The sequence below is a fragment of the Nymphaea colorata genome, chromosome 8 (assembly GCF_008831285.2).
Source record: "Nymphaea colorata isolate Beijing-Zhang1983 chromosome 8, ASM883128v2, whole genome shotgun sequence".
In the NCBI taxonomy this organism is placed as follows: domain Eukaryota; kingdom Viridiplantae; phylum Streptophyta; class Magnoliopsida; order Nymphaeales; family Nymphaeaceae; genus Nymphaea; species Nymphaea colorata.
Window position 1 is genome coordinate 12,886,303 of NC_045145.1, and position 144,179 is coordinate 13,030,481.

General features: G+C 39.5%; 5 protein-coding genes and 1 pseudogene across 15 annotated transcripts; 5 read left to right on the forward strand and 1 right to left on the reverse strand.

Moving 5' to 3' along the window:
• The first annotated feature begins 1,106 nt into the window (after window positions 1-1,106).
• LOC116259251 (ABC transporter B family member 25) lies at window positions 1,107-46,562 on the forward strand. Of its 4 annotated transcripts, none has more exons than XM_050079104.1 (19): window positions 1,112-1,324; window positions 1,437-1,595; window positions 3,147-3,218; window positions 4,082-4,117; window positions 4,220-4,294; window positions 6,228-6,352; window positions 8,716-8,815; window positions 8,900-9,071; window positions 17,286-17,404; window positions 32,669-32,779; window positions 32,856-33,000; window positions 33,698-33,830; window positions 33,980-34,055; window positions 35,122-35,187; window positions 35,277-35,384; window positions 44,838-44,945; window positions 45,022-45,219; window positions 45,925-46,175; window positions 46,280-46,560. In XM_050079104.1, the coding sequence occupies exons 2-18, from the start codon at window positions 1,524-1,526 to the stop codon at window positions 46,138-46,140; spliced, it is 1,932 nt and encodes a 643-aa protein (XP_049935061.1). In that variant the 5' UTR covers window positions 1,112-1,324; window positions 1,437-1,523; the 3' UTR covers window positions 46,141-46,175; window positions 46,280-46,560. The 4 variants fall into 4 exon arrangements, with proteins under 4 accessions (XP_031492836.1, XP_049935061.1, XP_031492834.1 ...); XM_031636974.2 differs by having other exon boundaries at window positions 1,113-1,324; window positions 46,272-46,560; XM_031636976.2 differs by lacking the exon at window positions 45,022-45,219 and having other exon boundaries at window positions 1,107-1,324; window positions 44,838-44,969; window positions 46,272-46,562.
• A 2,091-nt stretch (window positions 46,563-48,653) lies between these two features.
• LOC116259272 (uncharacterized) lies at window positions 48,654-56,703 on the reverse strand. The gene is made up of 10 exons (XM_031637001.2): window positions 56,500-56,703; window positions 53,453-53,582; window positions 52,322-52,514; window positions 52,022-52,234; window positions 51,796-51,934; window positions 50,253-50,403; window positions 50,063-50,172; window positions 49,429-49,526; window positions 49,256-49,325; window positions 48,654-49,113 (listed from the first exon to the last, which is right to left on the reverse strand). Exons 1-10 carry the CDS (start codon window positions 56,590-56,592, stop codon window positions 49,024-49,026), a joined length of 1,287 nt encoding a protein of 428 aa, XP_031492861.1. The 5' UTR covers window positions 56,593-56,703; the 3' UTR covers window positions 48,654-49,023.
• Window positions 56,704-59,424: 2,721 nt separating this feature from the next.
• LOC116259655 (acyl-CoA-binding domain-containing protein 6-like) lies at window positions 59,425-69,545 on the forward strand. 3 transcript variants are annotated; one of them, XM_031637515.2, is made up of 12 exons: window positions 59,425-59,519; window positions 59,613-59,901; window positions 60,015-60,185; window positions 61,064-61,231; window positions 63,425-63,577; window positions 63,995-64,147; window positions 65,149-65,310; window positions 65,471-65,638; window positions 67,129-67,309; window positions 67,406-67,601; window positions 68,746-68,881; window positions 69,090-69,545. In XM_031637515.2, the coding sequence occupies exons 2-12, from the start codon at window positions 59,694-59,696 to the stop codon at window positions 69,098-69,100; spliced, it is 1,707 nt and encodes a 568-aa protein (XP_031493375.1). In that variant the 5' UTR covers window positions 59,425-59,519; window positions 59,613-59,693; the 3' UTR covers window positions 69,101-69,545. The 3 variants fall into 3 exon arrangements, with proteins under 3 accessions (XP_031493375.1, XP_031493377.1, XP_031493376.1); XM_031637517.2 differs by having other exon boundaries at window positions 60,036-60,185; XM_031637516.2 differs by having other exon boundaries at window positions 59,431-59,530.
• A 7,906-nt stretch (window positions 69,546-77,451) lies between these two features.
• LOC116259250 (probable carboxylesterase 17) lies at window positions 77,452-78,844 on the forward strand. Its single transcript, XM_031636973.2, has one exon. The coding sequence runs from the start codon at window positions 77,658-77,660 to the stop codon at window positions 78,633-78,635; it is 978 nt and encodes a 325-aa protein (XP_031492833.1). The 5' UTR covers window positions 77,452-77,657; the 3' UTR covers window positions 78,636-78,844.
• A 2,154-nt stretch (window positions 78,845-80,998) lies between these two features.
• LOC116258470 (chaperone protein dnaJ 49-like) lies at window positions 80,999-82,907 on the forward strand (annotated as a pseudogene).
• A 2,753-nt stretch (window positions 82,908-85,660) lies between these two features.
• Window positions 85,661-117,853, forward strand: LOC116259093 (KIN17-like protein). 6 transcript variants are annotated; one of them, XM_031636723.2, is made up of 8 exons: window positions 85,661-86,072; window positions 86,202-86,343; window positions 90,112-90,202; window positions 91,247-91,317; window positions 104,202-104,269; window positions 112,572-112,660; window positions 115,445-115,574; window positions 116,220-117,853. In XM_031636723.2, the coding sequence occupies exon 8, from the start codon at window positions 116,262-116,264 to the stop codon at window positions 117,429-117,431; it is 1,170 nt and encodes a 389-aa protein (XP_031492583.1). In that variant the 5' UTR covers window positions 85,661-86,072; window positions 86,202-86,343; window positions 90,112-90,202; window positions 91,247-91,317; window positions 104,202-104,269; window positions 112,572-112,660; window positions 115,445-115,574; window positions 116,220-116,261; the 3' UTR covers window positions 117,432-117,853. The 6 variants fall into 6 exon arrangements, with proteins under 6 accessions (XP_031492583.1, XP_049935329.1, XP_031492582.1 ...); XM_050079372.1 differs by lacking the exons at window positions 85,661-86,072; window positions 86,202-86,343; window positions 90,112-90,202; window positions 91,247-91,317 and adding an exon at window positions 102,862-102,879; XM_031636722.2 differs by lacking the exons at window positions 85,661-86,072; window positions 86,202-86,343; window positions 90,112-90,202; window positions 91,247-91,317 and adding an exon at window positions 102,941-103,202.
• Window positions 117,854-144,179: the final 26,326 nt, after the last annotated feature.

A 144,179-nucleotide genomic window follows, 5' to 3' on the forward strand; every position in this document is an offset into this window, starting at 1 on the left:
ACCAACATTAGTTCGAACTGTAATTGACGATGGTGCTTTTCCAATTTGGAAGAGTAGTAAAAGAAAGTAACTGCCATGCTCAAACCTTATATATTTTGAAATGAACCTGCATGTAGATTTTCTTTTTTGTTAATAAATTTAGTCAGATCGACGTCTGTATCTGTTACCAGCATCTTAATGTGAGTCGGAATGCAAATATTGTTTATGAGCTTGTAATAAGAGACCTCATAAATATCAATAAGTTGGATTGTTTTATTCAAATCTGACTTGCACGAAGTTGATCTAACCTGCCTAAGTTGATGATTTCTTTTTAAATGGAAGATCTAGTATATATATATATATATATATATATATATATATATATATATATATATATATATATATATATATATATATATATATATATATATATAGAAGAGGCTGATGCCCCCTCCTCATTTCCCCTACCTTCAAGTTTTACTGCTGCTTTAGGACTTGGTTGGAAAGTGGTATACCTATTAACTAAACTGACGTACATCTACCGTTTGTAGTTTAAATGAGTAGTGTCTTATGAGAATCAAACTGCCATCAGAACTTTCACCATGCACTAGCTATGCTACATGGACAATTGAAAATAAACCCGACTGAATCTTTACCTTGAATTTTGCAGCATGAGGTTTCATCATACTGTCTTGGTAAGATCTGATGGATGGATCTAACTTATGTTTAGCTCTCAGAAAAAGGATCCATACTGATTACTTTAATTCACAAAGGCTTCCTGGTTGTATATCAAAGCATGAATATTAGCATCTGCATGGCCAAGAAAAAGCTTCTGACGTCGAAAAGTAATGACTCCCACCTGTTTTTGCTATGACGTTTTGAACATCGCAAAGCTTCACCGCCACTTTGCTTGTCTTATCACTAATCTTTTTAGTAGAATTCATCTCGGATTTTTTTTTTCCTTTTCTTTCTTTGAAAACAAAGGTTTTACTTGTATCTTCTCATCGACCAAATATGGTAAAAAAAGTTGGCAACTTTTCCCTGGGACGGTGGCCCCTAATGGAGGTTCTTAAACCGGAAACCCGTATTTTCTCTTCGCGGTTCCGACACATGGGCATCTTGAAAATCTGAAAATCTCCCCAAGAAAGCAAGAACACCAAACCACGTGCAATCCACTGCGGGTTTTTTTATCACACACACTGAGCGAAGCTAAGACTTCTGTTGGGTTGAAACTGCGGGTTGGACCAAACTTTCGGCTGCCATGTGGGGGCCGGATTTGGTAGTTGAATAACAAAGGATTCCCACCTGGTATCCCATCGTCTGGACGAAGATACGACAAGAAGATGTAAGGCTTGGTACAGAATTTGGGTTGGGATGTCCATTAGTTTATCTCCTTTTTTTTTAAGTTTTTCTTATTTGTTCACTTTTTCTGTTGGCCCACATGTACCTCCTCCTAGAAAACTTGAACCAACTGAGCCTGGGGAGCCCGTTGTTCTGACCCAGTTGTAAGTAGGGGAGGCCTCTTCTTGCAGAGAACGAAAGTAATGGCGAGAGGTTCCGGCAACAATGATGCCAGTGAGACATCTTCTCAGAGAGTTCCATTACTGAACCAGGAGGTAGTGGTGGCCTCTATCTCTCTCTTTCATGGCTTTAGATGAGTGTTTGGTTTGATGGGTATCTTTGTGTTTTCGGTACCTTTAAGGTTAACGTTGCTGTTTCCTTCTTTCTTGGGGGGTTCTGTAACGAGATGTTGGGTTTAACTGGATGAGGAAAATGAAACGTTCTTAAGGTTCTGCTTTCGTTGGTTTCTTCTTCCAGTTTGTAATTCTCTGCCTGTGCTGACAAAGGGTATTGTTCTACTGAACTATTATTTCTTTTCCGTAAATAAGCATTGCTGAATTTGCAGAAAGAAAATATATGTTCGTAAATTTTATCATACAACTTATCTTCAAATATTTGGTCAACTTTGTAATGGAGGAAGATGGAAAGTGCAATTGCAAATTTGGTGCGTGAGAGAAGCGGGTGGTTGTGATGTGCCAGATGGTGCTTTTATGTGACTCTGTTTACTTGTTACATCTGGGGACTTGGGCCTCGATATGTGCATGTAGCGCAAAAAGATATAGAGGCATAGTTCTACGAGTTCTCAGTGTCAAGGTAGAAATGTGAACAAAAGAAAGAAAGAATAGCCGATTTAATAGACTTTGACAACCCTTTTTCTTGATCAGCAGTTTGATTTGCAGGTAAAAGTTGCAAAGAAATTGAAAGTCAATACTTTCTCTTTGTAATTAAATAATGCATCTCAACAAAGTGCTGCAGAGTCTACAGTGTTGAAAACGAACAAATCAACTTGCATGCTGTGTCTGTTGATAAGATGTGTTGCCAATCACAACAGTATTGTTACATTCTTGGCATATCGAGTGCTGTTTGAAAGTGTTTAGAAGAGTCACATGTCATCATCTATGAGAGTCTACTCAACTCGTCCTACCCCTAAGTCAGTTTTGTGGTCTTATACATTATCAGGAATCTGACACCAAGACGAGTTCTTATAGATTTAGAAATAATTTTCCATAGCTGATCTGCTAACATGGCATAATGAGCCTTAGACAATTAACGAGGACGTTCAACCATTTTGAGGAACCTTTGGAGAACCTTATCAACAACTTAAAATGGAACTGGCTAAAAAATGTCACGTGGATCTCAAATCTATATGCCAATTGATACGCTTAGTAACTGTAATTCTTAAGTGCGTGAAGAAGAAGATAAACCTGAAGCATAATTATGGAAAGAACTGGACATCGTTAAAATTATGCTTGTCAAAAATTACTGTTGGAGGATCAGGACCTAGGTGGCATCTAGAAATTGTCTTTTTGGATTAATTCTTTCCTGCTCTTTGGTGCAAAAAGATTTTAAAAAAAAAACAACAACAAAAAGGGGCTGTCTTGCCTAATATTGACCTGCTCTTTGGAGCACAAAAGCAGACACAATGTAAGAAGGGATGTCCAGGAAAGAGTACACACTTTATTGTCATACAGAGATAACGCCATAGTTGTAAAAAGCAACACATGCTGTTTATGTGCTTAATATCATAGAATAATGATGCCAACAAGCTTTATTGCGAGAAAATTTTTCAGTAGTTGCCTCTCTTTATCTTGTCCCTCATTTCTTAGGCAGGACCTAAGGGAAATGATGCACAACCAGAACATGGTCAAACAGATCTTGAACATGGGGACAACATTCAGGTAAAATCCAACAGTCCTCTTTTCTGCTTCAGATTGCATGACTTTGAAACTGACTACTCTTGTTTGGAACCTGAAAGACCATGGCCAATTCTTCGATCATGTTAAATGGCAATTGTTGTCCTGCTCAAATTCTTAAACTTCATGATATCTCAGTTCGGTTTGTGGCATTTGCAAGGTTCCTAGAACATGCATCTCGAATTTCCTAAAGAGTAATAATCAGGCCGTTTTACACTTGGAATACTCAGGAGATTAGCACACTTGTATTGGCTTCAAAATTCAAAAGATTTTCTCACAACTCAAACAACATGCTTTCTCAAATTTTATTATGTGATATATATGATCTTCATCATCATCAGGTCCATTCGCAGACAGGTTGAATTTCATGGATGATACTTTTGATTTGTTCCTCTCTGTACGTGTAAACTGCATGTCACCAGCTTCATTCATGTTCTGCTTTACTGTTCCCTACCATGTCTTTGTTGGGGTTCTTTTACATTTATAATAACCAAAGATGCCTAAAAGCATCTTGTTCAGTTAATTCCTGAAGAGCGGAAGAGATTATTTTGGTTATCAACTTATCATCATTAAGCCTGGATAGATGGAGTTGAAATGCTGCTTCTGTTCCTCTATTCGCAACTCTAAAGCTATTGTTAGTCATGAGATCTTCTATATCACCTCTCACTGCCTGGCAGTTGTGTCAATTGTCCTTATTGTTCTTGTGTTTAACCTCTGAAATGACATCTGTATGTGGTAGGCTGATGTTAAGAAATCTTGCAATTTGTCTTGTATGGCATGACTCCTTTTTTGACATGCAAAAGTATCCTGTTTTTCTTAGCTTCTAAAGTATGTATCATTGATGTCAGCCTGCGAATGTTGGTTTCTGCCGAGTGCTTCTACTGGTAAGCATCGGTTTCATCCAATTTCATAAGAACTTATATACTACAATAGAAGGTCGACATATTTCATGATGGTTCTGACTGGCATCTCTTATCCACTGTTAGGCAAAGCCTGATGCAGGGAAACTGGTCCTTGCCACCATTGCACTTCTTATTGCCTCAACAACGAACATTCTTATCGTACGTATTTTTTAATTTGCAAAAACATATCTTGTAGCATGTATCATCTGTAGAAATGTTATTTTTGTTATTGTAGAAGTCGATGAAAATTTTTTCCCCTCTCTTTCCATTTTATGCTTATATCATTCAATCCTAGGGTCACAGTCATCTATCCTTCAATACTTGATGAAAGGTACCTTAGTTATTCATGTTAACATGGCATATCTGCAGTTAGTTAGGAAGACTGTTATATCTGAAATTCATGTTAATGTAGCATCCCATGTTTGGAGAATTGATGAAGAATAGTCTGATGCCAAAAAATTTAAGAACATTGATTGCTATAGTCCTTTTTGGTTTTGAACTGAAGCTGACTACGGGTTAGGATGTGTCATACAGGACACATCAGTCAACCTCTAACTAGATCATTACTCTTAGCATCAGTCGTTTAATTCTTGGATTTGAGATTATACTGCAAGGACATATGTTCTTTAAGGGGTGTGGAATTTCAGTATTTAACAATAGTGTGAGAATGACATAAAATTTGTTTCTATTATAGGAAATCTGATAGTCAAATATATGAAGCTCTCATAACGTGTCCTAGTTCTTAGGCCTATTTGGGTGCATATGAAAGCAGGTTATGAGGCAATTTGAAATCTCTCTCTGGGTCCTTAGGTCAATCTGGAGCAGTGCGTAATAATGAGTATCAAAAACATGTTCGTCGCTTGGGCGTCAACCTAAAACAAGAGGATGCATGTTATGTTAGGAGAATAGGTTCTAAGTTTCTAACATTCTTTGAGGAATGGCTTGGGAATAGTCCTAGTCAAAGATTTGAGAAAGTCCATGGCTATATCTACCTGGATTCGGTATTACATTGTCTCCTAATAGCTAGGGATGTACACGAGCCAGGTTCAAGCTGATCTAAGTGAGCTCAAACTTGGCTTAAGTGCCAAAGGGCTCAACTCAAGTTAAGATGGCTCAAACTTGTCTCGGTTAAGCTCGAGCTGAGGACTGGCCGAGCCCAGAAGTTAGTAAGAAAATTATTCTTGAGCACAAGAGGAAACGCCAGGTTTGAATTCACGACCTAATAATTGGTAGCCATAAGGAACTCCATTGTGGTTATTTCTTTTTTGTGACAGCATTGTGCGATGCTGTTTATATAGTTTCTTTCTGCAAGTTTAGTTGAGTATAAACGAGTTGAGCCCTGCTGAGCTCAAAATCAACTCACCTATTCAAGTGAGTATATATCTTCACTCGAACTCTACTCGTTTGTTAAACAAGTCGAGCTCGAGTCAAGTTTATCAAGTGAGTTCGAGTTCAGCTCAAGTGGGCCCAACTCGTCGAACATCCCTACTAATAGCTCTTTTATGTTTCAATCAAGTTGGAGCTGGCTGTCAAGTGGGTTAGTATCCACCAGATTGGGCCAGGCTGATGCCAACATGCTTTCTCCAACCTTAGAAAGCTTGAAGATAACAAACATTGCTGCCTATATTTTCTGCACTTATAGTCTTATTGATGTGTAGTTCTTTACACGCATTCGTGTGCATGCCTGAAAGCATAAAATCTTGTTCTTTATCTAATACATGGAATACATGATATGTCTGCACATCTTCTGTCACCACTTTCACCATTCTTGTATTTTTGGAAAAGTGGGGCGTGATTTCCTCACAAGTTCACCAAATGCACTATGAAACCAGCAAACAAAACATCCAGGGTATCTCATACTTATTCTTTTTTTTCCATGTCGTCATCTCTTCCATTTTGGATAAGTAGAGATGAAATTTTGAAGCAAATGTCCAGATAAGGAGAAAATTTTCAAATTTTTGTAGTACGTTTCTTTTTAAATTTTCTTTTTCAAGTGTTTGTACAACTAACTCCTCATATTTCATTTCTGCCAACAGTTTTCCTTCTCACTCAGTTACTTGGCTTCTTACTCAGTCTCTATTATTTTTTGCAGCCAAAATTTGGTGGAAATATAATTGATATTGTGTCTAAAGATGTCAGAACACCTGAGCAACAAGCAACAGCTTTAGCTGCTGTGCAGAATACAATATTCAGTATCATGCTGATAGTTGTTATAGGGTATTGCTCCATATTAACTCTTTCTCTTTTGATTCTCTCACTCTTGATTACTTGAGGCTGGATTCTCATGGGCCATGGGCGCATGGCATGTTTCATGGAAAACATGTTGCAGCTCCTTAAGAGAATCTGTATATGATAATTCATTTGTATTGCCATCATCATTTTCAACTGCTCCTATCATCATCTGCATGAACGATCTGCCATGAAATTTACAAAAATGCTTGCTAAGGAAATTGACAGTTAACAGTGTGCTGCTACGTGATCATACTCTTAATAAGCCAAAAGGCTCATTATTTCATAGTTTTGTGTACTTTGATGTCTTCATTAGTTTGTCGTCTTAAAACTGCAGAATTTGGTAATAATTTCTTCGTTTATGACTAATAAATAATAAGGTAGTCATTGGATGCATAAATACGGAGATTGTAACACCCCAAAAGTTTAGTCTCGTGATGAAGATTGTGAGAGATCTTCAAGGTCTTATAAAAAACATTCTTAAAATGGTTCCTAGCCTTTTCCGGGCTGAAACAGAAGCTGCGAGGGGGCGGGTTGGGATCCACTAGACCGAGAGCCCAAGCCCAGGAGTGGGTCGGGTCGTTACAGTGGTATTAGAGCATAGTTCAACACTCGGACCTGGAGTCCCACACACGAGGATACGTGTGCCTTAAGGAGGGTAGATTGCAACACTCCAAAAGTTAGTCTCGTATTGAAGATTGTGAGAGATCTTCAAGGGCTTATAAAGGGGGTTGTTAAAATGATTGGTTGTCCTTGTTCCTAACCTTTTTCAGGTTGGAACCGAAACTGCTAGGGGGCAGGTTGGGATCTGTCAGACCAGGGGCTCGAGCCTGGGACTGAGTCAGGTCATTATAGTGATATTAGAGCATGGTTCAACACTCAGACATAGGGTCCCACATGTGAGGATGTGTGTGTCTTAAGGGGGGTTGTAACACCCTAAATGTTTAGTCTCATATTAAAGATTATAAGAGATCTTCAAGGGCTTATAAAGAAAGTTGTTAAAATGGTTGGTTGTCCTGGTTTCTAGTTTTTTTGAGTTTGGAACCGAAACTGCTAGGGGGCAGGTTGGACTTCGCCTAGGAATGTTCAACGAGTGGTCGAGCTCGAGTTGATCCAGCTCGAACTCGGCTCGACTCGCATATTGCTCTGCTCAAATCGCATATTGCTCGGCTTAAGCTCGAGCCGAGCTTTATGAGGCAAGCTCGAGCTCGACTCAGTTAATTGAGTGTGAGCTCGATCTCGACTCGTTTAAGGCTTTAAGCTAGTTTAAGCTCGTCATGAATAATGATCCTCATCTTCTTCAAGTTATGGAGAGAAAAAAAGCAGGAAATGAAAAATAAAAAGAAGAGAGCAAATTAGAAGACATAGCAGGAGAAATAAAAAAACAAACGAGCCGAGTCGAGTTTAAACCAGTCGAGCTCATGTAACTCGAACTTGAGTCGTTCATAACTCGAGTTTTAACTGGAGCTCGAACTTGACTCCTTTAACAAACGAGTTGAGCTCGAGCCAAGCTTATATGAGGGAGTTCGAGTCGAGCCCGAGCTGGCTCGACTCATTGTACATTCCTAGCTCCGCCAGACCAAGAGGTTGAGCCTGAGAGTAGGTCGGGTCGTTACAATGGTATCAAAACATGGTTCAACACTCAGACCTGGGGTCCACAGGCTCAGATGCGTGTGCCTTAAGGGAGGTGGACTGTAACACCCCAAAAGGTTAGTCCCGTATTGAAGATTGTGAAGGATCTTGGCGGACTTATAAAGGGGGTTGTTAAGTAGTTAGTTGTCCTAGTTTTTAGCTTATTTTGGGGTTGAAACCAAAACTGCTAAGGAGCGGGTTGGGATATGCCAGACCAAGAACCCAAGCTGGGAAGTGGGTCCGGTCGTTACAGAGGTGTTCCTGTTTTAGCATTTCTTGGATGATGTGTACATGAAATAGGCACCTTTGAGGGTTTCAAATGTAAAAGGACTCCTTTTACATTTGCAGCTTTCTTCTTTTTTTACTTCCTAAGTCGGTGCATGTAAAGTCTCTCCTACTTCTGCTTTTGTGCCTTTCCATTGTGCTTTTCAGCCAAAACCTGATGTCATAATATGTATGGCTAGTTATGGGTGTCTTACATATTAACCTTGAATAGTTCTCATGCTTTGCTAGTTGTATGCTCACCAGAAGGGTGGATGCTATGGATCAACAGAACTTGTCACTCTTTTTATTTTCTGTTTGGTACTTTGAGCACAGCCATTTTCATCGGTTAGCAGAATATTCCTTCTATGGGAGGAAGCTGTCAAGCATCTACAATTTAAGCTTTATCTTTCATATATTTGCTGGAAGGCTCTGACTAAACATTGTCACTTGGTTAGTTCTGTCTGCACAGCATTAAGGGCATGGCTGTTTTCATCTGCTAGTGAAAGGGTTGTGGCTCGCCTAAGAAAGAATCTATTCAGCCACCTTGTACATCAAGTGAGCCTGAATACAAAAATCCAGTTGTATGCATGTATGCATTTTTACCATGACATCTTCTGAAATTTTGTGCTCATATTTTAGGAAATAGCATTCTATGATGTTACACGAACAGGAGAGCTCCTCAGTAGGCTATCTGAAGACACCCAGATCATTAAAAATGCAGCTACAACCAATCTATCAGAGGCACTGAGAAATCTTGCTACTGCATTTGTTGGCCTAGCATTTATGTTTGCAACATCTTGGAGGTTAACGTGTGAGTATCCAAACATAATTGTGCTTTGAATTGTTATTGCCTAAATTTTAGGAGGTATAAGATATTTTTCTTGGCCTCTCTATTCTAGCTAATCTTTGGGATTGGTTCCACGTTGAATTCTTTCACTTCTCTTGGTTAATCTTCCGGAATCTATTTTGTACTTTTAGGCTATCATTATAGATAGCCAACTCATGACAAGACAGGATGATGCTAAGAGGTTACTGTAACACTACTGTAAGATACTATTTAGAATTTTGGAATAGGTCTTGTATGAATAGCACATTCAACTGGTGACCATAAGTTGAGATGAACTTCTCACGCTTAAAGGCAAATTCAGTAGCATGCCTGCTTCAATTACTAGCTGTTGCATAACCTTGCTTACATCAGTAATACTAGTAGTAATAGTAATAGTAGGAATTTTCAATTGAAAGGAAAGATACTGTAATATAAAAAACTGAATTTAAATCAATAAATATTTTGTTAGCAAAAAACTGTGGAGATCTTCTAGTTCTTCAAATCATCAGCATCATGAACCATTGTGGTCACAGACTCACAGCAATGTATAATATGGCAAGCACCAACAACTTTGGTTCAGATCCAAACCAAAAATTGTGATATATGGCAGCTCAAAAATTGTGATATATGGCACCAACAACGTAAAATATCATAACGTATCGTAACTGTATTGTTTTTTTTTAATAAATCAGAAAAAAATCGAAAAAAACAGCAAAAATCAGTAAAAAATAAGCCTGAGCACCGGGCCAGGCCGCCGCCAGGTACCCGGCCCAACTCGGGCCCAAACCCGGGCCCTGAAAAAATGAATTTCGGGCTTATTTATTCGGGCCCAGCCCGGCCCGGTAAATAACGGGCTTATTTATTCGGGGGCCCAAAAAGCCCGACATTTTTTTTTTTTTTTGCTGCTGTGAAGGAGTCTTCTGCTGCCGCAAAGGGTCTCCGTTAGGTCACCGTGAAGGGTCTCTACGTTTCTTAGTGTAGAAACACGAACCACAAAGAGAGAGAGTGGAGAACGAACACACAATCTACGTGGAAAACCTCAGAAAGAGGTGAAAAACCACGGGGAGGCTCTGACCTAGGGGCACGCAACCCTAGGAGAGAGAAAATTATATTTCACTTAATTCAACACTAAACACAAGTGACAATATAAAGAGGGAGAGAGGAGAAGCCGCCTAGGGTACCGAGCCTGCCTCGGTACCCGCGCCCCATAGAACCGGGTCCAGGAATGGATCCGGTTCCCACAGCAACATATTCTAACACTCCCCCTCAAGCTTGGCATACATGTCAAACATGCCAAGCTTGCTAACATTCTTTTCGAATGAAGAAGTACAAAGCCCTTTAGTTAGGACGTCTGCAACTTGATCTTCAGACTTCATATATGGCAGAATCAGCTCCTTTGAGTCAATGCGTTCCCGGATAAAATGACGGTCAATCTCCACATGTTTGGTCCTGTCATGTAGAACTGGATTATTGGCAAGATTAATCGCAGACTTGTTGTCACAGTACATCTTCATTTTATCTCCCAGTTCCACACCAATATCAGTCAAAAGAATCTTCAGCCACAGCATCTCTGTAACCCCCATTGCAACAGCCCTGTACTCAGCCTCAGCACTAGACCTCGAACATACTTCTTGCCTCTTACTTCTCCAAACAACTAGGTTACCTCCAAGAAAGATACAATACCCTGTAGTAGACCTCCTTGTGTCAGTGCAACCTGCCCAATCTGCATCTGAGTAGCCCTCAATAGTAAGTTTGTCTTGTCGAGCATACAGCAGTCCTTTTCCTGGGTCATTCTTTAGATATCCCAACACTCTTTCTGCACTCTTCCAGTGACAATCCGTGGGAGCATGCATAAATTGACTTAGCACATTTACCGCATACGTGATATCAGGGCGAGTTAGAGTAAGATAGATAAGCTTACCTACTAGCCTCTGATATCGCCCTTTTCCTTCCTCATCCAGAATAGTGCCCGTCTTGATACTTATCTTAGTTCCCGACTCTATAGGAGTAAGATAGGGCCTACAACCAAGTTTGCCTGTCTCCTTTAGTAAGTCAAGAGTGTACTTCCTTTGATTCATAACCAGCCCTGTCTCTGATCGAGCAATCTCTATCCCCAGAAAGTATCTCAGCTTACCCAGATCCTTGAGGTCGAATTCTTTAGCTAATCTCTCCTTCATCTTTCTGTTTTCTTCTTCGTCACTGCCAGTGACAATCATATCATCAACGTAGACAAGGAGAAGACTCACCAGACCACCTCTCTGCTTTATGAATAGGGTATGATCTCCATTTCCTTGCTTGTACCCAGTAGACTTCATAACGATCCTTAGTCTCTCAAACCAAGCTCTAGGCGACTGCTTCAAGCCATACAAAGCTTTCTTGAGGTGACAACATTTTCCCTCTTGAACATACCCGGGAGGCATGCTCATATAGACTTCTTCCTCCAGATGGCCGTTCAAGAACGCATTTTTAACATCAAGCTGGTCCATGCGCCACTTCCTGTGCACAGCAAGAGCAAGAATAACCCTCACGGTCTTCAACTTTGCAACAGGGGCAAAGGTCTCAAGATAGTCGATCCCATACTTCTGGCTGAACCCCTTTGCAACCAAACGAGCTTTATATCGATCTACAGTGCCATCAGGTTTGTACTTCACGTTGTAAACCCACTTAGAGCCAACTAAGTGTGTCCCTTTAGGGATATCAACAACTTCCCATGTTTTGTTCTTAGCTAACGCACCCATCTCCTCTGTCATAGCATGTAACCACTTGGGATCATCCTTAGCATCATCCACCGACCTGGGAATAACAACTTTGGATAAGGTTGTGATAAAACATTTGTAATTTGTACTGAGCTTAGCATAAGAAACAAATCTCTGAATAGGGTGAGAAGTACATGACCTGGTGCCTTTGCGCACAGCAATGGGGAGCTCTTCATTCGATGGACTTGGGTCATCCGGGGAGATCACAGGATTGGGATTGGTTCTATCCTCATCACCAACATCTTCCACTGTAGCTTTCTCCTTTCTGACATAAACCTGGCCAAACAAGTGATCCCGGGCAACAATGGGCTGAGCATCCACCGTGACCCCTTCCATATGGCTGCCCTTCTCATTACTGACCATGACCGTGTCAATCACACTGGGACTAACCTTGTAATCCAAAAACTCCATAAACTGAATTAGCTGATTAGAGGAATACTCTTCCCCTTTGTTCCCAAGACACTCCCCCTGAAGAGGATTCACCGAAAAATATGACTCATGTTCATGAAATGTGACATCCCTCGAAACATACACTTTGGAAGTAGTAGGATCCACACATTTATACCCCTTCTGAGTGGAAGAGTACCCCAAGAAAACTCCTTTAATAGACCGGGGATCAAGTTTTTTGAGAGTAGGGCTATGATTATGCACAAAACAACTGCACCCAAAGACACGAGGAGTAAGAGGCCACGGATTCTGAGTGGGCCACAGGGTAGAATAAGGAGACTGACCATCCAACACCCTAGTAGGCATACGGTTAATGAGATGTGCACTAGTGAGAAGTGCATCACCCCAATACCGCTTCGGGACATGACGTTGGAACATAATGGCCCGGGTAACATTCAATAGATGACGATTTTTACGTTCAGCTATACCATTTTGAGGAGGGGTATAACTACAAGAGGTTTCATGAACAATACCCTTGCCTTTCAAGAATTCATCAAGGGATTGGGAGACATATTCCCTTGCATTATCCGTACGGAAAGCTTGAACAGTAGTATGGAATTGAGTCTCAACAAAGGCAACAAAGTTTTTCACAACTGCTGGAACCTCACTACGTTCTCGCAACAAGTACACGAACGTACATCTAGAGTAATCATCAATAAGCATCAAAAAATAGTGACAACCACCACACGTGGGTACTCCAGAAGGACCCCAAACATCGGAATGAACTAAGGCAAACGGATGAGTGGTTTTATTCAAAGAAATAGGGTACGAAGCCCTGACATGTTTAGCCAATTGACACACTTCACAAGCGAAGGAGTCAATTGAGACAGAAGCAAACAAATGAGGAAACAACTTCTTTATTAACTGGAAGGGTAGATGTCCAAGACGCTCGTGCCATCGCAGAACAGTAGATCTATCGTTCACACCAGACAAGTGACCACTCGTGGCAGAAATCAATGCTGAAGCAACTTGTACCGGCAGCCTGTAGAGCCCATCAGTAACCGAACCAATCCCAATCTTCTTCCCCGTCACCAAGTCCTGCAGGGAACAATGATCAGCAGAGAAAATCAGATTACAGTTTAATTCTTTAGTAATACTGCTGACAGAGAGTAAGTTCACAGGAATATTTGGAACATGCAGGGCATTGTGGAGACGGTATTTGTTCAACAGGGACAAGCTCCCTTTCCCAGCCACAGAGATAGAAGACCCATCTGCCATAGACACGCGTTGCTTGCCAGAGGAAAGTTGATATTCTTGAAAGAGTTTAGAGTCCCCTGTCATGTGGTGAGTGGCTCCACTATCAACAATCCAATCACCAAGAGAAGGGTTACCTTGATCAGTCGAGGCAACGAGAGCTTGGGCTAGCTGAGCCCCTTCAGACGTGGAGGACTCCTCAGGGGTAGTAGATAGACGGCTGATGTACGCCTGTAGCTCCTTGAGTTGAGCAGGGGACAACTTGGACTTTGCACCACTAGAAGAATTGCTCTGACTGGAATCAGACACAGAAGGGCTACGCTTGCCAAAGGGAGGACGACCTCTGACCAGTCTCTTCTCGGGATGAAGATCCCAACAGAAATCCACCGAATGCCCCAACTTGTGGCAATGAGTGCAATGTCGGGCAGGACGCTGCCCAGTCCCTGAGGCACGGCTGACAAAGGCAGAAGGGCCATGACCGGTGTCAAGATGCATCACCTGGCGACGTTGTTCTTCAGACTCAACACGAGCATATACTTCCTCTATCCCCGGAATCTCATCACCATTAAGAATCTGGCTACGAATAGACTCAAATTCATCCCGCAGGCCTCCCAGAAACAGAAACGTACGGTCCATCCATTCCTTTTCCCAGTAGAGGGAATGATCTGAACCGCATGTCCACTCATCAGTCACATGATAATCTAACTCCTCCCACTTGGTCTTCAGGGCAGCATAGAAGGCAGCAACAGACAAATCACCCTGTGTCAGAGAGTAAATACTGCGTTTAATCTGATAGGTGCGCAAATGTCTCTTCTTGCGACCATACATCTTTGCAAGCACAGTCCACATATCAAAAGAGGTCGGCTTCCGCAGAATGAGGGGCTGAATATCGGATGACACGGAGCTGATAATCCACACCTTCACTTGGCTGTCCTCCAACGCCCACGTCGCCCATTGAGGATCAGATTTGATGGGCGCAGGTTTGTCGCCAGTGATGTAAGAGAGACGCCCACGGCTAGTAATCCCAATCTCGAGAGCGGCAGACCAAGATAGGTAATTGTCCTTGGTCAGACGGATGGAGGTGACCTGGATCGGCACGTTCTCAGTCTTGGAGGCGCTGCCCGTGTCAAGAACGGCATCTTTTTGAGTCCCCATCGCTTCTGCCATCACAAACAAGCACACAGCAACAAGAGGCACAGCAACGGGAATGAGGCAACGGCGACGGGAAGGAGGCAGCGGCGACGGCGGCGGGAATGAGGCAGCAGCGGCAACGGGAAGCAGGCGACGGCGCAACACAGAGGCCACCCACGGTGGCAGGAACAAAGAACGGGGCGAACGGAGGACCGCGGAGGCGTAACAGAGGACGGCGGCGGCGGAACAGAGGACGGCTGCGGCGGAACAGAGGACGGCGGCGGCAGAGCAGGGCGACGTCACAAGGGCAGCAGCGATGCCGGAACAGAGGACGGCGGCAGCGGAACAAAGGACAGCGGCGGCAGAGCAGGGCGACGTCACACGGGCAGCAGCGGCGGCGCCGGAACTTCAACGGCGTCGGGCGACGAAAAAACTTGACGATCCTCGGAAAAAACGCTTCTCCAACTCCGCTGGCTCTGATACCATGTAGAAACACGAACCACAAAGAGAGAGAGTGGAGAACGAACACACAATCTACGTGGAAAACCTCAGAAAGAGGTGAAAAACCACGGGGAGGCTCTGACCTAGGGGCACACCGCAACCCTAGGAGAGAGAAAATTATATTTCACTTAATTCAACACTAAACACAAGTGACAATATAAAGAGGGAGAGAGGAGAAGCCGCCTAGGGTACCGAGCCCGCCTCGGTACCCGCGCCCCATAGAACCGGGTCCAGGAATGGATCCGGTTCCCACAGCAACATATTCTAACACTTAGAAAGCAGAGTTGCAGTCCCGGAGGAGGAGGCACTGGGCGAGGAGCTCGTCGTCGGGGAAGGGCCCACCCCATCTCATGGTGCTTGCGATGAAGCGGTTGCAGAAGAAGGAGTTCTACCAAATTCTTGCCGCGAACGGTGCCACCTCGACCCGGAGTCGCTTTCTGCCTGGTCGTCCACTACCACTCGGAGTTTGATGAAGACGATGACTTCGAAGACGAGATTTGGAAGGTCTGCAAGCGCTTTGATGATGACGAGTGCTTCTTCATCCGAATTTATCCTCCTTCACAGCAGCAGCAAAAGGGGGTTGAGGGAAACCCTTCACGGCAGCAGCAAAAGGGGGCTGAGGGCTTCACGGCAGCATGAAAAAGTTGAGACACCCTTCACGGCAGCAGCAAAAGGGGGCTGAGGGCTTCACGGCAGCAGCAATCGGGCCGGGCCGGGCCCTGGGCATAATCTGAAGCCCGAGGCCGGCTACTTCATCGACCCGGCCCGGCCCGGCCCGGTTAGAAACGGGCCGGGTTTCGGGCTAGCCCGGTAGCTCTAACGGGCTTAGTTTTTGTTACCTTTTTCGGGCCGGGTCGGCCCGGCCCGATGCCGAGCCCTAGTAAAAATCAAGAATAATATGTTCTTCATAAAAAACATGTTTTACAGAATGATAGACTTATTATTGTTATAAAGTTACGGTTCATCATTCGTAAACATCAAAATTCATCAAGATAATGAAAATGTGAAATGTTCAATGTCAATACATATAAAATGAAAGCACTCTCGACTATCATTCATAATCTTCATCATATTCAGTCTCATCCTCATCTCCATCTTCTTTTTCATCTTCACGATTTAAAAAAACTCCTTCCTTCCAATGGGAATCAGCCACCCACTCACAAATCCATGGTTTAATCGATGATTTCACTTTGAAAATCGATGATTTAACGATGAAAATCGATGATTTAACAATGAAAATCGATGATTCCCTCCACGGCGGCACAATCTCTAGGTTAGAAATGAAGAAGGGGCGGATTTTTATAAAGAAAACTCGAAAAGGGGGGATTCAAGCCCCCCTTTTTTAAATCAACCTGTATTGTACGATACAGGGGCCTGTATCGTACGTATCATACGATACAGGCACGATACACCCCTATTTACGATAAAGGAGGTGTATCGTATCGTATTTTCTAAATGATACGATACGTATCGTACGATACGGCCTTGTATCATATGATACATACAACACTGGTTAAGCCACTGCTAGATATATATTTAATTTAGATCTCTTTTTGTTGTTGGGTAGATCTTTCAACTCCACCAAAATGAGAATGTATTTGATTGTTAAAATTTATCAGCTAAAAGCACAAATATATGAAATGCTGTGCAGTATAAAACCTGTTGATATGCTAGAAACGTGCATCTTGAGGTCCATGAACTCTTTGCCATACTGACAATGTCAACTTTATCACTGAGCAGATCAGCCACCATGTCTGTTTGTTCTTGCTCTTCTCCTCTATGATCTTTAGACTGGATCCTTTTGAGTTCAGTTCATTTTCTTTTAACCAATTTTTGTTTCAGATAGGACAGAACCAATGTTTACTGTCTTTATTAACAATGTTATCATGATCAGGCGTATCCTGTCTGCACAAGCTGAAGATAATGCTCCTTTTCTTGACAAGGATTTGGTCAAAATTCAAAAGCACATAAATTACTGGATAAATAAGTGGAGTATGATGCCAACTAACAGTCATGACTGTAAACCTAACATTCCAAATCTTGTTACTATCAGTTCTCATTATCCATGTCTGTATCAAATAAAGCAAGCAAATAAACCTTTTATGCATATCACAGATAAATAGTGTACATCCCTAACAAAATGACTTTCTATGATATGATTGGTTTTCAGTGCTGGCGCTTGCTGTTGTACCAGCTATCTCAGTGGCTGTAAAGAAGTTTGGGCGCTACCTTCGAGAACTTTCCCACAAGACTCAAGCTGCAGCTGCTTTAGCTGCCTCAATTGCAGAGGTTTCTTCTTTTATTCTTGATGAACATGCCTTTCATTTGTTGGTACCTGCATCATGAAAATAATAGTGCTATTTGCTGTAAAGCATTTGTGTGCACACATTGTGCTATTCACATGTAAAGAAACGACTGATGTGTTTTATGATTGGAATGCTTAGCGAGAAAATAGGAAAAAAAAAGTTGTAGTGGTTAAAGAGACGTTAAGTGCCTGTCAAGCTTCATAAGAAAAAAAACACAGGCTTACGGTTTCTAATAGGTGAGCATATTTTTGCTGATCCTGTATAACTCACACAAATACATTCAAAGTTTCAAACTATAGTAAAAGCAGAGAACCATTGAGGTGAAAACAATTGTGCAAGTTGAAACAGTTCAAATTTATGCTTGTAGATGTGTTGAATATTGCATACACCTAATTTCATCTGGTGCAAGTTGCATGAGTTCAAATTATGCTCATTTTCATTCATTGAGTTCATGAATTTTCCCATAAGACTCAAGCTGCAGCTGTTTTAGCTGCCTTAATTGCTGCAGCTGCTTCTTTTGTTCATAATGAACCTGCCATAGACTTATTCATACTGCATGAGGATATTGTCATATAAGCTATTGGTCCTGTAGAATGTTTGTATGCACGTGCACTTTATATGCTTTTTATTGTAAGCCATTTGTATGTGCATGCACTTGATTTGCCGCATCGAAATGAAGTATCCCTTATTAATGATTAAATGTTTAGCCAAAAGAAAAAAGAAAAGAGGAAGCTGAATGAGACTTTAAATGCCTGTACTCCTAACCGATCTACTCATAATGACAAGCTCTCTGTCTCTATCTCTCTGGTGTGTGTGCACAAACACTTGCACGTAATAAAGCTAAATGCCTAAATCAGTACACTGGTAGATAAATGTGAAATTTGAAATAAGATAAAATATAATATAGTTTGAGAATAAATAAAAAAATAAACAAATAAGATCATGAAAAAATTGATGAAATTAGATATGTGCAATATTGAACACCTCTACAAACATTCATTGAAACTTGCACAAATTAGTTCACCTCAACAATTATGTGCTTTTAAGTATGCTTGAATGCATATGTGTCTTATAGTGGACCTGGAGCACTTGCTCCCACCTATTAAAAACCTTCAGCCTAGGTTTTCTTTTGTCGAATGGGATAGATATTTGACTTGATAGGAATCATGTTCTGTGGACATAAAATTTCATTTTCCAAAGTCATTGTTGAACAGTAAAATGCACAAAGAACACAAATATAACATGGAAAACCCTCGACGCAAGGAAAAAACCATGATGTTGGAGATGATTCCGACGCTCACTAGCTGCTAGTCACTCTCTCTTTCTTAATTTTTCATTAACACACAAATTAGGGTTGTGTACACAGGTTACTTAAATAGGACCCAACATGAACTGACCCTTAGAAATGGGTCGGATCGGGTCCAGACCCAGAACCAGTCATACATAACACGACGACACTCCCCCTCAAGTTTGACATACATGTCAAACATGCTCAACTTGGATACATTTCTCTCAAATGAAGTAGATGGTAGGGCTTTGGTCAATGCATCAGTTGTCTGATCTTCGAACTTCATGTAGGGCAGAACAAGCTCTTTAGCATCAATTCTCTTTCAAAATGACAGTCAATCCCCACATGTTTATACTAGATTGTTGGCCAGGTTGATTGCAGACTTGTTATCACAATACATCTTCACTGGACCCTCAGTTTTGATTCATATGTCAGCCAATAGCACTTTCAGCCACAACAGCTCAGAGACTCCCTTGGCCACAGCCTTATATTCATCCTCAGTACTGGAGCGGGAGCAAACGTCTTGTCTCGTACTTCACCACACCACAAGATTTCCTCCCAAGTAAATACAGTAACCTGAGGTGGACCTCTTGATATCTACATATCTTGTCCAGTCAGCATTTGAATAACCTTCAATCTCAAGAAAGTCTTGCTTAACATACAAGAGACCCTTGTCAACTTCCCAACAAAACGTTGATATCTTTCTTTGGCTTCTTCACAGAGGGGCTCTCCATCTCTAAGGCTAGGTTTGTTTCCAGTGTCTATAGGAGTAGAAGCATGTCTACACCCAAGTTTTCAAGTCTCCTTTAATAAATTTAGAGTGTATTTTCTTTGATTTAACACAAGACTTGTGTCTAACCTAACAATTTTAATGCCAAGAAAATATTTCAACTTGCCAAGGTCCTTGAGATCAAATTCGATAGCTAGCAGTTTCTTTAACTTCATTATTTCATCCATCATTACTTGTGACAATCATATCATCAACATATAGCAACAAACATGAGATGCACATATCATATGCAAGGCTTCATTATTTCATCCATCAGCACCCATATCCTAAACATGTTCTGTATCGTGCCTATATCATACGTATTTGCGATACATACCCCATATCATATGGTATGGGTCTAATTCATATAAAGGGGGTCGATACCCCCTTGTTTACAAACTTTCTTTTAAAACCCGCTCCTTCCTCATTTCTACACCTATTCTAGAGTTGGAGGAGGGGGGGATTGTGCCGATTTGGAAGGATAATCATCAATTTAACTGTAAATGTGTGTGTGGGTGGCTGATGCTCATTGGGAGAAAAGGGGTTTTTCTGATTTCTTCTCTAGAAGGTACAAAATCTCTCATTCTTACCGTAGATTCATACATGTTGACTTTCGTTAAATTTACTGTAGGTTTGCAATTTTTTTTTTTGGTCAAGATATAACATCGCTTGATCCCACATGGCAGTGGTGCAAAAGGGTGCAAAGGACAAATACGGCTTACAATATGCCTTTTACAACATTGGTTTATGTAGAAATAATAGACGCACAAGAAACGAAGATCGAACACAGATGTAACGTGGAAAACCCTCAACTAGAGGAAAAAAACCACGGGTGAGGAGCTCTGGTGCCCACTAGCCGCCAGACTCTCTCTCTCTTAGAAAACTTCATTAACATCCAAGATTAGGGTTTACAATGGTATAAGTATGCCCAAACCGGACTCACTGGATCGGGTCCAGACTCGGACCCATACATCAAGGTCCGTCAACACTCCCCCTCAAGTTGGGCATACATATCAAACATGCCCAATTTGGATACATTTCTCTCAAATAGAGTTACATGTAAAGCTTTAGTCAGAATATCAACAGTTTTATCTTCAGACTTCATGTATGGTAATGTTAACTCACTGGCATCAATTCTTTCTCTGATGAAGTGATGGTCAATCTCAACATGCTTTGTTCGATCATGAAGCACTGGATTGTTAGTCAAGTTAATCGCAAACTTATTATCACAATACATCTTCATAGGCCCTTCAGTCTCTATCCCAATATCAGTCAGCAAGATCTTTATCCATAATAACTCTGATACTCCAGTAGCAACAGCCCTATATTCAGCCTCTGCACTTGAGCGGGAACAAACATCTTGTCTCTTGCTTCTCCAAACAACTAGATTTCCCCCCAAGTAGACGCAGTACCCTGAAGTAGATCTTCTGGTGTCAACACAGCCTGCCTAGTCTGCATCAGAATACCCTTCAATTTCTATAGACCTTTGTTTCACATATAGAAGTCCTTTGTCGGGGTTCTTCTTCAAGTAACACAAGATTCTATCTACAGCCTTCAAGTGTGCATCCGTAGGTGCATGCATAAACTGGCTCATCACATTTACAGCAAAGGTGATATCCGGTCTAGTCAGAGTGAGGTATATCAATCTACCAACTAGACGTTAATATCTCCCTTTAGCTTCTTCACATAAAGGTTATCCATCCTTGCTATCGAGTTTGTGCCCAGCACCCAGAGGAGTAGAAGCTGGTCTGCATCCCAATTTTCATGTCTCCTTCAGTAGATCCAAAGTATACTTCCTTTGATTAAGCACAAGAGTCGTACCTGATCTGGCAATTTCAATACCAAGGAAATACTTTAGCTTGCCAAGGTCCTTGAGATCAAATTCAGCAGATAGTAAACCCTTTAATCTTGCTATCTCTTTTTCATTATCACCTGTAACAATCATATCATCAACATAAACCAACAGTAGAGTAACTTTACCCTTCATCCTCTTTATAAACAGGGTATGATCTTCATTTCCTTATTTATAGTCATGCTTCTTCATAACAAGTCTGAGACGTTCAAGCCATGCTCGGGGAGACTGTTTGAGCCCATACAAGGCCTTCTTCAGTTTACAGCATTTTCCAGGTCTCTCAAAACCTGGGGGCATACACATATACACTTCCTTTTCGAGATCTCCGTTGAGAAAGACATTTTTAACATCGAGTTGGCACATCTCCCAACCCTTCAGCGCCGCTAAAGAAATAATAACTCTAACGGTCTTATCTTTGCGACATGAACAAACATCTCTAAGTAGTCGATCCCATATTTGACTGAACCCCTTGGCCACTAGACGTGCTTTGTACCTACCTCTCAACATTCCCATCTGGTTCGTACTTAATGGTGTAGACCCACTTTGACCCAACCAAATGAGCTGCTTCAGGAATCTCTACCACTTCCCATGTCTGATTTCTATCTAAGGCTTCCATCTCTTCTTGCATAGTATGAGTCCACTTGAGGTCACTCTGAGCCTCTATAACATTCCTGGGAATCACAGCCACAGACAAGGAGGATACAAAACATTTGTAGTTGTTAACATATCATGTGTAGGGAACCGGGTCTGGATCCAGACCCGGTCCCATGGGCACGGGTACCGAGAGTGGCTCGGTACCCTAGGCGTTTTTCCCTCTTATTTAATCTCACTTATAGTGTAATTGTTGATTAAGTGATATAAGATTTTCTCTCTCCTAGGGTTGCGGTTGTGCACCTAGGTTAGAGCTTCTCCGTGGTTTTTCACCTCTCTTTGAGGTTTTCCACGTATATTGTGTGTTCCTTCTCTTTCTCTCCATCTTGGTGTGTGTTTCTACATGGTATCAGAGCCAACGCGTGAGAGATCGTTGGTGTGATAGTCGTGTTTTCGCCGTTTTTTTGCCGCTGCTGTTTCCGCCGTTTTTTTCCTCTGCCGCTGCTGCGCCGCCGCCGTCCAGCGCTGCCAGCTGCGCCGCCACCGTCCCGCGCCGCCGTCGCCCACTTCAGCGCCGCCGTCGCCCACTTCAGCGCGCCGCCGTCCCGCGCCACCGCTGCCCACCGCCGTCGCTCTCTCCCGCACCGCCGCCGTTCAGCGCCGCTGCCTCTTGTTTGTCGTCTCTGGTGCTAGGTATTCTTTCTCCTTGGTGGTTGTGATGGCCGAGGAGATGTCCCTCAAGATCGATGATGCCCTAGACTCGGGCAGCAATACCAAGAGCGAGATCTTGCCTGTTCAAGTCACCTCCATCCGGCTGAACAAGGATAACTATCTCTCTTGGTCGGCTGCCCTAGAAATTGGGATAACCAGTCGTGGTCGCCTGCCCTACATCACTGGGGAGAAGCCTGCACCTTCAAAAACCGATCCGCGATGGGCTACTTGGACGTTGGAAGATAGTCAGGTTAAAGTATGGATTATTAGTTCTGTTTCTGCAGATATTCAGCCTTTGATCTTGCGTAAATCGACTGCCTACGACATGTGGACTGTGCTTGCACGGATGTATGGCCGTAAGAAGAGAGTATTGCGTACGTACCAAATCAAACGTAGCATATACTCTCTTAAACAGGGTGACTTGTCTGTAGCCGCTTTCTTTGCAGCCCTAAAGACTAAGTGGGAGGAACTTGACTACCATGTGAATGATGACTGGCACTGTGGGTCTGATCATGCCTTGTACTGGGACAAAGAGTGGATGGATCGGACGTTTCTTTTCCTCGGAGGCTTACGCGATGAATTTGAATCCATTAGGAGCCAAATTCTCAATTGTGACGAGGTCCCCGGAATTGAAGAGGTGTATGCCCGTGTGGAATCTGAGGAACAGCGTCGACAGGTGATGCATATTTACACCAGTCAGGGGAGTTCTCCTTCAGCCTTTGTTAGTCGTGCTTCTGGGATTGGACAGCGTCCTGTTCGGCGGTGTAGCCATTGCAACAAATCAGGACATTCTGTTGATTTTTGTTGGGATCTTCATCCTGAGAGGCGGCTTGTCCGGGGTCGTCCTCCTTCTAGCCGTCGGAGTCCTTCTGTGCCTGAGCCTAGTCAGAGTAGTCCTTCAAATGTTGCCAAATCTAAGCTTTCCTCCGATCAAATCAAAGAACTGCAAGCGTATATCAGCCGGCTGTCTACTACTCAGGAGGATACTTCCACGTCTGAGGGGGCTAAGTTAGCCCAAGCTCTCGTGGCCACTAGTGACCAAGGTAATTCCTCACATGGTGATTGGATTGTTGACAGTGGTGCTACGCATCATATGACAGGGGACCCTAAGATGTTCCAAGAATACAAATTGTCTTCGGGGCAGCAACGTGTATCTATGGCTGATGGTTCTTCTATCTCTGTGGCTGGAAAAGGGAGTTTGTCCTTGTTAAATAAATACTGTCTTCATAATGCTCTTCATGTTCCCAATATTCCTGTGAATTTGTTATCTGTCAGCAGTATTACTAAAGAGCTCAACTGTAATCTGATCTTTTCTGCTGATCGGTGTTTTCTGCAGGACTTGGTGACGGGGCAGAAGATTGGGATTGGTTCGGCTATTGATGGACTCTACAGACTGCCTGTGCAGGTTGCGTCCGCTCTTATTTCAGCCACTAGTGGACAGTTGTCAGGCATGGGAGACAGATCTACTATTATGCGATGGCACGAGCGGCTTGGTCATCTTCCGTTTCCATTGATTAAGAAGTTGTTTCCTAGTTTGTTTCATTCTGTTTCCATGGACTCCTTCACCTGTGAAGTGTGTCAGTTAGCTAAACATGTTAGGGCCTCGTACCCTATTTCATTCAATAAAACCACTCGTCCATTTGCTTTGGTTCATTCTGATGTTTGGGGTCCTTCGGGAGTACCCACTTGTCGTGGTTTTCATTACTTTATGACCCTTATTGATGATTACTCCCGTTGTACGTTCGTGTATCTGTTGAAAGAACGTAGTGAAGTTCCCGTTATTGTCAAAAATTTTGTGGCCTTTGTTGAGACTCAGTTTCAGACGTCTGTCCAAGCTTTTCGCACCGATAATGCTCGAGAGTATGTCTCTCAATCCCTAGATGATTTCTTGAAGAGCAAGGGTATTGTCCATGAAACGTCATGTAGTTACACACCTCCCCAAAATGGCGTGGCTGAACGAAAGAATCGCCATTTGCTTGATGTTACCCGGGCTCTTCTGTTCCATCGTCAGGTTCCCAAGCGCTACTGGGGTGATGCGCTTCTCACTAGTGCCCACCTTATCAACCGTATGCCTACCCGTGTGTTGCAGGGCCATTCCCCGTACTCTATGCTTTGGCCTTCTCAGAATCCCTGGCCTCTTACTCCTCGGGTGTTCGGGTGTGTCTGTTTTGTTCATGACCATAGTCCCACCCTCAAGAAACTTGATCCTCGGTCTGTCAAGGCTGTCTTCCTGGGGTATTCCTCCACTCAGAAGGGATACAAATGTGTTGATCCTACCACCTCTAAAGTCTATGTTTCCCGGGACGTCACCTTCCATGAACATGAGGCATACTTTCATGTGAATCCTCTTCAGGGGGAGTATCTAGGACACAGTAGTGAAGAGTATTCCTCAAATCAGTTGATTCAGTTTACGGATTTCTTGGATTACAAGGCCAGTGAAAGTGTGGCAGACACAGTCAGAGATGATAGAGACTGTCACATGGACGAGGGTCTTGATGATAATCAGCCTACAGCCCGTGATCATTTGTTTGGCCAGGTGTACAGAAGGAAGAAGACAGATGTGATTGAAAATGTTGATGTAACCAATCCCAATCCTGTGAGCTCCCTGGATGACCCAAGTCTAATCAATGAAGAGCTTCCTATAGCCCTGCGCAAGGGCACCAGGTCTTGCACTTCTCATCCTATTCAGAGATTTGTCTCTTATGCGAAATTGAGTAAGGATTACAAATGCTTTATAACATCCTTGTCTAAGTCTGTTATTCCCAGGTGTGTGGAAGATGCTAGAGAGGATCCTAAATGGCTACAGGCCATGACAGAGGAGATGAATGCCTTGGCAACGAATGACACTTGGGAAGTTGTGGATATTCCCAAAGGGACTCATTTAGTTGGTTCAAAGTGGGTGTTCAATGTGAAGTACAAACCAGATGGTACTGTGGAAAGGTATAAGGCTCGGCTTGTTGCAAAGGGGTTTAGCCAGAAATATGGTATTGATTATCTTGAAACCTTTGCCCCTGTTGCCAAACTGAAAACTGTGAGGGTCATATTAGCACTTGCCGTGAAAAAGGGGTGGAGCATGGATCAACTTGATGTTAAGAACGCATTCTTAAATGACAATCTAGAAGAAGAGGTCTATATGAGTATGCCTCCTGGATATGTTCAAAGCGGAAAATGCTGTCATCTTAAGAAAGCCTTGTATGGATTAAAGCAGTCTCCTAGAGCATGGTTTGAAAGACTGAGGATAGTGATGAAGACAAATGGATACAAACAGGGAAATGGTGATCACACCCTATTCATTAAGCAGAGAGATGGCCTGGTGAGTCTTCTTCTTGTGTATGTTGATGATATGATAGTCACAGGTGACGATGAAGAAGAGAAAAAGAAGATGAAGGAGAGGTTAGCTGCTGAATTTGATCTTAAAGATTTGGGTAAACTAAGATACTTTCTGGGGATAGAGATTGCTCGGTCAGAGACAGGGCTGGTTATGAGCCAAAGGAAATACACTCTGGATCTTCTAAAGGAGACAGGCAAACTTGGATGCAGACCCTTTCAAACTCCAATGGAGTCTGGTACAAAGATAAGCATCAAAACTGGCAACATCCTAGATGAAGAAGGAAAAGGGCGGTATCAGAGGCTGGTTGGTAAGCTCATCTATCTTACTCTTACTCGCCCTGATATTACTTATGCTGTGAATGTGTTGAGTCAGTTTATGCATGCTCCTACTGATTGTCACTGGAAGAGTGCAGAAAGAGTGTTGGGGTACCTAAAGAATAACCCAGGAAAAGGATTACTCTATACTCAGCAAGACCAACTTAATATTGAAGGATACTCTGACGCAGATTGGGCCGGATGTACTGATACTAGGAGGTCTACCACAGGGTATTGCATCTTTCTGGGAGGTAACCTGGTTGTATGGAGAAGTAAGAGGCAGGAAGTTTGCTCTAGATCCAGTGCTGAGGCTGAATACAGGGCTGTGGCTATGGGAGTTACAGAAATGTTATGGTTAAAGATTCTCCTAGCAGATATTGGTGTTGAAACAGAAAAGAAGATGAGGATGTACTGCGACAACAAGTCTGCAATTAATCTTGCGAATAATCCCGTTTTGCATGACAGAACTAAACATGTGGAGATTGATCGCCACTTCATACGAGAACGCATAGATTCAAAGGAGTTGATCCTACCTTATATGAAGTCTGAAGATCAAATTGCAGATGTTCTAACCAAAGCCTTATGTACATCTCAATTCGAGAAAAATGTAAGCAAGCTAGGCATGTTTGACATGTATGCCAAGCTTGAGGGGGAGTGTTAACATATCATGTGTAGGGAACCGGGTCTGGATCCAGACCCGGTCCCATGGGCACGGGTACCGAGAGTGGCTCGGTACCCTAGGCGTTTTTCCCTCTTATTTAATCTCACTTATAGTGTAATTGTTGATTAAGTGATATAAGATTTTCTCTCTCCTAGGGTTGCGGTTGTGCACCTAGGTTAGAGCTTCTCCGTGGTTTTTCACCTCTCTTTGAGGTTTTCCACGTATATTGTGTGTTCCTTCTCTTTCTCTCCATCTTGGTGTGTGTTTCTACAGTAGTCAATGTTCAATCTAGAGTAAGACACAAAGTTACCAATAGGGTATTGAGTACATGACCTGACACTCTTTCTCAGGGTAATGGAAAGATCCTCCTTTTCATTTTTTGTCTGACTTTCTCTCTCAACAGGTTGCTTCTGAGCATGACTTGGGTCATCCAAGGAAGAAGTAGGATTGGGATTGGGAGTGGACTTCTCCCCATCAATTACCTTGTCAGTACAAAATCTTCTCCTAGAATACATCTGCCCCAAACAAACGATTGCATTTTCTTTATGTCTCCATAGAACACTCTTCCTCCTTTTCCTGTTCATGTACCTCAATAGACGTCCCATCTTCTTCTTTTCCAAGCACCTCAACAGATGGATTTTCTTCTCGCCTGTAATCCAAAAAGTCTATAAACTGAATTTTCTGACTTGGAGAATACTCTTCCTTAGACATTGACTTCTCTCCCTGAGGAGAATTCTCCCCAAAATAAGACACATGTTCCAAGAATGTGACATCCTTGGTAATGTGAACTCGACCAGTGGTGGGATCTAGACATTTATACCCCTTTTGAGTAGGAGAATACTCAATAAATATTCCCTTAATTGATTTGGGGTCAAGTTTTTTCACATTTGGACTGTGGTCATGAATGAAATACACACATCCAAAGACACAAGGAGGAAGGTAAAAAGGTTGGCTACTCCCTGAAAGCATGGAGTAGGGTGTACGACCATTTAGCACTCGACTAGGTATGCGATTAATCAAATATGCACTAGTAATAACCGCATCTCCCCAATAATATTTTGGAAGATTCCTTTGGAACAATAAAGCTCTTGTGACATTAAGTAACTGACGGTTTTTCCTCTCAGCAACTCCATTTTGAGGGGGTGTATAACTACATGATGTCTCATGAACAATCCCCCTCTTTCGAAAGAATTCCTCGACAGTGAGACACATATACTCACGAGTATTATCGGACCGGAATGTCTTGACAGACCCACCATACTGGTTTTCCACTAGGAGGATGAAGGTTTCTATAATATGAGGCATTTCGCTACGGTCTTTCAACAGATAAACAAAAGTACACCTTGAATAGTCATCTATGAAAGTCATAAAATACTGAAAACCACCACAAGAATGAATGCCTAAGGGCCCCCACACATCAGAATGAATCAAGGAGAAAGCTTTATTAGCACGACTATTTGAAATTGGATATGAAGCTCTAACATGCTTCGCAAACTGACACACATCACAAGATAACATGGAAATGTTCAAACTGGAACATAATTCAAGGAACAATTGTTTCAAAATCCCAAAAGGGAGATGACCAAGGCGTTCATGCCAATACAAAAATAACTGACGACACTCTTCCTTCTTCTTCTCTGTCCTGCTAACTGCTGACATAAGAGCTGTGGCAACGCGTATAGGAAGCCGATACAAACCATCAGACACCAAACCAATCCCAATCTTCTTCCCTGTCACCAAGTCCTGCAAAACACAACGTTTTTCAGAAAATATAAGTTCACAGTTCAGTTCCTTGGTAATCTTGCTAACAGATAAAAAATTTAAGGGAAGATGGGGAACATACAAGGCTCCATGCACTAAAAAATTGTTCAACAAAGAAAGACTTCATTTTCCTGCCACAGAGGTAAAGGAACCATCGGCAAGGGATACACGTTTCTTTTTCGAGGATAGCTTGTAGTCATGAAAGAGTTTGGGGTTGCCAGTCATGTGATGAGTGGCACCGCTATCAACAATCCACTCCCCCATGCAAGAAGTACCTTTGTCACCCGAAACGGCCAGTGCCTGATTAACCTTCACCTCATCTGACGTGTCTGCCTGACCAACATCAATCTGGCTCAAATAAGCTCGCAGCTCACGAATCAATTCCACAGAAATAGAAACTTTACCGTCACTAGGGTTCATTGCATTCGAAATAGGCTTCTTCCCACTAGAAGACCTCCCCCTAGGGCCCTACTATTCTTCTTCTCTGGATGCAGGTCCCAACAAAACTCCATAGTGTGACCTAGTTTTCTGCAGTGAGTACATTTACGGGAGGAACGGACAGTTCCCGTAGAGGCACGGCTAACGAAGGCTGACCGTTCATTGTGAGACATGTGATCCCCCTTTCTCCCATTTATGACCAGCCGCCTTTGCTCTTCAGCTTCAACACGGGAATAAACATCTTCAATACTGAATGATTCTTCAGAGTTAAGAATCTGACTCCTTATATTTTCGAATTCATTGTTCAGTCCGGCTAAGAAAAGGAATATCCTATTCTCCCACTCGTTGGTTATATAATGCATCTGGTCTTGAGGACAACTCCAGATATCATCAGAATGGTAGTCAAGATCCTCCCACTTCGATTTTAATGCGGCGTAGAAATCAGCGACCGAGAGATCCCCTTGTCGAAGGGCATACAAGTCCTTCATTAGTTGATACACACGAACTTTTTTCTTCTTTTGACCATACATCTGTTCCAAAATAATCAACATATCTCTCGCGGTCTTTTTACGAAGAATGAGAGGTTGAATATCCGATGATACTGAATTAACAATCCACATTTTTACTTGGTTGTCCTCAAGAAACCAAGTATCCCAAGCCATACTATTTGCAGCAGGTTCAATCTTACTCCCATTCACATAGGCAATACGGCCTCGACCAACTATACCCATAGTGATGGCGGCAGACCACTTAAGATAGTTTTCCTTGGTAAGACAGATGGTAGTAACCTGAACTGAAACATTCTTAGTTCTATAAGCCTCGATTTCAGTCTGATCAGTGCTGATGGTCGAAGAGGAAGACGCTGCCATGATCACAAACCAGGCTGCAGCAAAAAAAAATGGCACTGACGTCAACAGAGGGCACCGACGGCAGCACAGGACACCGACGGCAGCAAGGTCACCGGCGGCAGCAAGGGCACCAAGAAGTACCGACGGCAGATAGACAGATGAAGGCAGCGGCAGCTGGACGACGATCAGCAGCAGACACGGGCGACGCAGAGGGTCTCAGGCGATGCAGCCGGTGGTGGCGGCGGCTGCAGCAGTGAGTGGTAGAGAGGTGAGAGGTTAGGGTTGGAACTTCACAACCCCAAAAAATTTCTCAAACTCATCGGCTCTGATACCATGTAGAAATAATAGACACACAAGAAACAAAAATCGAACACAGATGTAACGTGGAAAACCCTCAACTAGACGGAAAAAACCACGGGTGAGGAGATCTGGTGCTCACTAGCCGCCAGACTCTCTCTCTCTTAGAAAATTTCATTAACATCCAAGATTAGGGTTTACAATGGTATAAGTATGCCCAAACTGGACTCACTGGATCGGGTCCAGACCCGGACCCATACATCAAGATCCGTCAACAGTTTACATTGCATTTGTGACAATTTGATCAACCCAAAAAGAAAAGATTTTCGTTACATATTTATAGGATATATATTTCCTACAATCTAGTTGAGTTTTCCTTTTCTCTATTTTTCCTTTTTGTTTGGTGGGTCCAACTCCAACCCTGTAGATGTGATCTATACAGTGTCCATAGTGAAGGCCAACTTTTAAATTGCTGGAATCTAATGTTTGTGAGGGCTTTTTGGATTATCTAAAAATCAAATTGCCAACTTTTAGCCCATTTCTCTTCCAGTTTTCATAACGCCATAGATAGATGCAAAGTACCCAAAATTTATATGTTAAGAAAAAGGTCATGAACACCCATTGTGTAGATTGGATTTTCATGATGTTCTTAAACATTCCACATTCACTACGCAGTCAGAATTTTCAAAATATGTATGAAAGTTAAAGCAAGGTATGGCACCAGACAGTAGGTGGTGCAGCTTAAGCTCCTTGTGTGTCACATCTGCATTTAAAACAATTTTTTAATTTTCTAAAAGTTATCCTACTACAAAGAAGACAAAAAAGATAACTAGATGTAGGGCCCAACCACCACTAGTTGTTCACCCAGAACGCTAGCAGCTAGTAGCCAGATCAGCGACTAGCCAACTAATCAACTAGTTGGGTAGACTAGTCAGTTGTTTCAAAGCCAAAACGAAAGGATGACCAAATCATGGAAGATGGAGGTCTTGGTGAAAAATGGGAAGTGGACATCTGTCCAAGGTTGAAGCTTGCCTGATTATGAAATATAACTCCATGGGCTGGCACAGCCTATTCTATCTACCTAGTCCCATGGATCTAGAGGATGGATCCTTGCCAATTCAGATTGGGCCCAACTGTTAGTGAAGTTGGTTTGGTCGATCATTAATGTGATAAGTTAAGCTGGAGTTTTCTTTTAAAGATGTCCTCACTTCTAGTCAATGGAAGGCTTGGGCTATGAACATGCATTAGACAGTCGCTTGATAAGATCTAAGTGGTCCACAAACCTGCTACTTCCAGCTGAGTCCATACCTAGCCCTTCCTATGTACTGTATGGTGGTTCCATGACATCAACTTTTTTTTTCCAAGGTTTTACTGTAAGGTATATAATGCCAGCATGAGCTAATCATTGTTTATATGATGTAACACACATTCCTTTTTCACATTGAAAATTTGAAACTCCATTCTAGAAACGGTCACCTATTCCATGCTAATATCTGGATATGCTGCTGTATAGTGCTGTCAACTGCTTATTTTACCATGGAAACAAATGTCTTAGATGCCTGAGTTGGAAAAGATCTTTCTATATCGTCATGTCTAGAGCTGGCATTATATGGGTTGAATATGAAGCCGAAACTTTGAATTTTAGATTCTCGAGGGTTGAATATGAAGCCGAAACTTTGAATTTTAGATTCTCGAATAAATAATTTCTGGCTTGATTCTCAGAATTTACACTGCGTTGCAGCAGTTGCAGTATGATCAATGATGGAAATGAAACGCTCCTTTGGCTGGTTTCGATGTAATTTTGATTGTCTTGGACCCTTGGTGCTTAGTAGAAGTTGTGAATAAGTGAATTAGGTACCTATACAAATTATATTTTAGGCACCTTTCATCACATTTGACTTACGACTTATGCTGAACTACTTTCTTCAGTTCTGCTTAGATTACTTAATAGAATCTAACTGTGTTCTTGCATTAACTTTATCATTTCGTTTTTTGGAAAGAACTTCTAGTTGACTTCAGCCTTGGTTGCTTCTGCTTCTCATTAGATAAAGTTTGATGTGGTAAAGCTATTTGATTGTTTCTGCACCAAACCGTTTGTATGTACTTGTGCTTGACATATTATACTGTATATAGTAACATTAGCTTTTATGGTGACAAAACAGTTCCCTACAGAATGTCTTTTTTATTTTTGCTAATCTATGTCAGTATGTCCTATCTTCATCTCCCAACCTCAACACTTGTTCGATTTTTCAATCTGGCCCCTTAGTATGGCTGAACTTGTTTAATTTGATTCATCACAACCTGATGCCATCAAAATTTTGCTCCAATCTTTTTAAAGTTGGACAATTGACGATGATCCTTTGGTTTGTGCATCGTTGTACTTCAGGAATCTTTTGGTGCCATACGTACAGTGAGGTCCTTTGCACAAGAGGAGTACGAAATTTCAAGATACTCAGAAAAAGTAGATGAAACGCTAATGCTTGGGCTAAAGCAAGCAGTATGTTCTACTCATTGATCTGTGGTATGGAATATTATTAAACATATATGACTTTTTTCATCCTATTGTTCTACAGAGAGTTATCGGATTTTTCGCTGGAGGACTCAGTGCCGCGTCAACGTTATCTGTAACTGTTGTTGTCATATATGGAGCTAATCTCACCATTACAGGGTCCATGACAGCTGGTGATTTGACATCATTTATTCTTTACAGCCTTACAGGCAAGTAGCCAAAAGATCAATCTCTTTATTTGCTTCTGACTCTGAAATGAGTAATGCCAATCTATTCTTGGTCAAAGAGCTTGTGTAACTAGGTTACTGGCATAAATTGCTCTAAGGTAGGGAAAAACCATGTTATACATGCTTTTTTCTTCTATAAAACTGAAAGGTCTAATATTCATGGGTAAAGACAACCAATTTGCCAAATACCTGTTACCTTAGAGAATTTCGCTAAGGGCTCTGCCTGATTCTGGTGGACCATGATTTTCAACATGATGCAAAGATTTCACCAAATTGACATCAAAGATTGTCAGCCATTATTAACTGATTATATTAGTTTTTGAACTGAAAGCAAAACCATGTGTGGCTGAGAAAAACTGCACGACCAATTGGCAAGTCATTTTCACCGTAAAAAATTTCAATTAAAGGCTCAGCTTGGGTCGGCTGGAAAATGACTTTGTTGGAAGAAGTTTTTTGAAGTTAATCTGGTTGCTTTGAACTGTATTTACTAGGTGATTTGTTCCGGTTGCCTTCAGTTCCTTAATAAGATTTGTCTTTTGGCATGGGTTGCTTTTGAGGTTTTTCTCAAATCTCAAGTCATCTGGGACCCTTCTTTGCACATTTGAAAATCACGTTATCTTAAGCAACAAAGGTAATCAATAACATAAGTTTAACATTTTTTATTTTTCTTTACCTGCAGTTGGTTCCTCTGTGTCTTCTCTATCTGGGTTGTACACAACTGCAATGAAAGCTGCTGGCGCAAGTAGGAGAGTCTTCCAACTAATTGATCGTGTCTCATCGATGCCCAAATCAGGAAACAAATGTCCATTGGGGTTAGTGAACTTTGTCATCTTTTCTATTGAGAACCACATTTTTATGTTATCATCATCTATATACATTTTACACAGATGGTATTATTCTATGTAAATTTCAGTTTCTAAAAATTGAGATGGATTCTCACAATTGGTTGTTATGCTTGTAGAGGTCAAGATGGAGATGTAGAAATAGATGATGTATGGTTTGCCTATCCTTCTCGCCCCAACCATATGGTACTGAGGGTAATACTCCCAAACATAGTGGTCCCGTGTTTAGAATAGTGCAACTGATGAAGAACCTGTGTCATGTTATAATCAAATAATCTGTTGGTAAAGCAGGAGCCTTTGCCTAGTTTAATTCCTGAGCTAGTGCGAATCGATTTTGATTTCTTTTGCTCCAGGCCTTTGTTGTATCTGATGAATTAATTATGAAATATCTCTTCTAAATAAGTGGTGAACTCCAGCACTATTACAGTTTTAATTCCCATAGTTATGTCATCCTCTTGATGGAAAATCTTTTCTAATAAATGGTTAAGGTGGCGATATGTGATTTGTCCTGCACATATTCTTGCTTATGGTATTATTTTACAGTGTGCAGTAACATGAAAGACTGAAGGATGTATGAATCTAAGATGGTCACACCAGACTATGGATTGTGTCTTTGATAATCTGCCATTTGAATTGTTTGTCCTAAGAAGTGACAAGGACAGAGTAGGGTCTCGATATGATACTAATTTTCATATGAAAAATTTGATGGCAATGTAAATCAAAATTAAAGTCCTACAGGATCAAAATATTCATGAGCGATTAGAAACATTGTTCTTGTCAAACTTCATAATCCGGAAAGCTTCCTGTTGTGATAGCCAAGTAAGAAACAAAGTTATTCTGATAAACTTTTTAAGTGTGTGAATTCATCTGTACAAAATATAGGCATGTATCCTCATCTTTCTTGGAGAGTCAAATTCTTAGTTCTTGGATGCTTCTTCTAGCTGCCAAAAAAGGTACAGAATTTGAGTCCACTGTTTTAGGTTATGAAAATTTCATGCTTCTAACAAGTTCTGCAAAATATAAAATTTTATTTTTGCATCCATTTATCTTCCACTTTCCATCCTCTAAAACTTACTTTTTTCTGACTAATCAATGTGTAATGTAACATGATTTTGTTTCTTCCTGGAGTTTCACAATGTACTTTTCTAAAGATGGTTCTGTTAGTTCCATATTTTGTGAAACTGCTTTAGGATGGACGCATGTACTGTCAGATAATTCAGGACCTGATAGGTTTCATCTAATACACTCATGCTAATTGCAGGGAATAACACTTAAACTGAGTCCTGGTTCAAAGGTTGCTCTTGTAGGCCCAAGCGGTGGTGGAAAAGTATGTTTCTTAGTTTGCCCGATCTTTTTTTACTGTTAAAACTCAAATTGGTGGTGGAAACCGTTTTACTTTCTTTTATCTTACTGCAGACTACAATTGCAAATTTGATCGAGAGGTTTTATGACCCACTTAAGGGGAAAATTTTGTTGAACGGAATTGCATTGGCAGAAATATCGCATGAGCATCTTCACAAGCAGGTGAAATTTTCATAATTTGGATACATATGGGAAAGGTTCCTTTTCTTTGTTTCTGTTTTTATTGTTAGCTCTGCTGTTTCATCATGTTTATAGAAAGAAATTAGATGATTCACTTCTGCTCCTTTGAAAACTATATGTACATGATACCCGAGTAGAAAGGCTGTAGAACAGCTACTTGTACTTTCCTTTTGTTACTTGGCAGGGTGTCACACCCCAACCTTTTAACACCCAAACATTTTTTTTTTTTAAATATAAAGCATCGAGGTGTGACTACACAACGATTCAAAACGACGATGAGCCAAGCAATTCAAAACGATGGGGCGAACTTTCATTTATATAATCATTTCAAATAATACAAAATCATATCTATGTATAACAAAAATGCCCCAACCATATGATTGATGTCTAACAAAAACAAGACATCAATACAAATGAACCAAGACACGTCGGCACTAAACAAGAAAACAAAACCCAAAACCTCCCCAATAGGACGTGAGTGAAGCCATCTGCTCAACCTGCTGCCCCGGGTTCGCCAAAACTTGAAAAAGAAACAACTGAAGGCTCAGCCTTCGCAGTATGGCAACAAGCCAGGAAAATACCAAACCCCATCATGTAGGGCTCAAATAAGAGAGCAAATATCAAGATCATCTACCATCATGTCGTGTCACAGTATGACACGTAAAGGCCACTTAATGGCCGCACTAATACAATTTCAATCTCATGCAAGGCCTGCTCAAACGTGACCCTTGCATTCGTATCATTAACATGCACATCAATCATATACATTCAGTCATATACATTACATTTTCATTAACTTTAGTGAATTAACAGTTCCTGTGGGTGCAACACAGGCACGTGCACGCCATGGGCGGCCTACAGCCGAGAGACAACCCCCGTGGTGGCCAATAACAATATGGATTCATTTCATCCGCTGCAGCGGTAGAGCACTCAACCCTGAATGTGTGAATTCCGAGGAGAGATACTCAGCCTTCCCTAGGACACCCAGCGATGTAATGTGCGACGTTCTTGCAGGTTGGATCCAGGGTCCAGATCCAGACCCGAACCCCCATTGTCGTGACGAAGCCCAGGTTGGGAAGGCGGGAGCCCACGCTCCAAGCACAACACACAACAATACCCTGGGGCCTTGCACCGCCTGCGCTCCGACAAGCGAGACCAGTGGCAAACAAGGGGGACGTCTCCCAAACACATAGCCACATCCCACTGGCCTCTCATCTCTTATTTATTCATTCTGTTAGAATATATTGTAATGGGGAACCGGGTCCATATCTGGACCCGGTCCTATGGGGCACGGGTACCGAGGCTGGCTCGGTACCCTAGGTGGAACTCTTTCTCTCCCTCCTATTTATTCTTCACTTACATGTAACTGTTGAGTTAAGTGAATATAATTTTCTCTCTCCTAGGGTTGCGGTTTGCCCCCAGGTCAGAGCTTCCCCGTGGTTGGTCACCTCTTTCTGAGGTTTTCCACGTATATTGTGTGTTCTTTCTCTGCTCTCTCCTTGTGGTTCGTGTTTCTACATGGTATCAGAGTCACCGCGTGTGAGATCGTTGGTGTGCAACTAGTGTTTTTCCGTTGTCCCCGTTTCCCGTGCCGCCTCCGTTGCCGTTTCCAGTGCTGCCGCCATCCAGGAACGCCGCCGCCGTCCAGCACCACCGCCGCCGTCGTTCCAAGCACCGCCGCCGGTGTGGTTCTTTTTTGCTGACGTCCTGCACTGCCGCCGTCGCTGCTCCCAGCGCCGCCGCCGACTGGGTTATCTCCGCTGCCATTCTTGCCTTTTTTTCTGCGCCACCGCCGGCTGTCTTGTTTCCGCCGCTGTGGGTTGTGCCTTCTCTGCCGCCGGTGGTGACCTTCTTTGGGGATTGAGATGGCTGACGCAGTGATCCCCAAGCTTGATGATGCCCTGGACACGGGCAGCAATACCAAGAGTGAGAACTTGCCTGTTCATGTCACTTCCATCCGGCTGAACAAGGATAACTATCTCTCGTGGTCTGCTGCCCTAGAAATCGGAACTACTAGTCGTGGTCGCTTGCATTATATCACTGGGGAGAAACCTGCGCCTTCTAAAACTGATTCGCAATGGCCGACCTGGGCGTTGGAAGATAGTCAGGTTAAAGTATGGATTATTAGTTCGGTTTCCGCAGATATTCAGCCTTTGATCTTGCGTAAATCGACTGCCTATGATATGTGGACTGTTCTTGCACGAATGTATGGTCGTAAGAAGCGTGTTTTACGTGCATATCAAATCAAACGTAGCATATATGCTCTTAAACAGGGTGATTTATCTGTTGCCTCCTTCTATGTCGCCCTGAAGACCAAATGGGAGGAACTTGATTATTATGTGAATGATGACTGGAAATGTAGTGTAGATCATGCCCTGTATTGGGAAAATGAATGGATGGACCGCACCTTTATCTTCCTTGGAGGCCTGCGTGATGAGTTTGAAACCATTCGGAGCCAGATTCTTAACTGTGATTAGATTCCTGGGATCGAAGAGGTGTATGCTCGTATTGAGTCTGAGGAGCAACGGCGCCAGATTATGTATATTGACTCCAGTCAGGGGAGTTCTCCAGCAGCCTTTGTGAGCCATACTTTAGGGACAGGGCAGCGTCCTACTCGACGATGCAGCCATTGCAACAAAGTGGGCCATTCTGTTGATTTTTGTTGGGATCTTCATCCTGAGAAGCGTCTCGTTCGGGGTCGTCCTCCTCCTCATCGCCGTGCTCCTTCTGTGCCCGAGCCTAGTTCGGGGTCGTCCAATGTTGCCAAATCCAAGCTCTCCTCAGATCAACTCAAAGAGTTGCAAGCATACATTAGTCGTTTGTCTACCTAGGATGATGCTTCTACTTCTGAGGGGGCTAAGTTAGCCCAAGCCCTGGTTGCTACTAGTGATCAAGGTAATTCCTCTCTCGGTGATTGGATTGTTGACAGTGGGGCTACTCATCATATGACAGGGGATCCTACGATGTTTCAAGAGTACAAGTTGACCTCTGGGCAGCAGCGTGTGTCTATGGCTGATGGTTCTTCTATCTCTGTGGCTGGAAAAGGGAGTTTATCATTACTGAACAAATATTGTCTTCATAATGCCCTGCATGTTCCCAATATTCCCGTAAATTTGTTATCTGTCAGCAGCATTACCAAAGAGCTAAACTGTAATCTAATTTTCTCTGCTGATTGTTGTTTCATGCAGGACTTGGGGATGGGGCAGAAGATTGGGATTGGTTCGGTTATTGATGGCCTCTACAGACCTGCCCGTACAGGTTGCTTCTGCTTTGATTTCAGCCACTAGTGGACAGTTGCCTGGCGTGGAGGACAGATCCGTCATTATGCGCTGGCACGAGAGACTTGGTCATCTTCCAATCCAGTTGCTTAAAAAGTTGTTTCCTAGGATGTTTCATTCTGTTTCTTTGGACACCTTCGCCTGTGAAGTGTGTCAGTTGTCTAAGCATGTTAGGGCCTCGTACCCTATTTCGTTCAATAAAGCCAACCGTCCTTTTGCTTTGGTTCACTCTGATGTTTGGGGTCCTTCGGGAGTACCCACTTGTCGTGGCTTTCACTATTTCATGACTCTTATTGATGACTACTCTCGGTGTACGTTCGTGTATTTGTTGAAAGAACGTAGTGAAGTTCCCGGCATTGTTAAAAACTTTGTGGCATTTGTCGAAACTCAATTCCAGACCACTGTTCAGGCCTTCCGTACTGACAATGCCCGAGAGTATGTCTCCCAATCCCTTGATGACTTCTTGCGAAGCAAGGGTATTATTCATGAAACATCCTGTAGCTACACCCCTCCTCAGAATGGCGTGGCTGAAAGAAAAAACCGTCATTTGTTAAATGTTACCCGGGCCATTATGTTTCAACGTCATGTCCCTAAGAGGTACTGGGGGGACGCACTTCTCACTAGTGCTCACCTTATCAACCGTATGCCTACTCGTGTGTTGATTGGTCATTCCCCTTATTCTGTGTTGTGGCCTACTTAGAATCCCTGGCCTTTGAACCCTCGGGTGTTTGGGTGTGTTTGTTTTGTCCATGATCATAGTCCCACTCTCAAGAAACTTGATCCTCGGTCCATCAAAGCAGTCTTTTTGGGGTATTCCTCCACCCAGAAGGGATACAAGTGTGTTGACCCTAGCACTTCCAGAGTATATGTCTCCAGGGATGTTACCTTTCATGAACATGAGGCATACTTTCCTGTGAATCCTCTTCAGGGGGAGTGTCTAGGTGACAGAAGGGAAGAGTATTCTTCGCATCAGTTGGTTCAGTTCATGGATTTCTTGGATTATACGGTTAGTTCTCCAAGTGTGGAAGACGCTGTCAGTGAGGACAGAGACAGTCAGATGAAGGGGGGCCTTGTGGAAGAACAGTCTCGTGATCACCTATTTGGTCAGGTTTACAACAGGAAGAGGAAGGATGTGATGGAAGACATTGATGTTACCAATCCCAATCTTCCCAATCTTGTGAGTTCCCCGGATGATCCAAGTCCAATGAATGAAGAACTTCCCATAGCCCTGCGCAAGGGCACCAGGTCATGTACTTCTCATCCTATTCAGAGATTTGTTTCGTATGCAAAACTCATTAAAGACTACAAGTGCTTTGTTACTTCTTTATCTATGGTTGTTATTCCCAGGACAGTGGAAGATGCCAGGGAGGATCCTAAATGGCGACAGGCCATGACAGAGGAGATGGACGCCCTGGAAAAGAACAATACGTGGGAGGTTGTTGATATCCCCAATGGAACTCACTTAGTTGGTTCCAAGTGGGTGTTTAATGTGAAGTACAAACCTGATGGCACTGTAGAACGCTATAAAGCTCGTCTTGTTGCTAAAGGGTTTAGCCAGAAATATGGAATTGACTATCTTGAGACGTTTGCTCCCGTGGCGAAAATGAAGACCGTAAGGGTCATCTTAGCTCTTGCAGTGCAAAAGAAGTGGAGCATGGACCAACTTGATGTCAAGAACGCCTTCTTGAATGGGTCACCTTGAGGAAGAAGTCTATATGAGCATGCCGCCTGGATATGCTCAGAACAGGAAGTGTTGCTATCTCAAGAAAGCTTTGTATGATCTCAAGCAGTCCCTTAGAGCTTGGTTTGAAAGACTAAGGGTTGTAATGAACATTAATGGATATAAACAGGGAAATGGTGATCACACCCTCTTCATCAAGCAGAGAAATGGTCTGGTGAGCCTTCTACTTGTATATGTTGATGATATGATTGTCACAGGTGATGACGAAGAGGAAAAAAAGAAGATGAAAGAAACGTTAGCTGCGGAATTCGATCTCAAAGATCTGGGTAAACTAAGGTATTTTTTGGGGATTGAGATCGCGCGATCTGAGACTGGACTTGTTATGAGCCAAAGAAAATACACTTTGGATCTTCTAAAAGAGACAGGTAAACTGGGATGCAGGCCCCTTCTTACTCTAATGGAGTCTGGCACAAGGATAAGTATCAAATCTGGGACTATCTTGGATGAGGAAGGAAAAGGGAGGTATCAGCGGCTGGTTGGTAAACTTATTTATCTCACTCTTACTCGCCTGGATATTACGTATGTTGTGGGTGTGTTAAGTCAGTTTATGCATGCCCCTATTGATTGTCATTGGAAAAGTGCTGAAAGAGTATTGGGATACTTAAAGAATGACCCAGGGAAAAGACTGCTCTACACTCGACAAGATCAACTCAGCATTGAAGGATACACTGACGCCGACTGGGCAGGATGCACAGATACTAGGAGGTCTACCACAGGATACTGCATCTTTTTTGGAGGTAACCTTGTGGTATAGAGAAGTAAAAGACAAGAAGTTTGCTCCAGGTCCAGTGCTGAGGCTGAATACAGGGCGGTTGCTATGGGGGTTACAGAGATGTTATGGCTCAAAATTCTTTTAGCAGATATTGGGGTTAAAATGGAAGAGAAGATGAGGATGTATTGTGACAACAAGTCTGCTATTAACTTGGCAAATAATCCGGTCATGCACGACAAAACCAAACATGTGGAGATCGATCGCCACTTCATACGGGAACGCATAGATTCAAAGGAGTTGATTTTGCCCTATATGAAGTCTGAAGATCAAGTTGCTGATGTCTTAACTAAGTCTTTATGTACATCTCAATTTGAGAAAAATGTTAGCAAGCTTGGCATGTTTGACACGTATGCCAAGCTTGAGGGGGAGTGTTAGAATATATTGTAATGGGGAACCGGGTCCATATCTGGACCCGGTCCTATGGGGCACGGGTACCGAGGCTGGCTCGGTACCCTAGGCGGAACTCTTTCTCTCCCTCCTATTTATTCTTCACTTACATGTAATTATTGAGTTAAGTGAATATAATTTTCTCTCTCCTAGGGTTGCGGTTTGCCCCTAGGTCAGAGCTTCCCCGTGGTTGTTCACCTCTTTCTGAGGTTTTCCATGTATATTGTGTGTTCTTTCTCTGCTCTCTCCTTGTGGTTCGTGTTTCTACACATTATTATCATTATAGTTACACATTCACAAGATGACTGGCTAGTACATGAGGTTAGTACACTTCACGAGTGTGCCCACACCTCCACATGAGGTCTATACATACAGTAACAGTCATTGCTAGTCGTCATACCATACGGGTACAACTACCCTCCAAATCATCCATTTGTATCATTGCCCATGGCAATGGATATGCAACACAATACAACATTCATATCAGTTATCACATCAATTATATCTTTGAAAAACTTAGCCAAACCACAGAGAGTAGTCTCGATCTGCGATTGACTCGTAGTTGTCCTATGCAGTTATCATTCTATGATGCTTTCTAATGCATAATTGGGGTCGAGGAGACACTCGACTCGATACCCCGCCTCATCTGTCCTAAACAGATATCAATTCTAGCATGCACATGCAAATGCGTAACCTTTTCAAAACAACTACTAATAATCTTTCAAAACAATTCATATCATATATCAAAGCATGAACAAACATGCATATACTCATTCACAAGACAATCAATCAAGTCACATCACAATCCTAAGATCCCATGATCCTAGGAGCACACGATCACACATTTGCCCAGGCATGGATTTGCCTGGAATGTCGCCATACCTGTGGCGCGCTCACAAAACTCTTCAAAATTCCTCGAGCTTCGAACTTAAGGTCGACGGGACGTGCCCGGTGTACCTGCAGACATAAACAAAAGGTAAGACTTCTACTAGTTACCTTAACATTCCAAATAAATACAAAACAAAATCATTGAGGCATATGTCATCGCCTCAAGAGGGTGTCGACAGGTAGTGTCGACCTACAAGCCCTCTAATAGGCCACTATGCAACTTCTTGCCGTCTACACTCAACGCCAAAACCCCAATGCCTCGATCAATCCATCCTTAACGCATTTCTCATAATCTTTCCGTTAGTTGAGGCGTCTTCCCAACATGCGCACCCTCTTCCTACTACACATACCACTCACATCATCAAGGGTGCTCCAAGCATTCCCCAAAGGCGGTCCAACGCTTCTCCACAACGTCTCTAACTCTACCATGCTTCCCTATTGCATCGAAAATCAACTGATCATGCTTAGATGATCATTATAGGCATTAATCAACGCTTTCTAACATAATCTTAAACTTTCTCCCAAAAACAAAATCGCTAACATGCGTCCCAAAACATCAATTCTAAGCCCTAGCATGCTCAAACAATAATTATACATGCTCTAATAGATAAAATTCAAGAATCTAAGCTCAAATAGGCCTTGCTCACCCCAATCCAAGTGTCCAAACTGTTGTAACGCCTCCGACAGCCCCCTTCAAACGTTCAATCAAACTTCAACGGCACCAATCGTGCAGTGCCGCCACCACCAACACCGCCTAAACGCTGCTAAGAGGGGAAAAACACGTTCCCCAAGCTGGAAACCTAACAAACCATGCTGAAAACAGTGAGGAAGAGTGCTCGATTGGGGAAAAAATGGAAAAACAAATAGGAAATGGGGAGAAAAACTCAAGTAGGAAACGTGAGGGCAGGGGGAGGGCGCTGTCAAAAAGGGGTGGACAGAAGAGAGAGTGAGGAAAGGAGGGTTCGGACTGAAAGGGAAAGACGGTAGAGGGGAGGGAAAATCAAGCGGCCAAGGGAAGAGACGGTGAAGAGAAGACGGGCGGAACGAGTAGGGAGCTCTAGCAGAGAGGGAGAGGAAGAAATCATGCGGTAGGGGGAAACTGACGAAGGGGGAAGAGGCTGCATGGGAGGGAGGAGAAGAAACGAACAGAGAGGGCGAGAGAGAGAGAGCTCACCCACGCTGCCGCCGTCGCCTCCTCCGCCGCTGCTGTCGCCACCTCCGCCGCTGCCGTCGCCGGTCCAGCTACCGCCCCATCTTCTTCTCTGCGCTGGCACGAGGAACCCCCAGGAGCACGACGAAGGAGAATAGGGAAAGGCGAGGGAGGAGCCGTTGCGTTGGGCTTTGTCACGACAAAGGGGGTTCGGGTCCGGACCTGGACCCTGACCCGATCCAACCTGCAAGAACGTCGCACATTACACAGGGGATACCTGTATGAGTATGAACTTGAAAGAACAGAGGTTAGACAAAGATTTGAACTCTTAGCCATTGACTCCATGGAGAGAACAGCTCAAAGATGCAGTTGTCTTTCCTGGTTATATTTTCCTTACACTTGGCTATGAGAAAAGGGCTAACTCTTTTCATCTTCTCATTAGTAATTCATTTATGATACAATTATGTAGTAAAAAAATTCTAACTTTGTTACATAATTTCATTAACAACACACACCTAAGTGGTTGTTTGGATAAAGATCTTATTTTTCAATTTAGCATGTATCTCTTCAAGAACAGACTTTCATTTCTTCCCTGCCATGCACATTGGCCCTAATGAATTATTCTGCCTACTCATTGGCTGTATGATGCTTTGAGTCAGCAAGTTTGGCATGGCTATGAAAACATATTCTTGTTTGTGGGGTATCATGATATAAGAATTCTCTATCTTCATTCAACACATTAGTTGACAAACCTAGACCTGCACAAAGACGTAGCCATTTACCTGTCTACGTCCTATCATGTGTTGATGAATGCTCAAGCATAGACAAGACGTTGGCATGTTCTCAGAGCCTCTGGTTTTCCAGTGGTTATTTGGTTTCTTTCTGTATCTGAATGGTTGGGTATTCTGGCTTTCATGAAAATATCATGTGTGTAACACAGAATTTGATAAATTTAAAGTAAACATCATTCAATTCTGATGGATTTGTCTCATGTCTACTGGGTGGAGACAATGGGGTCAGTCCATGGGTTTTCCTTCTTTACCACATTGAATACTCTGCATGAATTTTCCTATCTAAAAAAGTTGCATAATCTATAGATATGAATATGATTGCATGTCTAGAGGGCATAGAAGCAAGTCAATAACTTTTAAATGATGAACTTGCACTAATATTATGGTACATTTTCAGAAGCATTTTCTTTCTCCTCCATCATGTGCAGGTCAGCATAGTGAGCCAGGAGCCAGTACTGTTTAATTGTTCTATTGAAGAAAACATATCCTATGGTCTTAATGGAAAAGCAAGCAGTAGTGAAATTGAACATGTAGCTGTAAGTTCAAGGCCTTCTTTAATGGTATGATGCTTTCATCTATATTTTCTCCTATCTGACATCTTCTTAACTGCAGAACTTGGCTAATGCACATGAGTTTATATCAAAATTTCCTGAAAAATATAAAACCTATGTTGGAGAGCGCGGTGTCAGGTTGTCAGGAGGTCAGAAGCAGAGAATCGCAATAGCAAGGGCATTATTAATGAACCCCAAGATACTCTTACTTGATGAGGCAACAAGTGCTCTTGATGCTGAGAGCGAGTTTTTGGTACAGGTAAGCATGGCATTGGGCTAAACCCTTTTTTTCCATAGAATGTTAAAAGCTCAACCATGGTGAATCGTGAAACTTGTTAAGATAGGTTGCATGAAGAATCTCAAGCTTAATCAGAGGAAAAGGATGGATTACACTAATAAGTAATGAGTCCTTTGAATTGTGAAGGCAAAGAATAGATCCAGTTCAGTTATGTTCCCTGTTGAGTCTATGAAGGGATTATTCTCCTGCTGGCTTGAAGAACTTTGTAGATTCTCAAAAATTGAGGTTGATTTTCAAGAAACGGATAGGAATGACTCACCCTACTCTGCTTATAAAATGAGAATAAAAAGCAACTAAATGAAAATTGGGAGAGCAGAGTTATCATTTCAATTTTGTAATTCCACCCATCCATTGATACCTATGATCCCTAAATTAGCTTTTCTGCATCATTGGAACTGATAAATGACTTCGAATTTTCGCCAATACTGGGTTAGCTTTAAGAAAAGCATGAAGAACTGAATGGTACTTGCACAAATGGCAGCTTTACTTTTGTCATGGAGTATCTTGAGAGAAAGCCTGTTTTATGATGGTCACTTTTGAAGATTTAGAACCATACCAAAGTTTCCACTACTACTCCATGTGTAAAATCATCTCACTATATGCAACTTTTAATGTGCTTGAACTTTCTCACTGGATTCTTCTTAAGGGCTTTCTTCTGGGTTATAGGATGCTATGGATTCTTTAGTGAAGGGAAGAACTGTACTTGTGATAGCACACAGGCTTTCAACTGTAAAAAGCGCAGATACAGTTGCTGTGATATCCAATGGTGAGGTGGTTGAAAGTGGCACGCATGATGAACTTCTTATCAAAAATGGCATCTACACTGCACTAGTGAGGAGGCAATTGCAGTCACCGAACACAGACTTCTCATCAAGCATTTGAATGTCTAAAAGATCTGAACAGCCACAATTCTTCAGGTATAGCCATTGGATTAGTTGGAATTGTGGACTATGGTGCTTGTTGATCCTGCCCATTGCAATTACTCTCAAGCTCAATTTCATCATTGTTTGCAGAATTGCAGGATTTATATAATACTGAGGCTCATATACACTATTGGACCTAAGATTCTGCATCAGCTGCAATCACTCTTTGCAAGTGGATCTGCTCTTGTCCATTATTTGCTGTAATCAGAAATAAGTGGTCCGAGTTCACAAGACCACACATGTAAACAGAAATCCATAAGTACAGCTTTTATGAGTTTCATACAAAGGAAGGAAACCGAGCTTTTCGTTGTAATGCAAGATACAGATCTGCCTCAGTATATGGTAATCTGGAGGAGAAGCAGTCAAATATGATTACTTGGAAAGCTCAAATGGCAATGTCCCTAAGCCGTCTGTTGGTGTTAAACTTAAAAACTATTTTGGAAAACATGCTTAAACTTTTCAAAAAATAACAAAAACATGATATTTTTCATTTAACTGCTTGAATTAAGATGCAGATCACCCCAAAAATACATTTGACGCTAAAAGTTTTCAGAACTTGAGCATGTTCTTGTCATCTAATTAAAAGTTGGATGCCATCTGTAACATGTTACATCTTAAAACCAGGAGAGAGAGGAGAGATAGCTGCATAATAATATTGACAAGTGAGAAAACCATCTTCAATCTATCTTAAATCTTTTCTTTCCTGCCCAACTGTCCTAGCTATCTCTTCCATGGATGAGGATCCACCTCATGGTACATTTGCGTCCATTTTCCTTGAGTTTGCATTCCATGGCTCGATTAAATCTCAAAACCAGGAGAGAGAGCTGCATGATAATATTGACAAGATGAGGAAACAACCATCAATCTAAAATCTTTTCGTTTTCTGCCCAACTATCCAAGATATCTCTTCCATGGATGAAGATCCACCTCGATAAATTTGCTCTTCATTGTCATTGACGTTGCATTCCATGGCTCGATTAAATCATAAAACCAGGAGGGAGGGCTGCATAATGATACTGACAAGTTAGAAAAAAAAATCTTCCATTTATCTTAAATTTTTCGTCTTCCTGCCTTACTGTCCAAGCTATCTCCTCCATGGATTAAGATCCACCTCATAGTAAATTTTCGCTTCATTGCCCTTGAGGTTGCATTCCATGGCTCGATTAAATGTAAAATCCAGGAAAGAGAGAAAGGAGAGAGAGTTGCACGATAATATTCACGAGAAAACAGTCTTCAATCTATCTTAAATCTGTTCTTTTCCTGCCCAAGTGTCCAACCTATCTCTTCCATGGATGAAGATCCATTTCATGGCAAATTTGCGCTTCATTGTCCTTGTGGTTGCATTCCATGGCTCGATTAAATCTTAAAGGCAAGAGAGAGAGCTGCATAATAATATTGACAAGTGAGAAAACAATCTTCAATCTATCTTAAATATTTTCTTTTCATGCCCAACTGTCCAAGCTATCTCTTCCCTGGATGAAGATCCACCTCATGGTAAATTTGCGCTTCATTGTCCATGAGGTTGCATTCCATGGCTCGAAACCGGGTTTACTAGTCACACATATAGTAGCATAAGCGACGTCCCAATTGCACTTGTTCACTTGGCCATGAAACGCTGCATCTTTTGAGCTGACTGCATGCTTAAGCGAAAAGTCATTCGTTCTATGCCCAGTATCTTTCTAGTATTACACAGATAGGCCCAGGGTAGTGGATGAAACTGAAATTTTTCTTGAAACTTGTACGTCAAGGCATATCAGAGAAACGAAAGTCCTTTTAGTATATGAGATCAACTGAGCTAATGGGCCCGTAGAGTACATGAAATGGGCGCATCAGACGAACAGTTCAGTGGCTAAATTCAACCGAAACGATCGATCTCACTTTCACCAATTGTCCTTTTTCTTTTTTATAAAAAATTTAAGATTTTTCTATAAAAATTTAAGACCATCCTTTTTCACTTGAGAGTATAATCATGGGCTTCCATGATTTAACTTGAAATCCTTGAGGCCCATATCAGAATAATAAGCCCTGCATTTGAAATTATGGACGAACAGTGTACCCATAGTCTTAAAAACAAAAAAGGGTTCACGCATTCTTTCAAGTTTTCTTTTAAATTGATTTCGAGATTTCAATACAGCTCAGTTCGTATGGCCGACTTTTTTCCATCTTCACAAGAACGAGAATTGACAGACGACGTTAGCTCATCATTGAACGTTTTACATCAAAGTTTGCCAGAGTTTAACATTACAAAATCAAAAGCACCAACTATTTGGTTTAGTTGAAAAATATTAAGGACAATACAGCACATATAAATTTTGAAAATGTAGAAAGTACTAAATAATAGAGAACTATTTTGGTCAAACATATTGAAAATTGTAGAAGACAATAAAAACTACGAGAAATATTTTGGACAAACATCAAGCTCAAATCACAACCTTTCAAGGAATGCCATGATATTTTCAGGATCCTACCAGCTTAGAAAATTACACGTATCATACTTAATTCAATAGGAAGGCAAATAGTACTTACAAGGATTAAATGTACTACCAATTTGTCAAAATTAAAACTAGAAACCAATGGAGAGCAAAGCTAGAACATACAAGCCATAAGAGTAAACAGAGCCAAAGCCTTAAATAGGATCATCGCCTCGCCACAAGAATTAAAACCCCATCTACATCAATCTCAAACTGTTGCTCTCTATCTTCCAATTGGGAAAGTAGAAATATGCTGCTACAAATGGTATTCTACAAAATTTCTCTCTCGTAAGATGGAAAACATGGGGACTATCCTCGTCTCTTGCAGCACCAAGATTTGATGTCAATTGCTAATAGAACAGAACATCCTTCTAACGAATCATTCCACCTTGCAGAGACTGGGGGGCTTCCTCGGATGCCTTGTTGTACTGGATCGTTCTTAGAGCATTTGTTACATTAGCCTGAAACGGGAACCCTAAAGGTCAGAAAGCTAAAGGCACCAGAAGCTGTGGATAAAACTGCCTGTGGTAGATTAAACACATCACGGTAAACGAAAAAGAAAGCCAGCCACACTAATTCAGCAAAACGAAGAACTGATCTCACCCTCCATTCTTCCAACCTTAAACGAAGAACTTCCCACTGGGATGGTCCGAACATGCGTTCAGTGTGACGGCTGCACAATATCATAGTCAGGAACAATTTACAACCAATACAAAGGAAGTTGCCTTTTTTGGGTCGTCAGGCAGTACCAGCAGCCACATTCGAGTTTAACATACCTTACTATAACAGTTTCATTCATTTGATCCATCTTGCAGTCCAACAATTTTGCACTTATAGCTCGAACAACCCAATATTCTACCTCATCATCTTTGATCTGCACGCAGAGTCAAACAACCATCACAATAGATACTTGGAATTTCGTTTTCCAACTGCCCAGACATGTTCATCTATGTCTGACATCCACAAGGAAAAACTATCACGGCTGAACCATTGACCTGGTCAAGTGAATGGGGATTTTCAACAGTCACGAGACCAAAAGTTCTCCATGTAGGGACACTGGAGACAACTTTCATTCAATGCAAATGGCTATCGTTCATGAGATATTTCAGTATGGTTCCATCAACTCAACAAATCACTTGTATTTCAAACTTTAAACATGCTAGAGCAGATATTCAGGTTCAATCCAACTCGGTTCTCACACACCGGCCCTCAACAATTTGAAGCTTGATAGAGTAAACTAGAAAGAAAGATCACTTCAGACACTATGGGGAGGCAGACCTTGACCCTGCTGTTCCAGCATTTGCTGTAACCTGCCTGTCAAGTTGCTATCATGCTAGTAGTAAATATGGTGGTGTTTTACAAAGATAGGCTTATAATGCTACCGCGCGAGAGAGAGAGAGAGAGAGTCACCCGGAGTGTATCCCTGATCATGGCGTAAGGTATCTCTGAAGAGCCATTAGAACTCAGATCAACTAACGACATCAACCGCATCTTTGTTATGCATTCTTCATGAACAAGACCTTTAAGAACCAATACACAGAGTAAGGAACGAGATGTACTGCACGGATATGAATGCCATGATGAAGTGCAAACTACATACCATGGCTTTTCAAGAGTGTAGAATTAGCAGCCTGGAAGTCAAGATATGCATCTAGTCTCTGTGTGAGAAAAATCTTCAGCAGCTGAAAGGCCAATGCATATTTGCCATCCTTTTCCAACTGCCGAACAGCTGGCATGTCTAGCAAATCACACTGCAAGGAAAGTTTTATTCTGAGATAATACAAGTGTAACAGAGGAAAAAGTGGGTACAAATTAACACCAAGTAGTTGTGAAGTTGCATAATTTGTTTTTGAACACAAGAACCAGAGCACATTTTGTTTATGTGTTCACATGTACATTGCCACTTGCACTTGTTAGACAAAACGCAGTAAAATAGCAGTATCAAATACACAAGGTAAACAGCTTCTATGAAAGTAAGGTCCTTTATGCCTTTATGAGCAAAGAACGTCAAAAAAAAAACAATAAATCAAGAAGTCGACAACTAGAATGATTTGAATTATTCGGTCTTCACACTATAACAAAACGCCACATAAAAATGGCGCTTATGTTGAAAACTCCGGCAAACAGTCACCATCCCATCAACAGTTCCAGGTGTTTTTCTCTCCCCCAGCCCAAAGAATAAACAACCATGACATGCGGCTCAGGTCAATTCATCAATAGGAAACAAACATATAAGTAACTAAAAGATGCATGACATGCCAAAACAAGTAGTAACCACTGGCAATGTTTGACACCTAGGAATAGGATGGCGACAGGAATATACCAATCAAAATGATAAAAGATAAAAGCCAGTAATTCTAGAACTAGCCTTAGAGCTTACAGAATCTGCTAATCCCATTGACCAAATGGCAAACATCTTAACTACCAAGAGAACTTTCATAGATGCAAGACTTCCACGTACCATCTTCTCTACTTGCAAAGTTGAATGCAGAGAAGGATTTTGACCTCCTTGCTAATAGGAGAGAAATATGTAACTGAAATAAGAATAAAATTATAAAAGGAGCTGCAGCTAGAGAAAGAGGGAGTTTCTAAAAACAACTCAAGCATGTATGTCTAAAATGCCAAAAGGTTGCATGATAATCAAATGTTTGACATGGTAACTAACAAGGAATTAGCACTTTCCACCATGCATAATATACAGGTTAATATCATAACTTACTGCTCCAATTTGAAACTGTGTAAGACAACTGAAAGACAGACCAAGGACCAACTTAGCCACTTAATATTTACTGGACAACAAGCAGACAGTGCTGTCATCGATCAAATGAATCATCTACTTGTTAGTGATAATGCAACTACTGCAACTTCAACACTTTCTTATTAGCCCATGCATCATACAAATTCCAAAATAGTTAAGAACTTGTTCCAGTTGGCAAAAAGAGTCAAGGCCAAAACAGCAGACTTGCATAACCATCTGAGGAAAAGTATAAAAGGAAGTGAAAAATACAGAGGAATGAAGATGACATCTAAAGATTCTAAACCAAGAATAGTTCAGTAAAGATTTTAAACACCAAAGGGACTTGATTCAGTGAAAGGAATGCTTACATCCCCAATACCATAATACTATGTAACGATACAAGTACCTGGAACATATCAGGCGCTTTGACAAATTCAAAGATAGCTCTCTCAGCTGCAGGTTTAGCTTTACTCATAGTATGTGCATCCTCATTAGAAAAGGTCGCCAAGTACTTAGTTAAAAAGGAGAAATATTCCTTCGATGAACTGCAAAATCAAGCAAGTCAAATAATCATATGCAATAACATTACAAGAACATAAACATCAAAACCAAATATATGTTAATTTACATACCTCTTAATTTCTCCTAGTACATTGGAAATTTTCAGAAACAACCTTCTTTGTTCCAAGGGCCCAATTTCCCATTCTTTTAAGAAATTGTCTATCTTCTTAAAAGATGGGAGGATGCTTTCTGTAACCTTCCCCCTAATAGCCAACTCAAGAGCTTTCTCATACACAAAAAACCTGCTGTAAGGATGCTCAAGCAGGTTGTAAAGGTTGAACAAGCTGGGACAAGAAGATAAGAAATGGTAATGAATATGGTAAGCGCACAATATCTTTTAAAAAAAAACGAAAGTTGGAAGTAGTAGGTACATTTTCAAGCGCAATGCAGGCTTCTCAATTGGCTGCACTATTTCATCCTCTTCATTTGGTTGCTCAGTTTCAGGCTTCTTATTTGGCTGTTGGGTTATCTTAATACAAATACGGTCTGCAATTTCCATTGCTTCATCTGGACTACCAGCCTTTGTAACAAGGTTGCAAATAACAGTGTATATGCAATCTAAGTCTGAAAGAAGGAATTAAAATGTATTCGAGTAAGCAAGTAACAAGCAAAAAGCAGACTACCAATATCACAAGTATCAATATGAACAGAAAATTTAGATTTTTCATAATGCTGAAATAGCATATTGGAAAACCAAAGGCTGTACTGTAAATTTGGTCCTGCACAAAATAAATAACAATATTATATATATATATACACACACACACACACACATACACATGTATGCGCGCACGCAAGCATTCATGGTACAATATTCTACATTTTTTAGGTAACTGAACTATATTTAATCCAATGGCCTAGATAAGATTTACTGAAAATCCCAAACACCTTCCAGCCATTTTCGCATGTTCTAAACCTGAAAGCTTATTTCCACCTTCTTCATCTAGGGAACTCTTTGTCACGCCTATTGCCCATCATTTATCTGATTCACATGGATCATCACACTTGTCAGATAAAATCTCAAATTTTTTACTTTCCTTTCAGTAGATGTACAATGCTGAATAAATAAGACACGGTACTCAAATTTCCCCAGAAAACTAGCCACATTTTCTGGTATGAAATATGATGGCAACACATACAAAATTGAAGTCCACAAAATTGACTTTTACGTAATGAAAAAATGGTATCTTCATAACCGATGACTTCTTCCAACAGAATCTTGACAACAGAATCAGCTAACAGATAAAGAAGACAAACAATATTAGGGATTCCCTAAGAGAGTGAGAAGTGCTTAAAACCAAATGGAGCACTAACACAGTAACCCGATCTGAGCAGCTAATCACAGTTACAACCACTATTCGATAAGCGGATAGAGAACAACACATCAACTAAAATAACAGCTCCTCACAAAATAAAGGAAAATGTGGATATTGATTTTAGCAGCAAGCAATCTGTAAAAGACTTTGTTTTGTCCGATTGACACAAATTCAAGTGATCCTAACCTTTGTCTGAAACCCTTGAGAATACAAGATCAGCAGAAGTAAGCATAAGAGAAGCCAAATCTACCCATCTCCCCATCACCACAAACTCCTGAGCCTCCTGACATAGTCTAGCCACCTGATTCTCTGCAATCTAGAGCACAATAAGATGATAATGAACTTCGAGAATTTTTTTTGTCAAATCACATACAAAGGCAATATAAGTTCCTGCTATTGTTTAAAGTTTAAACTTCCAGAAACTCGAAGATTTTCCAAAACATCAAGCACAAATATAACATGTATCTACCTAATTGCTGGATGAACAACATAATGGAAATTAACAAGAAGATACATCCATAACAAAATGTTTATGGCTCTAATTACTGCTATAGCCAATGAATCAGCCAAGCGAGCATTTTAGATGCTACACAGAATAAAAGTTTTCAAAGCAGAAATAAAAAATTCAAAAAAATTTGAAGCAAGAGCTAAGTATGAAATCTTTTTCTTTCCCCCTCTGTGTCTCAGGCATGGCCACATAGTAATAGCATGTAACTATATCAATAAGTACAATTCAGGAACAAAGCTCAAGCAAGCGTTATAGATGCTACACAGAATAAAAGTTTTCAAAGCAGAAATAAAAAATTCAAAAAATTTTGAAGCAAGAGCTATGTATGAAATCTTTTTCTTTCCCCCCTCTGTGTCTCAGGCATGGCCACATAGTAATAGCATGTAACTATATCAATAAGTACAGTTCAGGAACAAAGCTAAAGCAAGCGTTATAGATGCTACACGGAATAAAAGTTTTCAAATCAGGAATAAATATTCAAAAAATTTTGAAGCAAGGGTTATGTAAGAAACCTTTTCTTTCCCCTCTGTCTCTCAGGCAAGGCCACATAGAAATAGCATGTAATTAAAGCAATAAGTACAATTCAGGCATAGTCATATAGCTACAAAATCAATGAGTCACCATCTAATAAGATTAAAAACTTGAAACAAGTTACGAAGAGTTCTATCTACAGCTATCACAGATTCACACCAAACAAAACAGAAAATATGTGTGCTCCATTCATTTAGTTTTCTCTTCAACAAGAAATAGCAGGCAAACCTATGGCTCCTTAAAGACATGCCCATGGACCCATGTCATGCAGAACAGAAAAAATTATGGTGCTCAGATGGTAAGCTTCACACACAAATGAAAGTTCATAGAACTAGGAAAATGGTATTCATCTGCAAGAACCTGTAATATCCTTTGAAGTACAAAATGTTCCTAACCACCAGACAGTTAGGCTCTAGGAACTTACATTTTCAACTAGGCTGGACCAACTATGTGTCTAAGTCAAGAAAAATTTTTAAATTCCTTTTACTCCTATTTTTTTCTTCTTCTACTTCTATTTTTACCATCGTTCATTCTTTCTCTTATGCTTTTTCCCTTTCCTTTTGTTCATTCTTCTCCTTCTCCTTCTCGTTCCCCATCTTATTCTGCCTGGGGCACCAAGACTCTGCCTAGGCTTATTTGGAGCACCACTACTCAAGGCCACCTAGCACTTTTAAGGTTTAACTACTAACTACTAAGGAAACATGCATAATCTCAATCAATGCATGCTCCTAGGTGCTATAACAATGTTTTCTCTCTGAAAAGAATTATTCAAATGATATAACAGTTTAATAACCTCCCTACCATTTGAATGACAACATTTCTATCAAATTTTCTAATTCCTAGACACTAGAGAATCATTATACCATTACTGGAACATAACTCTTACCATTTGAGACAAGTACTACCAAATTTTGTAATTCCATAAACAAAATCATGTATTTTCACTTTTACCCAAACATTAGACACTATTGCTATTGAAACAAGGTTGAATGACAACATTTCTATCAAATTTTCTAATTCCTCGACACTAGAGAACCATTATACCATTACTGGAACGTAACTCTTACCATTTGAGACAAGTACTACCAAATTTTGTAATTCCATAAACTAGATCACATATTTTCACTTTTACCAAACATTAGACACTATTGCTATTGAAACAAGGTGGAGTTTCTGGACGATCTTAGCATTTGAAAGTTGGAAAAACATTATATCAAGATAACAGATTCCTACCTACAGTAAAATAAAGAATGTGAAATGCTTTTTCGGAGATGCATTGCCAGAAATGCACACGCAAAAGAAATGCACAAAATATTCTTGGATAAAACAAGAAGAAAATACAGCAAAAGTCAGAGCTCCAAAATCAAACAAACAAATAGTGGTTATCTTCAGTATCTAGCGATACAGAAGATTCTTACCGCTTAGAGGTTATCAATGAAACACTGAACACAAGAAAAAGGTACCTTATGTTAGTGGATTTATCCATGAGTCTGATCATATGTATCAGGCCACCAGCTTATATCTCCATTTATCATAACCAGAAAGCAGTCCCCACAATTTCGGCCATGACCAGGTCACATTACCATAACTTAAAAGCAACAACAGAACAGAATAATACTAAATAAAATACTGCAAAGACTAACATGCTAACACCGAAAGTCTAAAAATTCATGGACACAGAACCTAACTCTGGAGGCCCAGAGACTGTAACTGAATAGAAATATCTCCAACAAAAGTATACCACAACCACCTAAACCAGGAAGTAGTTACCTAACTACGTCCAAGCATCAACCAGGTTACTGTCGGATATCCCATGTAGTCCAACCCCAAAACCACATTGCACCCACAAGGATGCCAGCATTCCTTATAGCACAATCGAAGAAAACGACAAACAGAGAAGGACGCAATTTGTTCAGAATCGCCACCCGAACTGAACTAAACGGAATCATATAAACAGTTACAGGCACTGCAACAGTTCACGTATAAAAACCTCCATCTTCGACATGAAATCGTAAAAATCCAAAAAAAAAAATCAAAGAAATTGTAGGCGGAAACCCGATTTTGAGTACGGAGAACCCAAAATTCTGGAAAAATAAATGATTGCCCGCCAAAAAGAACACCAAGATTCACGTCCAAGACAAAGAAATCGATTAGGAGAGTGCACGATCGGGGCGAAATAGCATAGGATTATTACCTCAGGCCCGGCGTCTGCCCAAGCGAGTTCAGACGTGAATCTAACGACTGCGAGGGCGAGATCCTCCTCCGAGGTTTCTACAATGGCTGCCATCGTTCTCAAACGCACAAGGCGGCGGAGGACTGCAACGAAACCCTAGGAGACGAGGGGCAAAATGGAGTCGGGTTATACGTTCAGAACCAAGAGAAAGCGCATGTGTTCGGACCTCTTCTATAAAACGGAAACACACAAAACCCGCATGTAGGGCGATGTGTTGGTACGGACCTCTTTTCGTCACGCCCCAAAAATGAACACGCAACGGTATTTTTGAAAGACAAAGAAGCTTTAGATCGATTTGGTTTAGCAAAAAACATGAAATATTTCATCGTAAAGTTCCGAATCCAATCTAAGTCATTGATCTTTCACTTCTTGCATAAACTCATTTCAAGTGTTTATTGTAATTGTGTAGTGGCCTTGCAGTGAACATATTTCTCAACTTAAATTCAGCAAAAGTTACTTAATTTGTATAACATAAACGTTTATTGGAAATAATGGTCAATTGACTCGTGCTAAACTTATGCATAAAATTGTCCATCCATTTAAAATTGTCCATCTCAAATGGATGGATGAAAGGATTTCTCTTATATCTTTTTCTTAATTAATATTATTTCTTTTTAAATTTTATATGTATATATAGGTGTCTGCCAAGCCCGACTTCTATCTAGCCCGGCCATATCAAAAACTCGGCGAAGCTGATTAGGCCTTTATATACTCTTCATTTTCTATCTCTCTCTTGCTGTGGGCCCTGTGGTTTGGCTTGAGCTCGACTCGTTAAAGGTTGGCTCGTGAACAAGTTCAAGCCAAGTCATTAACTTAACGAGTCGAGCTTAAGTTCATGAGTCGACTCCTTTAAATAATCGAGTTGAGTATCAAACCGTTAATATTCGATTTGGATTGAAAAGGACGTGTAGTGATCTTTTAAATATCCGACTTGTTTTTCAAATTTAAAGACCGGTATATTGACGTTAATTAGTTATGTAAGTTTTTACAAAAGCTAGTTTAAGTTTGTTGAGCCTTAATCAAGTCAAACTCAATTTATGGCAAAGTAATAGTTTATATATTCAAACGAGTTTGTCGAACTCAATACGTAACAGCCGAGTTGAGCTCGAGCTGCTTGCTCAAGGCTTCATTAGTAGAGCCGAGCTTGAGCTGGCTGAACTCGGCTTGACTCAGCTCGTGTTCACTCCTATGCGCAACACTGCGATCTGGTAAGCGTAGGAGTGGAAGCTACATATAGGCTGGCATGGGCAGTTGCCCACACCACAAACACAATTTTTTTTATTGTTATATAAATGTTTTATAATTATTTACTTATTTATGTATGTAGTGCCCCATGAAAATGAAAAATTCTACAATACTGCCCTTTTAACTACAAAATTTTGACTCCACCAACGTAAGCGTGGTCAATCAAGCTGGATATCCTATTGGTGATATTTTTGCTTCCACGAGTGACTTGCTTCAATTGGACACCATCTTTGTTTGTCTTTCAATCTTCAACAAAATTGCAGATTAAAAAAAAAAAGGACAAATAAGCATACGTATGTATGTAAACTGCCTGGCGACCATTTGCTTTCACCTTTTCTTTGTGAAATGTACATATATATTATTTAATTTGTTTGACAAAACTGACTTCTGATTTTTTTCAACATTTATCAATTTTTTTTGCTATTTGACGTATCTTTTAACATAATTAAACCAGTATATATTAACAAACTTATTGAACTCGCAAATGGATCTACACAAAGAGAGTTGATGGCTTTGCCCATATGTTGGAAAAAAATCCTTTTATATTTGAAAATGCCAATTTATTCATTTTAAAAAGTTATACTTACATACAGTCCCACTTTTAGACTAGTGTTTTAGATTTGTTATTTTTCCATCAATCTTTGAGCTGGTTGGCATAATGGTCGGAGTAGAGGCTGATAGGGGACCAACAATTGTTTGAATCCCACGAATCCTCAACTCTCTGTACTGTAAAAAGAAAGTCATCCAAACACAATTTAAATTGTGGCAGAGGTAGTACTCAAAAGTAGACCTTGAGCCCTTAGAAGATGATGAATTAGATATGAGTTGAGTTCTTATAAGCGGTTGGACGAAAACTTCTTTCCTCAACCAGATTCCCTCAAATAAAGAGTGCAAAATAAAGAGAGAAAAAATGCGAAAAATACTGACGAAAAGAAAAAATACGTGAAATCAGTTCCAAAATAAAACCTATTCAGATGATATAATACATTTTAAATTAGATTCGATCGCTGCATCCAAGACCAAAACTTTCTAAACAATGCCCACCCATTTATATTCCAACGGGCCTGTTTCCGACTGCCCAAATAAACATTTTGGGACGCCCGATGGGCTTGGGCCGTACGATACCTATTCAAATATAGATTCTCGATATCATCTAGTGGAATACAAAACATTATATCTAGAGCAGATGTTTAGAAACAACGTTGTTCTTCTCATTTTTATTATTTTGTTCAAAATGTTAGCCTGTACGAGAATGAATCAACCGAGAGAAGTTATGGGCCGATATAATGCACCGATACGAGAGATGAGAACCCATGTTGATGAATTGATAGAATCTTATTATATCTTCAAGTTGGCATTCTTTTCCGTAAAAAAAATTCCAACATCGTAGTTTTGGAATCAAAGGAGGCACTCAAAGAATGCATTTTCAACATGTATGTCGCCGAACCAATGGATGATTGAGGGCCGGTTATTTGGAATTGAACTGAGACGAATGGTTAGTAGAAAGAGTGAAGGACTAATAAATTGCTTTTTTAATTCTTTCCTGCTACGGACATTAACTAATCCATTAACTAATGGAAAGAAACATTGGGGAATTAAATTTATATAACCATGGCTCATTTGGTAATCTTTCTTACACAACTTGCTTCGTTTTTCCCTTTGGTTGTCTCAGGCCTTTGCCCGCTCCTCCGTTCCTCTCTTTCCTAAGGTTCCTTTACTCTTTCCGTCCTGCTCAGGTAAAGATCAGGTACAACATTTGCTTTGCGTTCATCTTTAGTCGTAAAAAACTTCATTTCTTGGTTAATGCTGATTGATGTGGTTTAGAACAGAGGGCGGAGGGTGACGATCAGTGTGCCGAAATAACAAAAGAAGGGAGGAACGGAAGGTGGGTGTTTCTTAATAGTGAGAAAATGAGGTGGGAGAGCGTTAAAGTAGTGATGAGATCTAAGGAAAACCTGGAAGAGAAGAAATCACTAGGAATGAAAAGTGATACATTGGGGCCTGGTAAACGATGGGGTCACACATGCAATTCCATCAAAGGCGGCAGGTTTCTGTATGTTTTTGGTGGTTATGCGAAGGATAATTGCCAGACAAATGATGTTTATGTCTTCGATACGGGTAGGTTTCCCATCCTTTTTCAAGATTCCTTGTGGACTATGGTATAAAAAAAATATAACCTTTTGTGATGTTGGTATGTGAGAAACCGAGAGAAAGGTTGATTTTTTTTTTAGTTCTGGTTGTTTTCCCCGCAGTTAAACAAGCGTGGAGCAAGCCTGTGATGAAAGGAATTCCACCTTCGCCAAGGGACAGCCACAGTTGTACCACTGTGGGGACTGACCTTTATATCTTTGGGGGTACTGATGGAAAAAATCCATTGAAGGATTTGCATGTGCTTGATACCAGTAAGTTGGTTCCTCTTTTGATTATTGGGGTCTTTTGAATATTTTTTTCTTTTATTTTTTTTGCTGTTACTCTCTTTCCTGTTGTTTCGTACGTGTGCTTGAGAATACAATGTTATGAAAATGTTAATACGGTTTACCATTTCAATGATAGTTCCAATGTTTTAACCTTGAGGCGTCTTCCAGATTAATGCTTCTTGCATCCTTTTGTTTTGATTCTGACAGCAACATGAATAACGGAATATACATGCTAACCTAAGTCAAAAGCAAATAATGACTATGAAAAATGTGTTGTTCCTGTAAGAAATTATTGTTCAATGTTTAAGTTGGGTCGAAACTCCAAATCATTGCATTTTAATGTCTGCTGACAGTGGAATTCAAAAGTATTTCCTTATTTTTCATCTTGTGGTGCTTAAGATATCTGGCAATTTTTATCTTAATGTGCTTTAGATATTTGACGGGTTAGTTTCAGAGGCACAGGAACCTTGCATTTGCATCCTCATATTTTTAATAGAATAGGAGAAAGGTGTCGATTCATGAAGTTGACTGTCCTTGTATAAAACCGGTGATGCTTTGTACCATGAACTACGTGCTAAATATATACTTTTTTGACTGTGTAAAATTGCAGGACAACTTTAGGACTTAAAGGAATCATATGGGCATCTGTTTCTGTACCTTTTCCAACTTGCTTGTAAATATGGTTATCTAGAGTAAATAACAACTTTATTCATTCATCTTATCAATGTAAAACAGGATGGATGGCTTAAGTTGATGTATCGATACTGCATAATTTGTCTCTGAAATCTGGTGCTTTGTCTGTTGAAGTTAATAACATACTTGTGACATAATTAAGATGCCTGACCAACTTATTCTATCTATAGCTACAAATACATGGACTCAGCCAACTGTAAGCGGCAATGGGCCAGAAGCACGGGAGGGACACAGTGCAGCACTTGTTGGCAAACGTCTTTTCTTATTTGGTGGTTGTGGAAAGTCTCGTGTTGAGCATGAAGAAGTATACTACAACGACTTGTATATATTGGATGTTGGTAAATATGCTGAGACTTTTCGTAAATAGACTGTACTGCAGGCTAGTGTTAGCACCATAATAATTGATAGTAATTGGTTTTCCAAACATTCAAAGTTGTACTTCTTTATTCTTTATACCTGGTCATTCTGGCTGTCATTGACATGGATTGCTAATGATGATTTGTAGGTAGTGGTTCAACTGTTAGTTTGATTTGTTTCTGAATCATCTTTATTTCTTTTATTCATTTTGGAATTTGGATTTACTTAGGGTGACTAAAAATCAATTCCAGTGGAAGCTCCCATAGGAATTCCTCTGTTCTGCAAACTTCTTTAAGGAACATGGAAATGGCCCTTCAGGTGTCACATCATTTCATGGAAATGGATTTTTGCATTTTTGGCTACACTTGAAAAAATAAAAACGTTAAAATTTCAAAAGGCGCTACTGTATCAGATGCAGTGCATTGTTTTCCGAGGATATGGGTGCAGCCTCAGTTGTTGTCATTTGACTAACCAAGTTGAAACCGATCTCTTATAGGATTTTTTCAGCCTGAAGTTTTGCTGGTTTAAAAGAAAAGCCTTGTTCAAACATTTTTTTCCAAGTTCACTCAAAATTTCAACACTTTGCAAAAATATTACAAGTAGTTATCTGCGCGACTGCAGAACACAGAAATGCTAAGATATCCATGTAAATTAGAATATCTAAGAATCTTGCTTGAAATTGTGGTGGAGTGTTCATTGTTTCTGATGATTACAATGCCTTTTCAGGCAATGATCACCTTCTCATCAACAACAACAATGATTTCAAATGTCCTTAGTATCAATATTTTCAGTCTTCCTTTTTCTTTCACAAAGCAAATAAGCTTGTTTATAAAATGAAAAAATTGAGTGCATATTGAAGCAGGAGAGAAATCACTTTCTGGTAGGAAAAGGAGGCAACGGATGGTAAATGTAATGACCCATCCCAAAACTATCTGAACTTCCTTACTGGTGGATCTCAACCTATTATTTTGTCTGCTTCAGTTTTGCGTCAGAAAAGACTGCTAGCCTGCCAGTTGGGAATAAATAACTAGGCTCAGTTGTATGAAGTTTCCATTGGCTTCAATTTTTTTCAGTGTTGGACTATGACTAAGTCATCTCCCCACATGGGATGTCATTTAGAAGGTAAGCCAACTTTTTAGATCTGAATCTGCCTAGCTTGCATTAACATCCAAAGTCAATCATAGATGACAAAATAAAACAGAACAGCAAGCAGAGCTTCATTCACCTGATGCACAAACTTGGTGGTGGAGAGATTTAAGTGACTGTCCTGATGTCCATTGCCAATTTGAACATGCTGCAACCTTGAACTCGACATAATCTGTTGAAAACTTGCAAATGATAGTTGAACTGTTTTTGTTATGACTGTGGCCACTGAAAAATGCAGCAGTTCAGGGCCTTCCTTCTTCTGTTGCTCATAAATTTGTGCAAGTTCTTGCTCTTCACACTTCTTAAATCCAATGTGATGCTTTTGAACCTTAAGTTTCTCTGAGCTATCTTCATCTTGCCTAGAGCCTCAAGCTGTATCAACCATCCACGACCAAAGAAACCAGTACTGGTCAACAAATGAATCCAAAAATATTTCATTCACCCAGATCTGTTTGCACACACTAATTGAGCTAGTCTGTAGATATTCAAATGGATTTTTTTTCGTATCCCCCAAAGCCAGTTTGTTGTCATGAATCTGAGATTCTTCAGGCTGCCTCTATCATTCTGAAGACTGTCCTGTAGCTGCATCCTCCAACAGGCAAACTTTAGCCCCAACCCTTGGCATCTAGAAAGATCTTCTGGACCTTTCTGACTGAAATTTCAAGGCTCATCTGCCATTCAAGGAAGATAAAGACCTAGATAAGGAGTGAGAAGTCAGTGATATCAATATTCAAGCCAAACTTGTAAGACCTACAAAGCTAGTACACTTGAGCTTCATCTATATGAAAGAGCAAAGTAAATGTAGTAATTTCTTGCTAAACCAGCAACATACAAGCTTTGAATGAGAAAACCGTTTCCTGAAATCCGTACTGCCCCAGATCTTGAACTGGGTACCTCATGACATATTCTTTGATGAGATATTAGAATGTGTGTCTATTACTTGGTAATGTAGTGTAGCAGGGTAACATGGATTCTTTTTGGAATGCAGAATTCTAACCTCAATGTACTGTTCTTCCACGTTCTAACAGAGAGCTTTGTGTGGAAACGTGTCTTAACAACTGGCATTCCACCATCAGCTCGAGATAGCCATACCTGTTCATCTTGGAAGAATAAAATTATTGTGATTGGCGGTGAAGATGCATCTGATTACTACTTGTCTGATGTCCATGTTTTAGATACAGGTGATGATCTTTTTTCTGCAGTGTTGTTTCATCAATTTTACAGGAAAAATAGACTTTGGGATGTTCCTATTCTGAACTGTCCTGAGTTAACTACCAGTTTACGTGTAAACTTGGGAGGGTTTGCTTGGGAATGGAAGATAGCATTTTCTTTATCTACTTTGGACCCAAGTCCTGGACTTAGCTAGATCTGCCATTTCATGCTAAGAGATTAAGAACCCTTTTACCATTTATCTGAAGTGTTTGTATGCACTTATTGCTGTCATATTTGTCTCTAGTTCTGTATTATGAAAATGATACAGAAAATGTTCTACAGTGTTCAACAGTGAGGATATATCATTTGCAATGGCGAAATGAGTTGTTGGTTGTTGTCATGGGTGGATCTTTAAAATGTATGAACTTTTCTATTTTTTTTGACAGATACTCTTGTTTGGAGAGAGCTAAACACTTCTGGCCAAATATTGCCTCCTCGTGCTGGCCATTCAACCGTAGCACTTGGAAAGTATTTGTTTGTGTTTGGAGGATTTACTGATGACAGAAACCTTTATGATGACCTCCATGTGCTAAACATAGGTGCGTTTTGGTTTTACGACTCTAGTATTTGTGAAGTGTGATGTTGATATTTTTGTGGGACTGTATGTTATAAACAATCTGTTTTGCATGAAAATCCTGGTTGTCAACTTTTTCTTTATGATATTTCTGATGTTTCACAGGGTGACGATGTGAGTTTTATCACAGTTGAATGCTATAACTCAAAGAAGTTAAGAAAGAGTAACAAAACTTTTTCTGGTCATTTGATGGTGCCTACTCTGAAAAATCAACCAAATTTCTAGATCCCATCACAAGCTAATACATCAGATTTTGGTTTATCAATTATGGGAGATAATGGCTACTTTTATCATTTTCTATGCTTTGCTAAGGTTTAAGCATATCCCAATAAGTAGTTGGTTCAAATATGGAGAGCAATGGGGATGCAGAGGAAATCAAAGTAGCTCAAGTGGTTAAGGATTTTGTGCTGGAAACTCAAAATACCCTGTAACTTAAAAGATGAGTTAAACAATCATTACAATCTCCTTGATTTCTGTAAATTGTTAATTGGAACTTTACTCTTGTATGAATGTGACATAGTTGTAAGTCGAATGAGATGTGTATTCATGCTAACCAAGCTGGTGTGGTTGACCTACGATGTTAGGTAACAAGACAATTAAAAAAGTTGTGATGTTTTACTGATGTATAGCTGAACTATGTTTGTAGTTATGCTTCACAAGAAATGACTATTCCGTTCAAATGTTGGGGGAAGTAGCTTTAATGGCATTAGTCAAAGCCAGTAATTTGTATTATCCTTGATAGTCTTGGGCATCATCCCATCTTTTACCTGGAACTTTTTGTGTTGCTGCTGGTCTTTGGCTGTAAAACAGCGGCAGTGTCATTTGTGACTTTTCCTTTTGTCCATGGTTCTCCTTTTTACTGCCGTAAAATATTCTTAAGACTAGCTTAAATGCTGCCTCTAGTTCTCGGCCTATCTGTTCATGACTTTCATTTGTTAATTCATCAATCTGGCAACATGTATACAGACACATGCATTTGGAGCAAAATTTTAAGTACAAGTCAAGCACCTTCAGCTAGGTTCTCTGTAGCTGGGGACTGCTTGGATCCACAGAAGGGCGTCCTTGTTTTCATAGGAGGTTGCAATGAGAATCTTGAGGCTCTTGATGATATGTACTACTTACATACAGGTTTGCCAATCATGCAGCTTCAATGTTTTGGCTTTGTCTACATGTTATTCATGCTATTTAAAAGTGCATAGTCTCTATTTTTGCTGCCCTTCAAAGTAGATATATTTTCTCTTCTTCATTCTTGTTCCATGACGCTCTCTTCACTTTTCTGAAAGAACAGATATATCTATAGGACATGGGAAGTATGATCACAGGCAGGAAAAACTCTCATTACGAAAAGAACTGAAAAGAAAGCAGAGAGAACAATATCTCAATTCTGCGAAATGGGTGCCTGAAATTGATAAAGCTTTACATACTTCATTCTCTTCTCTCAAGCATGAACAAACAGGTAAGCAGCCTGCCCTGTCCATCGGCAATTTTATCTTCTCCTAAAACCTTTTAGATGAAAAAAATCGAGTTTGACATTTCCAATGTATATGAAGAAAAAATTTCTGTTTGCCTTGAATCTTTATTGAATCAGAGTTGCACTATTCAATCTTATTTGTTCCTTTACCAGGGAATCATTTTATAAGAATTCATTCTTGCGGGCTTTCAGGATTTTTTTTGAAACATTTCCTTTATACTGCTTTTTGTATAGTGATAGTCCTTTTTTGTGTCATTTTCTAGATTTTATTCTAAATTATATGATTCCTTAGCTCTCGTTTGCCAGTTATTTGGCTTTGTTTGTTAGTTAGGTCCTTAATTTAAAGTGGCTCAGTAGTATAATCGACGTTCTTGTGTAAGGCCAGCATAAGGTTTTTGTATGAAAACAGACCTGTAATTCTTCTGAACCTTCTGTAAAGTTTAAGTCTTGACACATAAATAAATGTGATTCTCCTTGCTGCTGATGAACTTGGTATTCCTGGCAGCTTGATTGATTGTATTTTTCTGGTAAAAGGAAAAATATTCCTCTAATCTTGCATTTTTACTAAAAATTAGGTGATTAACTTTTAATCATCATCATGAACATGCACATTCATCATGTTTGGGTCATCACTGATGAACATGTTGATTCCTACAAAGATGCATGACATTTGATAGTTAAATTTCAAAAAAGAAATGAAAATTAAAAGCTCCTTGAGAATCTCTATGCATGTACGGAAGAGGATTCCAGCAGATAGTTTGCACTACCACCATGGATGGAGGTAATCATATTGGAAATTTGCCAATGAGAGCACATAAATCAGAATATGCTTCCACTTGCTAGATTTAGCTTAATTTGGACATATTTTCTACGGTTCAATAGGGTCATCCAGGTTAGAATGGTATGTATAGAGTTGCTGGGAATGAACTTCTAGGATCTCATTATCGATGCTAATTGTCAATTCTGATTAGCATTCAATAGTGATTGGTCAAATTATTGTTGACATTACTTTTCTCAGAAGTGATCATACAACTGGGAACCATAACTTGGGATGGAATATAAGTTCTCCTGGCAATGCTTTAACATAAGTATCATTACTCATGTTTTCTGTACAGGGTCCTTCCTTTTTTCCAATTACTATATTAAGTGCACTTAAGAAATGGGAAGGATGGTGGCAAGTTGCGAGGAGATTATTTTCTCATGCATTTGTTTGTCTGTCATGTCTATTATACATCACAGATTCTATCATTCTAGTGCACTTTCCCTTGTTATACTTTTAGCACTCAGGAATTTTGTTGATGAACCAAGAGTTAACCATTTTGTCTTTTCTGTTATTCTCTTTCTTTTTACTCTGCTTGTTAATGTTTTGGTTAGCTCAAGGGGAGGTTATCAGCTTATGGAAATTGGCTGCAATTTGCATTAGCTTCTTTTGACTGATAAGATTTTCGTTACTTATCAAGTATTTCTTAATCCAGGTGCTGAAAATTGTTCATTATATAAATCTGACACTGGAGAGACAACATTTGAGGCTACAATTACAGATGTTCTACATTATGGTTACAAAATTGAAACGAATATTGGTGGAAAACCTTTACGTGGCATATTGTTCTCATACTCACCAAGCTTGAACTTTTCTCATCATGCTCATGTCAGTAGGTACGATTAAATGTGACATATTAAGCAAGGAATTCATTATTTATGTCTTTTGGGTTCTTCTGTTCTTCCAAAAAGTTTGATTTATATTTCTACCAGAAAAAGGATATCTAAAGCAAGGGATGCTGCTGAAGGAAGAGATAGCAGCAGACAGAAAGAATTTGATGGAGCCATTGGAAAAAGAGAGTTTTTAGGGGTTCCTAATGTGAATGAATCTACAATGCAAGAGTCAGCATTGGAAAATCTTCCTTCCCTGTCCAATGGCTCATCTCCTACAATAAGCCATTCAAACTTGGTAAGCTTCATTGTGATTTTGTCTTACATGAGTCGCTTAAGGTTGTAGACACAAATGGATTATGATCTTAACTCCAGTTCGTCACTTAATTACAGGGTTGCCTGTAAATTTTAAGGAGAAGATTGCTGACTAAACTTTTAGTACATTAAGGCAAATGTGGACTTCTTGTTGTGGTCTTCAGCTAAACTTGTTTTTAACAAAATAACATGCTATAGTTGGGACTGATATCCTGTTTGACCGAATAAGTTGTATTTTGGACGGCACGATGAGTCTACTGGAGCTTGACTCATTAAGTGAGTTGAGTTTGAGCTGAAGAGTAAATCCACTTTTAAACAAACAAATCATGTTTGAGTTATCCAAGCTCGGGTTATTTAAGCTCAGTTAAACTCGCAGAGGAACACAGAAAAACCTGTGGATACGGTGAGTGAGTTTGTTTTTTGCCAAAGTCTGCACTTCAGTTCAAAATTCTCTCATGTTTCTAGGATATGCGAAAAAACTGTATTTTTTATCCTCAGCATGCTGAGCTTGGGCCACAAGCTTAGCCAAGCTGAGCTCAAGTCCATCTTGAGCTGGGCCATCTAGCACTTGACCGGAGTTTGTGAAAACCCCTAATGATGTGAAAGTCTATGGAAAGATGGAGTAGATGAATGCCACTTGGGCATGACCATGGGTAGTTCCAATTTAACTTGGGTAAGTCCAATTTAACTTGAGTAGTTCCAATTTAACTTTTGTCATGAGAAATATCAATTGGGGCCAATCTTTTGCCTCCAATCTGAGACCAAATTTCTTGATGTTTTCTGCACTTTATATAAAACTGCCAAAAAGTGAGACCAGGTTAATGTTCTGATCCTTGGAAGTTTTTCTGTTTTCGGGTTCCTTTCTTGAGCAAATGACTTGCTCTCAAAGTTGTAGCCATCTGTTCAATTGAACTTTAATTAGCTCAATAAGGACAGTTTTAATGTGGGTCTCTATCTAGTGGTTTTGAGGGAAATTGCCACATATCAGCGGATTCATATCAGCCTTAAAGGCCAAATTTCCTGTAACCAGAGTTTGCGGTTATATTCTTGTATGAAATAGTACGGTAATTTGCTATTTCATGTTGAAAAATATGTTGTAATACTAAATTGCTCATTTTCACAACCAGATCCATGAAAATAGTGAACCAGATTTTGTGCTTCAGCCTGCTCAAGAACCTCAAACTTCAGCTGCTGCAAAAGAAGCTCCTTCAACAAACTGTGTACTCCCAGAAGGAGAAACTATCTCTACATCCTCAAAGCAGGGTATGTGGAAAGACAATTGAATTACATTTTTTGTTGCTGATGTAGAAGGGCCAAATATCAAATTGCTTATATTTATATCCATGTCCTTTCTGCGAGTTCATCAATTTGTTTCTTCACCACATGAATATTTTCTTAGGTGTGATCTTTTCCCAATCATCTTAGAACTCTTAACATGTCTGGAGTAGCTAATTTCAACCCCCACATCCAGGTTTATGCTGAGCCTATGTAAATGATTTAGAAACAGCAACCGAGGAAGAACTAACACAACGGGTGGTGCACTACTGGGGGTGACTAAAAAGTTTGTGGACATAGAAAATTACTTGAAATTACTATTGATCAGGGTGGTAGCAGATAGCTGGTATGGTTTCATCCAATTTTGCCGATCTCCATGCTGCGAGTCAAAGGGGAGCATGCACGACAATCTTGATTTGGCATCAGCAGGGGATCCTGTACCAAGCAAGCTGTTGATTACCAATGTCTCCTTTTTACGCTGTATTTTTATCCAAGGAAGCAAATGTAGAATTCCCAGAAGGGAAAGTTCCAATGTTAGCATGCATTTTGAAGTTATTGTTGTCTGTTGTACTTAAACCTCAGTATTGTATCCAGGAAATTGCATGTACCAAGAGTTGTAGGTGAAATGGAAATTTGTTCCATGATGAGCAAACTGGTTTATTAGGTTTGGGGAAAGGATAAATTTTAATAGGTAAGGTTGGGAAAAATGGTTAAGATGGGAGGATCTATTTAATCTCTTCTAGCCAAAATGCCGCATTTAGACTAATGGATAACTCTAGATGGTGGAAGCTTGAAAATAAAGGCTCCCACATGAAAGAGAAGCTTGAAAATCTTTACGCGAGAGAGAGAGAGAGAGAGAGAGAGAGAGATAAAGAGAGAGAGAGAGTTTTCGCTAGGTGAGTTCACTAATTCTGGTGTCATATGTCTACGCTGTTATTCTGACTAAGAATCACGGTTTTGATCTTTAAAAAAATATATATATGGTTTTTCAATCCGTCCATTTTTTTATGCATTATGAGCTGTTTTTGATTATCTTTTCTCCTTAAGTCTAAATGATGTGACTCAAAATTTGTTTTTCTGTAAGCAAACTGTCTATGTCATATCTATTAAATGTGAGTCAAATCAATTGATCAAATGTTCTGTGGTTGGTTAAACTTTTTGAGGTCCTGCTTCATCTAAGAGTTAACCCTTTTTCAGTCATGCTTCTGTTGGTAGGGGTGCACGTATAAGCTGCCTTTGCAGTCACTGGGGCTGCTTGAGCTGGCCTTAAGTCTTGCAAAGCCTGCATTGAACTTGAGCCGAGCTCCATTTTTACAGCTGAATGGCTCAACAGCCCGTTAAGCTCAAGCCCAGTGGGTTGGATAAGCTTTTGCCAAGCTGAGTATAATGTTTTCTTAAACTGTAATGGTTGAAGAGACGCCCAATAGGTTTTGAAAAACTAATTCATTGCAAGCCACCAACACAGACGCTTTGTTTCTAAAGATGCCCTCTATCAGATGTGTGAAACACACTGTATATATGCTCTTTGACGGGCCTATTCAAGTTGAACTTATATGCAGCTAGAAGTCAACTCCCTATTAATGAATGATTCAAACTCGATGCAAGCACACATGACCTTAGCTCGGCTCATTTTACGATCGAGTAACTTCTGGGTGCCATATAGGAGGCATTTTTACAGTCTGTTTGGATGGAGGGGGAATGAAAAGAAGGTTCTTTCTTGGATGACTAATTAATAATGAGGGAACATAAAGGAGAACTAATGACTGTGTTTGGATGCGAAGGAAAGAAAATGAAAGGGAGGGGAAGGAAATGATTTTTTAATATAATTCTAGTCCCTCTAAAAAAATGGAGAGATTGGGAGGGAAATGAAAGGATGTTCCTTTCTTCTTCTTTCCCTCCCATTCTCTTTCCACCCCTTTCCTTTCTTTTCCCTTCTATCCATTTCTTTCCCTTCAAACAACATAGTGTTAGGGTGCACCGCTCTTATGCCAAGTACTTTCAACTGGATGGGCCAGGGGATGCATTGCAAGTTTTTGGGGGCATCAATATTTAATGATTTTGAGCTACATAGAAAGCTCCTTCAACCATAGTTGGCAAACCTGGGAACTAGACGTGGTTCGACAGATGACTGGGTCAGTGAGTGAGTGAGTTGACTCAGTCGGGTCAGGTTGTGATTTTTTATAATGTATTTTTACCCTAATCTTATATGATCTACTTTCTCTCTTCCCAGCATAAAGCAACATGATCATGGTTATGATTTATCAACAATTCTCTACCATGAACGAAGGAGGTCATAAATTTAAGCACATTTGCTTAACTTGTATATATATGTTATACTCTTTGGTCATCTATTGGCATTTCTCCACCGAAAAACGCTATTCCAATCCTTTGTTTTACTTTGTTGTTGGTGAAGCAGCTACATGGCCAAGAAACCGCCCGTCTCCACTGGTCTGGCTGCTGCAATCGCTTGCACTCCAAGAAAGTCACTTTATCCCCAAAACTCAAAGTACCTCAGTAAAAGTCTTATAGGAGAGAACAAGTAGAAAATGAAACAGATCTCTTCTCTTTTAATGGGCTTCTGAACTTCATCTATTAATTCCTTCCATTAATTTTGATTTGATCCTTTCACTTAACTTTAGTAATTGTTATATATCAACACAAATCAATCTTAAAATCTTTTTTATTTTCTGTCAGAAGATTTGAGCTGTCTAATGAATGATTGACCGGATTTTCATACCTCACCCAACCAGGCCCGGTAACTTATCCGGCCGGTCTTGATCTGATGTTGGATGAGCACGAGGAGTACTTAATCCTACCTCCTAACAAGAGAGTCTCCAACCTCCACCCGTCGCACTAAGGAATTAGGCCTGCCTTGAAGTGCCTTGATGGAAATTTGATGAGGGTTTTGAAGTGTTTTAGAAAAATAAAGTTTTAAAAGAGAGAGAAAACGACTCATTTGTCGGTACGAGGATTGGTCATTCTTGGTGCCTTTACTTATGGTAACTAATTTAAGGACTATGTATATTGTTGATGCATTTTATTTTTACTTCTAAATGCAGTGTGGTGTTTGTCAATAGTTTTTGAAGATTGATATCCCAAAGACTTTTGGATGAAAAAATTTGGAAGTACTATTTGAGGGACTAAACCATTTTGATTTAAAAGACTTTGGAATCAAAAAATCTTTGCAAGTAGTATTTGAAAATCTTTGAAGGCGAATGTTGATATTTTTGAATATTTCTTTTGGAATCAATTTAGTGCAGGCACAGCCGACGCCCAGCCATATTCAGCCCGAAATTTCTAGCTCAGCACTCTTCATTAATTTCTCAATATTTGAATGTCATATGAATGCAAAAAGAACTTAAACATAATATTTTTGACTCTCTACAATGAAGAATATGTGAAGACACATAACTAGGCCTAGAAACTTCTCCCTTGCGAAAGAAAGAACTTTGGTCTCAACTTCATAATCCTCTCTCCCACATACGTGAGAAACTCATAGAGTCATAGTGAACTTCAATTTACATTTTGGTAATAATATTTACCTTATTTCTATTATTTACATTTAGCTGACTCTTTTATTAATTTAGTGTCTGGCCTTAAGGACATTGGTCGATAATATTGTGGAAATTAACCCAATAGATGGCTTCATTCAATATTTGTTGATCACTTTTTTGGAACTTTCACTCATCACTTTATTATTATATACATTTTACTCAATCTTCAAGAACATATATTGTATCTTTTACTAATTACTCACGTTTTAACAATGTTCTCATACATATCTTTGGGCAGATTCATGGATAGTTGATGTGTTACTGGGTCCACAAAGATCCGATTGGATCTCCATTATCTTTTCGTTTAAGAAGTGTTCTTATAATTTAGTGGCATGTGTTAATTATGTGGGTTAGGTATCTATCGAAATCACGATATAAATAAGAAAATCTTAAATAGTAGTATGATAAGATAGACCTGCTAAAAACACGTCCTAATCAAAGTTAGATCATAATTTAGATCTAAATAAATCTCCATGTTCTATCTGGCTTAGCCGCAGCTCCTACAACAGTGGTCACCATCTAAGTTCCACATGCCTGTCCCCATGCAAAGCGGATCCAAGTGCACCTAATGGGCTCAAAAGGAGGTACATCCTTGACGCAGGGTGGTTTTATTGCTGCAGTGGAGCTAAGGGGGGCTCACATGCAGACCTGGGCATCGGGCCGGCCTGGCCAGCCCAACCCAGTAAGAACCAGACCCAAGTCAGCCCGTTGTCTGAAACTCGAGCCTGGGCCTAAGAACCGGGTATGGGCCAACCTGATGTCTGAAACTCGAGCCCGGGCCTGGGCCAAGCCAGCTCGGTTACAATAAAAAAAATCATTTTTAAAATACAAAAAAAATTGAATATAAAATATATATTTAATAATAAAATATATATTAATAATAATAAAAAATATTATTTAAAAGTTATCGAGCCGGGTACAGAGTACCGGCCGACGTGCGGCCCGACGCTCAGGTCGATGTGCATGGGCCCTAGCTCCACCTCATTTTTTTTTAAGTGTACATGTGAATTTTAAAAAGTTTTACTTGTTTTATATGCAAATTTTGAAAATTGATATTTTGGCCCGTGTCAAAAACTTTAAATCGCCTTCTTTATGAAAAATTTTTAGCTCTGCCCCTGAGTTGGAACATAGGGAAGCCGAAAAATTTTGGCTGAAGGGTACTTGAGTCTCCAACCCGAGTCTGGTGTGGGTACCGAATGTAGCTGGTCCTAGGTCTAGCTTGATCACAGTAGAATTTTTGAAAGGCTGGTGTGGACTGCTGCACGTAGATCTGTGATTGGATTTGAGTTTTTCTTTGATCCCAAGGTCGATAATATCATTAGATCGAGCATGACATGTTATTAGTTTTGAGTAGACTTAGCTAGTTAGTCTAATAAGTGCATGCATTTGGAAGATGATTAATTCAATAAACCAAGAAAAATTTACCAAAATGATGTCTATATATGAACTTTATTTAATTTGCATCGTTATAAGTCTCAACCAAAATAATATCCCCATGCATGCAACCAAAAAAGTGCTAGCTAGTTGATTTACTTCAGCTGTGTATGAAACTGTTGTATGTATTCTTTTTGCGAAGTTATATAGCCTTTGCTGCTTGTATGCTTTCTGTCTGTACCTTAATTGTGTTAGACATATGATGGGAGAGCTAGGACAGCATTTTCCTTTAGTGGAAGCTAAGATTGAAAGGTGCTACATTGTAGAGGTTGAGGAAAACTTCCCCAGCTCTTGCAGATAGGGTTGTTCATGAGCGAGTTCGAGCCGAGTTGAGCCAGCTCGAACTTGGTTCGCGTGTCTTGAAAGAAACTCGAGCTCGGATCAAACTCAACTCAAGTTCGATTTCATTAGCTCGACTCGAGTTTTTAAAACTCGAACTGTTCGAGCTCGAATAAGCTCAAGCCGAAGATTGGCTTGAGCCGAGCCAAACATTTCATTATTATTATTATTATTATTTGAAAGGAAAAGGTGACATATAGACTTGAACGTGAAAACTCCCGCATCTCGTGTATATCCATTTGAGCAATCTACCTTTTTTGATAATTTTATGAGACATATTTTTTACCTTTCCTTTCTCGAGCTTAACTGAGCCGAGCTCACTTAACTCGAGCTCGACTCGTTTAAGTTGTCGAGTTCATTTTTTAACTCAAACTCGACTCATTTAAAAAAGGAGTCGAGTTTGAGTCAAGTTTATCATAGAGTTTGAGGTAGCTTGACTCATTGAACAGCCTTACTTGTAGATCTGAATTAACTCTCCGAAGCTATAAACAGCCCTACAAGTTTTTTTTTTTTTTTTTCTTTCATTTTCATAGGGACTTCTTAGAATGTTTGTTTACTTATTCATACTGGTTGCCCTTAAGAAACAAACTTTTCTGAAATAGTGCCCCTCAGCCAAAATTTTTTTGATGTACCACTGGATCCGTCTCAACTTCTCAGAGACGGCGCAGCCCGCATGGTTTTGTCCTTTTGGCAGGGTAGTCGGTGCCCTAAGTACCGTGAACGGCACGACTCGTGGCCGAAAAGCACAAGTTGGTTCACCTAACAACAAAAATAACAGAACCCATGTGGGTGCAGCAGCTATGTGCGCTTAACTTTTAAAAAGTGAGGAAAACTAGATGCTTAATATGGGGAATCGACATTACAATACATAAAAGAGATTCCTAACAAGGACATCACTTTCAATTGTCTTTTGGGAGATCTGCAATTTTAACTTTCAAATCTAAGTGGTGCAGTGAAACAGAAGAACTCTGCATGAATGAATACTCCAGGTAAAGGTGTCTTTGCGCATTCAGTGACAAACAGAAAAACCAAAACGAAGATAAAACGAAAACGAAAGCAAGCATTGCATTCTAGATAACGATAAAACTTTCAAATTTCCAACTCATCCTGCTTATCCAGATAAATGAGCATTCATGAACATTTCACATCACGATTCTCAAACTTATCCCACTTTTCCGCAGGGAAATCATGGGTCAATCAAACAACATCTAGATAAAGCAGGATGAATATTGCCAAAGTGTTGGTATCAAACACGATATGTTTGCCGCACTATTTACTTGGCATTTCACTGAATGGTGATGTGACATTTGCCTTTAGACAAAAAGAGAAAAGGCTAGCAACCACATCTTATATCTGCCTCTAACACCCGCCTCATAGTATTAAATAATATTTTTGAATGAATATGATGAAACCCACCACCCGGATGAAAAAACCTTTTACCTCTTTCTTCTTGTTTTTGGGGTCTACAGTCACGTCGAGACCTAGGTAGTCTCATAGTATAACTTTCAACTCGAGTATGACACTATTTGCTGTCTAAAAAAGTGGGTTGAAAATGCGTTGTCAGCGCACCGCTCAAACTGACCAGCTATGCTATGCTAGGCCAAGTGGCTAATAAATTACATCTTGATTGTTTGGTTTGGCAGGATTCCATAATCATAAAATTCATGGCTTTAATCATTAAAATTGGTTTTCCAAGTCCACCTTATGAACTAAAAAGCGATTCCCCGAAAGGACATGGTGCATCTATGCGATTATTCCATTCTTTTTCTAGATAAGAAACAGTTCATCTTTCTGGAGCGAGCGATAACGAGTGCAGTCTTTTCTCTTTTGGTTATATGCAGCATCAAGACACAGTCCCCACATCAGATCTTCTCCAATTTTTCTCACTTTTATCCAAGTGAAGATCACAATGCCCATGTACAATTCAGGAAAGGCCAAAGTAAAAAGTGATCAGATTGCAATATACCAGTTGGAATATGTGCTGACACCAGTGGCTGAATGGCAACTGAGTCAGATGATCATGAGAGATGCCAGGAGATGTCCCAATTATCACTTCATATATATCTTTTGGCCTCATATGAATAAACTTTAATTGGAAAACTTATGTAGCTAGGTTGATTCAAGTAGAGCCTAGATGCCCATTAAAAGGGACCTACATTCCAGATGTTGGTGTTTATTGGACAAGCAAATTAACCTGGATCCAGTACGGATCCAACCATATCAAGGTAGTTGGTTGGATATGGATCTAGACATATCAAGCTACATAAGTACATTCCCATGTCATATTTTTCTCGGCCTTTTGCCTTTCTTACTTCTTACTAAATTGGATTCACCAACAATGGATCGATGAATCAGATACTGGACCCGGCCCAGATGCTTCCATGTGGGTTTCATCTTCTAATTAAACCCAACAGAATCCCGACCTGAATCAGATATGTTTGTTTATTTGTGGGTCTGGGTGCGGACTCATGGGTTCGATGCCCGACCATTAGTATCCCTAATTAGCCAGTTGTATGAGAATAAACTTAATTAAGCACAACCAACTTTGAACAATTGAGTATTGAATCCCAGTTTAATCTGGTCCAGTCATGGCCCCCAAAAGGAAAAAGAGGAAAAGGAGAAAAAATACCAACTTGTTAGAGATAGAGAAAGAGTCCTATGCATATATATATTTGGTCCCCAAAAGGTTTAAGAGAATAGAATTGATCCAACATGGACCATCCACTCAAGTCCTTCCAGCTGGTGTTATTAAAATCGGTTTGTGAACCCAATCAGCGAGACGGCTGGCTTCGTGAATCGGTTCTCGATCGGTTCAAAGTATTTGAAAAGTCTTTTTATAAGAAATAAATGAAAAATCGCATAAAACTAATATAAAAATAAAAAAATAAGCTATATTTTAAAAAAGTAGTTAATATCTAACATGTGAGACTCTTGAATCGGCTATCGAATCGAATTAGATTGATTCGGACAACTCTTCACTTCCAACATCCACCAAGTGATCCTGACCAAACCAAGCCCAGTTTGGTCCTTACCTGGTTGGGTCCGCACAGGCCCACAATGAATTTGAGCATTTCTGTCATTTTCCCTTGACATTCTGCAGCCATCAACTTATCTGCTTTCGAGAGATTGAGACACCTTACCCAAAGTTGGAGCTTTTTGGATTTCCCACATAGATCTCCAATGAAAACAATAAACATTGGATGACTCCCAAGTGTTAACAATCCTCCCCTTTTTGACTTGCCCTCCAGACATCCACTTCTCCTTGTCAACCTTCCATTGTTACAAAAATTTTCAGAACCAAACATCTGTGATTCCATTTCCACTATAAATGCCCTTCCCATCTCACAGCAACAGAGGCATCAGCACCCCAAAAAAAAAAGATTAAGTAGTGCCCTCAACCCTTTTGAGATCAATTACCAACCACCTGCTTCCCTTTCATGGCTCCTAAACAAGTGGAGTTGGAGGCAAAGAAGCTCAGGGTCTACACTGATGGCACAGTTGACAGAGCTCCCCAGCCGGTCGCCAATGCTTCTCCGACCACCGTCGACGGCGTGGCCAGCAAAGACGTCGTCATCAACCTGAAGAACGGCGTCACCGGGAGACTGTACAAACCACAAGTCTGTGATACGCTGACATCCACCAAGCTGCCTCTGCTGTTTTACTACCATGGTGGTGGGTTCTGCACCGGCTCCTGCTCCCAAGTCCAGACCCACAATTTCCTCCACTCCCTCTGCCTGAAAACTCGGACCCTCGTCATCGCCGTGGACTACCGGCTGTCGCCGGAGCACCGCCTCCCGGCGCAGTACGACGACTGCATGGACGCGCTGTACTGGGCCGCCAAGGGCGGGGATGGCGACTGGGTGGCGAAGTACGGCAACCTGGCCGAGTGCTTCCTATACGGGGAGAGCTCGGGCGGGACGATCGCGCACCACGTCGGGGTCAGGGTCGCCGGCATGAGCGCCGAGGCGAGGCCGCCACGGCTGGCCGTGAGAGGGCTGGTTCTGGTGCAGCCCTTCTTCGGCAGCGCCGAGAGGACGGCCCATGAAGAGAGCTACGCGAGGCAAGGGAGCCAGCAGGAGCTTCTGGCCAGGTGGTACGACTTGTTTTGGAAGCTCAGCCTTCCCCAGGGCGCTGACAAGAGCAGCCCCTATTGCAACCCCAAGGCTCACCTCTCGAGCCTACCGAGCCCAGTCAACGGCCCGCCGGTGCTCGTTACCCTGGCCGGGCTGGACCTGCTGCTGGACAGGGGCTTGTGGTACGCCGAGCTGGCACGGACCCACATGAAGTCCAAGGTGGAGGTGATGGTGGAGGAAGGGCAAGATCACAATTACCACGTGAACCAACCTACGTCTATTCAAAAGAATCGCCTCCTCACTAGGATCTCTCAGTTCATCAACTCACAAAGCTCGCGTTGATGATGATGATCTCAAAAAATTAAAACTGCATGAAATAATGAAACCGGTCTTCCGTGTCGAGTCAATGTGCTGGAGTTGAAGAGACTGTGAGCCTACATTTTGGTGAGAAATAAGTGCATTTGAATGAAGAGAGAGAGAGAGAGAATTTGTTTGCATTTTCATTCGAGTAATCTTGGGCGTTTGCTGTCAAGTAAATTGAGTTTGTTTGATTTTTAAGTTCTTCTTCTCCTATCTCGTTGATTTTTGACAGAAGAAATTGTGTCTGGACCAAAAGACTTTTGTTGCTCACTCAGTAACATAAAATCCGAAGTTAATACCCTCATTTCACCGAGAAGGTGGAAGTGCTTAGGTAGTTGTTTGACAATAGGGCTCGTAACAAATTGTTTTGTGAATTTGCTTTAAAAGTTAAGGTAGATTTATGAGATATTGTAACATGAATTTATGTTAATCTTTTGAGATAAATTCATAAAATAATTTGTTACTATTCTCGTTGCCAAACAACGACAATCGACCAAGGAGTGACACAACCATCTTTCTCTCAGTAGATGTCAAGATTGATATCAAAGGTCATAATCAAGCCGTCTTATCGAGGCCGAACCGAAACGATTTAGTCTAACTTTTGGTTTTAGTATGTCTCTTTCGTCAGGTACCGGTACTATTTTTATCAGCCGAGTGAAAGGCCCAAAGTTACTTACTTAATAAAAATAATTAACATAAAAATTTGTATGCTTTAATTTTATATAATTTCGAGCAAGAAATAAGAGTATTTCATGTCTGAGAAAAAGCTTATACTGTTTCCCCGGTATTTCATATTGTACTTTAACTTGTGTGTCCCCTCTTTTAAAACACATACAGGTCAAAAGGAAGACGGATCACCAACACTTTTTAATCTCACATAATCCGTTGATGGGTCTCATAATTTTTAATTTTCCTCAAGCAGACCTCATTCATTTTTTTGGTTGACAACTGCCAAATAAATGTCCTAAACTGTGACAAGCAATTGGAGCACATAAAATTTATAGTTTTCACGTTTATCTTTTCAAGTCGCTTTTTTCTTTTGGCTTTTATGCAAAAGAAAAGGTATCACTGTCATTTCCTCCTCCTTTATTGATATCTTAGTGACAAGACAATGACAAAAGCAAGTATCGGATTTCATGAAAGCAAGTATCGGTTTTTCATGAAAGCAAATATCGGTTTTAGTGTCTTCTATCACATATATTCACTAATGCTGTCACTGGTGGAGATAAATTGGAAGACTTAAAATTACAATGTAACAGACTCCAAAATTACATGAGGTGCCAACAACAAACTCGGACTTAATTGTCGATCAATCAAAAAAATCCTAGCTCCACCATTGAATGCTATAAATATCGGTATGTTTTCATCTTGTAACTAGACATACAAAAGTTTCAATTACAAATCCATGACTATTATCCTAATTTTGGATTTATTAATGGACGTTTAATGTCTTAACTAGAAAATTTTCCTAATTAACTATTTATATAAATTAAGCAAGAAACTGGCCAGAAATTACTAATTGTTCATTAACATGAACATAAATAGCACAAATTATGTATTTCTTTTTTGAATAAACCTTAAGGAAGGTTATATTCACATAATTTCTCTATCTTTCTCCCTCTCCCTCCCTCTCCCTCTCTCTCTCTCTATAGCACAGGGGTGTTGTGTCTTTTGTGTTAAAAGGAGCTAGAATTTTGGTTGAAGGGCCACTAATTCGACAACTTTAATGCTATTAAGGGCAGCTATATATATAAACAATCAAATATATCAAAGCATTAACATAAAAATATACAAACTTTGTGAGCAGCCACCATGTGGCTCTGCCACCGATGGTGGATAAAGTGTTAGCTGGCTTGACTCCACTAGTATAAATAGTTCATATATTAATAGCCTGTAAATTTTGTTGTTTAATGTTCTTGATTTGAGGTTGTATTTTACACTTATATCTGCTTCTTTGGAAGAACTGATACATTTGTATGTCCTTAGCGTATGTATCTTATATGAATATGGAAACGTGAAATTGGTAAACTTATGGCATGTATATTATGCATTGAGCGTATCATCCAACGTATGAGTCAAATGAGGGACGTTGGATGATACGCTCAAAAGAATGAAAGCTTTCTTCTATTTTGTAGTAGACTAAATGTTCAGGTTTCCAGGATTTACCAATCATGGGATGCAGAGAATGTTTGTGGGCATGAAAAACAAATAATAGCAAGAAGGAGAAAAACAAAATTATTCGATTTAGAAATCCGAATGGACTTGATTTAAACTGGAACCAAATTGCTTGTTTGATAACGTAAATCTCGTTTCATAAAAAACAATACACGGTTCGGGGCCTTCGGGCCTCATCAAACACTCCATGCGTGTTTTCGAGACTTCCGTCCTCCCGGCTCGACTCTCTGGCCTTCCGCCGGTTCCCCAAAAGCTCATTTTCTTCTTCACCCGTGCTCGTCGAAGCAATTCGGCCTGCCCCTTTCCACGATTTGTTGAATTTGGCAAGTGATCGTCATCGAACTAAGGCTTGATTCAAACTGAGAGTGAAGTTCACGGGGGTTTGCCGGATTGGGGTTTCATTGGACTCACAGAACGGAATTTCGATCAGTTTTGGGGTTTTAGATCGTCCCCGAGTTCTATTTTTTGGAAATTCATTTCAATTTATTGAATTTTGTTGGTTACTTCTCCTGGGTATCCCCAATTTTTCATGGGCTTCATTGTTTCTGTTCGTGCCGTTGGTGACCTTCTTTACTTAGAGGAACATGGTGGTTAGATGTGTCCAGTGAATTTTGGTTTCTGATCTCGGTACCGAAATTAGGGGGTTAATTTTGTATAGTCGATGCAGAGATCGATACCGATAGGGGCGTGAAGGATTTGGTGTGAGGTACTCGGAAGGTTTCATCCATGGATGGTAATAAGGATGAGGCATTGAGATGCATCAGTATCACGAAAGAGGCACTCGCTTCTGGCGATGAATCCCGAGCGCTAAAGTTCATTCGAATTGCGTGGCGCCTTGATGGTAATTTGCAGGTTGATGATCTTCTGGCTGCTTGTGAGAGAAGGAATCGTGATTCTGAAGTTTCTAAGGAAGAAATATCTCAGGGGAAACGAGATTATGAATTAAAAGGGAATTCGAACCGGCAAGAAAAGAAGGCACGCGCGGGTTCTTCGAATGGTAGATGTGATTTCACCGACGAACATGCTGCATTGATTCGGCAAGTCACGAGGAGCAAGGATTACTATGAAATTCTTGGCCTTGAGAAGACCTGCTCTGTGGAGGAAGTCTAGAAATCGTACCGGAAATTGTCCCTGAAAGTTCATCCGGATAAGAATAAGGCCCCCGGTGCCGACGAGGCATTCAAGATAGTATCGAAAGCTTTCAAGTGCTTGAGTGACGGTGAATCGCGGAGGCAATACGACCAAACAGGTCTGGTTGAAGATTTTCAGTTTAACCAGCAGCACCATATGAGGAGGAGAAGAAGAAGAGCCAGGAACGACTTATTTGATGAGGATTTAGACCCAGACGAGGTCTTCCGTTCGTTCTTTTTCAGTTCACAGGCAGAAGTCTTCCACAATGCGCACATTTACAGAGCCAGGCACAGGGTGAGGGAACAAAGAGGGAGTGAAGTCGACAATGGCTTCAATTTCATGATGGTCGTGCAAATGTTGCCTATATTCTGCCATATTCGGAACCAAAGTATTCTCTGCAGAAGTCACACGCATATCCGGTCCCCAAAGTTACTGAGAAATTCGGGATCGAATTCTTTGTCAAGTCACCGGATTTTGATCAAGATTTCCCACCAGGAAGCCTGTCACGAGCAAATTTAGAGGAACAGATAGTGAGGGAATGTAGAAACAGTCTTGCACGTTACTGTCATATTGAATTGCAGAGGCGTCACTGGAGAAGTAACTATCCAACTCCCTATTGTGATAAGTTGCAAAGTTTTGGAGAAGCTCGGTGAAGTGATAATGGTGTTCGTCCTTTTAATTCACGATTGCTCCTTTGTAACATTTGATACCTTTGCTTGTCTTAGTATTCTGTCAGTTACTCTGGCTTATATCAGAGGAATAGTTTTTTTTTTTTCTTGTCCATTCTTGTGAATGGATGTCATCATCTTCCACATTTCGTATACACAAGAATTTTCTGCTGCATGTTTATGGCTTTCTGTAGCTAGTTGGTTTAATAGTTTTACTGCTGTTATTTTGGAGATTGAATCTGAATAAGAAAGTTGAAACCCTGTTTAGGCTTTCCTGTGCCGTCTCGGAAGCACTGCCACTTCACTTGCCGAAGAATAACTTGGATGGGCTGAGGGGAACGAATGGACTCTTAAGAGTTATAATGGAAATCTATTTCTGTCTCTCACAAGCTACCAGTGCTTAACAGACTAAAACAAATAAATGAGTTGCTGGTGCAGTTTTGAACAATGAATATATTTCTCTCACAAAAAAATTGTTCTTCGTGTTTCAAAAAGCTGTCTTTTCCTCTATTAAATGGGAGTTTGTTCTCGTTTCCACTGCTCTTAGAGTTCTCCACAAAGTTGGGCATCCAAATCAGTTTGTGTGAATTTACTTAAATCTTGGCTTAAAAAAAAAAAAAAAACTAAATGCTGGCTGCAAACATCGTCTTTTCAGGAGACATTAGGTAATGAATTTCTTGCACAAAGATAAGCAAGCAGTATCTTTGTTCGTTGGTGTTTTCTGTTAGCTAGTCATAACTGATAAGAAGCCAGGTCTATGCATAATACAATATAGATGAATAAAGTGTCACAGCAATATATACGAGACATGTTTATTTTTTAATACGTTTGTCCGAATTCATATTGTTCAATGCACTTAAGTTTCTAACTCTGGTTCTTGCAGACGCTGGGGAAAACTGAGCGGAGAGCTCGATCTTGAGAAGGAGCAGAGTCAACTCATTAATTTTTCTTTGGCTTTCTATTGGGTATTCTTAGGATTATTAGTGGTTTTCTTCTTGGCTTTTTTTTTTCTTTTTTGCTAAGACTCTCTGCGGTGAAAAAGAATTTGCATGACTTCGACAATTATATCTAAAATACGTTACGACCAAAATTAGCGTAGCCATTCAATTCACTTTTAAAAAATATATATATGTGAATTAAAAAAAATCACTTGTTTTATATAAAAATTTTAAAAAATAATATTTCTGTCCATGTCAAAATTTAAAAACTTTAATTCGGCTTCTTTTTAAAAAATTTCTGGCTCCGCCCTACCGTATGTATATACCTTTATTATAAAAAAAAAAAATGAACCTACTTAGCATGGTTCAACAAAAATAGCTTTTTGCCAAGTATCCCTAGGTCATCACTTGGTTCGGCATTACTGTCATAACAGAACTAAAATACTCTCTAGCAAAACAAATTTACGTTCAGTAGTTTGTATTAATCTCTCTACAAACTATACTGAATTTACTTAGTTTCTTTAATGTGACAATTTTCTTTTTAAATTCCAGAAAGTTATTTTTGCAAACTTATGAATCCACATTCATTTTCTTGCTCGTGTCAACTTTTATAAGGTGAAGAGGTAATGGTTCACTGATTTAACAATTATTTTACCAGAAAATAATATCATATAGTTTTCTATCAATATTGGAAAAGCTTAGGTGTATTTTTAACAATATTAAAACGATTAGTCATGATTATGAAAATGTCATAATTTTTTGTTTTTAAAACTTATTATTGATTTTAAAATAAAGTTGAAGGCGAAGGTTGGCTTCCATCACATTGATGGGACGTTGGGCTCTAGGGGTGAACACGAGCTTAGTCGATCTGCCAGCTTGAGCTTGGCTCGACTAATGAAACCTTGTGCTCGCACAATAGAAGCAGCTCGAGCATGATTCTTCAGGCGTGTGTTGAACTCGAACTCGACTCAATTAAGGCTTGACAAGCTCGTTTGAATATATGGACTACTACTTTGCCATAAATCAAGCTCTACTCGATTAAGGTTCGACAAACTTGAATGAGCTTTTGTAAAAACTTACGTAAATAATTAATGTCAATATACCGGTTTTTAATTTTAAAAATGATTCAGATATTTTAAAAACTGCTACACATAATTTTTGAGCCGAGTCAAACTTTAACAGTTCAAGTTCAACTCAATAATTTGAATGAGTCGACTCATGAACTCGAGCTCGACTTGTTAAGCAAATCACTCGGTTCATGAGCCGAGTTTTAACGAGTTGAGCTCAAGCATTGTTCATCCCTATTGGGCTCCCATTCCATTTCATTAAAACAAATAACAGGGAAGAAAAAAAAAGAACATGTCATGTTTGAGCCAAATAGATGGAACAACATTACTATTTCTTTTAGTTGACTTAGTGAGAAGAAAAAAAAGGTTGATTCTAATAAACTGTTAAGTTTTAAACCTCAATGACGAATTTCAGATACTTGAATAAATTAATTTCCAGACGCATTTGAGCATGTATATATAAAAAAAACTATTAGCTGGGGATGGATTTACTAATTGGCTTCTAATTCATGGATGTATTTTGAAAAGAGAAAACAAAAGTAAAAAAATATAAATACTATATAATATTATAAAAATATGCAAAAGTAGAAAATTAAGAAAAAAAAATTTTGGCAACTTTTAAAAATTACTAAAAATATTAACAGTGTGTGACGTGTGGGGCCCCATACTTGCAGACATTTAAATTTTAGGTATCCTTACTGAATCATGCTTTATCATTTTTTTAATCTGTCAATACAACGAACATATGCAATATATTTCATTTGGATGAGCCTATTATTACTACAAAGGAAGTTTTTATATGGATATAACTTTATACTAGAAACAAGGGGATTCGACCTGCAGACCACCTCCCCGGTGAGAGGTTCGGTGCCCACGTCAACTTCAGTTTGGAGAGTATCTAAAGAGGGGCATTGTTTTCCTTTGCCTATCAAACGCGAGATCAAAAAATGTTACCGTTGAAGGGGTTTCCAGAAATATGGGGACGGGCTTTTCGGGATCGAAAAATAGCCCCTTAGGTTAGACGCCTCTTGCAAGAGAAAGAGACGGCCTCTGCCTCCTCCGCCTGCTCTTGCGGCCTCTACCTCCTCCGCCTGCTCATGCTCCGGCCTCTTCCTCCTCCTGCTGCTTCGCTTGGCTTCGCCCCCCATGGTTCATTCGGGTATTCAACGTCCGTCTCTCTCTCTCAAGCCAAGAAATTTGCTTTCCCTAATATTCAAACCCAGATGAACTTCTAAACTCCATCCCACACACTTTCCCTTTCCTCTCGATGAAACGTCTCAGCCGCAGGCTCTTCCCCTGCGTCTCCCCTCTTCTTCTTCAACTTTTTCCCCTATCCTCTCGGTGAAACATCTCAGCCGCAGGCTCTTCCCCTGCGTCTCCCCTGTTCTTCTGCAACTGCCATGCAACCCGTCTCCCTCCGAGCTCCCGCTCTTCTTCAAGGTATGCACTAAGCCTTCTTTCTCCACTCCCTCTCCCTTTGTATCGCTCAATCCAGGTTCTGAGTAGGCCATGGCCGAGACAAAAGGCCTTTCTCTGCTTAGATACTCATTCTTTGTCTCTGATTTACAGCCCTGACCTGCGGAAAGAAGGTGGTCCAGCCCTAATCGCTGGTGGGCGTTCTCATATGAGGTCGTTTCTGAAACATCTATGTTAACCGGTTCTCTCTCTCTCTGGCTAAGGCTCTGGGTCTGCCATGGCCGATGCAGCTCTTGTATGTTATCTTTTCCTGTCTCTCTCACTGATTTGTTGTCTTAGTTGTGCTAGTCCTCAAGTTGTTTGATGAAATTTTTGTGTGTATGTATACCTTTGAAGCACTTTTTTTTGTATTTCATTCACATTGGAGTACGTTAAGTCTGTCATTAGCTTTCATAAGTAATTCTTAGGCAATTTAATTCTTTAACTTCCCTTTTTTCATGTTATTCTTTGAGGCGTCTGAGGAGAAGCAGAATTATTTAAATCAGTATTGATTTTTTTCTTGTAGTTGTCAAAGTGAGTGAACATATATGTGTGTAATCATCATGTGATCATCGATTGCTTTCCAATCCAGTTATGATATTTGTATTTCTGTATGCATTCATTCATATGGGTTCTTCTGCATTGGAATGCCAAGGGATTGGTTAAACGAGTCTTGGTCCGTGGCATAAGTAAATGAAAATGGTTACTGTGGTGGACATGATTTTCATATGTTGCTATGAAACACTGAATATCTTTTACTGTAGATGACATCTACTATGTTAGGAAGTCAGCAATATGTATTTTTTTTGCTTTGTGTAATCTCTTATTTTTTATTTTTCTTATCTTTGTGATCTTTTATTTTATTTTATTTTCTTTATCTGCTCTACCAGCTGAATATCGTAGCTGTAGAGAGCCGATGACTCTGCAAGGGCTATGTTTCAAGCTGTTGGAGATCCCAACAGCTCATGTTGTTTTCTGTTTGTTGGTCGATCAAGTTCTTGCTGCTGCTGATTAGCTTGAGAGGATTGAGCTGTCATGTTTTTCATTTCTAGTGTGTTATATCTCTTCAATAATCTGAGTTAATTTATTCTATATGAAATGGAAGGCAAAGAGTACCTTTCCCTCTGACCATTCCTCAAAGTTACATCCTTTCATCTTGTCAACCTTCAACTTTTGCCTCGACTTTGAAAGTGGTGTTTAAGTTGGGTAGCGGAGTTGGAATTAACCTTTTCTCGTAGTCATTTTTTTCCCTTTTTCTCAAGGAACCCTTACAATAGGAGAAGTCTAAGGAATTCATCTTGTTATGAACCCTTCCATCACAAAGCCCTATATTTACAGGGTGAGTTCAAGGGGAATGATTTCTTGTGATGTTTAGTTTGCAAAAACCATCCTAGTCATTTTTCTTCTTCCAACCATAGGTCACTTGGTTTTATAAACGTACTCTTCCCGAAGGAAAAGGGAAAACAATCTAGGTAATATATCACTTGACGTCAAGAAGTTTTAATAAACCAACTATTTTTGAAAAGGAATTTTGCTGCACTACGATGTACCTTCGATTTGTCTTAGGTATTCCTTTGAGGGTCAAGGAGGAAGTTTCAAGCCCTTGCTATCAGTCAATTGAAGGAGAAGACTAGAAAGATTCTTTGTGTGAGCTATGAAGATGGGTTCAGTGATGTCGAGGAGCTCAAGGATTAGGAAATGTTATTCGCCTTTGCAATCAAACATATGCAAGAATCAAACATGAAAGTGCGAAGAGGTGGAAGCCCAAGTGTTCTTTGAAACTTTGGCAAGTGGCAAAATGAGTGTTGAGAGATGGGCTCAGGGCGAGTGTAGTTGTTCCTCTGGGTTAGTAATCGAGAGTACTGGGTATGCATAAAGGTGATTTATGTGTATTCCACGAAGATAACAACTTATGAACATTTTGTCTCGTCGAAACTCATAAGTTGAAGTGGGTATGGCACGTGACAAAGCTACACAAAACCATCATCAAAGAGATGGCGTTCTGTAGTAGCCTTTGGGGTGGTGAGGTATTTCCCTCAAAGGTGAAGGTCGGCCTAAAAAAAAAAATCGAAATGACAAAGAAGCCAAGCAAAAAAAAAGCAAGAAAAAACAAAAGATAATCAATGACAAAAGAAAGCAAGAAAGAAAAAGTGTCTGCCAAGGGATGAATGACATGAAAGGTGAAGTCTCTAGCATTGATTGCAGATCCTTTGTGGATGAATGATTCGAGGTTAATATCTACTCCTTTTCTTTGGTTTCCTATGAAGCGGAGAACAATTTCTTTATGCTCACACCTTGAAAATGGAAAGAAATTCCTTTGTGAGATTTGATAGCATCGGTGCGATTCCGAATCCTAATACTTCATCGAATGCTTCAGGTAAAAGAAGGTTGCGTCTTTTCCACACAACATGCACTAAAAGCTTAGGGGCAAAAATTTGAAAATAACAAGCCATTTCAAAGTTCAATTCTTTGCAAAGAAAACTTGACGTCTTTTGCTATATTCCTGATTGGTGAGTATACGAGGGAATACTAATTCTCTTTAGATCATTTTAGTTGAGGTTTGGTCTTATTGTTGAGTGTCAACCTGGTTTAGAGTCTTTAGACTTTGAGACCCATGTTCATTATTTTATTTATGGCCATGCTTATTTTGAGTCAGTTTTATGTAGTGCGTAAGTTGACTAGAGTACTTTTTGTGTATAGTCTAGCATGGTAGGGACATGGGTTAAAGTAGTGTTGTGGTTCCATGCTTGTTTGAATCTTAATTATAGTAGTTCTAGTTTGATTGTTAACTGTCGTGTTCTTTTCATTGAGCATTTGATTCTGTTTAAAACCATGTATCTGAGTTGCACATGTCCTAACCGATGTATGGTTGAAGAACTGTGAATGTTGGAGTTGTTAAACCTTGGTATTGATTTCATGTGTTTGTTGGTCTTCACTAGGATTGTCAGAAATTAGAGCATATGCTTTTTGATTGTTTTTCTAAAATTTTCATCACTTATTCACTGAACTTCTGTATATTTTTATGTTCTTAAGGTGCTGCTGGTTGTGATAGTTTGGTTTTTAGTTTAAGATGGTTCAGATTTTTTAGTGATCTGTATACTTTGCCAAGTTGAATTATCTAATAGTTCTTTTGATCAGTTGGGTTTCAAATTTTATAGAAGGTTAGTTTCTATACATTTGTTTTTCATGTTATTTCTGCCTTTCTGCCTTGTGTACTTGAGTCTTGCATGTTCATCTTCGTTGCAAGCATAATAGTCATCTTGCATGTTAGTATAGCTTATTGATTTTTCCATGTTTTTTACTGGTTTTTAAGATATTTATTTCCTACAAATTGTCTTCAAGAACTACTATTCTGTTTCCAGTGGAAATGAGGTTATGGTTTCCATAGACATGCCTGACTGGCCCATCAGGATGCAGTTAGGGGAAGTTAAATTGATGGGTGCATCAAGAGCAAAATTGTTATATTGAATTTAGGCTTACTTGGCTAATTTTTTACATCATGCAACATCTTTGGCTCTATACATAATTGTCCTTTGTAATCTCTTCTCTTCTATTCATTGAGTTACTTTGCAGCTAACCGAATGCAAAGTGCTAACCTTTGTTAATTTTCTTCACTTACCACAACATATACAAAAACATGTTAGAGTTCAGTTTTGTGATTTCATCCCATGCCCTCATGCAGTCACTGTATATATACAAAGTCATGAAATTTTCAAGTTTCTCTCATATATCTACCCAGTTACATTGAATGGTTTCTGCTACACTTTTAGTGCTCCTACCAAGTGGACACCTGCAAAATAAATCTCAGGGTCCTAGAACCATCCGAATCCTCTTGAAGGCTGCCATTTTCCAATTTACATGTGACTGTGGGCTTATATATTTATTTTCCACAATGATTAGTAGTCTAGAAGAGTTGCACAATTTGACAAATTGACTTTGTTTGGCCTATTTACCAGGGGAGATGATTGGATCTCCCACTTTCCTCATGATGCACATGCACATTTTTATTTTTCTACCTTTACAGGCTGTCTATCAAAGGCTGTTGCTTCTTGTGCTTCAACGGTCATATCAACAACTTTTGTAGACGTGAAGAAGATTCATGTATGTTTCCACTGGTACGTCTTGTAATTGAATGCTCTAACCCTTGTTCTTGAGGAACTCATGAGTTTGCAGGCGTGTGACACCTGGTATGGAGGTTTTCTTTCCTAGTTATCTTAGTTCCTTAAGTAAATTGTACATTTTCTATTGAAACATGATGCTTATTTGTGCTTCTTGATCTTGAGATTGATAGCAGTTATTTCTTATTTTTCTGTCCTAGTTTAGGTTTATTTAACTGTTATTTGTGTGCCTTGTAACTGTATTGAGATTATATCTAAAAAGGATTGCTATGTTATGTTGAAGTTGTTTCAGTTTTGCCAGCTTAGTTGTGGTCTTGTAGTCCTTGATCGGCTATAGGTTTCTATAGGATTGGCATTCACTTGCAGTCATTTTATTGCAACATGGTAGCTACCTTCCATAATTGCTACCTTCCATGTTTATGGTTATCACAGGAAATGTAGGCTGAAAGTTCAGGAAAAACATCTGAAAATTGCAGAAAGTACGACATGACAGAAATTAATAGTGAAAGGACATACTTATATGATCTGATGGCACACCTATCAGATAAAAATTGTTAGTGGAATAAACATTGTTAGTCGAATAGATGCTTTAGTTAGACATTGTACATGTCCACCATAGGTCAAGGTCATTGGGTTGATTTGTTTTCAGGAGGATCACATTCTGGTGTAGATAGAGCATTTTAGTTTTGTTGAGTTGACACATTGTTGGTTTGATTTTATGGTAGTTCAATTTTTTTCTTTTACTGTCTGCTTTAGTGGTTTTCCAGCATAATGCTTGTCATGTTTGTTTTTCACTTTCATTGTGAAATGGGTTTGTTTAGGAGCTTTGTTGACTCAGTTGTTTGGTTTTCATTTTTCAATGTATTTACTCGATTCTTTTGATAAATGAAATCTGATCAAGGTCATGGGTATGTTGGTTGTGTCGCATTATGATATAGTCTTTGAATTACATATTATACATTGACAGTATCATCGCATCTAAGGGGTCTGCGAGTTGAAGGCATGCTGTTTTGTTTAATAACGCATATCTATTTTCATTAGTTTTAGGTTTCTGGAGGTAGGAACTGGAACTACTGATGGTGGAGTACATTAAGAGTTGAAGGTGGTTCAAGGTGGTGTCTCTCTCTCTCTCTCTCTCTCTCTGGTTCTCTCGTACGATACACATCCATGGTTTAGGATGTAGGGAAACCGTAGTGTCATGTTATATTTTCCCAACCCAGCAAGAAATCTGTTGTTTATGGGATCTTTTTTCTTCACATTTTTATCTTAGCAAGGTTTTGGTTAGCCTTATGAGCTTTATGTTTGGAATAGTGCTTCATTATGTTAATATTTATTTATTAAACTCTGTTTTCTGCTACTGGGTGCGTGGAGTTGGAATTTTTGATATTTACCTGATTTTTCCGTAATTTCAGCTTTCTAAAGCTTATTTTGTCTAGTTCAACTCTCTCTCTTGGTTTGTATAAATCATGTGTTGGTCTAGGAATGAGCTTTAGGGTAGGTAACATTGTGGGTGCATAGGTTCTTCTTGAAGTGCATGCGAGGGGTGGAGACCTCTGAAATAAGAAGCTCGAGAAGCCGTCTTTTCAGCCCCTTGAGCATGTAAAAGGTGATGAAGCCCATGTTAGACCTCGTAAGGAGTATTTTGTGCTTGAAGAAATCCTAGGATAAAATTGAAGTTTAGTTGGATGAAATTTTCATGCACCGAAGGATGTGTGTGTTCGTTTTGTTTGATCACGGTACATTCTTGCATACGATGCACTGGTGCCATTATGAAGGACAAGCTCAGGAGGCACAAGGGTTTGAGAAATGATGGAAGGCACAAGGATTTGATAATGAGAGGCCTAACAAGTGGGTATGGTAAAATTCTCACACTTGGTCCCTTTTGTTGGCAAGTTTTATGAGATGTGAACACTCTCTAGAGAAGTCTGAGTTTTATGAGATGCTTCATGAACTGTTTTACCATTTTTTACCCTAATTAGAGCCTGAATGACAAAAACATTGTAGAACCAAGCCATTGACTAGCCCCTTGATCATGTGAGAGGCGAAGAAGACCATGTTAGGCCTCTTAGGGAGTATTTTGAACCCCTGCAGTTGGATGAAAGATTCATGCAGTGAAGGAGGTGTGATGCATTGGAAGGCAGCCGCCGTGGAGATGTTGTCGACCCCATAAGTCTTCACGCTCCATAGATACCCTTGAAGAATTTAGGGTTGCACAAAAACCTAAAGAGGCTTCCCTCTCAGTTACTCTTTTCCTGGCCTAGTTGGGAGGGTTTTTGGTTTTAAGTGAACCAGTGCTAACAATGGTAGGCACTCGTACAGCTTGGAGGACATGACGAAACTCACCTTGGAGGACACGTTGAAACTGGTAGAGATTGATGTGCAGATGATGCAACTGAAAAAAATTGTGCAGAAATTGGTAGGCGTGGATAAAAAAAAATATATTTGCAGATGTCTAGCAGCAGTCTGCAGGTTGACTGGTATGTCGTGACAGGGTACTCCTCTCACCTCCAATCCTCCACATAACCCAGGTATGAATTCATCCGACCTCCCAAAATTTTACCTCTCGGCATAGAGTTTAGTTGTGGGAGTCGTTTCATAGAACCGGGTTGGGGAGGCATCTGGGTTCTTCTCCGAGTTATCGGCTTCAAGAACCGGGTCGGGGAGCAACTCGATTTCAAGAACCAAGTTGGGGAGACATCTTAGTTCGAGTTGATGAGCCTCTCGATTTCAAGAACCATGTTAGAGATTGTTAGAGGCTAGGGTTCGGATCAGGAATCGGGTCTACTAGACTGATCCAAGAAGATCACTATAAATAAGGGAATTGTGGGGGTCATTAGGGTTTTTGATGAACTAGGGATTTTCCTCTGGTGAGGGTTGCTCTAACAGGGTTAGGGCAATGTGTGTGGGTAAGTGTTTTCTTGTAGCAGGTGGATGTTAGCAGGCGGTGGCTTACAATGGTGTATCAGAGCCGGTCGTCTTCCTCACCAAACCAAACCACCTCTTCACATTGTCATTGTTTGCTGATGAGGACGAGGATCGAGGACGGCAGTCCTGAGAATCAGCAAAAGGCTTTCAAAGACCTGCTGGAACAATTGCTTAACAACTTAGATGGTAAGGTGATCAGAACTGAGAGCATTCTAGAGTTGTCATACAAGGATGGAGAACAAATAGCAAAGGTAGTGTCCGGCTCTCAAGACGAAGAGACGGTTAAGGTTTGTCATCAACTCGATAATTTCCAGAGATTGCAGGAAGTGAAGAGAACCTACAAGAAAATGGCCATAAAATCGTCAACGCTGATGAAAAAGGAACAGGCCAGATTTTATGAAATCTTGGATGTTCTTTCATACTTCATGCCCATTCAAGTTGGAAAAAGAAATAGTTGGAATTGGGAAGCACCATTTAGGCCATGGGGGCACATTCGTTTGATCACCCAGGAAAGGCACCATTGCCCTATCACCAATAGTCAAACAGGAAAGGCACCATTGCCCTATCGCCAATAGCCAATAGTCAAACGGCAAGGCACACATAATTCTTCTTATGTTTATGTGGAGTTATTAAGTCGCTTTGCTGGAGGCCAGGAGTGCAAAGCAGCCATGGAAACCGCCGTGGGGGGGAATGGCATGAATAGTCAGGCGATCAAGGAGGAGACGAGGCTGGCGACTCAAAGCAAGATGCAGGGCCGCGAGGGAACGAAGATCTCAGGCACCACTATTTGATATTTATAGTTCATTACAAGAGTTTTTCATACACTCCCTTAAAGTAGGCTCACGGCCTAGATCCAAATTGTCTGGTAACTAGTAACCTGCCCTTCTATCTTGTCTCCTGTAATATTTCTTTTATGTTTGTTTTTTTTGGGGTGTGTACTAAGTGCTCAGTTACTGTTTATCACTTTATTGTTCTTGGGTAATAGGTTAGTCCTCTTGATGGAATAATATTGAGATTTGGAGAGTTGAAAGAACCTGGAGATATGATTGAGCAAGTGAAGGGATTTTCCTATTCTGCTTCTTCTCTTGTTGGCACAAATCTTTCCTTTCCTCTTCTGGTTACTGATGATGGATATGGAAAACGGATAGAGTGCTAGTCCAGAAAAAAATTCATGGTGGAAAATCTCACTGGCATCACCTAGAGTTCGTGGTCCCGATGTACTGAGGTAGTCTTATATTTGTATGTTGTAGTTGCTAGCTACATTTTGCTAGTAAGAGAATTTATTGGAACTATAGGCACCACACCAAGGTAGTCTTCTTTTTCTTTTTTAAGTATTCTGTACAGCCTGCCACCAACCTGAAAATTGCTGTTGAGATCGTGGAAGTGGGGGACCATAGCTGAGCCATTTTCCAGCTATAGGTGGGAAATGACCACCAGTTTCTTTTTTTTGGTTCTCTTCTTTCAGGAGAAAAAAAAAATGGCAGTGGATGTAAGACCTGTTTTCAACTAAACCCAATTTTGCTTCCTTATCCAAACACTACCTCAGAATTAATTTTTTTGTTATAGAGTAAACAGGACTGTGCTGTGGTTGATGTCCATTTTAAACCTTAAGCTGGTCTATGGTTTTCCCATCATTTTTGGTACTTCATTAATTCAATACATTGGTAATTCTTGTTGGTCTTCTGGTTGGTTGATTCATGTGCTACGAGACTGAGTTTTCTTTGGTTCTCTATATGTTGTTTTGACCCCTGTTGCGTTGAATTGGACATTATTGATGCAATATTATTTTTGTTTCTTTAACAGTCCAGTGAAGGGAATATTAGTCTCCTCAGCAGCAAATTGACCATACGCCATTGGGAAAACCTTCTTTCTCCACTCCCTCTCCCTTTCTGTCGTTCAATCCGTAGGCCATGGCCGAGACAAAACGCCTTTCTCTACTTAGATACTCATTCTTCGTCTCTGATTTACAGCCCTGACCTGCAGAAAGGAGGTGGGTAGCGGAGTTGGAATTAACCTTTTTTCCATTTTTCTCAAGGAACCGTTACAATAGGAGAAGTCTAAGGAATTCATCTTGTTATGAACCCTTCCATCACAAAGCCCTATATTTACAGCTTTTTCGTGGAATACACATAAACCACCTTTATGCATACTCTCGATTACTAACCCAGAGGAACAACTACACTCGTCCTGAGCCCATCTCTCATCACTCATTTTGCTACTTGCCAAGGTTTCAAAGAACACTCGGGCTTCCACCTCTGCGCACTTTCATGTTTGATTCTTGCATATGTTTGATTGCAAAGGCGCAAAGGCGAATAACATTTCCTAATCCTTGAGCTTCTCGACATCACTGAAACCATCTTCATAGCTCACACGAAGAATCATTCCAGTCTTCTCCTTCAATTGACTGATAGCAAGGGCTTGAAACTTCCTCCTTGACCCTCAAAGGAACAAACTAAACATCACAAGAAATCAATCTCCTTGAACTCACCACAAAAATTTCAAAGCTGAAGGTCAACCTAAAAAAAAAAATCGAAATGACAAAGAAGCCAAGAAAAAAAAAGCAAGAAAAAGGAAAAGAAAATTAATGACAAAAGAAAGCAAGAAAGGAAAAGTGCTTCTTGATTAGTTTTTTTAAAAGGCAGGAACCAAGTTAGTTAATTCCTGATTTGTTTTCTCATTTTTTTGTGTTTGATAGTTAAGATTCCCTGCATCATAATTATATTTTCATCACTTGTTCACTAAACTTCTGTATATTTTTATGTTCTTAAGGTGCCGCTGGTTATGATAGTTTGGTTTTTAGTTTAGTTCTTTTGATCAGTTTGGTTTCAAATTTTATAGAAGGTTAGTTTCTATACATTTGTTTTTCATGTTATTTCTGCCTTTCTGCCTTGTGTACTTTGAGTCTTGCATGTTCATCTTCGTTGCAAGCATAATAGTCATCTTGCATGTTAGTATAGCTTATTGATTTTTCCATGTTTTTTACTGGTTTTTAAGATATTTATTTCCTACAAATTGTCTTCAAGAACTACTATTCTGTTTCCAGTGGAAATGAGGTTATTGGTTTCCATAGACATGTCTGACTGGCCCATCAGGATGCAGTTAGGGGAAGTTAAATTGATGGGTGCGTCAAGAGCAAAATTGTTATATTGAATTTAGGCTTACTTGGCTAATTTTTTACTATACATAATTGTCCTTTGTAATCTCTTCTCTTCTATTCATTGAGTTACTTTGCAGCTAACTGAATGCACTTAGGAAAGAACATTACTGCAGCAACTGAAGGCACAACAGACTGGCCAGGTGCATTAGTGATCTCTTTTTTTAAAGGGGGGAGGCGTAGAAAGTTGATGCCCCTTGACATTCAAAATGAAAACTAGTCATCTACTAACCCCACCTCAAGCCATTGCGCCAATCCCATTGATAACAACATGCCCCATATATTCAGTGGCCAAAAGTATGTGCTGGAGGGGCCAAGACGGTGAGCATCCACAACAAGTTGGTAGAAAAAACCAGTCTATCAGTAATAGCTAGAGGATGCCATTAATTGTACTTCTTCTTAGAAGGGAGAGGTAAACAAAACCTATCACTTCAGCTGTGTAAGTTCAGATGCTGCTCTGGTAAAGCAATATTGGAACATTTTGATAGGTAAATATTTCTAGAATGACACGGTCTTTGAAATTAGAAGAACATGGTCACTGACAGATAAAATGGGAACTCAAATATCTGCTTAATCTTGCATTAGCAGCAGGAACAGATGCTATGGTGCCCAGTGTAGCAATGTTTCCTGCTCTGGAACGGCCTCGAGTTTACATGGGCAGTCACCTCTCCAATGCAGAGGGATCAAATTTGGAATGGCCGAATGGGTATGTTAGGTATCATCAGCTGGATCCTTGCAGATGTTCCTCAGAACATCACCATTTAACAAGTACATGTTGAAAATTTTACCTCAAAACTTGAATATTGATTTGATATTTGCTCATTCTTCTCTTACGTATATAGAGGCTTGTCAGTCCATGCACCAGAAACATGCCCATTCTCACATACACTAGACAAATTTCATGTCCGCATACACCTCAGCAAAACGGAATTGCTGAAAGGAAACATAGGCATATTGTTGAAAGTGCACTTAGCATGATGCATGAAACAGACTTACCTATGACATTGTGGACCGAGGCTTTCCATACGGCTGTACATGTTATAAATCGATTGCCATTGGCTTTGCTTGATGGAAAATCACTATTTTTTCTTTTACACCAAGAGCAGCCACGTTATGAGGAGTTGCGTGTTTTTGGATGTGTGTGCTATGTGCATGTTGATGTTTCCTTGCGAAACAAATTTCAAGATCATGCTGTTTTATGTAGATTTATAGGGTATGCAGAAAATTACAAGGGTTATAGGTGTTACAATTCTAAAACTGGGCGTGTACATATTTCACGGCATGTTGTATTTGATGAGAACAGGTTACAGGATCCCAAGGCTACTTCTGTGACACTCAAGGACAAAAATGAAGTTTATGATACCTGGCTTCATGCTGAAATCTTAAGACAAGGGGCAGCAAAATGTTGACTGAGCAAAATGAGCAAGTTGTTAATGAGCCCTAAGTAGTTCCTTGAGCAGCACTACTTCCTTGGACAGCATGCCTTCATCTTCTCAGCCCAGTGAGCCACCTATGCATAATCGGTTCTCAGGCCTGGTGTATTCTAGGCGATCAGTAGGATACTGCAGTTCCACGCCAATCACAACGCGTGCGACATCCTATTGATAGATGGGTGAGCTATAACAGTTTTTCTTTGGATTTTCAGCTGTTTATGACAGAAGTCAGCAAAAAGGTGGAACCAACATCTTATCACAATAAGAAAAATGTTGGGTTGAAGCTATTAATGAGGAAATGGCAGCCTTGCATGAATGTCAGACTTGGCAGATTGTCCCTCGTCCAACTGATAAGAATGTTGTGGGATCCAAATGGGTTTATAAACTGAAATATAAACCAGATGGTAGCATTGATCGGTATAAAGCACGACTTGTGGCGCGCGGTTTCACTCATCAATATGGGGAAGATTATGATGAAACATTCAGTCCAGTCATCAAGATGGGAACAATCCGTGTCATTATTTCTCTTGCAGTCTCGTATGGATGGCCTCTCTATCAGTTAGATGTCAAAAATGCATTTCTTCATGGAATTCTTAAGGAAGAGGTATACATGGAGCAACCTCCCGGCTACACTACTCATGATTCTCAAAAATGGGTTTGCAAATTACACAAGTCTCTATATGGGTTGAAGCAAGCTTCTAGGTCATGGTTTGATCGTTTTTCTCATCACATACAACAAATTGGTTTTCTCCGAAGCTCTCTCGATCACTCTTTGTTTATCTATCGCACTGGAGAAGCTACCACCTGGTTACTTATCTATGTATCGCACTGGAGAAGCTACCACCTGGTTACTTATCTATGTTGATTATATTGTTATAACTGAGAATTCTTCTTCACATATATCTTATGTTAAAGGTATGTTGAAGGTATGTTGAAGCAAGAGTTCAAGATGAAGGATCTGGGAGAATTACGATATTTTTTGGGTGTTGAACTTGACAGGACAAATGATATGACTCTTACACAGCACAAGTATACCCTTGATGTTTTGGATAGGGCAGGTATGACACTAATTGCAAACCCATCACTACCCCCAGTGTTCTGAATACTAAATTGACTGCATCTGATGGAACTGCTACATATTCCAATCCCACATTCTATCGCAGCATTGTTGGTATGTTACAATACCTTACCTTTACTCGCCCAGACATAGTATATGCTGTAAATCAGATTTCTCAGTTCATGCATGCACCCACTGAAGGACATATGGATGCTGCTAAGCGGATCCTACGGTATCTCAAAGAGATGGACTAGTCTACACCAAATGTTCCAATGTTTTTCTTGGACATAGCATATATACATATACTGATGCCGACTGGGCAGGCGATCCCGATGACCGACGATCAGTTTCAGGTTTCTGTCTCTTTCTTGATTCTAACCTCATTTGTTGGAGCAGTAAGAAGCAGCGTGCTGTTGCACGATCTAGCACTGAGGCAGAATATAGAGCAATGGCTGCAGGGATGGCTCAAGCGTCATGGTTACGTCATTTACTTGGGGAGCTCAATCTTCCTATTGTTCGGTCATCATTACTATGTGACAATCAAAGTGCGATAAAAATTGCTTTCAATCCCATTTTGCATAATCGCACCAAACATATAGAGATTGATCAACATTTCATTCGACAGAAGGTTGAAGAAGCCGAGATCTTGCCTACTTATATATCTACCAATGAACAGATAGCTGATCTTTTTACCAAAGGTCTCACAGGGCAACATTTTTGGGATTTGAAGAACAAGTTGTGCATGATCAAATCTCATGCACAACTTGAGGGGAGCTGTTAGCGTATGGGGATCGGGTCTGTTTTTTTATCTTTTTATGTACAAATCTGTTGTAACCTATTAGGGTTATTCTTTAATTAAAGATTAAGGAACGCAGGGCTGTGTTAAGGCCTAGACCAGGTAGAGTCTGGTTCAAAACTGGGACTGACTGAGCTAAACTAATTAGGTCTAGCATGTTCAAACTAGGTCAGGGCTAGGTTAGCTCGAGGCTCACATGGGTTCAGCCCGTGAGGACCTAAAAGCAAATGAGTTCAGTCCTAGGTTAACTCTGTGCTCAGTCTGGCCGGTTTAGGTAGGCTGAGGCAGGTGTGGGCCTCACAGAACCCAGTCGGGATCCACGAGCCAAATTGAATCAGAACGGACCTAGGTGTGGGCCTTAGACAAAGAAAATTCTCTGATGCCTTTTCTAGTGATGTCTATTACATTGCGAGGAATTATAAAAACATGTAAATCCATGTTCAGCTGACTATAAAAAAACTTTAACTAGATGCCCTTAGTAAAATCTTCAATCATTATCTGATCAGATGTGTAACAGTATTTTGCTTTTCATGTTTATTTTTATTTTTTGGCATTCCTTGCCTACTTAATGATCATTGTATCCAAATGAATAATGTATCTTATAGGTGCAATGGCGAGCTCATCTACCTATAAGGTGCTTGAACTCAAATGTGGCCAGTTAGTAGTAGGGGTGAACACGAGCAGAGTCGAGCCCGAGTTTAGCCAGCTCGAGCTCGGCTTGACTAATGAACCTCGAGCTCGTGAATAGCTCAATGAAAGCAGCTCGAGCTCGACTCAACAGTTACATGTTGAGCTCGAGCTTGACTCGATTAAGGCTCGACAAACTCGTTTGAATAGAATTGATATTCATCGTTCAAGCTCGACTCGATTAAGGCTCCACAAACTCGTTTGAATGAAATTGATATTCATTGTTACGTGTTGACCTCGAGCTCGACTTGGTTAGGGCTCGAGCTCGATTCGACAATTATATGTTGAGTTCAAAATCAACTCGATTATTTGAACGAGTCGACTCATGAAATCTAGCTCGACTCATTAAGCAAATGACACAGTTTGAGCTAGTTCATGCTCGTTCATGAGCCAAGCTTTAACGAGTCGAGCTCGAGCTTTTGTTGTTGGGGATGTATCCTGATCATCGGTAACTTTTTAAATTGTTGATTGAGTCTATAAAAGCAAATATAAGTTGGCACTTTTGTATGTATGTGTCAATTACAACATTATGTACTATATTTGGGAAAAATTCTTTTCTTGCTGCCTTCTTCGCAAGATTTTAATAAGTCAAGAATGACATTAGAGGTTTATCGCCCATGCAATGCAGCCATTTTTCAAAGTGCCACTCTAAAAGTCTCTTTCTTTTCATCCACCAATTATGCACAATAAATATAATGGTTTTCTCATAATGATTTGCACATGTAAAAAGAGCAAATGACATATGATACTTGTTTTTTTACATGTCGTATCAAACAACGCCACATCTCCAAAAACATAATAATCTACACGAGCTATTGTATCTGCCCAAAAACAAGTTTCCTATTTGTCCCACCTCATCAATTGGAATTTTAAAATAAAATTCTAGGTTCTCATATCTCTTTCATTTGAAGTAATTCACCATTATTTGCTTATCTTTTTCATATATGCTATTAAACACATTTTTTTGGAGAAGCATGTACAATTGTTTTTTGTGAATGCCATATTTCCCATCTCATCAACCTATGTAAAAACATCAATCACTTTTACTGTGTTCAAGATTGACCCACTACTAAGATATGTGCAAGTATGAAACAAGTTCTAGTGGTCGTGGCAATGATGGAAAGAATGACGAATGGAGCGTGGTTAAAGTTATGAAGAGAGAAGCTCAGGCAAATAGAAGAAAGGATTAGAAGGAGACGCAACAACCGGTTGATAGACATGAGGCCTTGGGGAAGGAACTCAGAGAGTCATGGGATCTTAAGAGTGTAGAGTGTGGTCTCAAAAGGAAAAGGAGACTGGAGGAAAGAGTCAGAAAAGCAAGGAAAAAGAAGCTCCTTGTACTTCTATAGCTTCCAGTAAATATTGTTGATCCCGTGGTGAAAGGTACTTCTAACCTGATAACTGCAGAACCCCAAAGGGTCCTTCGGCGTTTGTGTTGTCTCAATCACTTTTGGGGAGTATTCAGCTTCTTGACTGACTTGGGGGAAGCTGTAGGAGTTATGGGAAAAGATATATATATATATATATATATATATATATATATATATATATATATATATAATCAGCCGACCAACGCATTTGAAGGATGGTTTTTCTTATATATTTTGTGACGCTAAAGACTGGTGCATTCTGTAAGAGATGTTAGGAGCCACAATTTTTAATTGTGGAATGCACCATTTTATAATGGTTTTTAACATCATAAAATTAAAAAAAACTCATTCACTTATTTTTGTCGATTTTAAATTATATATATATATATAAATATAAATAATAAAAATTGTTGTCAATTAAAAGTACTGTCTGATTTAATACAACGAACGGTTAACAGAACGGTTAACAAAAGAACGATAAAATATTTTGTGAGTCATTATTAATTTATATTTTTTATTTTATTTATCTTTTAACTATCCACGAATAAACGAAATAGCTAGGTAACTTTAGAGAGCTAATCATACATTCAATAATTAGGATTATTGATCTAAAGCTCTTGATATAATATTAATTTACTTTTTTTTTTCTCAACCATCCATTTCTTTTACATGAGTAAACTTGATTAGATTTTTAGATGCCTGAATCAGCTATACACATAGGGCTACACAATGGGTCAAGTCAACTCGGGCACAACTCGAACTTACTCGAAAAAGCTTGGCTCGAGCTTGATTAAAGTCAAGTTAAACTAGAAACAATAAACGAGTGCAAGCACTCGACTCATTTAAACTCGCATGGACTCATTATATATCAATTAGATAAACCGGTTCGCGAAACCGGTTCACCAATTTAGGGTAAAAATTATTTATCGAGGTCTCCACTTTGCCTTCGGTCTTCGCTCTTCCGTCTTTTTTATTGGTTTCTGCGGCTCTGCCTCTCTTTCTTCCCATCTACTTTCTCTCTTCCTGTCTTCCTTTTTCTGTCGACCACGACGACCAGACGACCATACCTGAGACCACCCTTTGCCTTCGGCCTTCCGTCTTTCCAACTTCTCTCTCTTCCCGTCTTCCCTCTTCCGTCGACCAGACCTGTATGAGAGTGACCTGTGTCATCAGGATGCCTCTTTTTTGGACCGCACCCGCATTGATGCGACATAAGCGCGGGTACGAGTGCAACCTGGATTCAACATCTAAAGTGAGTTGGGTGCGGTCAGCCACACCCAATTATTTTGTATGCCAGGCGGGTGAACCGCACCAATGATATTTTGGTTCATTTTCTAAGTTTTTTTATTTTATTTTTATTTTTAAGGCCACGTTTGATGGCCACGAAAAACACTGTTCATCGAGTGTTTTGCCCCTTCCTCCATCGCGCTCCTCTCTCCCTCACCACCGCCTCTTCATCCTCCAATTGACCGAGCTTCTTCTCCCTCGCCACCGCCTCTTCCTCCTCCGATCGACCGAGCTCCTTCGATTCTCTTCTCATCACCGAGCCGGCGGGGCGATCGTATTTCTTCACGGGTAAGATCGTTCCACTTCCCCTCTCTCGCCCCATCTCTACTTTGTTTCTCTCCCTCTGCCTTTCCTTCTGTGTGTCCACCGCCTCATTGTGTCCAGAGGAACACAACAGAAGGAGACGCCTGGAAGGAGAACTGTGTGCCCGTCACTTCCCCTCTCTCGCCCCATCTGTACTTCTGTCCGCCGCTCTTCAATTCTCTTTTTCTTAGAAACCATTTTTTCCTGTTCAAAATTTATCTTACATGATCTACTTCGGTCTTGTCTTTATCAGTTGAATTCTGTGTTACGTGTTTGAGTCGTGACATTAGACCTTATAAATGGTTTTGCTCTAGGGCCTTGTTGTTTGTTTATTGGACTTTATTTAGATTTAGGGTGAGGTTTATTTATAGTTGTTTTATTGCTGCATCACGTTCATGGGCACTTTGTAAAACTAGAAAAAATGAACTACATTCATTTGATTGTTTATGGGCACTTCGTAAGCAGAGAAAAAATGAACTACATTCATTTCATTGTTTATGGGCACTTCGTGAAACAAGAATAGGAAGCTAGATTGATTGGAAGGAGAAGGAGCTGAATGCCAAGGCAGAAACGGCTGATGCTTGCCGAGAAGCTCTCAGCAATGCTGAGTCTAGGATACAGGAGCTAGAGATTCAGCTGCAGAGGTGTATGACTGATAAAAATTATCTTGAATTGAAATTAAAAGAGGTGCAATGAGGATAATATCAGATTGATTAGTACTTGCATTTGAAGTCTTAACTTTCTTGTAAGTTTGTAACTTTCTTGTAAGTTGAAACTTTGAAGGAGCATTTTGCTTCTACATTTTCTAATTCAAAAGTGAAAAGCCTGTCTGTTGTGTGGTGTCTGAGAGCTACAGTTTGAAAATGCTTGACGGACTTACATATATTTAGTAGGCTTTTTTGATAGATATTGATGCAGTTTAATACATATTTCTCATTCTTCTTAGCATTTTGCCTTCAAAATTGATGTCTTGGCATCATGCAGACGGGTGAATTTATGACATTGACAAACGTGCAGCAAATGTGATAAAGATCAAGTCCCACAAGACGTTGGTAATTCTGATGGCCTTTGATCATTTATATTGTTCTCTCGTTCTAGTGTATGAGCCTCGAATGGTTTATCACATCTAATTATGTGTAGCCCATGTTGTGGTTGAACTTTTCCTTTCTCTACCGCCGATTGTCATTTTTGTTGATGATGGTTATTTTTCATCATTTCCGACTGATGAAATGTTCTATAGAGCGAGAGGTGCTGCTGAATTATTGCTATTTGTTTCTCTGGTTTATTAATTTTGTTCTGAATCTATAAACAGTCAAAAAATTTTTCCATGGAAAAATTTTCCTGTCTATCAAGCTATGAATTTTTTTACCCTGAAAAAAAATTCCAGGCCATCAAACATGGCCTGGAACAAGAAAAAGGAAAATTTACCTTTCTGCATTTTTATCGTGGAATCCCCCTCAAAAAAATTCAGGCCATCAAACGTGGCCTAAAGAAAATCGATTTAGGGCACGAGATCGCCCCTCTGTCTCTCGCTTGTTCTCTATATCTCTCACTCTGTCGAAGCTGGGGGCCTACGTCTGCCATAGCCGACATAGCTATCTGTGTGTTTAGATCTCTCTCTCTCTCTCGCTCTCTCGGATTAAACTTTTTTGAAAATTTTGAAGACGGACTTGCTGGTTCTGTGATTAAAGTGAATGATCGGATTTTCTAAACGGCACGGTGGCTTTCAAACATTTTGTGTGGCCCATGTATCTGCCAAAAACTGCTTTTAGGTTAGGAAAATGTGAGAAAATCTAAAACCTAGCAGAAGGTTTTGGAGAACCTGCTTAATATCTAAAATCCTAATATTGTGCAGGTTCTACTTTTGCAGATACATATTGAACATTCTTTTCGTGTAGGTGTGTTTTTTGTTAAGAGAGTAACCGCATCTGGTAATAAACATTTGTAGATGTACTTGGATGAACTTACTTATCCATCATATTTTTTTAAAGCCCTGGCTCAATGCAAACTGGGTAGAGACCGGCAACTAAAGAAGACTGAGGTGATGTATGGAATGACCTTAAGAGATAATAAAAAAGCATTCAGCACATATTCTGAGTTTCCTTCATTCATATTCACCCAGTTGTATCTTGTATGTGTTATAGTTAATTATCCCTTTTATGCAACATATTTATAGTTAATGATCTTCTTCATTTAAATAATGCTTAAATGGTTAAGTATCTTTTGTGTTTTGTGGTATATGCATTCAGTGAGGTGTTGTCCTGACCTCTACTAAATCAGTGTGCTTAAGGGTGCTCTACATAGGTTTTCTACTTATGACAAAGGAAGGTAAATGGTTAGCTCAAAGCAGGGAACCTTTACCTTCCAGTATTCACTTGATATTTTTCTCTTTATATCAAATCAATTTGGTGTCTTACAAGTCACTGTTGACTTTTTTATAGGACTGGGGATTCTTTGTGCCTTATTTGATTAGTAGCATTTCATTGATTGTTCCGGCAGTGGGAATGTTAGCCGCCGGCTAACAAGGGCGTGCGAGAGGAACGAGAAAAGAGAAGAGAAACAAGAGATAGAAGGCAATCCCAAAAGCATGCTTAATTAGGGCATCCCAACTTAAGTACAAGTAATCACGGGTCCGGATTGGACCCACTCTTACTGAAATCAGATCCAAACTGAAACCTCAAATACTAAACATAACAGAACTAAACTCCTAATGCCCAACAGATCCCTATATGGATCATAACAAAATACTCCCCCCTTCAATAACACCTTGTCCTCAAGGTGTAAAGAATGGAAAACGCTGTTGTATGTCCTCCGAGTCCTCCCATGAAGCTGGCATCTCCTCCTCGGTGAGCCACTCAATCAGCCACTGGGCGCACCACTTGCCGTCCACTTTGAGTCGTCGTATTCCTACGTGAAGTAAGGGTTGTATGCCCGTGGGGATCGCTAGGACCGGGGCAGGTCCCACTTCACCTTCGGTCGGTGGCTTGAGGCATGCCTTTAGTTTGGAAACATGAAAGACTGGGTGTATGGTGCTGCCCGGTGGTAACTGCAGTTCGTAGGCGAGAGTACCAATCCTCTTTAAAATTTTATAAGGACCCACATACCTCGACAACAGCTTACTTTGTCCTGCCCCTCGCATTCTGACTAGCCGTTGAGGTGGTCGCCTTAGGAAAACCCAATCCCCCTCTTGGAACTGAAGTACCCGATGACGACGGTTGTATTGAATCACCATGTGATTCCGTGCTGCGGCCAAATGATCCTTTAGCTCCTTAAGAATCACATCGCGGCACCGCAGCTGCGTATCAACAAACTCCTCTCGTGCCGAACCCAACTGATATCTGCAGATAGTAGGAGGAGGGCGCCCATAGACAGCCTCATAAGGGGTGGTGTTCGTGGACGTATGCCAACTGGTATTGTAAGCGAACTCCGCCCATGATAGATAGTTGACCCAGGTTTTGGGACGCTCCCCCACAAAGCATCGCAAATAAGTCTCAAAACTGCGATTTACTACCTCTGTCTGCCCATCCGTTTGTGGATGATACGTGGTACTCAACTTAAGCGGCGTCCCCTGTAGTTTGAAGTACTCCTGCCAAAAGCACTAAGGAAAACCGAGTCACGGTCACTTACAATGGAGCGTGGCATACCGTGAAGCTTCCCCACTTGCTCCTGAAAGGTTTGCGTTACTGTTTTGGCTGAAAAAGGGTGTGCAAGTTCTATGAAGTGGGCATATTTGGAGAGCCTGCCTACCACCACCAAAATAACAGACTTTCCTCTAGAGCGGGGTAATCCATCGATGAAGTCCATGGATATATGTTCCCAAATTTGCTTAGGAATAGGAAGTGGCTGTAAGAAGCCAGTGGGTCGTGTGGTCTAATACTTATTGCGTTGACATACATCACATTGTCGCACATAGTCCCGCACGGCGCGCTTCATCCCCGGCCAGAAAAACGCCGCCCTTAAACGCCAATAAGTCCCTTCTACTCCTTCATGACCTGCACTCTTCGAGTCATGATAATGTAAAATTAAAATACCTGGCAGAGCTGTCTCGGTTGGGATAAATACCTGGCTACGGAAGTAGAGGTAAGGGGGGCGCCACTCATATCCATACCGTCTCATAGGATTATGTAGCAGATCGGTTCGAATTCTTTGCATTGACGCTGTTGATTGGTGGGCATGTTGGATGTCTGTCCAAATGTTGCACTGAATGACTGATAGGGTCCAGAGGCCGTGCCCGTCCTGCATTTGTTGAGAGAGACCGTCTGCGGCCGGGTTTTCTTTCCCGCTGCGATGGCGAATCTCAAAATCGAAGTTGAACAACTTCATCACCCAACGCTGCACTGCCGGCACCAATGTTTTCTGCTGTAGATAGTAACGTAGACTGTGATGGTCCGTGAGCACCATAAATTTATTACCCAAAGGGTAATGCCGCCATCTAAGAACCACCAATACCATAGCAATGAGCTCGCGCTCATAGGCGGATTTGCTGCTGAACGTGGGTCCCATGGCGCGACTGAAAAATGCTATTGGGTGTCGATCTTGACTCAAAAATGCACCCACTCCTAAGTCGGATGCATCTGTCTCTACTTCAAATTGCCTAGTGAAGTCGGGCATGCGTAGGACAGGTGCTGACGTGATGGCCTCTTTGAGTTTGGCAAATGCTTCCCCGGCTTGGTCGGACCATTGGAACTGATCCCTTTTGGTGAGGCGTGTCAAGGGAGCTGTGATATTGCCAAAGTTGCGCACAAACTTACGGTAGTACCCTACCAGTCCAAGGAACCCACGCAATTCTCTGACCGATTGAGGAACGGCTCAGTTGCGCACTGCCAATCACATGGCCGAGGTAGGTGACTTCTTTCAGCCCGAATGAGCACTTAGAAAGTTTGGCGTGAAGGGAATGTTGTCGCAGGGTAGAGAGCACCACCCGCAGATGATTTAAATGTGTCTCTGCATCTGCACTAAAGACAAGGATGTCATCAAAGAAGACCAGTACGAACCTGTGCAGGTGCGGTCGGAAGATGTCGTTCATGAGGGACTGGACCGTCGCAGGAGCATTCGTGAGACTGAAAGGCATTACCTGAAACTCATAATGTCCATCCGGGGTTAAAAATGCTGTTTTAGGGACATCTTGTGGTGCGACCCGTATCTGATGATACTCGGTGCGAAGATCCAATTTCGAAAACAGGGCTGCACCCCTAAGCGCGTCGAGAAGGTCCTCCACAATAGGTATGGGATAACGATCCTTTACCGTTATGGCATTCAAGGCACGGTAATCTACACAGAACCGCCAGTTGCCATCTTTTTTGCGAACAAGAAGGGCGGGAGACGCAAAAGGGCCTAGACTAGGCTGGATGATTCCCTGTGTCAACATTTCTTGCACCAATCGAGTTAGGGCTTCACGTTGGGTCGGGTTATACCTGTATGGTCTCCTCTTCACTGCTTCGGCCCCTGGTTGAAGCTCTATGTGGTGGTCATATGTGCACTGAGGAGGTAACCTCTGAGGGACATCAAATACATCTGAAAACTCCTCCAGCAGGGCAGGTAGTCGCGCATCCGTAGCGGTCGGGCCTGGCCTCTCTTCCTCCATGGTGCTGGTCATGAGTAGCACGTATGAAGCGGCTGCCCCACGTAACATCTTGGATGTGACGGTCTCTTGGACTGGTTGTCTTGGCATAGCCGATAGGGTTAGGCGTTTCCCATCCGGTTGGGTAAAGTGCATTTTCATGTTAACGAAGTCCCACACCACTTCGCCCAGCCCCTTCAACCAATGGATGCCTAGGACTAGGTCCGCTCCAGCCATGGCCAATGTATACAACTGTACCGAGAACCCATGGCCCTGTATCTCCAGTTTCTCATCGGTGCACTGTCCTTGACATTTTAGGGTACTTTTATCTCCCACCACCACATCAAACACGAGCTGATGGTCGATTGTACACCCCAAAGCTCTAGCGGATTTCTCACAAATGAAGTTATGCGTGGATCCGGTGTCCACTAATACGCTGACCTTTCAACCTCTGAGCCGGCCCTCCACACGCATCAACTGTGGTACTTCGTGACCCGATAGGGCATGGAGGGATATTTCAGGTGATTGAGCGATATCTCCTTCCTCTTGTTCCCGTTCTCCAATAGTCTCAGACGGAGCCGTCATCCCCTTCTTCCTCCACTAGGTACATGTAAAATCGTCGACAGGCGTGACCCGGCATCCATGGTTTATCACAGTCGAACCAAATATTTTGACGCCGCTTTTCGCGTATCTGTTCCAGAGTAAGGCAGCGAATAATAGGGCGGTTTGCTGGTTTCCCTATGTTCGCCCGACCTGGTGGTGCTTCCGAACTCATCGGAGTTGCTCCTTGAGGACGAAACACGGCTGCCCCTCGCTCGAGGCTCTGATATTGCTGCTGCTTCTCCTCCACCATACGGGCTATCGCAAAACAGTCGTGCAAATTGAGGGGTCGCATGCCTTGCACCTCAATACGGATCTCCTCTTTGAGTCCCCCAACAAAGGTACTGATCAGAGCTTCTATTGGCCATCCCCGAACCATATTGCTAAGTTCTTCGAAACGCTCCTGGTAGTCTTCAATCGACCCCGTCTGACATATTTTGGAGAGTTTCTGGTTGTAATCCACATAAGCTGAAGGTCCGAAACGCGCTGCCATGGTTGAGATCAAGGTCCTCCAGTCTGGCCGTTCGTGTTGATCAATCAGCTATCGGTACCAACGAATGACTTTCCCTTCGAAGTTCATGGCAGCATGAGCCACCTTCATCGTCTCCAAGATTCCGTGGCACTCGAAGAACTGCTCGACTTTAAATATCGAGCTATGTAAATCGTCTCCGCTGAATCGGGGAAAGTCGATCTTAGCGTGCTTGAAGTGCGCTGGTTTAGTGCCTCCATAAAAGCCAGTAGATGAGGTCGGAAAGAATCCCGTAGGGGCGTCTGTTCGACTGTTGCTGCGGCCGGGAAGTGCTCCATTGTTAGTGTCGTCGGTAACAGAGTTGAACATAACGGTGGTCAGCACGTTGGTAGCGGGCACGGTCGATCCGAAAGAACCAAATGCGACGCCTGCACTGATCGGAGGCTGAGGTAGGGTCGCGATGGCTGGCTGAAACAGGGGTACGGTGCTGATCGGCGGCATACGTTGATCCTGCCCGGGCATACCTATGTTGGGCGTGTGGAGAGAGCCTGGCGTCATGAGTGTCGGCGAGCTGGTGAGGACCGCATGTGCTGGTATGTGGGTCGCTGAGCAGAGCGCTGCCAATGGTGGGGGCTTGTTGGAGCAGATCACAAAACCCTGCTGCTATGGCGGTGTGGAGACGGGCCTCAGCCTCGGCTTGCACTCGTTCCATGGTCTGCAGCTTGCGGTTCACTTCGATGATCGTTTCCTCCGTCCAGGCGCGATGCGCTTCTACCGCTGCCAAGGCGGCATTGTTGAAAACGGGTGCGTCTTGGTCGTCTGACACCGGTGGTGGCGGCAGCGCGTTCAAACCTGGCTCTGATACCATTTGTTAGCCGCCGGCTAACAAGGGCGTGTGAGAGGAACGAGAAAAGAGAAGAGAAACTAGAGATAGAAGGCAATCCCAAAAGCATGCTTAATTAGGGCAAATCCCAACTTAAGTACAAGTAATCACGGGTCCGGACTGGATGGACTCTTACTGAAATCAGATCCAAACTGAAACGTCAAATACTAAACATAACAGAACTAAACTTCTAATGCCCAACAGATCCCTATATGGATCATAACAGGGAAGTATCTCTCCTGGGTAAGAAGTTCCAAACCCCGACCTTGAACCAGTCAATTCATGAAGTATTATATTTGACATGGTGTCATGTATCATAGCCACAGTCAGAAAAAAATGCTTATTCTTGCAAGAATAAATTATCTGCTTCAACCTACTGCAGAATTCAGCTTCATAGAGGCTGTTCAATTTGATTTGCAAAATCAGGCAAATGAAGACTTGGACTCCATGCATAGCTGGCTGGAGTACATAGACATGATTCGAATTTGTGACCTTGAAAAAATTTAAATCCAATTCATGCTAAAGAAGAGTATTCCAACAGTAGTTATTTAGCTGAGACTGTCCAAGTACTATGGGGCTATTACATCCAGTGTCACGGATAGTGTTCTAAGTTTTATCTGCAAAGTTTAGTAATTTTTTAAAATTTTGTTTTTCTCCAAAAAAAAGGAGATTAAAAAAATATATAAAAAATAATAGAAGATTTTTCAAATTATGGGTTTCTAATTTTGTTATAAAAAGTGTTGGAAATCATTCCTACTAGTTTCTTAAATTTCAGAGGTGGAGGGAAAGAGGGAGAGGAAGTGAGAGAGAAATATGTATGCATGGAAGCTTCCTGTTAAGATATATATATGCCTGTGTGTGTGCGTGTGTGCGTGTCATTTATATATGATTTTTTTGTAAATATTTTTTTTTCCTTTTTGTAATTTTTTTTTCTTTTTTTATTATCGTCATGTGCAGCACAAGTGCAGCAATTTGTAGCTAGTTTTCTAGCCGTTGGACCCTCCATCAGCTATATTCTTTTGGTTACTTAAAGCCTACTTGTGTCCTTTTGTAAGAAATGCTTCTTGGAAGCAGTTTACCTTCGTTTTATACAGTTTTCTTCGTTCTGTTTTGTGTTCTTCTACTTCTGACCTTAGAATCAATAGTTTATTCCTATGTTCTTGTTTTTGAATTCAAGTTTTAACTCTCTCTCTCTCTCTTCAGTCTTCCCCCAACAAATCTGATGGATTGGGAGATGAAGGGTCACAAAAGAAAGCGAGAGAGTTACCGCATACTTGTTTTTCTAAAAGGAAAAGCCATCATGGTATTATCTCAATAAAAAATATTTTCAGGGCTCGGGGTTTTCTTTCTATTTTTTGGTTTTTTGCAATATTATTACTATGTTCTGAGTATATTTGATGTCTGTGACAATTGTTAGATCAAGCAATATTCTCCAACATCCAGGAAATATAAGAGGAAAAATGTGCACAGCCTAGTCCAGACATTCATTTCCTATGGATGGTTTGGCCCCTAGCTGGTGACGTCGACAAATCTGATACGTGAATGAATGTTTTTGATGCCTGATTTTCCTAAAGGTGTACATCTGCTGGAGCGAAAAAAAATGCTTCAAATGTGACTCAAAGAAAATAAAAATTCTAAAATATCATAAACAGAATGATTTAGCAAAATTGGCAGCCCTTTCATCTGAATAACTGATTTTGCCGGGGCTGTGATCGCTGGTTCTAAAGCAGCATTTATTTCTTTACAGAATGCTAAAAAATTATCATCGTTTCACAATGTGAAACTGTAGTTGAAGAAGAGAGTTATCATAATTGCTAATATACAAACATGTTTCTTTTATAGCCTTCTTCAAGCTGGTATAAGTGGATTTTCATCAATTTTCCCTGATTACCAAGAGAGGGTCACTGGCCATGAAGCTGCTCATTTTTTAGGTAAATCTTGCTTAATTTGGTACTTGTTCAATTAAATTCTTAAATCTTGTGATTGTAAGTTTTTTTATGCATAATGGTTTCATGGAAATGGTTATGACAGTTTTTTTGGTTCCCTATTGCCAGTTCCCAGCATGCAAGTTGAGGCAAAATGATAGCAAAAAAAATGACTAATTGCTTAGTAAATCATAAAAATTATGCTATGGTGTTGATGTTGTCTATATAGGTATTGGAGATGAACTGTTTTAAAAGACAATACCAGTAAGGCCATGTCATATATAGGGAATTTGCTTATTTTCTATTTTTATAATTAAAAGTAAATAAAAACAATTTAGACAAATTATGACATCGAAAATTAAGAATGATAGCAAGATCCGTGTTTCCCTGTTATGCTTTGGTGAGCAGCTGGCACAATGTGTATCAGGGCCAATACACATAGATACTGATATTGTTGGTCCACATAGACACATAGCACCAGAAACAGGCAAAAGAACTGGATTTTTTACTGTGCTAAGGAGTTTGTATGCTTGGCATCAATGAGTAGGACTCTAACCTCCCTATCTAACTGGCAACTTGTCTCCTGGAATCTACAGGTGGATGGACCAGCATCACAGAGAAGCAATGTCAGAATTTGCTTTTCTATAAGTCTGAATCTTGGAATAGCACAGGAGGGTAGATCTGATAATAAGATGGAAATAACATCATTGTTAGGCTATACTTAAAGAGAACTGTGCTCTTGTTATGTGAAGCTTTTTCTATTCTCTCAAAGAAAGACAGATTCAGAAACAAATAAACTCCCCCTGCATGCTCCTCCTTTTCCTATACTTATCTGGGAAGTACATAAAGGCCCTATGGTGTTATAGCCCATTAGGTTTGCCAAAGATATTCAAAATTCTGAAGACTATGATGACAACATCAACATCTTGTCTTGGAACTTGACCCTTGGTAAAAGAAATATCCTTAAATTTGAAGGGTATAATAAGGATTTTTATTATTTTATTTAATAAGCTGTAATAAGGAGGACCTCCATATAATTTTTCATTAATCTTTGTTTAAATAGATATTGGGTGTAATGAATTTCTTTTTTTTCGTTTCCTCAAATCTATTTCCACAAAGATGTTAAGAACAAATTTTGAAGAAGAATATCTATCAAATGACTCCAAAAATAACTTAGAATTTAATAGAATTATTCACCAAAGGTCTTATCCATAAACACCTAGCAAAATGGACTATATGAAAGAAAAGATAAACATATGATTATAACCCAGAAACTCTTCTTATCTCTAGAAGAGTTCCTAAGGATATTTGGGCTGAAGATACTCTCACTTCAGTATGTCTCATCCATAGAGTGCCATGTGAATCATTATCAAATATAACACTCTTGAAAACTTTTGAAATCACTAAGAATTGTGGGATACAAATGCTATTTACTAAATGACAAAGGAGACGCAGTTCGAAACTCAAAAAAAATATATGTGTAGTGCTATCAAAACTAATAGATCTATTATCGTTTCAAGAAATATTAGTTTTGTGGAAAATGAAAGTGGATTTGATGATCTTAAAGTACTTGATCAGAGAGTCGATTGGTCATTTTTTTAAACTTGCTATGTGGCTAGAAGTGAATTTGACGAATTAGTGGTAGAAAAGGAAGGGACAGGGGATTGTCCCTTGTTTAAAGTCAGATTTTATACCTTGTAAGAAAGTTGAAAATCCTTTTCTTCAACTTCAGCTCTTCTTATTTCATAAGGAAAATTTCCTCTCATTATGGTTCAAGTTAAGAAGTTCTAAACACATGATAATTCCACGAATAATTTCTAACACTTTTATCTCGTTGTTTGGTATTTTTAATTTTTTCTTGGAGATAATATTTATGGGCCATAACTTTCTGGATGATGGCCCTATAGCTGACAGGTCCCAGGATTGAACTTGGCTCTGATACTATATACTTCGGTAACTAATAATGAACTACATTGCCTTGAAAAAAAACTAAATCCAATAAGCTTCAAAGCTCAAAATTAATATGACAAGTTCAAAAGGACCTATTTGCAAACAAACGCTGTCAATGTGCACTATGGAACAACACAGAAATATTCACTATTATTGAAGGCGAGATGGCTGAAAAAAGCCATGGCTTACACAAGTGGAAAATTCTGTTATTTATATGATAGATGATGGCCAAGTCTTCCATTGTACTAGCCTATGACTAGAGAATTGGCCGTTGGAGCTGGTCAACAGCTAGCTTGGACAGTCAAGGGCTATCGTTGATAAAAAACTAAAGGAATACAAAATACAGAAAAAGGGAACAAAATACATAAACAGAAAATAGGAACTTGAGGGAAGGAACAAAATACATAAACTCGGTGACCGAGCATAATGGGTGAAGGATCCAAAGATATGCAGAACTTGAGGGAGGCTATTAAGATGTGTTATATTGATGTTTCTGGTGTTATGTTTCAATATAGATCCAGTTGTAAAAAGGTCTTTTTTTGTCTTTTAGTACCCTAATTAGAAAATAATCTCTCTTAAGAGGGAGAAAGGAAGAGAGACATTAAATCTAAAGCTTTTGCTGCTGCATAACAGAAAGAAAATCCTCCCTTAGTGCCTTCTACTGCTCTTCCAATGTACGCAAGTCAGTTCTGTTTCGTACAGTGAATTGTTAAAGACTTAAAGTTATACATAATTTTGTCTTCAAGATGCAAACCTAAGTTTAATACAGATGATCAGATTTCTAGATACTTTTACTTTTTACATGCACATTTTCAATCTATTCTTACTTTTTTCTTTCAGTTGCGTACTTGCTTGGTCACCCAGTACTTGGCTACTCTTTGGACATTGGTAAAGAACATGCGAATCTGATAGATGAAAGGCTGCAGAAATTAATTTACAGTGGTCAGCTTGATGAAAAGGAGCTAGACAGGTAGAACTTGCACTCGTTACCTTCTCTCACTTTATTTGGATTTTGTCTTCACTGAAAGACAAGGTAAAAGGTTTCATGCTTTGAGCTGTTTCTCATTCAATTTGCATCAGTTCCTCCAGTCGCTCTAGAATGTTTACATTGATACCTGGTCCAGTCAGTCCAGCTAGTAAGCCCCCTGATTCTCTATTGGTTCTCTTGGCTCTTCCTTTCTAGGTTTCAGTTTTGTTTTTTGTTTTTTTTTTTATGGTTCAATCTAATAAAATATCATATGTATAAATGGCTTGGAGCAATTTGATGTATCTATTATTTTCATGGCTATGAGTGTAGCATTGATTGCTGTACTTACATATTTCAGCTTAGCGCACACGCATGCTGCCAATTAAACATGCATATGTGGCCATAGAATATCACTTTCACCAAAGCTCCTTGCTTCTTAAGATTTAATTTCCTTCTTTGTCAGTGATAGAATTGTAATCTTGACAGACGGTTTAAGAATCCATGTAAATACATACATATTTCTCTGTGTACAAGCCTGTGGATGTGAGTGTGTATGTAGGTCCATAATGTCTTTCTTAGTTGGAAGTTCTGATGGCCCAGTGGTTCTTCTGTAACAGAATTTGATCCTTGGTTCTTTTTGGGTGATAGGTATTTTTCCGCTTTAAGCCATCCTAACACCAGCTATTGGCAATGGGGAAGAATGAATTTCTCACGCCTAAAGCGATTGCCAATAGAATTAAGGCAAAGGGACTGCAGAAACTTCGGTGGTACTGTCAAATGTGCCAGAAGCAATGCCGGGATGAGAATGGGTTCAAGTGCCACTGTATGAGCGAGAGCCACCAGCGCCAAATGCAGGTCTTTGGGCAGAATCCTCACCGGATTATTGGTGGTTACTCTGAGGAGTTCGAGCAGGCATTCATGGAACATATGAAGCGGAGTCACCGTTTCAGCCGGGTGGCTGCCACGGTTGTTTATAATGAATACATTTCTGATCGGCATCACATTCACATGAACTCCACACAATGGGCCACCCTGACTGAATTTGTCAAGTACCTGGGGCGTACTGGGAAATGCAAAGTGGAAGAGACCCCTAAAGGTTGGTTTATGACATATATAGATCGAGAATCAGAGGAATATTTCAAGGAGAAGCAGAAAAACAAAAGGTTGAAATCAGATGCTGTTGAAGAAGAAAAACAGGAGAAGGCCATAGCTAAACAGATAGAAAGGGCAGAGCAGTTGATGCCCAAAACCGATGACAACTCTTTGCCTGTTGAGCCCGTGAAATTAGAGCAAGCGGGCAAGGTTGTATTTTCGTTGGGTTCTTCAAAGTCAGGAGCTACTGAGCAGGCTGAAAGTTCACAGCCATCAAGCAGCATATTAGTCCCTGCTTTTGGTGATCAAGAAGATGACAAACAACCAAAAAAGGTGAAAACAGGTGGTATCTCTGCTCTGGATGAATTGATGAAAGAGCAGGAAAGCGTGAAGGAGAGGAGCAATAGGAAAGACTATTGGCTATCTGAAGGAATTGTGGTAAAGATCATGAGTAAGGCACTGGCAGAAAAGGGTTACTACAAACAAAAAGGGATTGTACAGAAGGTGATAGATAAGTATGTTGGAGAGATCAAAATGATTGACAATGGGCACCTACTAAGAGTGGACCAGCAGGAGCTGGAAACTGTGATTCCTCAAATTGGTGGTTTGGTACGAACTGTGAATGGTGCATATCGTGGATCAAATGCAAGATTGCTTGCAATTGACACTGCAAACTACTGTGCCAAAGTTCAAATAGAGAAGGGAATCTATGATGGAAGGATTCTACAAGCAATTGATTATGAAGATATTTGTAAAATTATGCAGTAGTATGTTTAGATTGTATGTGATTTCATTCCTGAAGAGCACAAATTGGGTGCTCAGGTGGATGTATCATGTTCAATTTTAACCTGAGAAGGCTGGGCTGCTTCCATATTTTGCCTTCATAATGTTGGTTTTTCCTATTCTGTTTCATCTTTTTTGATATGTGGAGTATACTGTTGCACTAGTTCGCCCTTCATGGACATTTCTATTTTGAATTTGACTGCTTCAAGCTACTGGAGGTTACAGTAACCTCGCCAATCTGTATATCATGATGATTATGGTAATTCCATGGTGATGACTAGCATAGATAGCTAATTGTCAGTTCATGCAAATTTGTGCTGTATATATTCCATACAATTGCCCGTTCAGGGACTGCTTCTGGTTTTGATTAGGGATATGTCAATGAAAGTCAGCTAATTTCTCTCTGATGATCGTTTTTACATGTGTTCAAAAGCTGTGATGTATTGCTATACACTTCTCGCTTACATGGTAGAGACCCGCAAGCTTGGATATAAGTTCCCTCTGCCCCATGTAACTGGGGGCTGTTTTTTGGCATCCTTCCTTGATTTTTTATTGGTCAGCAAATTTTAGGGTTTAGTATGGAGGTAAGCAACCGGGAAACCTGTGGACGTTTATGCCGTAAACCATGTCTCAGTGGCCATTTAAATCTTCTAGATTTATCAGATTTAATTAGGATCTGACTTTCTCTTCTATCCAGAACATTGGCATTTGGATTTCATATCGCCCTGGGGTCTGTGATTCAGTGATTAATTACACCTATAATCTTGGTGCCACGTGCTATGCATGGATATGAAATCTGAGAAGATCAAACACGTTGGAGCACTAGCCTGCAATATCCAAATACCAGATTTTTCACTTGTCTTGTTTGAGTGAAAACTGGCGTTAACCATGTTTTGCATGCAAATAAGTAGCTAGAGGATTCAGCAAAGAATATGAAGCTCAGGCTTTGAAAATTATATTTTAGAAGTTTGAATGCAGTAGTGTGTTTTCATTTGGTAATTGTTATGCATAGAATTAATGTTTTTTGTTATTTCACCATTTATTGTTTGTTGGTTAATTATACTATATACATTTGTTCCTCTACTAGTCTATACGGCAATACTGTTTCTACTCCATTTTTTTCCCTTTTTGGAATTAAGCAAGTATGTTCAGGACAAAGCAATCGTCGTCTCTAGTGAACCGTATTGCAAATTTACATATATTACTCAAGTGCTTGAGACTATTACATGCCCTTGATGAAAACATTGAGCAGATTTGATGATATAAACGATACTCAAATAGTTTATCATCCATGCAAACCAGTCTGCCCATTTAGTTGTCTCATACTTTTGAAATATTCTACAGTTTTCTTTTGGATCTATGCATGCTAATCTCATTTTCGTTTCCCTATCATCCATTTAAGCTGGTGATCTGCCAGATACATCTTCCTGGTTGCTTCTTATGTCAGCTAACTCCATCTAATCTTGGTACATCCTCTATGGCAACCACCATGGATGACATGTAATTTGGGATATCCTTGGCTCTACGTCATTCACCTTGCCCCTGATGGATTATTTTGTGAGGCTGAAAGAATGCAAGAGTTGACCACTACATTTTCTGTCAATGTCTTTCCACTGCATTACATTACACGTATGTGGGTGCACACACGCGTTTGTCTACATGTGTGCATTTTGTGCATGTGTGTATCTGCGAACTTGTAAGAACATCTTTGTCCAGTAGCCAAACTCAAACATAGATTATACATCATCCCAAGCGTCTTCTACACACGTACACGATGCATGCATTGCATGCAAGCAATGTTTCGAAGGTTGCAAATTCATGTTGCCGTTGTTGCTTTTCTTTCTCCTGTCCGGAAAGAGACTCCAGGGAGGCTTTTGTCATGAGGGTGTTTTATCTCCCCACTGCTCTTTTGTCACCGGAAGCTGGCCTTTAAATAGCGGAAAGATATTATTTTGAATATTGCGCTCCCTTGCGCGCTGATGGGTGAGTTTAATGCCATGGCTAGTAGTGACGTCAAAAGAGGTCGAGGGACAAATCCTGCCTCTTGCCGATCCTTCGGATGGAGATCAGACGCCAGTCAGCCATTCACATGGGCAAGCAATACGAATGAAGATGAACAAATTTGGAGCCAGTTACCGGTGATTTTTCAATCTCTTTTGGCAGGAGAGATGCAACAACAGCTTCAATCTATTCTGAGTGTGTGATTGATCCAACCTCAGATCACTCGCCTTTAATGCATAATGTTACGTTTAGAGCCGATCTTCCAAGGAAGCAGTCTATGTTTATATACTTATGGTTTTGGGTGAAATGGGGGGAGTGAAAAATCGTAGCTGGGGTCAACTGTGAAAAATAATGTTGTAAAAGTGCATCGTAAGCCGTATCATTCCGATTTTAAGATAAGTCGTGCCATAAAAAATCATAATGTATCATAATTTTCTAAATTACAAAAAGAAAAATAAAAAATAGTAAAAATCAAGAATGATATGTTCACTAGTTGTATTTCGTTTGGTATGGCTATCACTTCATAAAAAACATGTTTTACTGATAGGCTTATTATAGCTATGAAATTATGAGTCGTCGTTTATAAACATGCATAATCATAATTCATAACAATATAATGCTAGAAAGCACATCAAAGAACATAACATAATATGTATCATTACCATAAATCATACGTCAGAAGGTCTTTAAGTCTATGAGATAACACATCAGAAACAAGTTTTAACTGTTATGTATGTCATCAGAAAATAGTATATATAACAAATGAAAGCACTCTCGACTTTCGTTCATAATTTTCATCTTCTTCATCTCCACACAAATGCATGGAACTGAATAATTAATTCAACAGCTTCTTGGTTAGTACAATTATGCTCTTCATTCAGTCGATATGCTTAATGAGTCAAATGCAAGCTTATTCACTACATTCACAAACTTGATCGGTCTCCTTCAGTTGAACTTTATGAGAATATCTAGTTCGAGCTGCATGCCCGTCTCCCGATGAGCCATGAACAAAGAAAAATTTCCCCCCCTAAAACACATGGAAACAAGGCAAGAGAATGATGGCCAAACAGATATGACAACAGTGAACTATCAGGATCAAGGTAAAACAGATCAACTTCCCAAATGAAGCCCAAGCTTTAGCCAAAATTCACTTATTCCTTAGGGCGGTCTATATGTTATGGCAAAATTGGAGTTTAGAAAATTTTCATCATGTAAAATTATCAAAATATCCCTATGATAAAATGTGAGAACGTGTATTCCCATGTTAACCATATAATATAGGAAGTGTCCCTCCTGGGGGTTATTTGGTAATAGTGAGAGTACGTAACCACTGCACTTATTTGGGACAACCCTTATGTGCAACAATATCTCACGAATCTATCTTAATACACCAAAATACTCAGAACCTCTACCTTATTACTTGGTGTGACTCTGTGGTTACTTTTAATATGCTCTGGTCTGCCCAGCCTCTACTTTCTTTTTTCCTTGCCTCACACCAAATAATAATAATAATATGTTCTTGTAAACCAAGACTTATTGGTATGGCAAAAGAAAAATGCCATAATTCACTGTTTGAGATGTTGGTAAGTTGGCATGCTAGAGAGAATGGTGACTTTGTTTTAGAGAGAAAGGCTTGCAGCCAATGTGGAAAATTGAATCGATCTCAATCGACTCATTAAAATCTAATTGGAGGAAAACTGATTTGATTTATTTCTAAATGTTTCACACAGTTTTCTTTTTCTTTAGTTTTCAAAGTTTATTTTATTTTAGGTTATTCTTAAATAGTTTTCCAGTTTTTTTTTAACATGAATATAGTACTTTTTTGCCCATTATCTACAATTCAATTGAATCGGGTGGACAATTGATGTCAATTTTTTATTTTATAGCTAGAGCTCCAAGCTTTCAATGAATATTTTATTTTTTGGCTGTTGGCATTAGCAACGGTTAATGATAAGAACACGTTAATAGTGACTTTAATAACAATTTATTGTCCATTTAATGACGATCTTTTACAATTTGGCCATCAGCAACAGTGGCGACTTTCCTGATTTTTAGGTCACCTAATTACACTTATATAAATATTTGAAAAAATAATATGTGTTGGGAATTTTTGTTGCCTAATATTAATTCATACATTTTTATCTTTGTTTTTTTCTCAACCATTTATTATAATAGATTGAAGGACCCTCATAAGTGAGTTAAATGACTCTGAACGGTAATAATAATGTACATATATATAAAAGTAACCATTTAATTGTTTACAAGTAATAAAAACAGCTTAATGATTAACAAATCATAATGAAAAAAAAAATCAATTTGCTTGTTGGTGCACCCAAGCTGCACCTAAAATATATCCAAGCTTCACCCGACACAATGGGAGTGCAACAATTTTTTTTTAAAAGTCTGTGTTACTTAGAGCAGAAAATTGAAGCTATCAGGTATTTGTTCTTCGTAAATCTGCCGTCAGATGTGATCTCCATTAAAAAGTTTAAAAACGAATGTGAAAAAACGCTTTTCTGAAAATCAAATAATTGAAGGTTTTTTGTTTTGAAATGTCTTGCCTTAATTTTTTATACGTTGAGAAAAGTAAAGAAGATGGCAGCTGCCACCTTTGGAGCATAGTAAAATGACAGCCTTTCGAGTCATGCTACCCGATTATTATTTTGGCTCACAAGGCAGAAACAACGGCGCAAACTTAATAAGAAACAAATCACATAGGGTTTAATAGTTTTTGGTATTGACTTTTCTCGATTCATTCATATTAATTTTGTTCTTGGGATTGTTATTTAACAACTCAATATTTTTTTATCGATTTCTTTCTGGTTCATTTATATGATCTTTTGCTGAATATCTTTATTTTTTTTCTTGTTCCACATATCTTATTCTTTTTCTTCCCCATATCAAAAATATTATATTTTATCTAGAGAAGGGTAAAATGAACCACCCCAAAGCAAGTGAAGAAGAGAGAATTTAAGAAACCTATAGAACGAATGATCAATGATATGTTAAAGTGACAAAGGTTGCGGCTGGAAGAAAAAAGTACACAGGTTAAATTCATAAAGTAGGACAATAAAAAAAAGAGAAAGGATCATGGCTCAGGGAATGGAAAGGGGAAAAAAATTACAAAATACAAAGGGAAAAATTGTCATTACCAGCAACTCAATAGTTGCGTGCACACAAAGAGGGAAACAAAATTTGGTAATTTATTAAAAAGAAATGTCCTTTATAGTCTTTTTAGCTTTTTTTTTTTTTTCAATTTTGTCTTTATAAAAAGTTTTCTTTGAAAGAAGGGTATTTTAATCATTAACAAAAATGACAGAGAGCTGATATTGAAATGAAAGTAGGCATGACCATCCTTGTGATTTTATTACTGATTGAGAAATAAGATTAGGCATTGGGTCGGGTCGGGATGTGTAACCTGATTGAGAAATTGCTGGGCCCATTGCTCGACACAAGTGGGTACATGACCAAACTTAAGTATAAAAGAAACATAGAGCTTATCAGCCCACCAGTTGGACCTTGGGTTTTCTTTTTTCATTTTCTTCTTTTTGATATTTTCATCTTTAGCTAGCTAGGGCCTGATTTGTTTTGATATTTGAAAAGAGAGTTTGCACATTTGTTTAGATGCGTGTGTAACTTTAAATGTTTCAACGTATTTGTGTTTGTGATTATGTATTTGAGTTTATGATTGATCATGCTATGAGTGTATACAATATGATGTCATTAATTTGTTTATCTGAATGAGTGGTAGGATTGATCTTACCACCAACCCATGTGAGAGCTGGAACACCCCTCTTCCCCCTTTTAATGTGTCATACTAACTGGTATAAAAACATAGCCCCACAAAAGTTTCGAGACATGCCGCATAATATACTCCAAACTTTTTTGAGCTATGCCCATTGGGACCATTAAATAATACCACATCCATAAATTTATCAACAGAATAAATTTATAAACAGAAAAAAATTGAAATTTTGACACGTTACTACTTACAATGGTAATTGGAAGGACGAGGACACTTTTTTAGTTGGGAGGTTTAGGTCAGACAATTCAAAATGCATTAAATATGTCCCCATCTATGAAAAATATTATACTATGTTAGAAGGATACATGGTGTGGTACAATGGTAAACACCGATGAAGCCGACGCATCATTCGGGAAGATAACAAGCAAACCAACGCCAAAAGGTAGTGGTACTTCACGCGAGCCTATTACTGTTCAGCAGCTTCGGCTGATGGATGTCAAATACTTTGCTGGTCATGAAGCTTAGTCAATGTTCCTAAATTATGTCCTCACGTGAGGGGCATCAGTAGAACGTCTACGCTTCAGTTCGAGTATGTTTTCAATGCAAGAGATGCCTATTATTGCTGAAGAGATACTATCGATTCAGTGACGATCTCTGCGGCTGAGAATCGAATTCCCCAAACGTGCACGATAGGAAGTGGATGTAGGCACACCTTGCATTCCTTTTGATTCATTTTGGTTGTCATTAGAAGAGGTTTCTGCTTTTCCTGGCTAAAGCTCGGGCTTCGTTTTCCTTGAAAAGTAATGAAAAGCAAAGTAATGTAAAAGGAGACATAAATTTTATATCGACAACAAAACTTTTTATAAAATTAATAGAATCAGCAAATGAAAAACTTAGGGTCAGTACCCCATTTTTTTTCTATGTGGAACTCAACGCTCTCTAAATGGTAGGAAAACATAGTCTTAGAAAAGTTTCGAGACATGCCATATAATACACTCCCAAGAAATCCAAAGAAGATTTCTTTTGTTGTAGTTACAGAATTCGTTCTTAATATGGGTTCGCGAAGTTGCTTCACTATCTTTCCTGGTGATTGTGTTATTCCTTTAGCTTCTTCTTCCATTTTTTTGGCCAGCTTTTCATTATTTGCCATTAGGTGTCTTTAGTATCATTTTGTCTACCAATTTGACTTTCAAAGCTAGGATACTTACATTGTCATTTCAAAATATACAAGTCCTACGTCAATGGATCAACCCGACAAGTGCAGAATCAACTCATTACCTGAATCAATTCTGCTTCACATACTCTCCTTCCTTACTTTCGAAGAAGTTGTAATGTGCAACTTCCTGTCCAAAAGATGGAGGCATCTCTTGGCCCCAATCCTAGATTTCATATCCATTCCAAACAATGCTGGACTGGCAAGCTTCAATCTGACACAAATAGCAAGAAACTTTTTTTAGTTGCTTTTGTTCATAAGTGACAAGTACTTGCTGACAGGTTCACATTGGTAATTGGATGCATGAGGATACTTTTTTGGTTGGGATGCTTAGGTCAGATAATTCAAAATGCATTAAATATATCCCCACCTGTGAAAAATATTGTACTACATTAGAAGGATACACGGTGCGGTACAATGGCAAACACTGATGAAACCGACACATCAATAAGAAGATATTAGGCAAACCAATGCCCACATGTAGTGGTCCTTCACACAAGCCCGTTGCTCTTCAGCAGCTTCGGGTAGTGGATGTCAAATCCTTTGCTGGTAATAAAGCTGAGTTAATGTTCCTAAATTATGTCTTCACATGTGGGCCATCAGTAGAATGTCTACGCTTTAGTTTGAATATATATTTTCAACGCGGGATACACCTATCATTGCTGAATAGATACTATCCATTCAGAGACGATTTCCACGGGTAAGAATCGAATTCCCAGAACGTGCACGATAAGAAGTTTTTGTAGGTGCACACCTTGCATTCCTTTTGATTTGTCTTGGTTTTCATTAGAAAAAGTTTCTGCTTTTCTTTGCTAAAGCCTGGGGTTCGTTTTTCTTGAAAAGTAATGTAAAACAAAGTAATGTAAAGGGAGAAATAAACTTTATCCGCAACAAAACTTCTTATAAAATTGATAGAATCAGCAAATAAAAAACTTAGATTTAATACTCCATCCTTTTTGTACGTGGAACTCAATGCTCTCCAAATGGTAGAAAAACATAGTCCCAAAAAAGTTCCGAGATACGTCGTATAGTATACTCCCAAGAAATCCAGAGAAAAAATGTCTTTATTTTCTTCCATTATAGTTACAGAATTCATTCTTAATATGGGCTCACGAAGTTGCTTCACTATCTCTCCTGGTGATTGTGTTATCCCTTTAGCTTCTTCTTCTGTTTTTTTTTTGTCAGCTTTCACTACTTGTCATTAGGTGTCTTTAGCTTCATTTTGTCGAGCAGTTTGACTTCTACTGTAAGATAGGATCCTTACACTGCCATTTCAAAATATACAAGTCCTACGTCAATGGACCAACCCGACGAATGCATAATCAACTCATTGCCTGAATCAATTTTGCTTCACAGACTCTCATTCCTTACATTTGAAAAGGCTCTAATATGCAGCGTCCTGTCCAAAAGATAGAGACATCTACTAGCCTCAACCATGGAGGCATCTACTGGCCCCAATCCTAGATTTCATATCCATTCCAAATATTACTGGACCAGTAAGCTTCAATCTTGGACAAATAGCGAGGAACTTTTTTTAGTTGCATTTGTTCATACCTAGTGACATGGACTTGTTGACAGGTTCACATTGGTAATTAAATGCATGAGGACACTTTTTTGGTTGGGAGGTTTAGGTCGGACAATTCAAAATGCATTAAATATATCCACATCTGTGAAAAATAATGAACTATATTAGAAAGATATACGGTGCGGTACAATGGCAAACATTGACGAAAATGACACATCATTCAGGAAGATATCAGGCAAACCATCACCCACAGGTAGTGGTACTTCACGCGAGCATGTTGCTCTTCAGCAGCTTCACCTGGTGGATGTCAAATCCTTTGCTGGTAATGAAGCTGAGTTAATGTTTCTAAAGTGTGTCCTCACATGTGGGTCATAAGTAGAACGTCTACACTTTAGTTTGAATATATATTTTCAATGCAGGAGACACCTATCATTGCTGAAGAGATACTATCGATTCAGAGACGATTTCCATGGCTAAGAATCAAATTCCCAGAACATGCACGATAGGAAGTGGTTGTAGGTGCACACCTTGCATTCCTTTTGATTCATCTTGGTTGTCATGAGAAGAGGTTTGTGCTTTTCTTGGCTAAAGCGTGGGCTTCATTTTCCTTGAAAAGTAATGTAAAACAAAGTAATGTAAAAGGCGACACAAATTTTATACCGACAACAAAATTTCTTACAAAATAGGTAGAATCAGCAAATGAAAAACTTAGAGTCAAAACTCCATCTTTTTTGTACACGTAACTCAACACTCTCCAAACGATAGAAAAAGATAGTCCCAAAAAACTGTCGAGACACGCCATATAATACGCTCCCAGTAAATCAGGAGAAGATTTCTTGCAAGAAATCAGGAGAAGATTTATACAAGAATGTCTTTATTTTCTTCCATTACAGTTACAAAATTAATTTTTAATATGTGTTTGCAAAGTTGCTTCACTATCTTTCCTGTGATTGCGTTATCCCTCCAGCTTCTTCTTCCGTTTTTGTTTTATCTGCTTCTACTGTAAGTTAGGATCCTTACACTGTCATTTCAAAATATAAAAGTCCTATGTCAATGGATCGACCCGACGAATGCATAATCAATTTATTGTCTGAATCAACTTTGCTTCACATACTCTCCTTTCTTACATTTGAAGAGGTTGTAATATGCAACGTCCTGTCCAAAAGATGGAGGTATCTACTGGCCGCAACCCTAGATTTCATATCCATTCCAAATAATGCTGGACTGGTAAGCTTCAATCTGGCACAAATAGCAAGAAACTTTTTTTAGTTGCTTTTGTTCATACCTAGTGACATGGACTTGTTGAAAGGTTCACATTGGTAATTGGATGCATGAGGACACTTTTTTGGTTGGGAGTTTTAAGTCAGAAAATTCAAAATGCATTAAATATATCAACTTATGTGAAAAATAATGTAATATGTTAGAAGGATACATGGTGCGGTATAATGGCAAATACTGACGAAGCTGACACATCATTCAGGAAGATATCAAGCAAACCAACACCCATAGGTAGTGGTACTTCACGCGAGCCTGTTGCTCTTCAACAGCTTCGGGTGGTGGATGTCAAATCCATTGCTGGTAATGAAGCTCAGTTAATATTCCTAAATTTTGTCCTCACGTGTTGATCATCAGTAGAATGTTTACAGTTCAATTTGAGTATATTTTCAACGCATGAGACACTTATCATTGCTGAAGAGATACTATCGATTTAAAGACGATTTCCACGACGGAGAATCAAATTTCCCGAATGTGCACGATAGGAAGTGGTTGTAGGAGCACACCTTGCATTCCTTTTGATTCATCTTTGTTGTCATTAGAAGAGGTTTTTGCTTTTCTTGGCTAAAGCGTGGGCTTTGTTTTCCTGAAAAGTAATGTAAAACAAAATAATGTAAAAGGACATCTTCATCTTCATGAACTTGAAGATCCTCACTGACATATCTAGTATGCTCTCTTTTGTTAGCAATTTGTGTTCTTTCAAATTCAATGTTGAAACATTGTATCAAATATTGTCGTTGGTTATTCATCAACTCATAGTTCTAGATCATCAAAGTTTTCCAAGCTGATATGGTCAAACTGAGATGTCTGTTTTTTTGCTGATGTTTTTGTAATTGTCTATGTTAAATAAGAAAAACTTGTTAATATATAATTATATATTTTCTAAAAACAAATACATGCTATATCAAGTTGTATTACCTTTGTTTCAACTTCATATTATATCGAACAAAGCAAGGTCATTGAACTTTTTATGTTCGAGTCTATCATTCTTCTAGTTGTGGATATGTTGGAAAATGCTCCAGTTCCTTTATAGCACTGCATGCATGGCTAAGGACTTTAATTGTAAAAATTTTAAGATTTAGACAATCATTCTCAACCCTATTACACCACAAATCTAAAAAAATAAACAAGGAATCTCATGTAAAAGTAAACCAACAAGAAGATAACAAATGCAAAGTAAATTAAAAATTTGTGTAATTATCTACACACATGGTTGCGTTGGCTTGAATGGTTAAATTTATTCTCATGTCTCCTATACAATTATAATAAAAATCCAACTCATTATACACAACATCTTGTGCTCTAGAATCATTGACACTTCAACACAATTTAACAAATCATGCATGACTTTTCCATGCTCTTTAAATGTTGTAAAAGATCTAATGACATGTTTTAGATAGTAAGTGCATACATGAAGAGGTTGATTAAGTTGTTCAGTTTACCTTTTATCTATAATTTTTCATATGAGCATGCATAACTTTCTTTTCTTGGTCAAGTTATCTCAAATTGCTCTTTTTGCTCTATCCATAGCTTTGTATAAGTACCCAACGGAAAGCATGTCCTCGTTGTTTGTGAACCGGAGGACTTTAACTAATGGACACAAATCTTCAATAACGTCACATATGATTCTCAAAATTTGTGATTAAATATAATATCCACAATTAAAGAAGATCTTCTTTTATGAGCATGTGGATATGCAACTCATTCTTTACTAGGGGTGTTTAATGATTTGGAATTTTGATTCAAGATTGAAAATTCCAAAACCAGAATTCCTCTTTAAACTAGAATATAATCAAAATTCCAGGTTTTAGTTTTGTAATTCTTGAAACAAAATACCAAATGCCCCCTAGAGAACATCTGTCTCAACAGAGTTCATTGTTTTCACTATATTTTGCACAGTCAACACATTTATGACAAATCTAGTTTGTGCAGGTCATAATAATTCAATTTCTTTTGTCAATTTTCTCATCAAGCTCAATACATATGCATGATTATAGATAATTTTTATGACCTCTTGACGTTGGTTAATAACTGATCACATATCATACATCTCAGCAAGATCTTGGAGCATTAGATTAACACAATGAGTGGCACATCGACTCCTATAAAATGTTCTCTATTTTTGAAACACCATATCTTATAGAGCTCCATAATTTACAACATTGTCTATAATAAACTGTACAATGCCTACATGTCTAAAATCTTATATGATATTATCAAAAACATCGAATAAAATCTTAGTAGCCTTAAGAACATCAAACATAAGAGATTTCAAGAACATTGTACATTTAAGGTAATAAACAAGCAACTTGCAAATGTTCTTGACTGAGTATTATTTCATTCATCTGCCATAATGGTGCAACATGTTTCCTTCCAGCTTAATTTCAATTCTTCAAAATGTTTCATTACTTCTTTTATCAAAGCATTAAAAAAAAATGCTTCTCAATTGATGATACGATGACATGTTAAATCCATGGCTTATAGAAGCAATCGCATCTACTGTTACCTCGTATTGAAATGAATTAGCTGCATTGGAAGGAATATATGCGGCATACAATTGTTTCCCTACCATCCATTGTGCATGAGGTACCATATCTTTGGATGTCATAGTAGCACTAATATGGGATTGAAAACATGATCCAGTATGAAAAGGCAAAAATTCCTAGCAAAACCAACAATATATCTCTCACTATGAACTATACCAACCAGAACCATGATGTTTACGACCATGTCAAATATCTAGTGCACCTCTTTTCTTCTTCCCGGATAGGCCAAATCTACCTCCTGCATGCATAATTGATTTCCCTTTACCTCTTGAACTCTCAACATTTGTTCTTAGATTGATGTCATATCAATGTTGTTAAGTGCATTTATGTGAAACAATGCTTTGAGTGTGTGAAGCGAATGGATGTGTAGTAATGCAAAGTGATGCGTAAGCATCATGACTAAAAATTTGAAATCCATAATATTTATAAGATAATGTAAAAAAAATGGAAAACAACAACCAAACAACCAAAATAATAAGTTTTGAAGCACAATATTCCAAAAATTATTCAAATATTATGAATAAAACGAAAAGAGGCTTTTGAGATCTCTCTCTCTCTCTCTCTCTCTCTCTCTCTCTAGGTTTCTCATACCCTCCTTGTGGTCATCTTCTATTTGCTGGACAAAGATCGATCTCATTTGAGGGTTGTGTTGGCAGTGATGCCTTCTTATAGCTAGCAAGAGGCAAAGTGATGCTGAATTCAAAATCATGCATTGGAGAGAGGTCAAAACCGTGTTTTGCTGATGGCTTGTTATTGGCGATGGTTTCCTATAGCTATCAAGAAGAACAACATGGCTGAAATGGCTCGGGCGATGGAAGAGGCGGTAGAAGAACACTGAAAATCTGCAAAAGAACACTGAAGGTCAAAACCCTTTTCCCTAAATCTTATTAAAACATGAACTTTAAAAAGTTGTTTTTCGAGGAAAAGAAACATTATTCAAAGAAAAGAAGAGAAGGTAAAAAGCAGCGTGTGCACCAAGCGCTTCATGCGCATTGCTGATGTGCGCACATCAGTCAAGTGAGGCGCACGCATCAGGTCAGCGTGCGCCTCACACCCTTTTTTTAATGAGTTTGGTAGTTTGATGTGTGCCGAGGCGTGCCAATCACGCCTAGATGCATACACATTTAACAACATTGTGTCATATTTGTCATCTTCCACGTTTTCATCATCATTTTCTTCTTTCCGAGGCTTACCATAATCTGCCTTTTGCATTTGTTTTTTTGTCTTTTTTTGATGTAAACCATTAAGCATAAGTAGACATTGCTGACACACAAATGAAGACAAAAGGTTTCTCTTGTTTTCGAGTGGATGGAGGTACATTACAATGTGTTTTTGAAAATGGTGCTTCATTTTAATAACCCTTCATGAAAATATGTTCACAAAAGCTAGATAGATTGTATTCGCTGCCCGTTCTCCACCACCCTTTTCATCACTGTCATGTGGGATCGGAGGATGTCATATCTTCACAAAAAAAATGAACACTTACCATAAACTTAATGAAAAGCAATGGAAATCTATAAATTGACGGTAAAAATATATGAATCTATGAGAAAAACGAGATGTTTCACACCTTACGAAGAAGAAATCAAAAAGACCCCTTTTCTCCCAACTAGAATCCACCACCCACATATAAAATCAGTGATTTCCCTCCAAAGTGGCACAGTCCCTCTCCTCCAACTCTAAAATAAGGTTAAAAATGAAGAAGGAACCAGTTCTAAAAAGGGTTTAGACGCCCTCTTTTTGAAATCAACAATCACTCGTATTGTACGATATAAGAGCTCCGTATAGTACGATAGGTACAACACTAGTGTTGGGCTGCCCTGCTATTAGGCTCATTAACCAACTTCAGATGCTTAGGCCAGATCTATCTAAGTGGAAGAGTTCCCTTGAAACCCCAACGGACACTACTAGTGTTTGCGCTTTGCTCTTGATGGTGCTCAAAAGGACCTTCAAGAAGGAGTTTGGGGAGTTGAAAATTGATTGCAGTCTTGAAGCCAATGCCTAGCATCAGAAAGCCAAGATCATATGGGTATTAGAGGGCGATAGAAAAGTGACATTTTTTCAATCGATGGTCCAAGCTGCCAAAAATCTCATCCACATGATCGAAGTAAACTAATCTCCCCCGGAAGACCAAAATGAGATTAGGATTTCCCGCAACAGCCATTTTATTAAGTTATATTGTCTGTCTAAGGGGTCGGGTGAGACTCTTTGGGGAGCTTCCTTCGTCTCACAAGTGGCGATGGAGGGAACAACAAGCTCTTACAACCAGCATCCTTCCATGAGATGAGAAGCATCGTTTCCACCCTTGGGTCCAAACGGTTTCCTAGTGTCTTTCTATCAGGATCACTGGAACTATGTCGGTAGTAAGCTTACTGAGATTGCTAACATAGTAAGAACTATGTCGGTAGTAAGCTCTCTATGTCGGTAGTTTTGTTGGACCTGGGTGAATAGACTGGTAACATGCTACATAATAGACTGGTAACATGCTACATAATTGCCTCCGTCTTTATGGTGATTGATGGCTCCCTAGAGAGTGTTTCAATTATAAGCGAGGCATACAACAAGGGGACCCTTTAACCCTATATCTCTGCACTATTGTCATGGAGGCTTTTACTAGACAGCTCAAGCATAGAGTGGATGCTGGTGAACTCAAAACCCCTTATGTTTCCTCCCTTGGATGATACCCACGTATTATGTCTTATGCAAATGATGCGCTGATCCTGTCGATCAAGGAGAGATCCCATACAGAAATTTGAAGAGCCCTCATTGCTTTTGAGGTGAAAGCAAGTCTTGAAATGAATCATGACAAGTCGAACATTATCCATTCTAAGGCCGGCCCACTTCACATTCAGATTTTGCAAAGAACCTTGGGATAGGCAAGCTTCAACTTCTCACCACCAACCTTGGGCTCCCATGTTTTGTTGGGAAGATGTTGGCAACCCTTTGTGACCCTTGAATGGCTAAAGTAGAGCAATGCCTAGCAGCTTGGAAGGCTAGAGCCATCTCTTTTGCAGGCATACTCTGCCTTATCAAATATGTGATGAGAAAATCATCGAATTCTGAGGTGGCATCTTCCTCTTACCACCGACAGTTACCACAAAGTTGAACAGTAGCATGACTGCATTCTTAGAGGGAGACTCAGACCAAACGAAGAAAACTCATTACATAGCATGGGAACAAGTCTACAAACCAACCTTGGAAGGTGGCAGCAGGCATATTTGCGAGTATGTTACAAGTATGTGTAAAATCTAAGGGGTGGTTGCGAATAAGTACTTGAAATGGACTATCCAGTTGAAGAGTCGTAACTCCTGGTTTTTCTGAAGCTTAATGAGAGGCTGAAGCAAAATTGTAGAGGTCGTTAATTGGCACCCTGGAGAAGGAAATATGATCTTTTGGCATGAAAATTGACCAGGTGTCTGCCTGATCAATACACTTTCTGCTGATGGGTATGCCATTTTTGAGCAGTGGTTTGCTGCTTGATTCACAAAATTATTTATTCAGTTCTTATATTAATCCCAGCCTTCAAAGATCTGCTCAGACAGTTGGGATTTGAGAGATCTTGCATGTCCAGAGGTTTCCAGATAAGCCAATGAAGGACTCCCCCACAAGCCATTTGGGAGCATATTAGGCATAAGTAGCAACAAGAAACAGTGGAGAGAATGGATCAGCATGCGCTGACTAACCCGTGAGCCCAATGGTTTACTTACATTGCACGAGAGGGCCAACTGCCTACTCTCGCTCCAACACAAGAGAATGTATTTAGCCACCCGATGTTATATCTATCAGACAATAGAAGAAACCATAGATCACCTACTGTTCCAATGTAATTTTGCTGTGAAGCTCTGATTTTTGGTGACCAACAAATTTAATAAACGTAGCCTGCTGTGTCAAAATTGCATTAGAGGGTCCTAAAAGTGATTCACTACCGGTTCTAAGAGAGGTTGTGTTTCAAGATGTTGGAGAATCTATTCTGGGACCATCATTTGGAACAAGTGGTCCACCAAAAAACAACATTGCTCACGAGAAGGAGAAGTTTAATCTCGATAACAATGTTAGCAAAATCTGGAAAATTTGTGGACACAATTGAGTTGCATTGGCTGCATTGGCTGCATTGGCAGATAGCAGCCCAATCCTACAACTTGACTGCACCTGCCTCCAAATTGTTTCACACTCAAATGGCGGTAGGAAAGTGGCTGCTTATGGGAAGACAAGGAGAGGATAACTACAACCAAGATGTTCAAGATCTCTGTGGCGAAAGTCTTACACCTAAAACCGGTCTGCTCCAGAATATGTTCATGACCTTCAGTGAGGTAAAATTTGTGCCACAGATTTTGCTGGTCTCAAATCAGAAGAGATGGCTTAAGTGGTTGTGTGATTGTTTCAAGGGAAGAGGAAATTTTGCTCTAGTACATGTGAAAACTGTCTCATCTCTCCCACAAGATCAATATTACTACGGAGGATCCTGTGGCAGACATAGCTTGTCTTTTACTTCAAGTTATTTAATTGTTCATCCTTTTGCCTTTTGTGTGCTATCTTGTGTGGCCAAGGCAGTTGTCTTCTGTGTAGCAATTTTGACTCAGTTTTTTCTTTTTGGCTGTATAGATCTTGCTCGATTCAATTTGATTGGACGGAAGCCTCAAGCAGGATCATCTCTTCTTCTTTTGTTGCCAATAAAATCACAATATAGTTATTTTGTCTGCTTTATTATAATTTATGTAGCTCTTGGATTTCATACAGTTTACCTTGCTTTATATGGTTGCAAGTTATCCCAACAGTTTAATCCTCTTTCTTTAATTTGCTTGGTTGCAGCAAATGCACTTCCATCTCTGTATGGAAGAACCTGCCCACAATTTGGACTTTGATAACTCTTTTTTCCCATGAAGTGTTCTCATCACAAGAATGCTAAATGTCAAAGGTGGGGAACTTATAATGATTTGATACCATTGTGGTGCATCCAAATAACAGCTTTTCCAACTAGGTGTCAATTTTATATTGTCTTATAACTTAAGAATGAGATGTAGAACCAACCAATATTGTTAAGTGCATTGGTTTGAAGCAATGCATTAAGCCTGTGATGTTAGGTGATGCGCAAATGCAGTATGTGATGCATAAGCATCAAGTTTAAAATTTGTAAATAGATGATATCCTTAAAAATGTAAAAGTGGAAAATAAGAAAGTAAAAATAATTTGGAAGACTAAATTATATAAAAAAAACTACTTAGTATATTTTTCTGTAAATTGAAACTAATTATGGAGGTATTGCCCCAACTTGCAAAATCTAAAAACATATAGAAAAAACATGTTTTTCCAAAGTACAATAGGATTTCATGAACAATCAAAAACCAAAAGTCTAAAACTTTTTTCACTTGTTAGCTCTTATACACACACAAAAGAAGAAAAGAAAACCTTTACTCAATTCATAGAACTTGTGAAATGGGAAATAAAAGAGTTTTAACGTATAATAACTTAGAATCCGATACCCAATAAACGATGAAATCAAGTTGGCAAGTCATGTTTCTTAAAAACGAGTTTTATGTTATATAATATCAAATCCAGATGTCTAATACAATACAGATAAATCTGAAAAACATGTAATATGTTGGATAACCAATCAGAATGACTACTGGCTAATCTGCCATGCCCGATGCCAACCATTTAACTGAAAGAGAGGGAGGGGTAGAGGAATATAGGAGAGATAGAGAGATACTCGATGAAAATGGATTAAACCTTCACTGAAGGTCATGTAATGGCTGTTGGAGAGTTGTCGAAGAGCAGTGGAGCGTTAATGCTGTCATAGCATGGATGAAGAATAGGAACCCTTGCCTTCTGCAAGTTGGAACGGTACGGGGTTTTTCCCGGCTCTTAAAAAATGGCGGCAGATAACCCCCCACTGTTCGAGTAAGCCTCACCATTTAGTTTTTGCAGCGTTCCCTTCCTTGATGCATGCACATTAAGCCTTGATGCGCACGCTTGCTTCTTACACCACTGTAACCAACAAGTGCCTATAAGGGCCCGTTTGATTGTCGGGTGAAATTTAACATGGTAAATTTACCATGATAAATTTTTCTAGAAAAATTTATAGGATGAAATTTCTCCTTCTTCCAATCAAAGGTGAATAACTTGCTTTACAACATTTTGCTATTGTATTAGTACTTAAGCCTGGCCAGTGTCCCACCTGTTTGCCGACTTGTACTTGGGATGAGATGCTTATTAAGGTACAGAAGAATCTCAGCATTTGAAAATCGAATCTCCTTTCATTTGCTGGGAGATTATGTTTAATTAAGTTTGTGATCTATGCTATCCGCACATATTGGCTATTGGTGATTTGGTGTTGCTGTGCCTAAATCAGTTGCTAAAATGCTTGAAGACTTCTTCCTCAAGTTGCTTTGGCAAGAGGTTAATAGTACCAAAAAGGCCCATGTGATATCATGGAAAGTCTTGTCCCTTACAGTGACAGAGGGAGGTGTAGGTGTGAGGGAAATTGATGTCATCAATAAAGCTTGCCTTAGTTATTTTTGTTGCTCAGTCTTAGCTAGCAGTAGTAACTGGACTTCTTTTCACAAACCAAAGTATTTGAAGCAAAAAAGTTTATCGAAATTGAGAACTAGAAGTAGCATGTCCTGGTATGGTATTTTAGCTTTGCCAAGAGGTGATTTTTGCTCCATCTTCCTTTGGTGGCACAGGAAAGGGTTCTTTTGTTAAGCACTTGATGATACATTGGCCCTAGAGTTTTAACATCATGACATGGAAGTTTTGGTTAATTTGTAATCAAGCCTTTCATATGGGTCATTATATTGACATTGATAGCGTTAAGTATGATATCTGGCAGACCTGTTCCGAATCATTTCTGAATGAAGAATGGTCTGATCAAATTATTGATTTAGTGAGAATCTCGAGTATATGTTACAAATATTCTCTTTTCTATCTAAGACTGGGGGACAACTCAAGGATGGTCTATGGCAATGTTATCACTGGCTTATCGTAACGAGTATCGGTCGGACCGACCTATATGCCGTATCGTAACGTATCGTAACATATGGTAAAATTAATTTTTTAATTTGTAAAAAATATTAAAAAAATTATAAAAAATACAAAAAAATCAGAAAAATTCTAAAAAAATTTGAAAAAACAAGCAAATATCAGAAAAAATCAAGAAGAATGTATTTAAAGGAACATTCATCATTCATGTATATGAAGTATGAACTATGAAGTATGAATATGAACAACACATTCCAAAATAAGAAATCAGGCATTCAAAAATCAAAATAACGTACTAAGCCACCGTGCCCTCTACGAGTAAGAAAGCTATCTCACGAGCAAAACTTGATGCAAATGAGGAAAATCTCTCCCTCTCACGTTTCTTGAAGTGTTTAGAAACAAGAAAAGAGAGAGAGAGAAGAGTGTATATACAAGAAGATGCAAAAAAGGGGACGTCGGGGCCTTTTTTAAAAATTTCCCCGTATCGTGTATCATAGGCATATCATATAGGTCTTTAAGTTCTATACGATACGCGTCCATATCGTATGATACAGATAACATTGGTCTATGGAGATAACGTCTTTAGTCATGACCTGTTATGGAGTTGTGCTGAGGCACTTTAATCAGATCATCTGGGCTTCTGGGGAGGCTGATCAGGATTTTAAGATTTTTAGGAAAATTTAATTTCTTGAACAGGCTCTTTCTATGGTTCTCAATTCCATTCATCTAATTTCTTTATGTTCCAGTAACGTGAGATGATGACAATGGCTTTTGATGTAGGAATCTTGTTGTTTCAAATGATTTTCTTTCTAGAGAAGTCATTCTGATAGTTGTTAAGACTTCTGGAGACTTCAAAGAAAGTTAATTGTGGTGAAAACCATGAAAGTAATTGGTAGCCGCTAATTTGCAGGCAAGGCAATTGAAGGTCCTAGTTGTAGCTGACAATCGCACGATATAGTGAAGCATAACAGTTCAACTGTTATTATATCATTTTATCCACACTTTCACATATTTTCTAGTCAACATACTCCGGTATCTCTCTCTCACTTGAATCCAGACACACTTAAGAAAGAGTTACTTTCTGCTTCTTTTGTGGCAGTCAGATGAGCAGATGGGAATTTGATAGATAACCAGCATGTGGAGGTGACGATCAGATGCTGTTCATTTATTAGATCTGGCTAGGGGAGAAAAATTTTCTGGTTCCCCTCCAAATTCTTGCCTTGCACATGATCTCTGTCGTAACTTGCAATGTTCTGTAGGACAGGTTGAGCTCTGTGGGGTCTATATGCCTCCTAAAATTTGAACTGTACATGATGCAACCTGCCCTTCTCAATTGCCCACAATCCTTGCAGGTGTTTTCTTTTTTGACTAAGTCTCTCTACTTTGGCCACGAGTTGAAGGGAGCTAAAATTTGGAGCTTGTTCAAGCGTGGTGGGTCCATAAACCACATGTCCCATGATCGAAACTTGGCTTTGATACCAGTGTTACGACCAGAGCTACACTGGGCTTGAGTCCCTGCTTCAATGGATCCCAACCTGCCCCTACCAGTTTCAGTTTTAGCCTAAAAAAACTAGGAATCAAGACAACCAACTACTTAACATCCCTCTTCATAAGTTTTTGAAGATGATATCTCCTAATCTTGAATATGAGACTAAATTTTTAGGGTGTTAAATAACTTTTTTTTGTCCACTAGACCAAGTTCCAGTGTTTAGGATATAGGAAGAATATTAGGTGCCAATGAGAACTAAAGATAACAATATGTGCTAAAGTAATGTCTTCAATTTTGTTAGGAAAAAAAAAAAAAAAAAACAAACACTAAGTATAATGGACTGCTAGCACTTTAGTACACATAGATGCCACAAATTTTTATTCAAACTTTAAAGAGTTTCCTTTGAGGACATAATCATCATCATTATCTCAGACTTTTTCTCCTTATGATGTTCTTTCTCTTTCCCTTTAATGAACCCAAAGAGTTAAGGCACTTGAGCAAATCTTGGCTGAATGGCTGGTCATATGGCATTCCGTTTTTTGAATGTCTTGGAAAAGTATTCAAAAATTTCAAATAAAATGACCTTCTGATATACTTAGATCTCATCACTGGATCTTGTATGTTGTCTTAGTAGACAACTTTTGTGGGTGTAAAGCATAGGTTGTAATACAAGTGGAGTTCAAAGCAGGTTGTTACATTGGGATTCGTTTGACAAACAAAACAATATGTACTGCTTCATGAATATGGTTTTAAAATTGAAGCAGATTTATGGAACACTTAAAAAAAAATGTTTTGAGAATCTGGCCCAACTTTTCAGTTAGATTCATTAAACAATAACAAACTCTATTTGTATTACAGTCAAGCTGAATCGACTAATTTAAAGTGTCACATGAGAAGAAAGGTTTCCTAAAAGGGTAGTGAGATGTAAAATTCTATACACAGTCTCAAATTTAAAAACTTCAAAAAACCTGCCTCTGCAGATATTTGAATCGGATTTCTACCTTATATTTTGGTCCATAATCCTCTTGAGTTCCGAATTGAAGTCCAGTATGAGGCCAGTCGGAATTCATTGGAGACAGGATCTGGGATCAATTTTGACTCAGATCATATAGATCAAAGGTTCATGCCTCAATATTTTCTTGTGTGTTGGTGCCTTAGTCCTGCTTCTCCATGCAAACTCCCGTGGTATTTGATAGTCTCGAATTTGAGAAGTGATTTGAAATCATTGGGAATCTCAAATCCGAGGATTTTAGCTCGGACCCTCCTCCTATTCACCTTAAATATAAGGTTTTGGCCATAAAATATAGGGGCAGAACTAGAATTTTTTCATGAGTGAGGCCGAATTAAAGTTTCAAAATTTTGACAATGGCCGAAATATCGTTTTTAAAAATGTTTATATAAAACAGGTGAAATTTTCTAAATTTTACATGGAAATTTTTAAAAATAAGGGCCCCTCCAAGTCACCCCTTGGGCTCCGCCGTTGATAAAATGAGGATCTCAAATCATTTTTTAACATAATGGTAAATCTGGTGTTTGTTTATACTGTGGGTCCCACATAAAAGGGATCCATACAACCTATTTTTTACTCTTATTTTCTCTCAAATCTAGCACCCAAGCATAGCTTAATTGCATGCACATTTTGTTGAGCACAATCTTCTTTTGGTAAGGATCTTAAATTTAAGAGGACGAGGACATAATTTGACAAGAAGAACATTATGTTTTTAGAACACATATTTCTATAACACTTAATTTAAGAACATTATGTTAACATGATTTTAAGTATATATGTTGTTTATAACCCTTAACAATGGAAACAATTTTGAAAATCTTAGTTCAGGTAACTTGTATCAGCCGATACACTGGTTTGCCATGCGGTCAGCAACACGATAAAGCTCCGATATCTACATTTATTTATCACCGTAGTGAAAAAAAAAAAGAAAAAGAAAAAAAAAGCAGGATCGGCATCGTATCGGTTTGCCCGATAATATGCCGCATCGAGTCCTAGGTATAATATGACGTATTGATATTTATCACCTACTTATTCTTTTGAATTTTAGAAATAATTTAAAATATTTTCATTTTTGCATTGCCCTTGTATCGTATCGGTAGATAAACTTTCAACGGAAACATGTTTTTACAACACTGATATTTATATTTCTAGAAACATTTAATTATGGGCTGAAATATGCTGGATATTTATACTAATAGAAACGTTTAATTATGGGTAGATTAAAACAACCTTGGACCCTAGAGGGAAGGAAGGGCGCTGCTAGTTGGAACTGGATCTGGATCTGATCCAATAACCATATCCATCATAGAACTTCAGACATATTTATGGCCCTGTTTATGTGGGTCCGAGACTGCAATATGGAATTATGGAGATCGGATCTCCCATGACCTTGTTCTCTTGTGAATTAATTTTTCAAATAAACCGGTGGTGCAGGTGTCATTAATATTGATCCATAATGATACTGGCATAAATTCTACATTTATTTGATTCATTTTTAATTATTTTAAATTAAAAAATAAAAGAAAAGGTCCACGATGTACAGATTCATAGAGAAGCTTATAGAGTCCACTAGTCAACAAAACGTACGCTTAGCTCAACACGGTTGTTTAAGACAGCCATGATGAGCGGATCTGGTCAATTCAAGGGTATCATATGTCAGCTGCTAGTTATTTTCAAAATTATTTCTTTTAATTTTTTTATCATGATTTTAGAAAAATAATGTTAACCGATTCAGTCGATTTTTCTTTTAAATACTTTTCATTTATTATTGCATGAAGAAATTTCACTGCTCGAGTCAAACGCTAAGGATGTCAATATATCTAATTTGAGTCGGACATCCGACTGCTTCGATCCAAAAAATCGGATGTGGAAAAAAATTTAATATCCGATCAAGAAATCGGATCGGATTTGGATTTAATAAATGACATTTGATCGGATTCGGATATGCATACAAATATCATATATTTAATGCCATTAAATTTTGAAAATTGGCAAAATCCAGTTCAAATTTCAGATTTGGATTCGGATCGGATTAGAATTAGAATTCGAATATGTGAATATATGAAAAAGCATCATTAAGGATATATTCGATCTGAATTCGATCCGTTGACATCACTAGTCAACACCAAGTCTCTTGCCTTCCTCTCATCTCCACTGAAGGGCTGTTTCGTGCTTTGTGGTGACGCCTTCATTATGCTTCAATTTTCACATAGGTGTCAAGTAGTGGAGCCACTTGTTGGCTAGGGTGGACCACTGACCACACCAACCCATTAAAAATTACATTATACTGTCTTAAAATTATATGTAGTGCTCACACCTAATTTGTGTCACCAATGCAAGTGCCCCATGACTAAAAAATCTTTGCTCCACCATTGTCCGTGTTCGTTTTACAACATAAAAAAAAAATTGATGTTTTGAGAGTTCAAAAACAAAAACTACCAGCCCGTTCGTGGTACCAACCCCCTCAAAGATTTGTTTTATATTCTAAGAAATAAACATTTTGTTATTTTTTATAGATTTGTAATCAAAGTAGAAATTTATATGTTTTAAACCAAATACTAACACTCTGGAAATAGATCAAAACTAAAGCAACAGGTCCATTGACCTTAGGGATGTCAACTGATCGGATTCGGATCAAACATACCCTAAGTCATATCCATTTTTTGGATATTTCATATTCAATATGAATAGGGAACAGTCATATCCAAATCTGAAATTTGATTTTACAATCCAAATCCGATTTTTATATTCATATCTAAATATGAATCTAAATTTTGTCAATTTTCAAAACCTAAGAGTATTAGATATACAATATTTGTCTAAAAATAAAACAAATTTAAATCTATGTGCGGATCTTATCTGCTATTTTTGTATACCTGAATCTGAATCCGATTGGATGTCATTTATTATATCTGAATACGACAATTATTACTTTTTTTTCTTTTCTATATGTTCAATTTTTTCAAATCGATTCAGTCGGATATCCAATTCAAATTAGATATATTGACAATATCGTTTGTTGACCCATTCACAGCCCTAGGTTTACTCCATGGTGGGCACATGCACCATTGATGCCCCAACATGATCTTCTTTCCCTTTTCTTTTCTTCCCTACTAAAGGGCTTCTTCTCCAAGTGTATGTCACATGATGGCCTTTTAATTAATGTAATGGAGGGGGCAGAACATAATTGCTTGTCATGTTGTCTATGAAGCTCACAACCACCTTTTGGCAATAGAAGCAAAAATTAAAAGCAGTCACATTCTTTCTGTCCAACCATACCAATTTTCCATGAATGCCAACCTTTTTTTTTTTTTTTTATGCCCTTCAAAAGTCAAGCCCATACTGGGCAATACATGTGAGCTCAGTAATGCCATGTTTGCATCTCTTGATGCTTAATTTCCTTTGTTTCTTTTTTAAATGTAGGAGAGGGTTCTCTTGCTATAAATGCCCAATGAACGTGTGTTTGACCCTTTACACGATACGGCATGATCAGGGTGGGCGGATACACATTAGGTTAAATCGAGTCGAATCGAGTCAAGTTTAAGTGAGTCAGGTCGAGACAACTCGAACTTCATACTTTACAAGATGGAGAGAAAACAATGGGCTAATGGAAACCACCAAAGCCCCCTTCTTTCTCCTTGCCCCTAGGTTTTAGAGTCGCATTGATGCTTGGTATAGGGCTCCTTAGTGGCGGAGTACTTATATATATATATATATATATCATTTAAAAATAAAAAACTTTTAAGAGACTGGTGTGGAGAGTGCACACATGTGGCTACCCCACTGGGGCTCCTAATGCACACTAACTAATCTATTGCATTCATTCATTAGTACAAGTGGGACTGATATTAAACTAGTGTCTTGATAGAGCCAGAATGTTAAAACCCCTCATGGTAAGGACATCAATATATCGAAAAAAAAAAATCTTATTAAGAAATCATATTGAATTCAGATTTAGAAATGACATCCAATCGAATTCGAGCTGATTCAGTTGTAAGTAAATATCATCTATTCAATGCTCTTCCATTTCGAAAATCAACCAGATTCTATTCAAAATTCAGATTCAGATTCAAATATGAATGTAAAAGTAAGCTCTTGATCAGATTCAGGTTCAGATATTACTTTTCTTTGTTTGTATTTGAATCTGAATATATAAATATGTGAAAAAAAAACTTAGACGGTTAAGAGTATATGAGATTCAAATCTAATCCATTGACATCCCTACCTCACAAAAAAAAAAATCCTTAAACGAAAGGGTTTTCTTTCTAGAGGAACATTTTTATTATTTTGAACCTTAAAATATATGCTCCCATGTTTGGGGCCGGAGAATAAACCTTTATTTGCTGGTGACATGATTGTCTAACTAAGGTTAAAAAGTTTTTACCAGATATCTGGAAAATAATAAAACTTTGACTTCCTTAAAGTTGAAAGTCACAAGTCCAAGCTTTAACGCAGGGAAAATTTTTCTTTCCGAACATTGAAGTAACTGTTAATTTTCTTCAGGTGTCTATATATTGAAAGATAGAAGAAAGTTTCTTATTTTTTTTAGTATTTAAATGAAGAAGTGATATCATGCATCTAACGATTGTATTCGTTTTTAAGGAAAAAAAAAACAAAAGAATTGCCATAGTTTTCAGTCAACTACGGGATATTGTTGGATGGCTAAATATTTAATTTCTTTTCTCAAAAAAAAAAAAAAAACATAAACCACTGGTAATGGTTGGATGTTTAAATATCTAATTTCTTTTCTCAAAAACCAAAAGAAAACCATAAACCACTGGTAATGGTTCGATTCGATTGCAAGGTGTTTTTAGTGACAATTTAAAAAAAAAATTGTCATCTGGCAACATTTGGTTGCCACCTGATTGTAATTTCTCATGTATTTAGTTCACATTTAAAAAGTTCTATTGCTTAAAAAACTTAAAAACAAACGAATAAATGAATAAAATAAT

Excerpts from the sequence above, each read along its gene's own strand:
- LOC116259093 (XM_031636723.2), top strand. The coding sequence starts at position 116,262 with ATGGGGAAGAATGAATTTCTCACGCCTAAAGCGATTGCCAATAGAATT.
- LOC116259251 (XM_050079104.1), top strand. The coding sequence starts at position 1,524 with ATGGCGAGAGGTTCCGGCAACAATGATGCCAGTGAGACATCTTCTCAG. Across the intron at positions 8,816-8,899 it reads TCAGCCACCTTGTACATCAA|GAAATAGCATTCTATGATGT; the intron begins GTGAGCCTGAAT and ends CTCATATTTTAG. Across the intron at positions 44,946-45,021 it reads GTGAAATTGAACATGTAGCT|AACTTGGCTAATGCACATGA; the intron begins GTAAGTTCAAGG and ends TCTTAACTGCAG.
- LOC116259272 (XM_031637001.2), bottom strand. The coding sequence starts at position 56,592 with ATGGCAGCCATTGTAGAAACCTCGGAGGAGGATCTCGCCCTCGCAGTC. Across the intron at positions 53,583-56,499 it reads GGGCAGACGCCGGGCCTGAG|ATTGCAGAGAATCAGGTGGC; the intron begins GTAATAATCCTA and ends ATTGTGCTCTAG. Across the intron at positions 49,326-49,428 it reads AATGAAACTGTTATAGTAAG|CCGTCACACTGAACGCATGT; the intron begins GTATGTTAAACT and ends GATATTGTGCAG.
- LOC116259655 (XM_031637515.2), top strand. The coding sequence starts at position 59,694 with ATGAGGTGGGAGAGCGTTAAAGTAGTGATGAGATCTAAGGAAAACCTG. Across the intron at positions 63,578-63,994 it reads TGTCCATGTTTTAGATACAG|ATACTCTTGTTTGGAGAGAG; the intron begins GTGATGATCTTT and ends TTTTTTTGACAG. Across the intron at positions 65,311-65,470 it reads TATGTACTACTTACATACAG|ATATATCTATAGGACATGGG; the intron begins GTTTGCCAATCA and ends CTGAAAGAACAG.
- LOC116259250 (XM_031636973.2), top strand. The coding sequence starts at position 77,658 with ATGGCTCCTAAACAAGTGGAGTTGGAGGCAAAGAAGCTCAGGGTCTAC.